The 144,179-nt window shown below is 45.1% G+C and overlaps 1 protein-coding gene and 2 long non-coding RNA genes across 11 annotated transcripts; 1 reads left to right on the forward strand and 2 right to left on the reverse strand.

Moving 5' to 3' along the window:
- Positions 1 to 3,396: 3,396 nt before the first annotated feature.
- Bcas1 (brain enriched myelin associated protein 1) lies at positions 3,397 to 103,387 on the forward strand. 9 transcript variants are annotated; one of them, XM_087197672.1, is made up of 13 exons: positions 12,386 to 12,512; positions 13,276 to 13,352; positions 15,770 to 15,848; positions 29,008 to 29,585; positions 54,385 to 54,543; positions 55,468 to 55,512; positions 58,335 to 58,469; positions 65,094 to 65,303; positions 78,028 to 78,069; positions 86,438 to 86,611; positions 94,500 to 94,565; positions 99,587 to 99,862; positions 102,419 to 103,387. In XM_087197672.1, the coding sequence occupies exons 1-13, from the start codon at positions 12,452 to 12,454 to the stop codon at positions 102,491 to 102,493; spliced, it is 1,977 nt and encodes a 658-aa protein (XP_087053798.1). In that variant the 5' UTR covers positions 12,386 to 12,451; the 3' UTR covers positions 102,494 to 103,387. The 9 variants fall into 9 exon arrangements, with proteins under 9 accessions (XP_087053800.1, XP_087053804.1, XP_087053805.1 ...); XM_087197674.1 differs by lacking the exons at positions 12,386 to 12,512; positions 58,335 to 58,469 and adding an exon at positions 3,397 to 3,551; XM_087197673.1 differs by lacking the exon at positions 58,335 to 58,469 and having other exon boundaries at positions 12,354 to 12,512.
- LOC110344550 (uncharacterized) lies at positions 36,885 to 46,232 on the reverse strand. Its single transcript, XR_002387178.2, has 5 exons — positions 46,083 to 46,232; positions 45,794 to 45,978; positions 45,025 to 45,153; positions 38,476 to 38,732; positions 36,885 to 37,223 (listed from the first exon to the last, which is right to left on the reverse strand). It is a non-coding gene; the product is annotated as an uncharacterized LOC110344550 (long non-coding RNA).
- Positions 99,503 to 105,885, reverse strand: LOC147822176 (uncharacterized). Its single transcript, XR_015446000.1, has 2 exons — positions 104,578 to 105,885; positions 99,503 to 100,229 (listed from the first exon to the last, which is right to left on the reverse strand). It is a non-coding gene; the product is annotated as an uncharacterized LOC147822176 (long non-coding RNA).
- Positions 105,886 to 144,179: the final 38,294 nt, after the last annotated feature.

A 144,179-nucleotide genomic window follows, 5' to 3' on the forward strand; every position in this document is an offset into this window, starting at 1 on the left:
TTGCTTACATATATATTATAGTGTTAGGCATGTATGCTAAAAACTTAGTTGTTGAGAATGCCAGGTCTGAAGTCAGATGCTATGTGTTTAAATCTAAATTCTACTTCTTCAACCCTATGGCATCATTATGCTTGCTATGTGCCTGGCACCATGTGAAGCATTTTCTGTGAATTATTTTATTTAATTTTTTTCCCAAATGCAACTTTATGTCTGGGTACCGCCAGTGCAGCCATCTTATATATGATAATGCCAAAGCACAGAGAAGGGAAACAATCTGCCCACAATCACACAGCTAGCTCATCAGCTGCTGAAGCTAGGATTCTTCCTTGGGCTGAGTAACTCTACCCCCTAACCGAGACTGGGTCCTGGGTTTGGCCATGAGAGATCGGTATCCAGCATTAGCCTGCAGGCCAAGACTTGGACCAAGACATTGGTTTTCTCTAAACACATATTTCCTCCTAACCAAGTACATATTTATGTCACAGGATTGCAGCGGGGAGCACGTCACATAAAGCGCAAGAAATTGATCTAAAAAAATGCCACGTGATGAGAGGACACCGAGCAGTGAGCTCAGGGAGCAGAGGTGAAGGTCCCAGCAGAGGGGCTGGGATGTACGCAGGGCTGGCGGGATGGGTCTGGGAAAGGCACTGGGGACTTCTGGGTTCCGGAGGAGCCTTTCCACTTGGCAGCCAGCTCCAGCCAGATTTCCAGGAAGGCGATGTGATTACAGGACTGACAACTTCACAAGTCTGTCAATATTTGCAAAGGGGTGGAGACCAAAAGACAAGATTAATAAGCAAAGCAGCTCAAGGGCCTGCAGAGAGTCGCTCCGCTCCACTGCCTCCACTGCCGCCAGGAGGCGAATGGATTCTCGCTCCAAGAATTCGGTACCCTGAAGACCAGCTGCTACCTCTGCGGGGGGCTGGGTGGTTTGCCGCTCTGCCGCCACCACCTTGAAATTCTTAATACTGTTACTTTTGAACTTGGGCTGTGTGAGTAAATCTGATGGGATGATGGGGCGTGTGTGTGAGATGCACACAACACGGGTGTCCACATGCGTGCTGTCCACCAGCGGACAGAGGCAGTGGCGCTCCGTGCACAGGTGTCCAGCAAGCCTGCAAGCGAGTGGCAGGTGATGTGTAGCTTCCACACCTGCCTCTGTGGCCCTGAGGGCACTGATGGATCACACTTCCCATTTAAGCCAGAAATGGTCTCAGACACATGAAGATGGCAATGTGTTCTACAACCACAAACAATGAAGGAAATGTATCCCTCCCTTCCTACCCTAGCTGCCCCGTAAGGACCAACCACATCCTGACAGTGATGGCTTAGAGAGAAAGGCAAGGAAGGAAACCCAGCGTCTCTTCCTTCCTACCCCTCCTGCTCCTCAGTACCCTGAAGGTGGGGCACGCTGCTAGAGCGTGGAGATGTCTGAGAGTTCACTTAGTCTTGTGCAGCACTTACGCTGCTTTGGTAAGAGCAATACTTCTGCATCCACCAGGTACAAAATATGTGCTGTATTTCAGTGGTTCTGCCCACAGGTGCCCAGCATTTCAAACCAGCATGGCACGACATACAGATAAACAGTACAGTTCATACTAATAGTTTACATCTTTAGTTTTTCTTTACTTAGAATGACTTTGAATAACAAAGCAGGCAGAAAGAATGTGAAGGAAAGGTACTATTGATGCCTTTAACAAGGCTTTTCCCGACTTTTGGAACAAGGGCTCATCGTTTTTATTTTCCAAACTGTGTCTGTCGCCAGCCCATCTTCCACCAGCGGACCCCACCACTGAGCCCTGGATGCTGAATCAGCCAGACCTCTGCCTGAATGACTTTTTTAATTACCTAAGCCACGCATACCCCTAAGCCTCATACTCTTCTATAAGATGGGTACAAAAGAGATTAACCTCGTTCCGACGTAGACCCAAATGAGATGGGTTGACATCAAAATCTTTGCACAGAGAAAAATGCCACCCACACAGAACTTCTCATCCCGGGGAACCTGAGATCCGACGAGTCCAGTCAGCAGCTCTGCGGAGATGACGTCATGGCAGACGAGTGCCACGCTCGCTTCACAGTGAGCCGGGAATGCAGAAGCAGATGTGAGGCAAACACGAAGGCGGTCAGTCACTGGGTCACCATCACACAGCTGGTCCTGCCCGCACCGAACTCAGCCCCTCTGAATGAGCCCAGGACCCAGCCTGAGCTCCGCACCATCGGCGCCAGACCAGCGGCGCCTGCGCAGCTCTGCGGGCCCAGCATGCAGCCATGGCAGCTGCTTGATAATCAGGTTTATCATGCTCCAGCTTTAAACGGACAGCACCGAGCCAGAGTCACATTCCCAGCCCTAATTATGGTGAGCCTGAGCATGAATCTAGCATTCGCTTAAATAGTACTTTTGTTCTTTAATGTTGCTTCCTGCAAGAGGCCTTCTCTTCTCTTCTCTTTCTCTCTCCCAGCTGCTGTGGCTCTGCTTTCATCCTGAGGATTCTGCTCGGGGCTCTACGTCTGTGTTGTGGGACTCTGTGTTGTGACAATGGTCCAGCGAGGGTGGAGACCTGGCTCCCTCACTCGTCCCTCCAATCCCAGGTCTATGTATAGCCAGGGCTCCACGACCGAATAAAGCCACAATAATTACTAGTTTACGTTCCACTTGAGTGTGTTCTCCAGAGCGCTGAGTCGTGTAGCTTCTGTTTCCCTTTGGCACTGGCTGTGGGGAGCTCAAGCCTCCTGCCCTCAGACTCTATGCAGCTTCCAGGGCAAGTCTGTAAATCCATGCGCACATCTGGTTTTGACCCTACTGCCCTTACATGTCTCCACCCTAGCTTTTCTATCTTCTTTTGTCATCTTTCACCTTATTCTCTCCTACTGTATTGCCCATGTCCTTGTCAAACACTTTAATAAAAATCTTTGCTGGAATTAAGTAAACAAAATGGTCTCGGATTTCTGGCTTCGGAGAACAAGAATGGCCCTTCGAAGGTCACATTCTGTCACTGGAGCAATGAGCTGCCCTGAAGTTCCCCCTCTCCCGGGTCCAGAGCCCTCGGGAGTCATGTTTGCAGGGCTTGGTGATGCGGAGGCTGAGATGTTATCTCCAGTCAGGCGCTCAGGTCCTGGTGGAGGTTGTGTTCTGGAATAAATGAGGGTGAAAGGCAAGCAGAACTGCAAAATCCCATGGAACATGCTTTCCCTGCTCTGACTGTGACCCCTGGCTACTGGGGAAGGGAATTACGACCCAGTTCCACCTGGGAAAGCTCGGCAGGTGAGGGCCAGGGGCAGGATGCCCAGGAGAACCCAGGTGCTGAATTTTTATTGGAGAGGCAAGGACAGCCCAAATGCAGGAAGAGAAACTATTTCTACAAGAGCAGGAGGGCCAAGGACTCCACCCAGGCTTGTGTTTGCCCTGGTCTGTGTATTCAGCCAGCAGGCTCAGGACGAGGAAGCAAAGGGCAGGGAGCTGGGCTCAGCAGATAACCTGGTACCGGCCACAGCAGCTGGAGATACGGGACCCTGAGCAGCTGAAGATACTCCCTCCAGGGGCTCAACAGGTAAGCACTTTCAGACCCTAAGCTTGGCTGCAGGGTGTGCTGTTGGTGGCAGGCATTGGAATGCAGAGGCTGGACTCCTCCGAAGGCTGGACTTGCCCGGGGCAAGTCACCTATTCCCTATGTGCCCCGGTATGTGTGAGCCTGTTTTGCCATCTGTGAAAGGGATTCAAAGATCACTTTTCAAGGGGTTTTAGTTTCACCAGGGCTCACTGAGATCATGGGCAGCGTTGGGAATGGAGCCACAGAAATAGCTCCCATGTGCATTGAACCACGGAGTCTTTTCAGGACATGGGGAGAAGTCAGAAGGTGGAGGGAATGGCAGGCAGCTGGGATGACTGTCCCACCAAGAACCCCATACAGCTGAGCAGACTTTGCATCTGCACCTAGGGGAAAGGACCCACTGAGTCCTCTATGAATCTCCCTCTCCATAAAGTATGCCCAAGACTCCCCTGCAAAGCAGGTGCTGGATTCAAATCCAGATTCATGATGCAAGATATGTACATCACCCTCGGAGCCACTCTCCTGCCCTGCAGAGCCATGGTGATTAAAGGGTGGTGCTGGAACCAGACCTCCAGATGCTGGTCTCAGCCATGCCACCGGCTGGCCAGGAGCCCTGGGCAGCGTCCTGCAGCCCCTGGGGCCTCTGTTTGCTCTTCTGTAAAATGGGCACAATAACTGTACCAAACTCAAAGGATGGCGAGAACACTGTAAAGCCCAAGGACATCTAGGCACCTTCAGCTGTCATTTTGCTTCTTGCTGTTTCCAATGTCTCTATTTTACAATTTGGACAAAGTGGTTGAGCTGGCAAGGGGAGAAGAAGGGATGTCAAGATCTTGAGGAAAGGAGGTTGGAACCGGGATCCCATCAGGGTGGCAGAAGGGCAGCACAAACCTGAAGAGACCCCAGGAGGCTCAGTCGTCAGCAGCAATCTTAAGACAAAAAGAAAAAACTAAAAATTAATGTCAAGTAGCCTGTGGTCAACAAAGTCTCAGTGTGTTCAGTAAAAATAAGATCACAGGGCCAGGGATGTAGCTCAGTGGTTCCGCCACCTGCCTCAAAAGCTCAAGGTCCCAAGTTCCATCCCCGGTACCAAAAAAAAAAAAAGGCGTGTGGCAACTGTGCATCTTGATGACTGAGGCCTTTGCCAGACCAGCACCCCGCCCAGCCGGCCCTGCCATGCCTGGGGTGGCTTCAAGCCTTGGCTTTCTCCCTAAATAAAAGACATCACAAAGTTATTTCAACTTGGCGGGGGGGGACCAATGCCCCAACTCACAGGGATTCTTTTTTCTGGAGTTCTGAGCCCCCGGAGTGTTTGCCTTTTAGGAAAGGGGCCTGTGCTTTAGGAAAGTAACGGATCCACCCAGGCCCATCCCTTGGGGCTGGTATGGTGCTGAGAGATGCAGGGAGAGGGACTGGACTGCTTTGGGGGGCTGGCTCCCCGCATGGTGCTCAGCTGTCCTGTGAGTGCTCGGGGCGTTGGCCTTCACGGTATCAGCCAAGCGCTGTGCTGTGCAGCTCCTAAGGGTTGTTTTCGCACGTTCGCTTGCTCCTTTGGTTTGGTCATTGGCTTGGTTGGTTGTGATACTGGGGGTTGAGCCTAGTGCCTCCAAGCTGAGCTATATTCCCGGCCCTTTTTAAGACTGGGTCTTGCTAAGCCTGTGTTGCCCAGGCTGGGCTCAAACTTGTGAACCTCTGCCTCCACCTCCAAGAGCTGGGTTTGCGCCTGAGCTCCGTGAACCTGGGCCCCAGCCCTAGCTCTGCCTCTCCAGAGCCTTCCGACTGTCACTGCTGTTTGTCTGTGCAGTGATGAGATGGGAAGCGAGGGCTTCTCCCGCCCAGGGAAGGCCGGCCAGTTGCTCCCTCGCCGGGCTCTCAAGCAAGGTGAAGGGATTGGGTAGCTCAGCCTCAGTCTCCGCACCTGTGGAATGGGGCAACCACAGACTTCAGAAGAGAAAAGACGAGGAGGATGAAGTGGAGATCTGGCACCTCCCGGAGGCAGGCTCAGGCAGGCTCTCAGCGCTGGAACCCGAGGGCAATGCCTCCTTGCACTCTGGGCCCTGCTGGGCCACTCCCAGCCCTCTCCGGTGCACAGGAAGCCTGGCTGATGCACATTACGTGCTCTCCTTCTAGTCAAGATGTGCGGTGCAATGCACAGAGTAACGTGAGTTCTGTTTTCAAGGATCATCCACCATTTAGGCCCTCACAGTCAAGTGGTCGGATAGCAACACACCCATCACAAGCGTTCCTGAAGAGCCTGGCCAGATTTTGACAATGAACCCTGCCCTAGACTCCAGGTGTCCCCTCCCAGGGCTCAGGGCTGGGGATGGAATGAAGGTTGGATTCAGTCCCCTGTGGACCCCCACATAGGAAGCAGCCCACGCCACTGCCCCGGGCACCCTGATAAGAGCTGCCATGTTCCCAGCGCTGGGCTGGGCCACTCGGGGAAACAGACACAAGATGCTGGCATCGGGCAGAGTGGGTCTGTTCTCCTCATTTATCCGGGTATCAACCTTGCCTCAGGGGTCAGGGACAGAGGGCTGGCTCTGCTGGATGAGCCAGGCTGGCCATGGTGGCATTGCCTCTCCATGGGTGGGGCAGAGGGCCCATGGCTTGCCCGCATTCCATTGCATTGATCGAAGGTGTTTCCTGTTTACTCGATGACTAGTTCTGCTACCCATCCACCCTTCAAGGACCTCCCCTTCCACTCCACAGGCATTCGGCTGCTGGCGAGGAACTTTCAGAAAAGGGCTTTCCCCGGGGCCTGCAGGAATGGTGTCTGGAGTTCCGCCTGCTCTGGGAGGAGGGCCCATTGTTACTCTGTAACCAGAGCAAGGAGGCAGGGGCACCTGCCTGGGAGTCAGAAAGAGAATTTCCAGGGGAGCATCCAGAGTGGGAAATTCATTCAGAGGCCAGAACACAGAGCTGGTGAGATCACAGCATTACCAAGGGAAGTAAATACTATTAGTAATACCTGACACCACCTCTCCTGACTCCTGCCAGGCCCTGTGTTTAATCCTCATGACGACTATCAGTGACCATGCACTCCTCAATTTATACCGAACCATGTTCCTTGATTAATTATAATTTTAATTTCCTGGAGCTGAGGATCTAGCTCAGTGGCAGAGCACTTGCCCAGTAGGTATGAGGCCCTGGGTTTGATCCCCAGGGGGGAAAAAATCATATTTCAAAAACAGATACACAATAAATATTTATTTTATATTCTACCTTTTTTTACATGTAAGTAATAAAATTATAGCAAATTTTGCACAGTAGAAAGGACAGTAGAAAGTCCAAAACCAGTAAGTTAAAAATCTGGACACTGGGCCAGGGATTTATGTCTCTGATTCCGCCTCCTGCCCCACAAACGAAAGGACCTGAGTTTGATCCCCGGTACAAAAAAAAAAAATCTGGACACTAATTCCATTAGTCGGGGCTCCACCCTTCCAAGCTCATTTCACCTTGATTGATTCCTTACTGGCCCTACCTCCAAATATAGTAACATCAGGGGTCCCTGCAAGAGTTTGAAGGCCTGTGGTATCATCTTACGTAGGACCTTAAGCTCCCTGGACACAGGTGAGAACAATAAGAACACTGCTACTGGGTTCTGACCAGGATATGGCAAATTAACATGGGAAAGAAAGCACAGAGCAAGGCCTGGTGTAGTGTGGCCACTAGAGAGATATCAGGTATTACATAGTCAGGTCACCAATTCCTGGGCCTGAAAGGTGGATACAACTCGCTGTGGATTGACAACACTGTTTAAAAATGTAGCCTTTGGGTTGACAACATTGTTTTAAAATGTAGCCTTTTTCTTTGCCAATACAGTGTAACATCCACTTAGGCACCATATACTTAATCTACAGGTGATTTAAAGTACACAGAAGGATGTGTGTAGAATCTATGCTAATACCGTGCCATTTTATATGAGGGCCCTGAGCATCCTCCGATGCTTGTATTCACAGGAGTCCTGGAACCTCCTTCGTGCGCCCTACCACATGCCAAGGGACAACTGCACTGAAGCACAGCACATCTTAATTGCACTTGTAATAACTGCTGATCTCTGCTCCCCAGCTGCTGCAACCGTGCCAGTGGGCTGAGCCCTCCTCAGTCCTCCCTGGAGCCTGATGATGGGGATGCACTGTGATCACAATTGCCTTCACAGACAAGGAGACAAGCCGGGCTTCTGTGCAGGCCACAGGCCGGAGCCCAGGCAGGTCTCTCGTGTCCCTGCTCTGCACTGCTTTGCTGACCAACTCGTCAGAAACGCAGAGCCCAAGGGGACATTGGGCCTTATCTATAAGGAGAAAAATTAATCCTGTCCCTTGAGCAGTCTCTCAAACTCAACACTGGGGACAAGTCACTCTTTGTCATTTGGACAGCCCAAGGGGGCTGTAGTGGGCCTTGTGGGATGTTCAGCAACATCCCCAGCTTCTACTGTGGATGCCAATAGTGTCCCCCACCCCTAAGGTGTGACAATCAGAAACATCACCAACCAGCTGAGCATTCCAAATGTCACCCAGGGCCTGAATCACCCTGGGTTCAAGAAAATTGCCCCAAAGTTCCAGAAGGAGACTAAGAGCAGCCCATTTGCAAACAGAACAAGTTTAGTGTAACAATGTAACTCATCAGGGACTAGGATAAGATCAAAACGAAATATCTGCTCCTGGAAACTTGATGCCAAAAGAAACCATTCCAGATTGTAAATACATATACTGAATAATTTTATATGGTGTCAAACACACACACAGACACACACACACACACACACACACGTGTCTCTAACACTTACCTGACAAGCAGCTCAGTACCAGGCACGGGCCTGACTCGTTCAATCCCTCCCCACCAGAGCACGACGTTATGAGGACAGCAGTTCAGTAACAAAAGCTGTCTGCTCTGAAATTTCCCATCAGAAATCAAGAAACTAAAATCGCCTCACCTGGATAGTTCTTGGGAGGACCAAGGGAAGAAAATTCCTGCAAATTGGAATTGCAGGGCATAGAAAATATCCAGGCATGCTTATAACTGTCGCCATTATGAACACTGCCATTGCATATATTTCCCACCGGAAAGGTGGGATCAGAGGGGCTGAGCACCCTGCGCAAAGCCCAGGACATGCGGACTTTGCAGAGGCCTGTCTAACTCAGGGTTTGGGGGCTGCCCAGGGAAGCAGGGGGATTGCAGCATCCTGGCCACCTCGTCTCTCCCTCTGGGGCTGCGCCCGTCACTTTTGAGACCCAGGAAGGGGCAGGGCTCTAGAAAACCCAGTGCCCTGTGCACCCCCACTCAGAGAAGGGAAGCCAGAGGCCCAGGACCTTTCTGTTGATTCGTAAGCTGTGAAAAACAGTGGCCAGCAAAGCAACAGTTAGAAGGGGAGCTCCTGAACTCAGCGTGGCAGGAGCCAGCACCTGAGGTCCCAACACCCCTCATGCAGCGGATTCGAATGCACAGCCCAGTATGAGGGGCAGCCCCGGACCACAGGCAGGAGATGGAGACACAGGCGGAGAGCCCCCTCTGCACACCCCGATCGCCTTGGCCACACTCCCAAAGTGCTGGGGCCTCAGATGAGAGTCTGACTTCAACAACATCACCCCCTGCTCAAAGGGTGGCCCAATGTCCAATAACCAAAAAAAAGAACCATCCATACCCTTGGTTTATTAAAACAAAAAAGGCGTTTTAACATCACACTCAAACTTTTTTTTTCAAAATGAAAGCTAGCTCCTTCGGTTGAATAAGTCTATCTTGAAAAACTCCCAATCTTATTTATGTTTCCCATTTCGGGGGCACTGATGAAAACTTCATCACAGACAGAAATCACTGTCTGACCTGCCTCGTGCCTCAGTTTCCCCATCTTTCCATGAGCATAAGAAGAGCCCCTGCCTCAGGGTCCGAAAGTGGCTTCTCCAGCACCAACCACTCTGGTGTGCCTGGAACTCGGCGGTTTTAACATCACGTGAAGGTCCCGGACCCCAGAGCACCCCCTCCTTGGAGCAACCTGGAAGATGGTCCCCATCCCAGGAGGCGGCTGGTCACCAGGACGGCTGGACATTTGGTGCAAATACAAATCCCAGAGAGGCTTGTGGGAATCAGATAAGAATGCCAGATTGCTCAGTGGGTTCTCCCCACCAAACAACTTTGGAGGAAACGGACCGCAAACAGCAGCGGTGCTGCACGGTAATCCTATTGCTGGCCAGCACTTTTGTGGAGCTTACGTGTGCCAGGCCCTATTCGGGCCCTGCGTACATGAACTCCTCTCATAGGTGGACTCACCACTGGCTAGTGGCGACCTCTCCACATCTTCAGGTAAGGGCATCTCACTGTTCGGTTAGGTACAGCACTGCCTGGGCGCTGAAAGGCTCCCTGTCCTCTGGCCAGCTGTTAGCACAAGGTTTCTGTTTGCCAACCATCCGCGGCTCCCCTTAATCTTCCCCGTGTTGTACTTACATTCGCCGATAGGTGGCAGTAGCCTTTCGCTTTTGTACCATATAAACCTGCTCTTTAAAACAACTTGTTGAAATGTATCCACATTGAGGCGATACCCAAGTGAAATAAATAGGACACACATGTGTGAACACCGAATAGTTTCTCTAGTGTGAGAAACTGGAAGTGTAAATAAGGACTAAAAGGTATACTAGATAATGTGAAATAGGAAGAAAAGGAGCAAAGGGGAAGGGGAAGTGGGAGGGGTAGGGGAAAGGAAAGAAGGGAATGGAATTAATACGAGAAAAAGAAAAAATGGAAACAAAATCTTTGTAAATGGGGAGGGATGGAGGGGTTGAAGGGAGGGCAGGGGAAGGGGGAAAAAAATAAGAACCAAGATGGATTCTGTAAAGGTGCAAACTTCCAATGATGAATGTCCTTATATTGTACACCTAAAATGTGCCAACAAAATTAATTTTAAAATAAAACAATTTGATGGACCAGCAGAGACAGTGTCACAAATACTTTATAACTGGCAGTGTTATATGATTCTAGGTCATTGCTACAAAGAATATGGGACTGCATTTTCCTTCTTTCAATCCTTTTGGCCCTGAGTTTGTTGAGAGGCTACTTAAAATGTGCAGTGATCAGGATCCTGTAGCCCCAAACTGGTGGGATAGAAAAGTTTATCTCCTTCATCACGGGGAGCACATCTCCCAGTTCCAAGATATTCATAACCTCGTGCATTTATCGAAAGCATCTCTCAAATAGAATTCAATTAAAATTGAGTAATGACCACTGATAGTTGTTTAACCTGTTAGCTAAATTTAGATGGAAACATCATGCATGTATATGTGTAAATACATTGTTTCATGTGCACACACACGTTTATGTGTGACCTTGGCCAAGACATCTGACCTGTGTGACTCAGTTTCTTGTTTTGAGAATTTGGAATAACACCACTGCCTTGCTGATTTATTACAAGAAGTAAATTAATTGTACCACAAGTGAAGCTCTTATAACATTGTCTCAACACACAGTAAGCACTTAGCAAATGTTACTATTATTATTTTACAACCATACTTCTTAAAATTGTTGTCATTATTTTTATGCATAGAAGGTTCAAATCCTAGTTGGTCTTTTTTTTTTTTTTGATACTGGGGATCGAACTCAGGACCTTGCACTTGCAAGGTAGGTGGTAGAACCACTGAGCTAAATCCCCGGGCCCCTAGTTAGTCTTACTAGCAGCAGCACTTAATCTGTCAAGTGGCTCAATCCCCTTACTTGCAAAATGGGTACATATTACCCAGGGTTATCCTGGGCAGGGTCAGTCAACTTCCTGTAATGACTCAGAGAGAAAATATCGCAAGTTTGCCAGCCACGCATTCTGCAAATACATTGTCACAGAGGCTGGACTCTGCCTTGATAGCAAGAAAGCATCCCACAGATAATACATAAGTAAATGGCCATTGGAGGCAGGTACGGTGGCACATGCCTGTGATCCCAGCTACTCCAGAGGCTGAGGCAGGAAGATTGCAAGTTCAAGGCCAGCCTGGGTAGCTTTACAAGATACTGTCTCAAAATTTAAAAAATAGTAATATGTAAATTTTAAATGTTGGATATATAGCTCAGGGCTCCCTGGGTTCAATCCTACAATCCTATCCTACAATCTATCCACATGATAGATAGATAATAGATTAGATAGATAGATAGATAGATAGATAGATAGATAGATAGATAGAAGGGAGGCATGGCTGTTTTCCAATACAACTTTATGAATGTTGAAATTTGACTTTCATATAACTTTCATGTATCACACTTTAAGATTTTTTCTTCTGATTTCTTTGGACCATTTATAAACGTAAAGCCCATCCTTAGCTCACTAGTGATCCTGGAACCAGGAGCGAGCTGAATTTGGCCATTGCTACTGACCTTGGTCTTGAAGACTCAATAGTATATTCGTAATGCCCCAGGGAAAAGATGGAAAGCAATAACCTACTGTAATTATGCATATCATGGATTTTATCCTGCAAAATAACAAGAATCCCATTGGTTTTAGCAATGCTCAGCTTTATTATAGGGTATGGTTAGAAAATACGTAAAATTCCCAGAAATGGTTATGTACCTAATTCCCCTAGAGAGCAGGTGATGGGATCCACGGCCCTTTCTTGGCCTAATTTCCAGTTATTCAGTGCCTACTACAGGGGAATAAAAATTCGTACCAAGGGCAGGAAGCTCGCAGACACATTGTTCAGCCCTGGTTTTTGTTCTAAAGCCCGCGGAAGCAGAGTGCGGGCGGGTCGAGGGGCGGAGGCCTTTATCGGCATAGACTGGGCATGTGCAGAGGAGCTTTGGGCTCCAAGATGGCGGCCTGTGGAGTGGGCTGGGGGCCCAGCTTCAGGGAACAGACCGAGCAGGCCCAGTCCTCAGTGGGCCACGTTGCCGATGTGCGTCCCTGGGTGACCTCTGAGGGCTCAGCTCTGATGCTGAAGCACCCCAGGGAGAGGCACACAGCGCTGTGTCTCCAAATGGCAACCCGCGGAGGTCAGTGAACCCCGGAGCTCGGCTGTGAAGGGCAGAGAGAGGATTCGCGCCCAGCAGTCTGGCTCTAGATGCTGTCGTTGTAACCACTGCACCTTGAACTCTTGGCAGCAGCCTATTTATGGATTTATTTTCCACTTGTTCATTGTCTCTCCACCTGCTCACTTTCAGCTCTGTGAAGTCAGTGGACCTATTCTGCTTAATTCATAGCAGATAACCTTTGTGCCTGGCGCAGCCTTAGCTGCAGTTATGATAGATGTGTATTTGTTGAAGCAATGATTGAATACAAATGTATCCAAATAAATATATAATTACAAGTAGTGCTCAGTGCTATGAATAAATGCCAGTACTATGAGGAGTTTGAGGAGCAATTAATGCAGTTTGAGGATCAGAGGAAGCTAAAAAGTATAAGTATTATTTCAATTACTTCCATGCTTAGGTCCTTGATGTGATAGCTCTGAATCCAGCTAAAAGGGAAGAAAATGTTATTATCCTTCATATACCTCTCATGAGAATCAACGTTCCCACCCCAGCACTGAAATGCAATTGAAATTCAAGTCTGCATTGGACTTTAATTCTGTTGCATATAAGAATTCAAACTCTCTTCTCCTTCCCCAAAACACCTGTCACCTGGGCCTGTGACAGTAACATCCATGAGAAACTTGCCAGGTCTCTGCACCTGAGCGTCATGTGTGGGTGTAAGACTTCAGCTTAGTTTTGATTTTGATTTCTTTCTGTCTCCCTCACTCTTTTTTCTTGGTTGCAGGAACAATGGGTAACCAGATGAGTGTTCCACAAAGAGTCCAAGATGAAGAGCATGACTGGGAAGCAGGCACTTACAAGGTAGCACAGTGGCCGACCCCGGGACATTGCTACTCGCAGGGGGACCAAAACAAGTGGCCACCCTGTCACTGGGTTGGGCTTGAGGGCTGGGGGCTGTTCTCAGTGTTGTTCCACGGTGGTTGGATCTCTGGTGTCCACCACAGCATGAGTTAAAAATGCAGGTTCTGAGGTGCCACGTAAGAGCCAAGCAGGAATTGCAGAGCTGGGATTCCTAGGGAGCCTGTGTCTCTAAGAACCTCCACGGGCAGTGCCTAGGAAGATGGTCTGCTTGGCTGTGGCTGGAGATATTTTTGATAGTCACAACTCAGGGAGGTGGTTGTGCCATCTAGGACAAAGAGGCCAGGGCTGCTGTGGCACCACTGCAATGCACAGGACTGTGCCCAAGAATGAGCTAGCCCCGAATGTCCATTGCTGAGGATGAGAAGCGCAGGGTTAACTCGGTAGCTCAAGATCTCAGCTGCACATTAGAAACCCCTAGGAAACTTTCAAAGCTTCAAATGCCTGAGTCGCCCTCTAGACCGACCAAACCGAGACTGTGTCGGACAGAGGCAGGCTGAGTTCCCAAAGCGTCTCTGCGAGGGCAGGCAGTCAAGGTCAAGAACAGTACTTAGGGAGCCCCTTAGCAGTCTGCTCAGAGAACTGAGGCCCCAAAACCCAAACATTTCTTTTTGGATCTTCTACATCTAGAAAGCAGAAAGCCTGAATTTCTACCATCAGGGCTTTCTATATCAATTCAGCTTACAACTTGGAGCATTGCTAACTACGGAAATCCCTGTAGGAAAGGTAGCTATGAAGTGGTATTGATCATACAAGCAGAGGGAATTTCTGTGCAGAAGAGAAGGCTGCATCTGAAGGAATGGCTTAGAAATGGAAATGCTGGCAGTATGGGCCTCAAGCTGCATGTTCGCGTTACCTGGGATGCTCTGGAAACCCGGATGCTGGGCCCCAGCTGAGACCAATTGCAGTTGCAATCTCTGGCTGTGGGGTGGGCACGAGTCCTCTCAAGCCCCCTGAATGATTGCAAGCCCAGATAAGTCAGTTATATTGGGCTTCTGGGAGCCAGGCAACAAGAAAATGAGTGGCCCAGGGAGAGGCGACTGTGGACCAAGGCCCTTCCGAAGCTGCTGGCGGCAACCAACATACACCACCAAGATGGCTCGCAACCCCGGATTCCTGCGTTGCTCTAGGAGCTGGAAAACAGCGCTAACCCAATCTCCTGGTTGTTAAACATTGACAGGTGACCCTAAAACCCTTCAGGCAGTCTGTGGACCCCATACCTCAGATTACACAGGCGCTGACCTGAGAATACCAGTCATCATGGTTGGGCCACGATAGGATGTTTACATTTTCCTATTTCTTGGGAGGGTTAATCATAAATCCAAGAACATGAAGTTATTTTAAACAATTACAACCATTACAGAAGTGTAAGCAAAGGGAAATTCTACTGTATCCACCCGGGAGGTTATTACGTTTAGGACATGGAATTCAGTTTTTTAGTTTTTCCTCCCTTCATATTTATTAACATATATTCTTACTGCTAAAAGTGATAGCAAAGTAGAGCATTATATGCAAAATACTTAATGTATAATTAATATTCAACTAATGCTCTTTGGGTTTTTTTGCAATACCAGAGATTGAGCCTGGGTATAGTCTACACTGAGCCACATCTCCAGCCCTTTTACTTATTTGTTACTCTTTACTTTGAGACAGGATCTTGTTACTCTGGGCTTGAACATGTGATCCTCCTGCCTCAGCCTCACAAAGTGGGTGCATTAAAGCATGCACCACCATGCCCAGTGTAATATATTCTTTTGCAAATATTTTTATTTCCATATAAGCACCTATGTATGTGTATATGTGTCTTACATGGTCTTTTTAAATATCTATAATAAATAGCAGAAAAGGGAAAAATCAAGGTGGGGCCCTAAAATTAGAAAGAAATTGCAACAATGCAGATGGAGGGAGGAAGTACGGAACAGAAACACACACACACACACACAGTCTGAACTTCCTGTATTTGACAAGTTTGCTGAATAAGCTCCTGGCTAAGGGCTGTGTCTGTATAAGACAGCTGCGTACACTGCACATGTCCTAAGTCTGCGCTCATACATGGAAAGAGCAAGGTTTGGGAATTGGCCTGTTAGGTTCTTGCTCCACCTCCGTTACACAAATAGCGATTTTGTCCTCGGGGTCCCATCTCTACTGTGGGATGTACTGAAATGAGGCGTGTGTGCTCTTCTGCCACTGGGCTTCGGCCCTGCTGGGGGTTCACTCCTTACTCTGGGGTACCATGCAGCGCTTAGCAGTTGCCAGACACACAGCCTTTAAATGAAGTTTGTTGTGAGGTTCCCCGGCAGCTTCTCCCTTGGGTTCTTCCATTTCCTCTGAAAACCTGACCAACACCTGTTGTATTGCAGATAGCGTCAGACAGCCAGTGTGGCCAGAACGGGACACCAGTGATCATATCAGCACACACCATCCAGCACTACGATGAAGGTCAGTGCAGCGCTGGGTGACAGCACCCTGGGGTGCGAGCCCTTTGATTCCATTTATGCCAAACAAAACGGAGCGAGAAGCCACGGGCTCCCTTTGGGCACTTGCTTGCCTGTGTCTCCTGGGGCCACCGTAACCAGAGCGTCAGGAATTGCAGCACCTTTAGAACCTAAAAGTGTCTCACAGTGCTGAAGGCCGGAGGTGCAGAGCCCAGCAGTGGGCAGGGTTGGACCTGTCCCCTGGCCGCTCTCCTGGCTGTGCGTCTTCGCTCTGTGTGTGCTGTCTCAGGGCCCAGATCCCCCTTCTGACAAGGAGACAGTCATCTTGGGTTAGGGCTGGGCTTCTTGACCTCATCCGAACTTGATTATCTGCAGCGTGTCCAGCTGCATGCAAGGAATACAAACGCCGAGTACTGCAAACACGTGTTCATTAAGTAAATCAATCAAGGGCTGGGGATTTAGCTCAGTGGTGCTGCCCGCCGCCTGCCTGGCAAGCACAAGGTCTCGAGTTCAATCCTGGTACTAAAACAATAAATAAATAAATCATTTTTAAAACATCCTATTTCCCAAGAACTCACACTTGCAGGAATTAGGACTTCAACAGCTTAGCAGGATACAATACAACCCGTCCTTGCAAGGCGTGGTGGTGCACGCCTGGAGTCCCAGCACTCAGGAGGCTGAGGTGAAGGATGACCACGGATTCAAGGACGGGCCTGGGCTACATAGTGAGACCCTGCCCCAAATGATAATATTATTAATAATAATAATAATAATATACAGTCATCCCTGTATTGGTCGCTTCTGAGTATGTATGACAGCTGTGAGAGACCAAGGATTTGCAACAGATATGATAAAAGCAATAGAGTGAAAACACTAATAAGATAGCTTTGGAGTCAGACAGACCTGGGTTAGAGTCCCTGCTTCACAGCTTCTTGGCTGTATGACCCGTGGTGACAGGTGTCACTCATGTTACATGACCCTGTTGCATTTCAGGGACACACCATCCTGGGGTGCAGCTCATTGCCCCTGCAGCTGAGTGCAAGGCACCCCGTGCATTCTGTCTCTGTGCAGACTTTGGCGAATTGCGAAGGAGAAACAGAATCTCTGATGGTCCAGAGATTTGGAGGCACAGAAAATGCAACCTGGCCACCCACCTGCAGGCCAGACCCAGTCAGCTACCCTGGGGAGAGCAGGTGGCACCTTTGACTAAGACATTCGTCAGGCCGGTGCCACTGCTGCTGCAGACATTTGCCAGCCACCTTCCAGCCAAGAGGCAGGACAAGGCCCAGAATGGCTTATCTTCTTCACCTAGGAGCTGCCAGGAGGAGAAAGCCCAAGTCCCCCATTCAGGGGAGCAGACACCCTAAAGGCTTCTCACTGCCTCAGGACAGTTGTTTTCTGGTTTGTTTTTTGCAAAAATCCTGCACCTTCTCCCTCAGGAGATAGACCGCAAAGGATTCGCATAAAGCTACGCTCTGTCAAAGCACAGATAACACTGCTGCTGTTGAATTAGCATTCTGTTCTTCAGCAACACAAGTGTGGTTTAAGAAGGTGCAGGTACAAGGGGAGAGAGCCGGAGCTACTGCCCCACTGGGGCAGCTCTGTATTGTGCTGCAGGGGCCGCGGAGCCTCCCAGGGCCCACAAGGCAGTGCAGTCAGAGCTCGGAGGATCCTGCCTGTGGGTGTCTGCACGTGGCCTGTGTCTGCACTCCACTCGTGAAAAAGATGTTTTTCTTGTCTCTCTCCAGAGCCAATTTTTGCTTCCTTGTCTCAAAAGCATCCCCAAGAGTTCAAGTACTGGAGCATGCATTTATTTATGAACCTGTAGGGCATAAGAGTGTAGCACCCAGAGCAATATCTTTCCTCCCTCCTGTGCCGATGAACTAATCCCCAGGATGCACCCCAGGCAAGAGTAGATGGGATTAAGGGGCCTGAGATGTGGAGACGATCCTGGATTGTCCATGTGGCCACAGCATCTTTAGAAGCACTGCGACAGGAGGGACGGAGTAGGAAAAGAAGATATGAAAGGAGCAGGTGTCACCGAGGGAGAGACTGGAAGATGCTCCGCTCCAGCCTTGAAGGTGGAGGAGGGGGCCGCAAGCCAAGGGTCACAGGCAGCTGCAGGTTGCTGGAAAAGGCAAGGAAGCTGGTTCTCCCGGAGCTTCTAGAAGGTGGCCCGTTTTGACACAGGACCTTCGGAACTGTAAGATAATATATTGGTGTTGTGGGCGGGCACATGGTTACAGCAGTTGTTACACTTGTTACAACGGTGACCGGGTCTGGGGTCTAAGGCACCCCGGCCTGTGTCCTGGCTTTGCTGCCCTCTAGCTGTGTAAACCTGGCGAGGGATTTGTGTTTCCTGGCATTCATGGTGAAAGGAGGATTTCTTTGCCCTCAGGAGGGAGCGCTAGGGAAGCAGCTAGGGAAACTGCTGACAGGAAGGAGACCAACGGACCGGGATGCTGAGGGGGACGTTCTTTGTCGCAGTCCTGGCTGGGCCTGGTGGGGCCTGACCGGACTTTACCGCAGTGCATTTATGCCTAAAACACCACAGATCCCTGGGGAAATGACAACGCCTCATTCTTCTCCTTCTTTGCTTCTTTTCTAGCAAATTTATCATGTGAGTCCCCTCTTTTAAAAAAAACTGCTTGATCCTCACTGCTTAATGGATGGCAGAGACCAACGCCTGATTTATCCCCCAGAAGTCATCATTTTTCAAAAACAGAAGAATGTCTCTGTTGCACCTGATAAGAAGTTTCTAAAATTAACCTCTTCCTTTTTGTTCCTCAAAAGAAACATTGCCTAATTTTACCTTCTTAAATATATATATATATATATGTTTTATTAAATTGAAAAGTGCTCCTTGAGCAACGTGCTTCTGCTGACACTGTAATGAATGAGAGTAGACGCATTTGCTGTTGACCCCTGGGTGAAGTGTCATGGGAGACCAGTGCCAGAAATCACAGCTTCCATCTGAGTGTGGCGTTGCACACCTGTGATCCCAGCTCTGTGGGAGCTGAAGCAGGAGGGTCATGAGTTCAAGTCCAGCCTGGACAACTTGGCGAGATCCTGTCTCAAAAGGAAGTAAAAGTAATAATAAAGGTCTGGGGATGTGGCTCATGTGAAGGCCCTGAGCTGAATCTCCAGTGTGGGAGTGGGCGGTGAGGGGCGGATACGGGGAAGCAGGCCGTGGCCTGGACAGGATTAAAATCCGTGCTCCTTTGGCACCCAGTTATCCCTCCGGTGGTTGCTCTTCTGTTGTTTTTCAGACAGGGTCTCCCTAAGTGGCCCAGGCTGGCCTCAAACTCATGACCCTCCCGCCTCGGTCTCCTGAGTAGCAGGATTACAGTCACAGGCACAGTGTCCCGCCCTGGTGGGGGTTTGATGCTGTTTCCACAGCTCCAGAACAGACCCAAGTCCTGGATCGGAAAGTGGTCACCATCCTGGTTGTGGGACCCAGGGCCAGGCACAGGCGCACAGCGCAATGACGCGCTCAGCCCCGGAGGACCCTGAGCCGCCTGAGCATGAGGACCCTGAGGCCGGCTTGGGGCCCTGGAGCCCGGAGGCTGCAGGGGTGAGGAGCACCCCTGTGTCCGTGCATCTCGCGCCAGGCGGGCTGCGGGCCAAGAGAGCACAGCCTTCCAGTGCGGCCCGACCTCGGGGCTTTCATCTTAAATTTCGCCGTCAAAACAAATCCTCATGTGGTGCTTGCTGCCCAAGCTCAATGCTACTGCGCCAGCCCAGCAACCCCAGTGCACCACTTCTGACCTCGTACCCTTCCCCTACTGCACACCCTCAGCGAGGCTAGCTTTTTATAAACCTCACCAACCTCGCCAGCATCAGGCCGTCCTAGCCGGAAGCAGTTGAGCCCTGCAGTGCCACACTGGGCTGCAGGCTGCTCAGGGCACCCCGTGGGGTTGATTCACCAGTCTTCCTACAAGTGACCTCTGAGGAGTGGGGTCTCTTCAGGTGACTTAGAAAGTTCAGCAGGCAGGGTAGTGCACACCTGTAATCCCAGCACTCAAGAGGCTGAGGCAGGAAGATTGCCACAACTTCCAGGCCAGCTTGGACTACATAGTGAATTCAAGGCCAGCCTGAAATACATAGCGAGAGTCTGACACCATCAATCAACAAGAAAAAATAAATTAAAAGTTCAAATTTCTGAACTTGCCAAGCATAGCGTCAGACTCTGGAATATGGAGCTGGCCCCCAGGACACCTTCAGTCGGAGCTGCGTGTTCCTTTGTCACAACTGCAGATGCTGGGGGCATGGCCTGGCCAAACTGGAAGTGCATCTTAGGTTCCTTCCCTTTGCTGTTTAAAATTTCTTTGTTTTTATTTTTCATTAGTACCCGTTTGCAGTACATAATGGTTACATTCCTTGTGGGGAGTTGGCACGTGTGCATAGCACACCTCAACCCTTTTCTCATCCCCTTCTTTCCCCACCCCCTCCCTCCATCATGTGATCTCCTTCCCTTTTGAGAAATATCTATCTCTCTACTTCCTATTGTCTATCTTTTATGTCAGCCTCTATATTTTGGGTGTCTCATCTAAGACAAACCACGTGATGTTTAAACTTGTGTGTCTGATTTATTTCACTCAACATTATGATCTCAAGATGCATCCATTTTCCGACAAATGATTCATTTATCTTTCTTTATGGCAGAGTAGTGCTCCATTGTTTGTAAAGACCACATTTTTTTGGACATCCCTCTGGTGATGGACACAGAGCCTACTTCCAAGATTTAGCTATTGTGGCTGGTGCTGCTATAAACACGGGTGTGTATAGGTCACAGCAAAATGATGTCTTTAACTTTGCTTTGAATCCCACCTCTCTTGTCTAGAACTTTCCTTTCTTTTACTTTTCCTTTCATTATTTTGTAATTTTAATGGCATGAGTTGGGGATTTGGGGCGTAGCACGCAGACCGAGCAGACATTCTGAATAATACACAATAAGAAAGGGGAGGCCCAGGGATTTAGCTCAGTGGTGCCATGCCTGCCTTGCAAGGGCAAAGTCCTGAGTTCAGTCCCCCATACCGCAAAAAAAAGGGGGTGATTGGGGGAGCAAGGTACGGAATCCCCACTCTGACAGCACCCCAGCCCCCAACCTCAGTCTTCTGAGGTGTCTGTCTTCCTCCTCTGAACATAATGTTCTGAAGTTTCATCCATGTTGTAGGAGGTTTTAGCACTTCATTGCTTTAACCATAATACTACTCCATTGTACGTATGCCACTTTTTGTTTCATCATTCTTCAGTGGGTGGACATCTGAGGAGGTTTCTACTTGTAGGCTATAATGAGTGAGTCTGCTCTGGCCTTTGTATATGAGTTTTTGTGTAAAGATAGATTTTCATGCTCTGGACAAGGGATGGAATTGCGGGGTCATTTGGCGACTTTATATTTAACTTTTTGAGGACCTGCTCCACTGCTTTCCAAAGCAACTGTACCATTTTACATTACCGTCGGCACTATATGAAGGCTCCCATCTCTGCACATCCCCACCAGCACTGACTATGCCTAGCTTTGGTTGTGGCCGTCCTACCAGGTGCGAAGTGCTGTCATGCTGTAGTTCAGAGTCGGTTTCCTTAATGATCCCTGGTGCTAAGCATCTTGACTTTGTATGCCTGTTCTTCAGAGGCTGATGTTATCCTGTATCCTTCTCCCCAAATGCCGTGCCTCAGAGCCCCAAACTAATAATAGTCACTTTTGGCAGCTTTCTGTGTGTCCTCCATCATCTATTTCTTAACAGCGGGGCGGGGCATGGATATAATGAGGTACCCCTTCCCTGACAAGCTGCTTACTGCTGAGGAGGTGTTTAGCATTGTATTTCTGTTCAGTGTTCTTGAGAGTGAGGAGAAAGATTTTCTATCACATTGCTGCTAGAAATGTAAATTTCTAGACCCTTTTTTGGAAAGTAATCTGGATGGCAGTGTCTATTTTTTAAAAATCAAATGAAAATTGATTTGGGCATAGTAATTCTACATCTGTGCCTCTACCCTATAGGAAAAAAACAAAAACAAAAATCACTGGGTTAGGATTTTTGAATGTGGAAATTTATTCTGGCATTGTTTGTCATGGAAATGCAAGAAACAATATAGAAGCCACTAGAACATTCATGGAATGGCTTAAGTATCTTTTGGTGTGTCTGTACCAAGAAATATTATGCAGCCCTTAAAGAGAAGACATCTTGGGCTATATTAGCTTTCAGAGACAACTATCATGTGTAATCAAAAATATTTCCAATATGATTCAATTTTTATAAAAGGAAGGACAAATTCAGCCACCATATATGAATATCTGGAATACTTACATTTGTTTGTATGCACACACACAGTTGATAAGCCAGGTTGCAGATGTTAGTTATCTTGCACTAAAGGTGGAAAGTAGAGACGGGAGGAAAAGCACTAAGAGAGAGTCTTTTGAGCAGCAAGCGCACATTAAACGTGTATTATTATCCACTTCAGAAAAGAAAAACAGAAGATCAGACATTGACGTGCCTTGGAGGGACAGTGTCTGCTCATGCTGGAGCAGATGCTGGTTTTGCGTTTGAGTTAACTCTGTACATTCCACACTTTCCTAGGCAGGTGAATGATAGGAAGAACGGAGTGAAGATGAAAATGCAAATATGTGTTGCTGTCCCTCTTACAACCTCGCTTCACAGTGACTGAGAACCACTGTGGCCTTTAGAGACCCCTAATGGACAGCATGGCTCACCTGCTGCCTTTCATTCACATCCCACTGGGGGCCAGTACTTTTGTCACTAAACACCCAGAGATGTAGTATCATGCTGATAGTCAAGATTTCTCCCCCACCCCATGCCCACAAAACCTATTCGTTTCTTTTTATTTGTGCGAGATTTCTTGGCAAAGACATCCTGGCTTTGTAATGTTGGGATGAAAAGCGTGAAATGTGATCACTCAGTGAAATTTTCAAATCTAACACTTTCCTCCAAGCCATAAGCATCTGGCCCATGAATCCTGACTTCAGGACCTTTGAGGCAGCCAGCGCATTTGCACAACACAGAAAGCCACAGTCGATTGAAGTGTCATTTGATTCTAGCAACACAACCGCAGTAGCGCCATTTTTGAAAAACTTTTGAAGTTCTTCATTGGTTTTCCCAAGGGCCTCTCATAATCCTTTCATATTCAAATAGACTCCTCTTTTGAGGAACTCATCCATCTTCCCTTCGTCTTCCAGTACCGCTTTAACTGTGCCAGATCCTTGTCCCTCGATGACTGTGTCTGATCCAAGCAGCTCTCTGGCGCTAATTCACCTTTTGGGAGATGTGCAATTCCCCTGTGCAATCTGCATTGCTTGTGTGCCCCCTTTATCCTTCCACCCGATAGACCAGGGTATTGATGCCTGAACAGTGGTGCATAAAAAGGGCTCTTTAGGCAGGGAATGCTTTTCTGAAGTGGACACTGCATTGCTGGATAGAATTATGATGAGAAGTTTCTGCTTCCCTCTTCCACCTTCCGAACTAGGAGCATTTGAATAATAACTCCTCGGAACAAAAGAACCCTGTCTCCAGCAGCACCCAGTTACAGGGATGGCTGTCTCCGTCACTGTGTCCAGCACGGTCCTTTGCCCAGCATTTGCAAGGCAATGCCCAGGTGCTCTGCCCCTGCCTGGCCCTCGACACCTGATTCAAGCCTGTCACCAAGTGCAGTGAGGGTGACGGGGCTGTAACCCGAACATGTCAACTCCCTGTCCCCTTAGACCGGGTTTATGTCTAGGGATGAGGGAACATGTAAACCAGGAATTGCAATAGTGTCCCCATGGGGACACAGCCTGAGACCTCCAGGGGCTGCCCAAAACCTCAGAGTACTGACCCAGTAGATGTGGTGATTTCCTATACCCCTATACCCAGGATAAAGTTCAGCTGATAAATTGGGCACAGTGAAAGATTAGCAACAGTCACTAAATAGAATAAAGCCAGGATGACAATATACTGTGCATAAACAGAAGTTGGGTCAAAATGGTCTCTTTCTCCAACTGCCTGAACTCCGTGTTGCATTAGACTGTAACAGTGTTTTTGGACTGCAGGTAACTTAAACCATGAAAGCAAAAAGCCTTAAACAAGGGGAGAGTACTGTGCTGAGATGCCTTCAGAGAGTGGCAAATGCTCTGTGTGCTCCAGTGGGTTAATGAGGGTGAGCTGGCAGGGTTACTCCAGACAGAGTGGTCACTGGAGGCCCATCCTGACCTGAGGCCTGAATGGTACAGAGGGAGCCATGGTAAGATCTTGAGGGAGCGCATTCCCAGGTAGAAAGAACAAGTGACACAGACGGCTTCAGGTGCAGATGTGACTGGTGTGGTGGGAGTGTAAGGAAGAATATGGTGTGAGTTGAGGTTCTAGAGGGTGCAGACGATGGTGAGGAGTCAGGACTTGATTTTCACTTGGGTAAATGACATACTTTAACTTTTGTTTGAAACAAAAAACATCAAGTACCAGTGTTGCCTGCATGTGAGAAAATCTCCTCCATGTGTAATTTTTCTTAAAAATCCACTAATTTCTGTAATCAAACTGTGTCTACATCTTCCTCCTTTCTCTTCTCTTCTTGCTTCTGCTACAAAATGCCATTAGGTGTTTGAACTTTGGAATCAGACAAATTCAGGTTCGAAACCTGGTTCCACCACTGATGAGGTGGACAAATGTTTCAGAAAGTGATTTGATGTCGCAGGGCCTCAGTTTCCCTGCCTGTTAAGTGGGAGTGATGAGAGTACCCAACGGTGGGTGTGCTGTAGCACTTACTTTAAATGCCCTGCTTACATAGCTTATGTACTGTGATGCCAGCACATGGGACGCGTTTGGTGAATATTAGCGGCTAGTTTTGTAGCTGTGCCAAGTGAAAATTTTAGCTTTCACATATGAAAAAAAAAAAAATCCAGGCGCAATGGTCCACATTTGTAATCTCAGCCACTCAGGAGGCTGAGGCAGGAGGATCACAGGTGCAAGGCCAACCAGGCAACTCACCAAGCCCCTGCCTCAAAATACAAAATAAAGAGGGCTGGAGATGTAGCTCAATGGTTAAAACTCCAGTACCAATAAAGAAAAAGAAGAAACATACCTCTTCCTAAAAAATTCTGAGTATTGCATATGCTTGTGCAGGTAAATGCAGGTCAGCTCTCTGATGAAGCCCCTCGTTTTGTCTAAGAAGACACAGCGCTTAGAAAATGACAAACATTTCTGAAATTTCTCTGTCCCAGATTCTTGTACTCGTAAGGATAAGTTAATTCATATCTTAACTATTCTTAAAAGTGTCTCAGGGCCAGGGATTTAGCTCAGTAGTTCTGCCACCTACCTTGCAGGGGCAAGGACCCAAGTTCGATCCCTGGTACCAAAAATAAATAAAAAATAAAAAGTGTGTCAATCACATTCAAATTGGCAAGTTAAACCACCGGAATAATGCGTTTCCTTTTGACTTGCATTTAGAAATGTGAAGTAGCAACTGTAACAGTGCTGTATAACCAGGGCAATCACAGTGTATAAATACAGCCAAAGCGACTACAATTCACTGAACATCTGCTGCAGACTAGGAAGTTTAAGTGCTTTGCAGGAAGTGCTGTATTAACCTTCACAGTCATCCTTTGGGGAAGGATGTCACTTCCATGGCCATTCCGTAAGAAGACTAAGGCATAATGGCAGGAAGTCACTCTCCAGGTCACCTATTTAATAAGTGAGGGACGATGTCAAAGCCAGGCCCACTGATCCACAGCCCGAGCTCTCTACAATCACGTGAGAAAGCTCCGGGAAGTAAGTCCTCCTTCAAGCCTAGACAAAAGGATTTCCCTTTAAACACAAAATATCTTTTCTATAGTAAAGAGATCAAAGTTTTCAACTTTATCGTCTAACTATTTGGGAGCTGCCATTTGCATTCTTGATTTCCTTTTATCTTCCTGAAACTCTTGCACTTTTCATGAATAGTAAAATCTCTCGTGTGTCGTCCGTCCGTCTGTCTGCTCTGGAAGAACACTCTTATTCACCAGGTTTATAGTGAGCTTCTCCTAAGGGTTCTTGAGGAATTGAAAGCTTAGTTCCAGTCTTCAGAAAGAATTTTTCATTCTTTCTTGGTAGTATGAGGAAGGCATGTAAGTGCCCCCCATCTTTCCTGGAGGATAAGACCTGTAGCTCCAACAACTTTTATTCCTCTTCAATTCACACAGATCAGATGTGTGTGGCTGCTTCTTTTAGGAAATATTTTATCATTCTTAATGCTTAGCCCTCAGATCACTGCAATCTCCTCTTCCTAAGTGAATCTTTCCCTTCATTTTTATTGAGCCAACTGAGCATCGGTGATTTTCTTTCCCATCTACCTCTTTCCGGAGAGCTCACTTTTCTGTATTTTGTCCTCTCTACTCTTCCCCCCAACCATACTGACTGCCTGCAAGGGTTACAAGCCTAGAGGTAGCTTCCTGAAGGGAGAGCGGATTCCTACTGAAAAACAGTGCAACAGGTCCTGAGTAGTCCGCTGAGGTTCTCCGCAAGTCACTGAATATATGCTCAATTTAATGTGGAGCGTTACTGGCTTGTGTTGTGCTAAAGTCCAACTTCAGGCACAGGTGGATCCAGGTGTCCAAACCCTATCACTGGGTCTCCTGGCTCTGCTCTTCCTCCGTATTAGTTCTTCACTGAGCGTCCATCCCCAATGTGCTAGCCAAGTCTGCCCCTGCTTCCGGATGGAGCCCATTGGTTCATCGAACACGAAGGGGGCAGTTGTGGTCTCGTAGATTTAGCAAAAGCCCCAGTATTTATTTTAATCGCTCCAGCTTAGTCCATGTGTCCAGGTGAAAAGTGAGAAGCTCCACAAGAGAATCAGAAACCAAGGTGGCTGTCGTGGGTCAGCAGCCGCCGCCGTCAGGAGTCAGAGCTACAGTGGCCGTGCAGGGGTCCGAGTTCCAATGAGCTGGTGAGGACATTTCACCTGCCCACTGATAGCAGGCCGTGGTTTCTCTCCGCTGTCCTCCCTGAATGTGCTGGAATCTTCTCCACTGAAAGCAATACATTGGCACTTTTTAAAAGTCTCCATGGGAAGGTGTGGGGTGTGTGTGTGTGTGTGTGTCTGTGTGTGTTCCAGAGACTTCTGCCCTGACTGTAGCGCTCTGAGTTACCACTGACCCATTCAGTTCCGAGCCAGGGGATGAGGAGGAAACAAAAACGAGAGAGAAATCAGTTGATGCTTTGGGCATTTTGAAAAACCCTTCCTCGTCCTGCCTGGCAGCCTCTCCTTCTTAGCAGCCGTTGCCTCTGCCCTGGGTAGGGATGGCCGGGCTCATAGTATTCACTGTCAGGCTTCTGGGCCATGCTTGCTCACCTGCCTGCTCCGACTCAGTCCATCCGTCACTCTTCCCTCCTGGAGTGTATCCATCCATACTCCCGAGCCCGGGTCAAAAGCCAGGGAGAAGCAGGGCAGGAGGGGGCAGTGCACTGGCAGGTGCCTTCTTTGGGGTCTGCCGGCCCTGCCCTAGCAGCTTGCTGCTCCTCCCTGTCCAGCGAGGAGGACACTGCTGTCCCGGACCAGAACCCAGCAAGTGCTCCCTCCTTGTTTATTTGTCCTTGACTTGGTACGTGGTGAGGTGCTGGAGTTTGGCAAAACCTGTGTGTGCATTTATCACCACTTTTTTTTTTTGGTACCGGGAATCGAACTTGGGTCCTTCTGCTTGCAAGGCAGGTGGCAGAACCACTGAGCTACATACCAGGCCTCTATCACCACATATTAACGTGCAATATAAGCACAACAAAGAAGTTTTGATTCCTCTCTCTCTCTCTCTCTCTCTCTTTCCTGCAGGCTGAGGTTAAGAAGCATCTGCCTACAGTACTTCAAGCATACTGTAATGGTGTCAGAGGCAGGGAGAACATCTTTAAAAACCCTCACAGAGTCTGTCAGTTAAGCACTGACTTAGTAAGTCAACCGAAAAGGCCCTGTGCCAGATTGTTTGCGTGACGTTTCCCCTGCAGCATCAGAACAGCCCCGAGAAGGAGCTATGAATATCTCAGAGATTCAGAGATTTTTAGGGACTTTCCCAAGGTCACATAGCTGATGAATACAGGCTCTCAGTCTTTCCTTGTAATTCCAAAATTGTAGCTATTTTCCCCCTAAATATTGCACTGCTTTCTAAGAAGGACCTAGACGAGAAGATAGGTCAGTGACATCGAGGCAGAAGTTAAAGCAGAAGCAGGTGGGAGTTGGCAAGGCTCCCCTGGGAGGCAGAGGCCTCACAGCCTGCCGGCGCCTCCCCTTCCACTGGGCCTGCAGTCAGCTGGCTTCCTTGGGTCAGAACCTACTCTTCTGGACTTCAGAGCACAAAATTTCTGAGAACTACTTTTTAAATCTTCAGTTCTTTTCATGATCTGTGCAATAAAACGTTATAGTACAAGAGAGCATGAAGTTAGGAATTGGCTCAGCTCCTTACCGGGCAGCCTCAGGAAGGTGGACGAGCCTGTCTGAGTCTGTTTTCTCCCTCATGAATAATGACAGGAGCTACCATTCAGGACATTTATTGAGCCCTTACTATGTACTAGGCACTGTTCTATATACTTTAAAAATATGGACCTATGTAATCTTGGTAACAAAACTATGAGATAGATTGTATCATTGTTTCAGAAAGTTGAAGTAGAGAAAAATTAAATAACTTGGATTCAAATCCATATTCTAACACAATGGTTCTCAACGTGAATGATTTTTGTCCCCAGGGAGGGTCTGCCAAGGCCCGCAGAGGTGTTCAGCTGTCCCAACCTCTTCTGAGGATCTGGTAATTCACAGGCCAGGTCCCCATCGTTAAGCACACGCTGACCCAGGGGTCTGCAGCTCCATGGAGACCCTGTCCTAGCTCCTGAGCCCGAGCTCTGCGCCACTGCCCCGTCTGCAGCAGAAATGGTGACCACACGCTTCCCACGGCTCCCCGTGGAGGTGAAAGAGACACCTGAGCGTGCAGGTCCCATCTACAGCTGGCGGCTTTCCGGGAGTGGCTCCTCCTCCCCGCTGACCTCCCCTTCTCTCCTCCCAGGAGGATGGGGACAGCAAACGTCCACTGCCCTGCTGCGCCGGGATAGCACAGCCCCAGCGTGCCTTGAGGCCTCTGTGTATCAAGTGTTCCGAGTCCATTCTTCCTCTGGGAATTTCCTGGCCTGTTGAATAACCTCTGTTTATGTTTGTGTTGACAGTCGATCTGGGAATACGCGTGCAGACAGACAATGTGGACACTTCTTCCCCCAGGACAGTGGAGGACAGCACTGCTGCGGATGCCAGCGGAAAGGATCTTGGGAAAGGCGCCAAACCCGAGGCCCCAGCTGCTAAATCTCGTTTTTTCTTGACACTCTCTCGGCCTGTACCAGGACGTACCAGAGACCAAGGCATGGATTCATCCACGGGAGCAGCGAAGCCTGATGTCAGCTCCAACACGACTCCAGCGAACAAAGACCCGAGTGACAGCCCGGCCCTTCTCGGAGCAGCTGCACCGGGGCCGGCCATGGATAAAAGCCCAGGGCTGAGCCCAGCCGGGGACCAGGGCCTGCCGGCCACCGGGACACAGGCTCCTCTCCCACCTGAGTTAGTGAGCGAGGCCCCCTCCAAGCGCAAGGACTCCAGCTTTTTCGACAAATTTTTCAAGCTGGACAAGGGATGGGAAAAGGCAGCAGCTGAAGACCAGCAGGAAGCCAAGAAGGCGGAGCATCCAGCCGCGGTGGAGGCCAAGGAGGTCCCGGGGTTGTCCCGGCAGTCCCGCGGTGTGCAGACAGGGGAGGTAAGTGTGCAGAGCGACTCTCCACTTTGTGGCACGTGCATATGTGGGGTCCCGGATGGGGTAAGGCCACCCCGCATGCACAGTCCTGCAGTCATCCAGGGTCCTAGGCGAGGTGTCAAGCTCCTGGCCCCCTAGGATGAATCGCAGCCAACTAGTGTCTCCCCCAGTGTCCCTGTGGGCAGCAACATCTGTTTAAAGAACAATAACAGCCGTGGTGTGTGTTTTATGTTGAAGAAAAGCGGAGGTGAGTTACATACAGATGAACTCATCCTTCCATTTATCAGAGGCCAAGGGAGACAGGTTACATTTATGATCAATGGAGTCTGAGCAGAAAGGCATTAGTGGAATAAAAATGGTTCTAAAAGACCTAAGTACCCAGCCCCGTCTCAACAGACTGTTTAACACACAGCATCTCTGTGGCTTTAGTGGGGACGCATTTCATCCCTTGCTTGTCATAGCCTGGGCGATCTTTTTCTTTTGCACCAATATGCAGGTTTACAGGTCTAGACAGACTACTTTATGTACTAATTATTTTCCAGGGAGCTAGAACAGTACTTTTGTAAAAACTAAATGTTTTTGCAAGGAGGTGTCTTGAATCAGTTGTTTTCTTTCTTGAGCAAAGGAAAAGGCAAGCTTTGTTGATATTTTAAAAAAGCATTTAACCTTGAGAGAGCTTGAATGAATTCTTGAATGTAGAAAGAGATAAAAATTGATGCACCGTGTTTTTAAGGTGCTTGATTTTTTTTGTTGTTAACAGACTTTTAAATAAGAATTTTTTCAAAATTTAAGAATAAAGTTGAGTGCCTCCGGTTCATTGAAAAGGGGGAAACATTATATTGGGCTAAGTGTTTTACAATGTGGTTACTTATCACTGTTGACAATGTTTTTGCCTTTCGAATGTAGCTGTGTGCCCCAAGATGCTAATAATAACACTGGCTATCATTTATCGAGTGCTTATCACAGGCTGGCTTCTGTTCTAAGCACTGAACATACATTATTTTACTTAATGAAAATGAGTGTCACATTAACCTGTGATGCTACCCAGGGTAGCATCAAGAATTATACTGTGGGGCGGGAATTTAGCTCAGTGGTTCCAGCGCCTGCCTCGCAAGCTCAAGGTCCCGAGTTTGAAAAAAAAAAAAAAAGAATTATACTGTGACTGTCAGAACCAGCTGAAAACTGTGGACAGTTGTAATTGAGAAAAGATACTAAGTCTCATGTGTTGAAGTTGTTACTGTCAGCATTCTTGCTCTTTCTGTCAATTTGGACTCAGAGTTTATTTTCAAAATTTCTTTCAGAAGTTTAAAAAGTTTCCCTGCAGATGCCATGTCCCAAACTGTAGCAGTGTGAGGAGCCAATTAAAATAGCTGTTGTGTGATTCAGAAATGGGTCTTCAGATACATCCAAACATCAGCTCTTTCTGAGTGTGACACTGGGCCAGGCACGGGTGACAGATGGCACACAGAGCCTCTGCCCTCGCGGAGTGTGCTGTCTGGTGAGGGTCGATGAACAAATACAGCTGTGATTGCCAGTCAGGGTGGCACAGGCTCCGCCGGAAGGCAGGGTGTGGAGGGGATGTCCGGGGAAGCAGCCCCACCGCCCACATCCCATCAGGTGGAAAAGCCAGGAGCCTGAGAATCTCCTGTCTGGAGAATATAAAGCGGTCATCAGTATTCTCGACTATTTCAGAAAATGTTTACTACCTTTCCCCGAGTAGAGAAACCATCGAGCTCTAATTATTGGTCATGGGCTCCTAAAGCTATTTGGAGGTAGTGATTTTGTAAATACTCAGTGCTTCTTTGGCGTGGCCACTTAGGGCCCATCATTGGCTGAGTTAGGAAAGGATGGTGTTATTTACAGGAAGAGAATGGAGGACTGTACTTTACCTGTCTTCTGGCAGTTGTTCAGCCACTCATCCAAATCCCTGTCCTAATTAAGCAAACCAGGTCAGCATTTGATAGCTACCCCAGACCCTACTGAACCATAACTGCTCAGCATATACCATCCATTTCTGGTCTAAGGAAAGGGGAGGGAAATGTTTAGAGTTTCGGTTTATTAGCTCAGCTACCCTTCCTGGGGGCGTGAAGGTCCCCTGTTTGAATGGAATGGGTCTCAGGATGAGTCGAATCAGAAGGTGGCACCTCTGTGGGAGACAGAACAAGTATCTGATACAGTCAAGCCTGGAGTAGTATTTTCAAGTTACAATAATCTTAGAGTACCAAAAAATTGTCCTCCTTTTTGAATAAGTGGGCTAGATCCCTCAGACTGACTAATGAGATCTGTACCTGATTTTGCTACACTGCAAATTTCCATTTTTGGTTAGTGATATCGTCGGAATTTGAAATATTAAATGTCCTCTCTTTACTGTGTACATATAAGACACTAAAAAGTTAGGAAATAACCACTTCTTCAGTTCACAAGTGAACTTGTGACTATTCATATACCTACATCTGCAGAGGTTTTTTAATATAAAAAAATAGACCTCTGATTTGTTAAGCTTTCTCATCAGAACCCTGGCTGTGCCATTCTGTATTTGGGGGTAAAACCAATTGTGCTATAAGTGTCATGAGACAGTGCAGTCCTCAGAAAGTAACATGAATAAAACTTTTCAATCAATGGCTTTCTTGGTGGGAGAACCACATTATGGATAGATGGGTGTCAATGTATTGATTCAGAATTCTTAGGGTAAATTATGCCTGGGCCGAGCCGGTCAGCTGTTGGTCCCCTCCCACCCACACCAGCCCTTCTCCCACTTTCATTGCCCCCCCCCCTCTGGATTGGAATTCCAACCACAAAACCACAGAGCTGTGAATTAGGAGAGAGATGCCACCATTTCATCCCGGGAGAAACACACAAATCTTCTGTGTTTTCAGAATGACAATCTTATTTTTGTGCCTCATAAAACTACATTCAGAGCATAGCATAATTAAAACAGGGCAAGAATTCATGAACAAATGAAGCATTTACTACATAAGCCAAAGAAAAGATAAATTATATGCCTGAAAGATTTCACTGAGCTGCGATTCACACCATCCAACGTGCTGGCAGGGATGAGAATGTTCCCCCTGCCCCCACCCCAACTGAACCAGAATTCTAAAATGACTATTTAAAAGGTTCATCGTACACACACAAATGATCATATAGTGGAAATTTGAGCTTTATTGGTGAGAGAGAGAAAGAAAGAAAGAAAGAGAGAAAGAAAGAAAGAAAGAGCACACTAAGCTTCTATAATCCACGCATTTCTTCCAGAGGAGTCCGTGTAGGAGAGAGGCATACCTAATGTGTTGCAATGTACAGCTTCACAGAACAATGCTTTTTTTCTCTGCAAAATTTAGTGAAGTTCTTCATTTGTCATTTGAACACCAACCTTGTGCAAGGCATGGGAGGTAAATCATGTTCCCAGCCTTTGAAGAGCAAGTCATCTCGTAAGAGACATCATGTACAAGGGATGCTGTGATAGGTGTAGTGGCCCTCAAATTCACTCAGGCAACATTACAAGTATTAAGTACCATCTTCAATGAATTTGCCTCCTCCCCTCTTTTCTCCCTTGAATACATTCGCTTCAGGCTTTGGTCAAAACCACCCTGATGTTACACCTCTCTCTTCCCCTCATCACAGCTGCCAAATCCCCTAAGTCTCACTGCAGATCCAAGTGGGTTTGATCTCAGTTGACTGATGCGGTGGCCCCTCCTTCCTTCCTGAAGCATTGCCCTCGCTGGGTTTTGGTCCCCCAGACCCTTGACCACTCTTCCTCAGTTTCCCTGATGGATCTTATCACCCCCGTGTTGGAGCTCCCAAGATCTCACTCTTAGATGTCTTCCCGTACTACACTCACCTCCTTGAAGAATTCCCCGCTCCCCTGCCCTAGGTTTAAACCTAGCTCTCTGCCGTAGAGTCCCAAATGTGCTCTTATTTCTCTTGCCTGCATTTACCCCGGCTGCCTCTTCCACGTGCCTACTTGAATGTCCACAGCTCCAATGCATATTCACTGAGCACCTCAGCATCAGTGTGTCCAAAACTGAGCTCTCCGTGGATCACCTGACCACAGCTGGTCCACTGGGTGTCCTCAGCTCAGTGAACAGCAAAACCGTCTCCTGCCACTGCTGATTAGTGGTAGAATCGGACTCAAACAACCACTGTCTCAAGAATGGTTTTCTACATGGAATTAAGTAGTGAATTAAAACCTAAGTCCTGTCGTCAAGTAGGCTAGGTTTGCACTCTGCCTGACATCTACTGGCTGTACAACCTGGGGCAAGCTACTTTACCTCTCTGAGCCTCATTTTCCTCATTGGCAATGCTATGGTTTAGATCTAAAATGTCCACCAGAATTTGCATGTGTTTGAAAGGTGATTGGATCATGTGGGCGCTGTACTCATCAGTGGATCTATCCATTGATGAGTTCCATAGCTGAGTATGCTGTTGGGAGGTGGGGCCTGGTCAGACAAGGTGGGTCCCTGGGGTCGTGGCCTGGAAGGGTGTGTTCCTGTCCATGGGCCCTCCCTCTCTGTCTGCTTCCTGGCTACCATTATGTGAGGAGCTTTCCTCCGCCAGGCCCTTCTGCCAAGAGGTTCCTGCCTTGGAGCCAGCTGGCTATGGACTGAACCCACTGAAACTGTGAACCAAAGGAAACCTCTTCTGCTTTTAATTGCAGGTGTCAAGTATTTTGTCCCAGTGAAGGGAAAGTGACTAACATAGGCAAAGTAAGGATAATGATATCATCAGCACATTCTCACGTTATTCACACTTGTGAAAATTAAATTACATAAGTCACGTAAAATATTCAGCACACAGAAACTGCGTTTTGAAAAAGAGAAAAACTAGCTGTTTTTAGTAACATGGGTTTCCTCCCTGCCTACAACTCCAATTTTAGGCTTGTTACCTTTGATCTCCTTAGTTCTTAACCATAACTGTCAAAGATAGCATCACTGGGCCAGGGATTTAGCTCAGTGGTTTAGCCACCTGCTGCACAAGGTAAGGACCTGAGTTCAATCCCCGGTACCAAAAAAAAGATAGCATCATTAAATCTAACAAGAGGCACAAGTGTAACTTGGGGGGGAAAGGTACAGAAGTTGTAAAGTTATATTCAAATTTACATTTCCATACTCACAAGCCTCCTTCTTTAGTCTGACATTCAAGGGTTTCTACAGCTTTTCCTATGCCTTTTATTAGAGCTGCATTTTCCACTATGCCCTTAAATTTCTCCAGTCACGCCAGCCAATGTGTGGCCTATGCGGATGCCAGGGAATCAAAGTGTTTTCTCTTCTTCTGTCTCTTTTTCTGTTTATCAAAAATTTTAGCCAAGTTTCGTGGTGTAGCCCTGTGAGCCCAGCTACTTGGGTGGCAGAAGCAGGAAGATTGCAAATTCAAGGCCAGTCTGGGCAACTTAGCAAGACTGTCTCGAAAGTAAAATTTGAAAGATGGGAGGTAGCTCAGTGTTAGAGCTCCCTCCTCAGCACTGCAAGAACAAAACAAAACAAGTACTTCACTCTCAAGTGTTGGGTTTTCCATGAAGTGACCAGATATCCCCACGTGGGCCAGCTGTCTCATTCCTGGGTGGTTTCTGACAAAATTAATCCCCAAAATACTTTTCTGTCTGCTATGTGTTAAGTCAAATTCTGTGATAAAATCACTTTGAAGGAATCATCTCATGAAACTGTGAAAACTTTCAAGAAAGAGCCTATGTATTTTCACCATTTTACAGATGAAAAATCAGACATACGAAATTACTTACCCCAAGCCACACAGCTAAAGCATGGCAAAGCAAAAGTTGTCCGTGTCCGAAGTCTGTACTCTTAAATGCTCGACATGACTATTTTTACCAGTTATTTGAAACTTGTGCAGTAAGGTTGCAACTTACACAACTCTGCATAACAAATTTAATTTGAGGAACTGTAATTCAAAAAAGTTTGCATGTGCAAAATCAGATACACCAACTTAATCCCAAATTAAATTTTTTTTAAAAATGAATTGGCTAATTCCAGAATTAGAAGGGCAAGTGAATTATGTGCTTTTAAATTTTGTTTTGTTTTTTACTTTATGGCCACATAGCTATGCCATTTTGATTGGTAAAGAGAACAGTTTGTCCAAAGACTTGTTCAGTGAAAAAAGAGAATCCACCTTAAATAATGCAAGTTAGGGGAAAGGGAGATTTTTAGCTGCAACAGTACAATTTTGATGAATTTAGCACTAGGAAATATTTGATATGAGATGTTTGCACCCGCGGGGATTTTGTATTTGCAAATGTTAGAAGCTGAGTAACAGAATGTATGTCCAAATTCTATTACTTAGTAGCTGTGTGGTAGAGTCAAAAAATAAAAAATAATAATTCATAATTTCTAGTCTATGTAGTGTTTCGCATATGTTAACTTCTTTGATCTTTGTAACAGTACACCAAAGTGGATATTTTTCTACCTAACTTTGTACCTGGAAATCATTAAGTGAGTGGAGGCATAGAGATCACTTCAGCTTTGCCCAAAGGTAATTCATTTGAGGCAGCTAATTGGACCAGCTTCTGACGTGACTAGGACCCCCTCCCCCCAGCCCAGAATAAGTTTCATTTCTTGACCTCGCACATGCAGAGAGTCCCCAAATAATACTATTCTCACAGCGTGCAACACGCACTAGTATTCTCTATTCTGTTCTGTTCTGTTTATTTTTTTAATGCCGGCGTTGGCTCGCTAAGTTATTTTCCAGTCCACTAATGGCCACCATCTCAGGTGTGAAAACCCCTTTCTATTGTGGCATTTTTCCTACACTGAGGGCGTCATCTTAAGGGATGCGACTATTTCTTATGCAAGTGGGTCCTCCAGTACCTGTGCCCAGTGACCAGGTGTGACATTTGTTAGGCAAAGCAGCTAAGAAGAGATGACACGTAGCGTGTTGTTTCTCTTTGGAGAACGGTAGGCAGTGTTACTGGAGCATTATCTGCTCTGCCGAACACAGCTTTACACAGAAAGAGATCTCAGGGTGCTCGTGCAATATATTTGCTTTCACTTGGCTCAGATGTAGAATGATACATTTGTACCATTATTTAGCACCTTTAACTCAGTCTTTAGTATGGCATGGATCATGGTTGAATTTGCAAAAGAAATTTTGAGGGATCTTTCCTCCCAGAGCTAGTGCGTCTGATTCTCTCCTTCAAAAGTTATCACGATAGCTAATTCATGAGCATTTACTAGGTCACAGAAAGGCGACTTGGGTAAGATCATGTGGCTAGAAAGTGGGAGGGCTGGAATTTGTCACCAATACCCACACACTTAACCACAGTGCTTATAAGCACGAAACAAGAAAGCACTCTGAAGCTTTTTAAACATCACATATCTTTTAAAATTTCTGAAGCTAGTACTTCCAGAACTGATGTGCAGAACATCAGTCTGCTGAGATAGGGCTCCATCCCTACTTGCTTTGCGCTCTCTCCCAAAGGCTCACAATAGACAATAGACACCAGCCTCACAAAGGCTCTGAGAAGTCCTGCAGCAAGCATGTCCGTTTCACTTTGTTCCTCCAAGTATTTCTGAAACTTAATTATCTGCAGAGTTCCAAGCGTTCTCATCTAAGAAGGAGGGTCCACCTTCCTGGAAGAGCTCTTCTAGCAAACACTCAGCTAAGCGTTCAGACCGCAGGTTGACAGCTAACCACCTGTAGAATATATCTGGTCAACAGATATTTTATTTGGCCTACACAGTATTCTAAATATTTTAATTTATTGACTGTGTTTAAGATCGATAGTTAGCGATATTTTACAATGATGATAGTTCAGCACAATCCCTCATTTTAGACATTGCTGAAAAGTAGGAAGTTGTATTCAGTATTCCCCGATGGATGCGAGGGGCGCCTGTCCCTTGACGTGGGATGTCCACTTCCACTCCCCCAGTCCAGCCCTTCCTATCCCACCTACCAGGGCAGCCATGTGCGTTCTTCATTATAACACTTGCATTGTGATTTTTCCTGTAGTAGAGTTGAGTGTCAACAAATACACCCATCACAGGCTACTTTGTCTCCTGATAGCATTTACCACAACTTAAAGCTACTTAGATGACTGTGTGGTCACCAGACTGTAATTCTGGGGCCTGAGGATCAGCCAATTAGCAGATGTTAAGCAATAAATAAGAGAGGCGAGAACTTTCTTTATTCATTCAACAAACATGTGAACGGTTTCTTTGAGCCAAAACTATAACTTTTAGGTTCTGATATGGACAGAACAGTGCAGCTCATGGAAGCTGTCATTTTCAGTGGAAAATTTAACTATAAGAAAGAAAAGTAAATGAGCAAATGGTTCCAGGGCCTAAAAAATGATTATCAATCAAATAAACAGACTTTTGCGGTAAAAAATAGAAGAGTGATCATTAAAATGGAATATGGGTAGCATCAGGAAAGAGATTTGTCCAAAAATGCAAGGAAAAATGTGTGACTTTTTTTGTAGAAGCCTAAACAATTCTTAGAAATCTGCACCCTGATGCCGGCAGCATTTAAAGCCATCTTCTCACTATTGGGACGTGTTTATTAAACACATGACAAACATGATCTAGGCTGTGGGTTGTTAGCTTTTGTATTTGAGACAGTTTCGCTTTGTTGTTTTTTAATGCTGGGCACTTTTCCTCCAGTAACTATGAAATGCCATTGTCGGCGTAGGGGCTGCATGTGTTGGAACTAATGGAACCCAGGCATCTAACACAAATCCTTCTGCCTGTGCGATCTACCTCAAAATCTCTCTCCACCTACTCTTTCCCAGTGGCAACTGTATTTTTCCATTTCAAATCCTACCTGAGAGGACTTCATTTAAGAGCATGCTAACTTGTGTGTCCTTAGGAATGTCTCCAAAATAATAACCTCTGCCCCCGCTCCCAAAAAAAAGAGGCAAGAGAGGAACATTTCATTCCTAAATACCCACCTTTCATGAGCCATTGAAAATCAAGTTGACAAATTCACTACTCCTGTAGTAGAAGTGCTGAGAGAGAAAATGGAAAACCTCTGTTTATAGGAAGCACATAGAAATTGCTTTCCTTGATTGATTTCTTTCTACTCTCTCCGCTTGTGGTCACAGGAACAAATGGTTTATTTAATCTCACAAATACGCCGTCTTCACATTACAGTATGCAGCAGCTGGGGATTAGTGAGGATTCGCCATGCAGAAGTTCTGTCAGGCTTCTGCTGGGAGATGAAAGATGAGTTTTTAATACACTGAATTTATGTCTACAGAGCAGTAAAACAGGTATAGAGATTATGATATACAAGGAAGACTTCAAACTGAATGTTTCAGTCTCTCTTGGTTCTATTAGTAAAATAAGAAGCTAAAAGTAACAATGTGTCCTCTCTCTTTCCAAAAAGAGGAAGGAAAATGTGTAAGTGGAAAATTTTAGGTCTTGCATCACACAGCTTAAATTCCCCTCTTAGAAAGCATGCCACAGGATGATTAAAATCTAGGTTTTACATTCTAATATTTTATTTCATTTCTCTCTGAGGCCTCTGATAATTTCTCAGCTAAGCACTTGGATCACTATGAAGCTTGCTTCAACTATAGATTTTGGCAGCACACAATTTTAAAGTTTTAACCAACACATCTTTTTTGCATGAGCCAGTCTATATTCAAGAATTTATTGAGAAGTTGAGCAAATTTTAACCACAAAACTTGTTTTTAAGTAATTCCAGCATTGTTTATAAGAGAAAACTTGAGAAAATTTGAAAAGTCCACCGGAAGGGGTTCTCTGTTGATTGCAGTACGTCCTAACATGTGTACTGCAACAAGGATGACATGGAGATAAAATGTGATATATGAAGACAGTCACACATAGCATAGAATACAGAATAATTTAGTTTGGGTAAAAGTGGTCTCCATGTCCACATATCTTTTCTTTCACCCAAAGAGGAGTAAGGAATAAAAAACAATGTAATTGTTAATAGAAAAAGTCTTTTCATAATGGTGTAATGGTTGTATTTATCTATATATATTCTCTTTTTTATAAAAGGAGCAGTGTAGGGAACCACCCAAGTAGAAGAAAATGCCACCATCTAGAAAATGTCTTGATTTCTCCACTAGGCCATGACGTGAGGCTGAAATATAGTGAATCTCACTAGAAATTGTCACAAGTCCCTAGCTACACAGAAGCTCCAGCAAGAAGTTATGTTTCTCTCACAGTAATTCCCAAACTAGGCGATCCAAAGCTTGTGTGGCAATTCCTTGTTCAGAAATGACACTTTCTAAGTGCATTTATAGTTGCTATGAAGCCATCTCAGAAGACAATCCAAAAGAGAAATTTTGTTGTGAATGAGCCGAAGTCCTGACATATGAGGCCTTTCCAGTGCTTGTACTGCTTGGGTTCTGTTCTTGCTTTTGTCATGGGCTTAAAAGATACAAGTGCGTTTTTATCAGTTGGTGTTAATTGGGTAGAAGTAGTGGGAAAATAAAAAAGACAGATTTTCTGTGTTGATATATATATTTATTGACCTCCTTTGGTGACTTTGAGCTTTATTTAACAGAGTAAAAACAAAAAAAAAAGTCAGTGTGTTTTAGGAAACTTTGAGTGTCCACAAAATGCTTTTAGCATTTGGTCTTAGCATTCCTCCCTGCTTGCTGATTTACTTTCCTTTCTAGGCCAATTGGAGGAATTTAAGAATTAACCAAACCCAATTTTTCTTCCTGAATCTGTAATGGCTCCACACAGGTGACCATACTCTGTGAAGAAGAAAAGTGAAGCCTTAATGACCATCCAGAGGCCCCTGTTGCCTGGAAAATTAAACCCTTTGTGTCGTTGTGACACTCAAGAGGAGAAGAGGCGAAGTTTCCCTTTCATCCCAGGCAGCACGTGGCTCAAATTTCAAACAGATGGAAAAGAGGAGAGTGGAGGGTTTCGGTGCCCTCAATGCATTTCAGACAAATGTTCCTGTGTTGCTCTGCATTCCGAGGCGCCGACTGCAGGGATGAAGATTCAGAAGCAGTGGGCACCGCAGCCACATCCAGGTGAGACAGACCCATCACGGAGCTCCGGAGAGGGACTTTCGGCCTCTGCCCTCCTGGATCCCTTATATTCTCTCTTTGACAGTGTAAGACCTTGCTCAAAGGAGGCTGAAATCCAGCTGACAATTTATAGCTGCAGGAAAGTGCCAAGAGTTCCACGTGGGCTTCATTATAGACAGTCAAATTAGGATGGGCAGTGTTATTTTTCAACCTGACAAATCGTGATTGCTTACCTAGGGTTCCTGTCTGTTTGCTCTTTGAAGCCAACAGAAAGGAAAAAAGTACATAAGCCTGTTACACAGTGATGAAATACAAACGGACACATGAACACCTGTTTTCTTAAAAGGAGTTCCCAGGTATTTCCTGGAGAACATTTCTGCTTCTCTCTAAAATGTCTGTTTGCTGAGGATGATCTGGAAGCCTGGTAAGAAGAGCAAGGCCACATTTGTAGTCAAGCACAAAGATTATTCTACAAATGTACTTCTACACTGCAAGCTGCAAATGGTGGCCTGAGGCTGGTTCCTCCTTCCAACCGCATTGAGTTTGAGCCTTGGGATTTTTTTTTTTAACTTTTAATCAGTAACGCACATTTAGTTTTAATAATAATTTTAATAGGTAATGCACTCACTTGGCTCAAAACAAAAAATTACGAAGTGGTATACCTGCCCATCAGTGCCACTCCAATAGATAATCACTGCCTGTATTTTTAATATATATACCTTTCTAGGATTTCCTTAGACATATGTTCTTATTTTTTCTGTTTTACACAAATGATAATATAATATGCACTCTGTTCTGCTTCATGATTTTTTTCCAGTTAACAATACTTTCTATACCTGTACATAAAGAGCTTTCTCATTTTTAATGCCTATGGAATATTCCACTGAGCAGATGTGTCATGATTTATTTAACCAGCACCCCTTTGACGGGTTTCCAAACTTTTGCTATTAACTTCTCTACTGAATAACTTTGTACATTTGTTATTTCACACATATATGAATTTAGGTTTAGAATCAGCTCTTAGAAATAGAGTTGCTGGGTAATATATCCTTTTAAAAGTTTTTCTAGTCAATGCCAAATCACCCACTGTCAGAACTGAATTAGTTTATACTCCTATCAGCAATGTATGAGTGCCTTCATTATCCCAGCCAGCTGAATGAATATTTTTGTAAACACTTGGATTTTTTACAATCACTCTTTTCATGACTTCTCAATTTCGAGTCATAGATACAACAACCTTCTCAATCCAAAACTATAAAACTTTTCCTGTATTTTCTTCTAGTATTTTTATTCACTTTGATTTCATTCTGGTGTAGAGCTGAGCTGTGACACCAGGTTAGCATTTTTCCCCAGATAGTTGCTCTGTGGTCCCTACATCTTTTATTTAAAAGTACTTCACTTCCATAGATTTGAGGTATTACCATACACTAATAAATTCCCATGTTTTGGGGTAAAATAAGTTGCATAGTTAATGATAACAAGGTGGGAAAATATGTATTATATTACTCCCAAAATAAGCCCTAACCAGAAAATAAGCCCTAGCATGATTTTTCAGGATGCTCATAATATAAGCCCTACTCTAAAACGCTCATAAAATAAGCCCAGATAAGATCAATAGCCAGATAGATGCATTTAGTATGTCCTTTGCAACACATGACAGATGTATTGAATTATAAAATAATATTGGTAGATGATTAAATATAAATAAATATTGACATTAATACTTAAATAAATTATAATGTAAATTAAAATTAAGTATTTGTAAATAAGCAGGTGCCTTTGGACGAGAGGTATATAGATGAACTGGAGACTTATTTTTTGAGACAGAATCTTACTATGTAACCCAGGCTAGCCTCGAACTTTCAATAACCCCCCTGCCTCAGCCTCCCAAGTGCTGGGATTACAAGCGTGCACCACCACATCCGGCTTGGAGACTTATTGCTGAATGAGCAGTCAGAGTACAGACACAGCACATGAACAACATGTGCACTTGATGACAAACGGACATGGTTGCGCCTGATAGGAATCTTCATAATTCAATGCATCATGTGTTGTAACAGACGTACTGTACTTAATACACTGTGTGAAATAAAGAAACGTTTTCTGAATTTTGGTGCCTGCAGTTTTTCATCACTTTTGAGTGGAGCATCATTGTCAACTCTCATTATTTTTGTTGCCCCTCCTGCCTCATAAGTCTTCAATTAACCTTGATTTAATGGAAACTTAGTGAACCCCAGCCTGCAAGAGGCTGTGACTTGGTGAAGAATTCATGGGATGAAATCACTGACAGCTGTGTTGCCAATGCACTACGAGCAGACTACATGGACAAGAAGTGCCGAATGAAGGAGAGCTCTGTTGCTGGACGTGAGAGAGGGTCCAATGGTTCTACAGGAAATGGAGTTGCAAGAAATTCGGACCAGAGCTTGGAGAGTTATGATGATGTTCCAGAAGATGACATGACTGTATTTGAATAAATGTAGATTTTGTACATAAATAAATGTAGGTTGGAGTACATGAAAGAATAAGACCTTCTCTGAAAATAAGCCCTATTGTGCCTTTTGGAGCAAAAATTAATGTAAGACGTGGTGTTATTTTCAGGGAAATATGGTAGTAAGGAAGAGGGATGGAGGGAAGGGAACTTGGAAGCCCTTGGTGAAAGGTGTTTAACTAACTCCTGAAAGGATGTGACCAAGTTAAGGCACGGTGGCACTTACAAGACTTTTTGTCTCTGAAATCATTTGGACCTGGGGTCCAATCCCAGCTCTGCTGTATGGCTTGAGGCAAGTGTTTATTCTTTTCATGCACAAACTTATTCATCAGTAAAACTGGAATTATAAACAGTATATAGTTAATGGGATCCTTAAGAACCAAACTGGATCTTTTTAACTAGCTTAGTATTGAGCCCAACACATAAAATTTAATTTTTATTATTATCATGGACATTTTCCTTCTCATTGTATTCCTGAACTAATGCATGGCTACAAAACATTCCATCACATAATTGTAGGTTAATTCTACATACTAACACCACATGCTAACTTAACTGTTCCAGAATTGTTAGACTTCTGGAATGGTTCTTTATTATTACTCTATATAGCCACCAGTATAGCCTATAAAAAATATTTTAACTTTTTAATCTTGAAATTATATAGATTCATATACAGTTGTACAAAGTCACACAGACAAATCTCTTAATCCAGTGTCGCCCAGTTGTAACATCTTGTAAAACTACAGTGTAATATCACAAGCAAGGCATTGACACTGATACAGTCAAATTGATGCCTTCCCACTTCCTCCTTTCTAAACTCCTAGCGACCACTAATAGTATGTGCCCCATTCCTGTAGCTTTGCTATTTAAAGACTGTTATGGAAACAGAACCATATAAGCCTATCTTTGATAGGCTTTTTTCCTCAGCAAGATTGGCTGGAGCTTCATCCAGACCGCGGAGCACCCTCCCTTCCTGTTTTGTTGATGGATGATGGTGTTCCTGTACCAGTTTGCTTAACTATTCCTCCAATGAAAAACATTTGCTGTCCCTGATTTGGAGCTACTGTAAATACATTTCACATTTCCACAAGCATTGTGAGAGTGATCTAGTTTTTCTACATCCTTGTCAGCCTCTGATCTTGTCACTACTTTTTATTTTAGCCATTCTGATTGGTGTGCGCTGATTATCTCATTGTGGTTTTACTGTAATGAATTATGAAAGTGAAATCCTCTTGCCACCTGCATGTATCCTCTGCAGTGAAGTGTCTCATTATAATGTTCTCTCATTGGATTTTTGTCTTTTGGTCTTTTTTTTTGTGGAAGTAGTGTGAAGGGATCTTTTGCTGCTGAATTTTTAGAGTTCTTTGCGTATCCAACATACTAGTCCCTTGTCAGATAACATGGCTTGCAAATATTTTCTCCCACTGCCTGCACTGTCTTTCCATCCTTTTATTAGGATATTTCACAGAGAAAAATCGTTTAATTGGTAAGTCCAACCTGTCATTCTTCCCTCATGAATTTTGCTTTTAGCATCAAATTTGGGAATTATTTGTCTAAATATAAACCCTAGAAGTTTTCTCTTTTTCCTTAACAGTTTTGTATTTATATTGTATATTCAGATCTAAGATGTGTTTTAACTTATTTCTTGTGTAAGGTGTGGGACAGATTGAGGTTTCTTTTTCCTCTGTGGATGTCACATCACTTTAAACCATAAGACTCTTCCCTCATTGCTTTTATATACCTTCGTCAGAAATCAGTTGGACGTACTCGTGTGGGTCTATTTCTGGATCCTCTATCCGGTTCAGTTGCTGTATGTGTCTAAAAGTTCTATCTCGCTAGACTGACCTTTGGTTAGAGAGACCAAGCTTTGGAGAAAGACTTGGTTTTTTACAATTCCCTTTGGTGTTTTGACTCTCAGTGTAGGATATTTAAGGCCAAGGGAATTCACCACTGTGTTGTTTCCCAGGTTCCTAGCTGGTCTCCCTTCTCCTCCATACCTTGCAGAGTCCTTTTATGTTCGTTTCCTCTGTAATTTCTGAGGTTTTTCATTGGCCTTAAAGAGAAAATACTCGTGTACTCCATCAGATGTCATTAGCAGAACTCTTATGTTCTTTTCTTGTGACAATCTAAGAAGAAAAAAATATTTCAAAGTAAAGGCTCAAATTCAAGCTGAGGGCTTCCATTCGAAAAGCCATAAAACTCTCATTCAAGAAGAGCTCAGGGCAAAGCAGTTATCCATCCCGGGCTGATGTCCAAGGCTTGAGGAACAGCTGCAGTTGGGAAGGCAGGGAAGAGGGACCGGGAGCAGATGGCTCGGCGCAGGGCAAAAAGCCGGTGGCCCCCTGTGCCCCCTGTGAACTGTGTCTCCTCCTGTCCAGGTCTCTGGCCCAGTTACCTCCCCCGCTTACACAGTGTGCACCACAGCCGGGTTCTCCCGCTGGCTCCTGAAGTCCATGGAGACACCGGACATCTAACAATGTGTTTCCCCTCCTGAGTTCCACTGTTCCCTGTGTGTCCAGCTCTGGGATCCCAGAAGAATCACAGCCTCCTGTGACCTGTAGGGAAACTGCCCTGCGCAGACGCTGGGCGGGACCTAAAGAACCGTTCCGCTCTCAGCGAGGAGCGCTAGGGAGCCCCTGATCGGGGGCCAGGGTCGGTCTGAGCGTGGCTTCAGCTTCCCGGAGGGCTTCAGCGACTGTCCAAAGTATCCAGTGCCCCGCTTCCCTCCACGCCCACTCCCGTCCGTTTCTCCTTAGCAGTCCTCACCGCCTGAGGCGTGTGCCGGCTTCATTGGTTGATCTGTATTTTGGTTTGGTTCGGGTTTTCTCTCTCCACAGAAGTTCCGTTCCCTGAGCACAGTGACTGGGTCGGAACCCCCAGGGCCTGGATCAAGGTGGTCGATACCTGCTAAGTAGCTCTTTCCCGATCCTTCCTGACAGATCAGCACATCCCTAAACGTGCAAGGATTCAAAGCCCAGCAAGGGCCAATTTTAAAATGTCAATTTCACGACTTTCAAACCATGCCTCCCGGTTCCTTCTGGAACCAAGTCCTGACCTGACTCGTGTCCCGCGGACCTTGTAGATCTGTTCTTTTGTTGTTCTCTGCCCTCGGGTATGTGGGTTCGGGAGGATGGGGGAGAACGCTGTCCTCTCCTCGCCTGGCAGGGGCCCTGGTCCCCCTGACGACTGCGCACCTCCTCTCTGCTGTGGGCCACCGTGCCACATCGCTTCTGCGCCTGCGCGGCGGAGCCTCCCCCACTCCCGCTCCTGTCAGTCCTCCCTCCCTTGCTGCCCTCCCGCTGCAGCCACCAAAGCTCTTGGGGCCCGGACACCTTCTCAAGCTGACGCCCAGCACATCCTCAGTCTGACTCCATGTTATTCTTCCAAGAACCTGGCCTTGCTTGACCCCTTTTCCTCAGCTGCACTGAACAGCCTGCTCCTCCAAACCTCTCCAGCCGCGCTGCACCTCGCCTTCCCTACTTCTCCTCCATCCGCCCTTCTCCATCCGCACCACCCCAGCACAACCACCTGTAACGTGGGCTCCCCTGCCCAGGACAAATGCTGCTTCACCCTCAGCCCTCCCCTCAGCCCTCCCATGGTGCACAGCTCCACGGAGAGCTCTGAAAGCAGTGACCCTGGGGCCTCATCTCTAGGAATTCTGGCCCCCTTGGAGGTCTGGGCACTGGGACTGGTTTCAGAGTCTGTGAGGCTGATTCCAGCGTCTAGCCAAGCTGGGGCCCAGGAGGTTCACAGAATTCACTCTGTTGTACCCTAGTTTTCCTCCCTTGCCACTGGCCTTGATCTGATGTAAGACTTCAAGCCCCTAGAAGAGATGGATGTGATTCGTCCCTAGACCACACAGGGCTCACCGTAACTAAAACCCTGACAATTAGCTAAATCTGTCGGATGCTTACTGTGTGTTACCACCACCCTAAACCTTTGGTGTGTGTTATCCCTTGACGCCTCAGCGCTAGGAGGAGCCAGGTGTTGCTCATCACCCCATTTTGACAGAGAAGCAAGCAGGGACCCGGGTGCTAGAAAAAGGGCCAGACTGCACAGACAACGAGTGTGGAGCGGGGAGAGGGGTCTGGGCCGCGGGCTCCAGGGCCTGCGCTAAGCCTGGCGGGGGGGCTCTGTACTAAGCCTGGGGGACCTGCGCTAAGCCTGGGGGGCGTCCGCACAGCACAGCTCGGGCGGAGTGAAGCTGCCCTCCGCAGCTGCTGAATGAAGGTGTGCAGATGAATGGACAGAAATCAGGTGGTGTCCCGGGTGACACCTTAGCTAGGCCTCGTGGGGAATTCCTCAATTTAGATTTATTTCCTGCCCCACTTTCATAATGGCTCATCTTCAAAACCCGTTCAATTATTCGTGTAATATTATTATTTAATAACCTTCTTGAGATCAGAGGTTTGATGCAAAAAATAATCTTCTGATGCACACTGTCTTAGTCAGTCCAGGCTGCCACAAAAGTACTTTAGCTCATAAACAACAGAAACTGATGTCCTACCCTCCTGGAGGCTTGAAGATTGAGATCAGGGTGCCGGCATGGTGGGGTTCTGGGCAGGATCTACTTTGGGGTTACCGAATCACTGAGTGGCAGAAAGAGGACTAGAAACCTCTCTGACACCTCCTGTATAATCCTATACATGCGAACTCCACTCTTTGACCTAAATCACCTTCCAAAAACCCTGCCTTCTAATACCATCAAGTTAAGGGTTAGGATTGCCACATATGAAATTTCAGAGGATGCATACTTTCATTCCATGACAACGCATTAAAATAATAACTTCAAGTCGGTGTGTGAATACCACCCCAACTAAAATTACCTTGCTGTAGCTGTAACACACTCCTCTGCTATGTGCAGAATTCTTAGCCATCCTCCTACCAAGCTAATGTCTTGGATCCTAATTATGCCTTAGAACTATAAAAGGTTAACTAATATTAGACCCTGTTTAGTAAAAGTGCCTCTCTTCCAAAGCAAAACACCTCTTGGGCTGGGGATTTAGCTCAGGAGTTCTGGCGCCTGCCTCACAACCATAAGGTCTTGAGTTCAATGATCCCCGGTACCAAAAACAAAACAAAACAAAAAAAAAAACAAGTCCAAAGCAAAATACCTCTTGCTTGGAATTAACAAGAAAACCTCACAAGACCCTTCAGGCCATGGCTCCTCTTTGCTTACAATTTGATGAAGCTCCAGCTCTTCAGGAGGCCTTTCACAAGAAAGACAACTTCATTTTGAAAACATCTTGGGGCTGAATGAAAACCTTGTGGAATACACACATTTTTATTACTTTAAAAATATTCACCAAAGTGTGTTTTATGTGTTTTTTTTAGCTATCCCAAAAGAGCCTTCTTTTTAATGCAGACTCTTCCGAGCTGTGCTCTCGAATCAAACAGTCTGAGGACATAGCTCAGGGCCAAGTGAACACCAAAGACACCTGTGGTTCAGACACTCAGAGGAGACAGATGGGGATGGGTGGCAGGACCCAGAAAGATGTCGAGAGGAGCCAGAGGACAGCCACGCCTGAAGCATGAACGAGCTTGAAATGACCTAGCCCAGGAAGAGAAAAGATAGAAGCAAGATCAGCAAGTATGGGATACGAAGGTACAGGCTCCTTCCACCTGCTTTCCCCCTTACTACTCACCCATGCATTCAGCAAATATTTCCCCCAAATCTGCTTAGTGTCAGAAACTTTGTGAATTGCGTGGTTTTCATTTCAGCTAACGGGTGCACTTCTGTATGGGGCTTTACAATACGAAGGAATTTTACATGTGCTATTTCTCATTCAATAGCAGGACAGATTAAATGGGGTGACACTTATCATCAATCCCATGTAAGATAAGGTAACTTTGTCTCAGAGAGGCTGAGACCCTGGCTAGGTTCCCTCGACTTCCGGGAAGTGGCGCTGAGGGATGAACACAGTCTGCCTGAGCACTAGAATTTCATCAGTGACTCGGTCGTGGTCTCACTGTGAAGGAGTCAGGCACAGCCCCTGTCCTCCAGGAGCACCAAGCCGAGCACATAGTGCTGACAGTTAAACCGACCACTGTGGCTCAATATGGTGGGTACCGATGCGAGGGAACCTTGGGAATGAAGAGCAGTGGGAACTGGTAGGGTAAACTCTGTTCCGAAAAGACTTGACTGAGCACCACACCATGTTAAAACAAAAAATAGGACATTGATCACAGTCATTTAGAAATAATGTTCACGATCATTACCACTAGTTAATATTGCAAGGTTTGGGCCAGGGATTTAGCTCAGTGGGTCTAGCACCTGCCTCGCATGTGCAAGGTCCCAAGTAAGATCCCCGGTACCAAAAAATATACATATATATTGCAAGGTTTGCTGCACCTCTAAGACGAATCTCATTGTTAATTTTAGAGGTCAGTGTTTCAGATACACACACTAATTTCAGATTTCAGGAGCTAAGTCTGTTATGTCCTGATTTAGTCCACAGTGCCGATCAAAGATGGCACAGCTCAAAGATCTCCTCACCCTTTGCCAGGTACAGATGGACCAAAGCTGGTCTGTTATCCACAAAGCAGGGTAGAGGGTTTTGGTCATGCTAGGGTGACAGGGACTGGCCTCACCGTCCTGGATGAAATCGAGCCGCCTGAAACGAAGGACACCTAGCAAACAGACCCAGCAGCAGGATCCAAGACCCTGGGTGTCAGGCAGCAAAGGCAGATGAGCTCTGGATGTAGGAAGGCAGCAGGAAGCCAGGGCTGGTCCACCTCCCTGCCTGGGGGGCCTCCAGGCCACCTGTGGAGCAGGGACCGAGGCTGAGTCCAGCAGTCCATGACACAAAGGTTGCAGGACTCACAGGGCAAAGCATTAGAGATGTGGGAGATGCAGAGGCCTCAAAGGGTCCAGATCAAGTGTTGGGCAGAGTGGAGACCTGCGCAGTTGTGCACAGCCCCTAGCACAGTGTGGGGAGTAGAAGTACCGCATTTGCGCAGTGTGAAGCAACGTGTCTTGCCCACCAGCTGGACCAGAAAGTCTCAGTGCTCACACGGCATAAGAGAACTCAGGAGGGTCTTTCCTCGCAAGCGGGGAAAAATCCACTCTAGACTCAATGCATCTTTGGTCCTTTTAAGATGAACACATCCTAAAAGTGAAAACTGAAAAGATCGACTATTTCCAAGTATCTTAAACTACATCCAAAACAAAGCTCAAGAATATTGATTGAGGCTGGCATGGTGACACATGACTATAATCCTAGCATTGGAGAGGCTGAGGCAGGAGGATCATTGTGAGTTCTAGACCAGCCTGGGCTACATAGTGCGTTTGAGGCCAGCCCGAACTGCACAACAAGACCCTGTCTCAAAAACAAAACAAAACAAAACAAATGAACAAAAGGAATATTATTGAAATTTTAACCAAACAGGTAAAATTCACAATATCTGGCATTTAACCAATAATTGACAGGGAGCAAAGAAGCAGGAAAATGTAACTTATGATTTGATTTAAAAAAAAATCTACTGAAACCAACCCAAAACTGGCTCCAGTGTTAGAATCAACAGAAAAAGACATTTTTTAATTAGTATAGATTATTCCATGTGTATAAAAGTTGAGTAGGACCATAGATGGTATGTATATTTTAAAAGTCCAAATTAAACTTCTAGAGATTAAAAGCTATAATGTGTGAAGTAAAAGTACATTAATGGGATTAATCATCTTAAATGATGCAGAAAAAAAGAAGAGAGAATTTTAAAACACAGCAACAGAAACTATCCACGGGGGAAGATTTTTAAAAAGAAACAAAGGAAAATCAGTGAGCTGTACAATTGCAGGCAGACTAGTATCACGTCATTGGAGCCCTTGAAGGAAAGGAAAGGAGGGGAAAGATACTTGAAAACGTGATGGTAAAAATTGATAATTGGGCTAGGGATGTAGCTCCTGCCTCAAAAGCACAAGGTCGCGAGATCGACCCCTGGTACCAAAAAAAAAAATTGATAATTTCTGGAATCACTTGGATCAAATCATTTATCATTCATTCATTTACTACTTGCACAAGTCCATGTGCAAAAGAAATGCAAAGAAGAAAAAGAACAAAACTTCCTGTCTGTCTCTCCTTGTATTCTAGGGGAGGAAGAGGCACAAGGCCAAAATGACTAAGTGAGATTTTTACAGGTTTATCAGTCTCAGCACTCTTGAGATTTCCTCAGAGGTGGTCCTGGCCCTGTGCATAATGGGTGTTTAGCAGCATCCTTGGCCTCTACCGCCAGATGCCAGTTGCGCCCTCCAGTGGTGACCAAAGCCACCTCCAGACACTGCCACCCGCCCCTAGGAAGGAGGACTGGTGATACATGAACAGAGAAATATGCCAAGAAAAGAGAAAAATGGCAATTAGCAGCGAAAGGGTGTTCCAGGATTGAGTTAGAGCAATTTAGAGTGGTAAAGAAAGACCTCAAACAAGGTGATGGCCTAAGTGGCTTGAAGGTCATAATGTAGCGTGTTTCTGGCAGGTAGATGCTCAGGTACAAAGGCAGGAACCTGTTTGGCACATTGAGGCCACAATAGAGTGACTGCAGGAAAGTAAATCAAGAGAGGGTCAGGGAAGAAGTGGGGATGGAGTGAATGAAGGACTTCTCCAGTTTGAGAAGCGTCCTGTGATCACAGCAGTGCGGAGTTCGAGGCAGATGAGCCAACAGTCGATTACACTCTAACTGTGTGGCCTCAATACAAAGAAGCGGTGTTCAAGAAATAAGGGTGGCGTGCCTTAGACAAACTGAGTCCAGCGCTTCTTCAGAAGAGATCTACAGAGAATTTATGAATTGAGCATATATTTACACATACTCTTCAGAAAGATATTTGCTTCCCAATGCCTGCATTTAATTCACTGCCTGGTGAGTTGAGCTGAGTTAATACTGGTGGTAAATGGTCCACAACATTTAGGATGTTCAGTGCTGGCAGCTGGGGAGAGAATCCCCACACTGGTCCCTCTCCAGCTGTGTGAACTTAGACAAGTAACCTAACCTCGTATTAGTTGTTTAAAAACTAACAATGATAATATTTGCCTCATGAAATTGTTGTGAAGATTAAATGACCCATGTGTAATGCACTTATTTGGACAGCAGTTTACATGTTGTAGGGTATTTGATGGCGTATGTTATTTCATAATAAGTAATGATATGTTGAGATGTGATGAACTTGTTCAATTTAGTCTGTCTTAGAAAAGAGGACACTTGGGCCGGAGATTTCGCTCAGTGGTTCCGCTGCCTGCCCCGCAAACACAAGGTCCTGAGTTCAATCCCCGGTACCAAAAAAAAACAAAGAAAAGAGGACACCTGCATTGTTCACAAGTAGTCATTACAGTAAATGTTTTCTGGTGGTCGGGATAGTCTACCTGTGTCAGTTTATCCTGGGTTCCAGAAACTACAGTGTGCGGAGATCAAGAGCCTATAGGCAATGCTAGCCTATTCTACTCTCTATTATTGGAGGAAGTGGTGAAAACAGACAGAAATGTCAAATCTTCTCTGGCACTGCTAAGACAATGGCTTCCTTCTGTTCTCCTCCAAATCAGGGTATTGGCAACATGGGAGATGGGGAGATGGCATGGCAGGTCAGGCCCAAAGGCCCTGGGATAAAGGAAGACTACACAGGGATGGAGGAGACAGGGACAGGGAAAGGATGCTCAGACCAGGAGATGAAGGTCTGGTTGGCCTCACTTACTCCCCTCACCTGCAGGCAAGTTCCCTGGTATCAAGCTACACCCCCAGGGCCACCCTGCCTACCCTGGACATACTTGATGTCTCACCTGCCACCTCTACTGAGGCACCAGACCAATGTCAAAGCCCAGAGACAACTGCAGAAAAATCTGCTTAATGAAATCGTCCATTATTTGCAAGAATATTTATCAAGTTTTAAAATACACCTACCACTTGACCCAGAAATATCACTTTTGGTAATTTGTCTAAAGAAAATATAGATGCATACGCAAGACTCAAAATAAACATTGGCATACGGATATGAACATTGCCTACCATAGCCTAGACGCAACAGCATAAATACTATAAATGCCCATCAGTAATGATACTGGACCATCAATAGTGTCACAGATGCACAGTGGATACACAGAATGGCACGTGACAAGAATAAGCTGATCCGGAGAGCCCATCTCATTTACATAAAATTATCATTTATTCCATTCCTCTACTAAGTAGTCGTGTGAGGATACGGCTTTGTAAATCATTCTGTGGCCTTGGTGTCCTTGATACTTGAGAAGCAGCAGTGAGCAGAGGAGACAGAAGCCATGCCACGGTGGAGTCTACACTCGTGGGGGCACGAGAGTGGGCTGGTACTGGTCATGTAAGCACAGGCACTGTGACAATGAATGTAGCAAAAAGGGGACAGTGGCAGAGGTGACAGTGAGAAAATGAGAGGTATGGGTGGATGTATGGAGGTTTCCTCTCAGAAAAGGTGGCCCTCAAGACTGGAAAGATGGATGGAAATTACCTACGGGCACACAGAGGAGCAGAATGCTCCAGACAGAGAGCCAGGAGGTGGAAATAGCTTGTGATATGCTTGAGGAACTCAGAGAAAACTGGTCAGAATAAGTGGAGAGGAGAGAGCAGCAGGGAGAGCTGGGAGATTCGGCTGGCTCTATCCTTTGTGCCACAGAGGGGAGCCTGTGGAGGGTTTGGCCTGACTGCGAGGCCCAGGGCGGCCACTGGGGGCGGTATGAAGTAGAAGATAAGGTCTGTTGAGTGAAGAACGGACTGAGCATTCCAGAACCCAAGTAGACAGGGCGGGGGGCCACAGCTGTGATGAGGGAGAGAGAGGACAGAGCATTGGCCCAGAGCCATGGAGGTGAAGATGGGAAAAAATACGGATCCAGAATGCACCCGGCTTTCTCCCCTGTCACATCCGCGGCCCCCGAAACTCCAGCTTCCAAAGGCAGAGTGGTGGTTTCAAATCACCAGTACTTTTTTTTCGGTTGATATGACTCACTACTGTGAGGATTGTGGGAAATCCAATACAGCCACCTTGGTGATGACATACAACTCATTAAACAAGGAGACCACAAAGATAGAAAATATAGGCATCTTACACACCCGCTTTGCAGAATGGGGAGGAAAGGGGTTTGATTTGGAACGAGACATGCACTGCTGTGTTTATCACCGTCTGGCTCCAAACAGTGCCCCTGCAACCAACTGCAAATGCTGAGTATGTTAGGAAGGTAGGGAGGGGAGAGAGAGGGACTCTCATAAGGTCCTTATTGTTCTTCGGGCCCGTGGGTAGAAGAAGTATGGTTGGAATTAGGGGAAAAGAAAGAAAGGGGTATGAAGCAAAAGTAGGACTTTGAAAGTCCACACTCAACAAGTTGCAACTGTGAAAACTGTTTTGCTCCTAGGATATAGTTGACAGCAAGGAAACAGAAGGACAAGAAATTGAAACTTCAAACTGCTCTGTCCCTGGGGACCCAGAAGGGCTGGAGGTAGCAAGGGAGGACTCCCCAACAACAGATACCACGGAGAACAATACTGCCATCATGAGTTTCTTCAGAACTCTGGTAAGTAGTTCCGTCTCCTGTTCCCCGGTGCTGTTGTTTGAAAGAGGCACCCATGAGAGAACTCTTAGTGTTGGGACCCATGGCAGGGACAGTGGGTGCCCAGACCAGGTAACATGGCGCACATTCTAATGGAATTCCACTGCGGTTGGATGTCTTATGGTCATCAGTCTTTTTTTTTCTTTTTCTTTTTCTTTTGTTTTTGGTACCAAGGATCAAACTCAGGACCTTGTACTTGCAAGGCAGGCTGAGCTAAATCCCCAGCCCTATGGTTATCAGTCTTCACAATTACTAGAAAATACAACCTTGAGTTGTTGACCTAACAAGGCAACTTTGCCATTCAAATGGTGAATAAAACAGTGTAGCAATCACTTTCAGTCTTGTTCAGTCTACCACTTTAATTGGATAGGGTAGAGACTGTGTCTTTGTGTTTCTTGTCCACCTCTGACCTCCAAGGCGGAGCCCATAAACAGATACATGACAAAACTCAAAAGAGAGCTGAATGGATGAATGAATGCATAATTAACCAGCTCCCGATATGTCAGATCTATATGTGAATATCAAGACTAACTCCAAAAGATACAATTAAAAGTCAAAAGAAGGTGCCACAAACACCAAAGGGTTGCCACATGTGTGGAATAATAATAATGTAGAACTGATGGGAAGTCTGTGACCTTCCCGGAGGCAATTTTGAATGTGGTCAAACTTTTGGTGAATATATGAGATCTGATGCATTTCATTATAAAATTTTAATTCTGTTTACTTTTTATTATTCAGAAGTTCCTTGGTTTCTACTAAATTAGAAGTACTCATTTCCTTCTTTGTTGGTGTGATAAACTGGACTACCCTAGAGCATTATGTGTCTATGAAATAAAAATCACCTTAAAAAGCTATGGTTTGTAATATATGTTTTCTCCAACTCTTAAGGTGTCACCCAACAAAGCCAAAACAAAAAGAGAGCCAGAAGACACGGTAGGTGGAGTGAAGTGTGTATGTCTACAGTGCATGTGTGTTGGGTTTGGGCACAGAATTGGATTCAGATCTGTGTCTGCTTGTTTGCTCCCTGAGTGATGTATGTATCATATGTGCACATGTGTGTATCACATGTGCTTACCTGTGTTGTATATATACATACACATCTATCAATGGCAATTTAATACTGCTGTTGGGTTGTCTTTAAAATACTTCATTTAAAAAAAAAATACTTCATTTAGGTAATGGTATTTGAGTGAAAATTTAAGTAGAAGCTTAAAAGCTATGCCAGTCCTGGCTAAACAATGTCACAATGATTAATTTCTTATATAAAATAAGAACAAAATACTAACAATTATATCATCATCTTAGTCTTTTAAGTTGCATATAGAGAAACCCAGAAAGTATAAGTATAATGAAGTATAAAGTATAATAGTAAAGTATAATAAAAATGACTCCCTTTAAAATAAAAGGAAGATGCAACCATTTTAATCCCAGGTACTTAGGAAACAGAAGTAATATCGCAAGTCTGAAGCTAACCTGGGCAACTTGATGAAACTCTGTCTCAAGATTTGAAAAAAATGAAAAGAACTAGGGATGTAACTCCCTGTGAGGCCCTGGGTGCAACCCCCTGTACCACAGGAAAAGGGAAAAAGAGTGTTCTTTGCTTTCATGTAATTTGAGGGGGGAAAGTCCATGCTGCAAAGATAATTTTGAAATAAGATGGTTGCCGTGGATATGTGCCAAATGGAGGACCGTGTGGAGGAGTCAGGCGTCCTGCTGCATTTTTCACTGTCTTCCTGGAAACTCAGCCAGTTCCCCTCACAGTAAATTTGGTCTGGAACAACTACTTTCTTAAAGATGCTTTCCTTTACACTTGACAGGATCAATTACCTTAGTGGGACACATGGTTTAAATTTCCTGGAATTCCTGAGAGCAGTTTAACTTGGTGACAGATAGCGTCTTGCATTCTTTTGATAATGGAAAGTGCTTTGAAATGCACTGGGATCCACTGAGTGGCCTGGCCAGCGCCACACATCTGCTACTTATATTTGAAGGAGCTCAGTTGTGAAAAAAAGAAATCCTAGGTTTTGTCTCCAAAGACCTGTGTTTGCGCTCCAGTTCTGTGACTTGATAATGATATGATGCTCGACTTTATGAACCCGTGGTCTCCACATTCATAAAGCTGAGACAATGAAAAGTCTCTCCCTAGACCCTAGCATTGAGTGAAGGTGTGAAAATGCCCTGTGAGCTACAGGGCTCTGTCCAAATGTGGGTGATGCCTATTCCTGTTTTCATAGGCAAGATAGATTCGATTCTGTGATTCCATTTGTATTATATTGATTGCTTGCCCTAGAATTTTCTCCCATTGAAAAATGTATTTCCAAGACATCTGCATGTATTGTCCTTAAAATTATTCATTTGTTACAAGGGAGCTAGGGTCAAGTTCAGTGAATGGTTGGGTCAGAATGTCTCCCTTTTGGCTCTGTTTTGCATTGTGTGAAGACACAGCACAATAGAGGATAAACAGTGGGGGGTATGGGTGTGATGTGTGACCAGATGCAGTCTTTCTCCCGAGCTGGTCACACACCAGGCCCCTTCTACAACCAAGAATGTGGCGCTAACTGAATATACCTTGCTGACAAAACCTCACTGTCCTGTCCATTGCTGAACCTGAGTCTTGGCTGAGGGTTTCTGCATGTAGGTACCCGTGATACATACAAACAGACCTCTCCCCTATAGAACCTGTTCTCATACCTTGCCTTGCTGATACCTTTTTCTACTGAAGTTCTTGTATTTTTTTTTTCAGTCTGTATCTCTGTCCTGTTTAGCCCTGGGTGGTTTTTATCAGATTCCATGCCCCATCCAAAGTGTCACACCATTTCTGCCTTGAGCCAGCCGTTCTCAGTGGCTGTAGCTGGGCTAATTCATTCCCAGCCTCTTCCCACTTTGACGGGAGAGACTGGTTCGCCCTGGAAACATCCTTTGCCTGGAAGCTCCGCCCATCTGGAAGTCAGTCAGAATCTGTGTGCTTGGTACTGCTTCCCTCAGGCTTCAAACACTGAATCAGAGGACATCAGTTTGAGCGTGGAAGTCTTTTGTAGGTAGTATTTGCCTTGTCTCAGGGACACAACACTAAATTATTTGTCAGCAAATAATTTTTTCTTTCCCATATGACAGTACCATTTGGATATCTAAAGCCATTAAGTGGGAATTGTGTTATCTTTTCTATTTTTCTTCGTATATTTTAAGTCATGTATTATTAAATGTCTGGTTGCTGTTTTTAGCAAATAATGGGCAGGGTAGGGTTGGGTTGGGTTGGGTTGAGGATATTCTTTTTTGAAATCTGTTTAAGTTATGGGAGTAGGTCACCCTGTTGAAAATCAGTATGTACCTGAAATTGACTTGAATATGCTGTTTATTGCTGGGTGGGTGGGGCACACCTGAAATCCCAACACTCTGAGAGGCTGAATCAAGAAGATCATAAATTTAAGCCCAACCTGGGTAATTTAGCAACTTACTGAGACTCTGTCTCAAAATTTAAAAAAAAAAAAATCTTTTAAAAAAGGATCAGGGGTTTAGCTCACTGCAAAAGCCCTGGGTTCAATTTCGGTCCCCACCTACCCAAAAAATGCTGTTTAGTAAATAGTCTTTGAGAATTTAACAAACCCAAACATTCACATGGTGTCTTATGGTTGGGGGATGAAAGTCATATACCAGCAGTTAATCGTCTCAGTGTATTAATGCACTTTAAGACAACAGAAAAAATTGGATTTTGTTGAACAACAAAGTTCTAAGCTGTGACTGCTGTTGCCCAAAAGGCATCCAAAGCAGAAAGTGTCTGTGATGGACAAGCTGGTCAGAACACGTCAGAGACCCGGGGAAAAGGCGGCAAGAAAAAGCACCTGGAGAGCCCCAGGCTAGGACTCGCCTTTAGAAAATTCTTTAGACATCAGGTTTGTATCTATCTCGTTCAACTAGGAGAGCCAAGAACCCTGGTCTTCACCACGCCATGCTCACGCATTCTGTGCCCACCCCACTCTGCTTCAGTGAAGACAGAGCCTGCGGTTGTGATCAGTGAAGGGAAATTAAAGATGATGTGACTCAGACTTCAGTGAATTAGTTTAAGTCCCCATAGCTATAAACATCTCAGACCAGTTTCTCCCAAATGTGGACCAGGGTTCTGAAATTATTCTTATTGAGTGTTTCCCAAATGTTGGTCATTTGCATACCACCTTCACCATTTGTGTTAGATATCCTATTAATCACTTGATGTTTTTCTATTGAAATTGGCCATTTTCTGCTTAAATGTGTCTTGAAAAAAAACTTTATATTTCATTATATAGAGAAAACCAGACTCATTCCTTGTAAGAGGAAGATAACAATTTAATATAGCAAACAAAAAGTGTAACACTCTCACCACCTCATTTGTTTGAGCCCTTAATCCAGTGCTCTAACTTTATTTTTAAAAAAACCAAAAAACAATTGGCCAATGGTGTGGAAATATTAAAGTCATCCAGCATCAAACTGAGCCTTTCCCTGGAATGTTGTTAGACAGATGATAGAAGAGTTGGAAAAGGAAAAGTATTTTCACTATTCAAATGCTATTTAATTTTGAATTGCTGTGCTACCTAAAACCATCTCTGGTCCAGCAGTGGGATGCTGCCTACACTTTGGGAAATACTCTTCTAACCCCAAGATAACAATTTTACCTTTCTGTGGTCTGCTCCTTCCATTCCCAGTATTAACTAAGCTTCTACTGAGCCCACATAACACCTAGGTAAGAGGGAAAAAAAACAATGAGTGAAGGCAGAGCAAGTTCTCCACGTCATGAGGAAGTTAAGACAAAATGAAGCCATTTTTGGAGATACCACTCTTCTAATATCCAAGAAGACACCAGTGTATATCTGAAACCATCCATTTAAATAATTTCTGAGTTGGGTCTGCATGCTTGGAAATTTGTTTGAAAGGTCAACCATTCTCCACCAAGTTGAATGAACTTTATTAACAAAATTTCCCAGCTCGATAGTCAGTCTTACAATTAATGTATGCAAATGTAAGTTCCATAGGAAGTCCTCATAGGTGAATTTATGTTTGCACAAACAATGTTATGAAGCCACCCTTCAGTTTCTGTGCAGAGAGAGAAAGAAGGGAATGATAGGTAATGCAAATAGGAGAGGAAACATTAAAAAGTAGTCCCATTTTGGTATGTGGGAAACCAGTTAGTAACTGCTACTGAAATATGTTGTAGACTCCTACAGAGGAATCCAGTTCAACCCCCATTGGGAGTTGTGGTGAGTAAGGGGCCTGAAAAGTTTAAGATTATGACATACCCACTGCCCTATTCTGGCCCCAGACCAGCGTTGCAGTGGGACATTGGTTTCATGCACTACAGAATCTCACATCTGCAGTGACTCTTTTTATTCATAAATGGACCACCCAAGATCAGTGTTATTTGCTTAGAATTTCCAAAATCTTTGGCCTCACTTTCTGCCACCAAGGTTTATTTGGGGAAAGGTAGGACTCTGGACTCCTAGGAAGAGGTAGAAAGGCACCCTTGCTTGGAAGAGGCATGGCCTACAGTCTTGCCTTGAGTTATATATTGCATATGTGTTTTTTCTAAATGTTGATGTAAATTAAAATACTTCTGAACTCTGTCTTATTCAACACTTTGGCAGAGCTCATTGGTTTTTATCTTTGTACTTAGGACAGTTTATTTCTTTTTGCCTTCTGATTATTCTTTTGTCCTCAAAGAGGAAAATGGGTCATTAAAAGGATGAAGCAGATTCCGTCAGTGATGCCCATCACACAACTGTAGGAGGTTGACACCTTCCAGTTCACCATGGGTTGTAATCTAAAACAAACAAGAGGAAAACAGAGCGAATTCAAAGATTAAAAAAAAACAAACTATGAATTTTCCACTTTTGTTGTTAAAAAAATACAATGGTTACCAGTTCTGATTGGTTTCTGGGTTTATTTCTCCATCTCAGTTTTCCTTTCTATAAAAGAGGTTTTCTTCATTAAAAAAAAAACCAAACAAACAGTAAAGGTTGTAATTAAAAATGAAATAAACTTAAGTCATAAATGATTAGAGACCCAGCTTTCCTTTGCTGAATCTGAATAGGTTGTTTGTTTGGTTTTTTTGCCTCAATCCCACACAATGCCTCAAAATCAAACTCTCAAGCATCCTCCCAGTCAAGGATGACAAGCACCCAAGGCCAGGCATTGCTCTTAGATGCACTTGAGGCACTGTTTGAGATGCATTTGCCATACCCAGAATGCTCCTTTCTCTGCTCAGGTTTCCCAGCATCCTCTCTGTAAGGCAGCCAGAATGTTAATTAGCAGCTGGCCCAGCTGATCCATAAGCTCTGCCGTGCATTCACTGTTTTTGGTTCTTGTTGTAATGCTTGCATCTTCCTAACACCACATGTCTCCCACACTCCAGAGTGAAAGCAAAATGAAAATACATTAAGAAGGTAAGGTCGTTTGATAGGAAGTCTCCAAATCTAGTATCTTAGAATTTCATGTGTAGGGGGCCGGGGGTTTAGCTCAGTGGTTCTGCCCCCTGCTTCGCAAGCATAAGGACCTGAGTTCAATCCCTGGTACCAAAAAAAAAAAAAAAGAATTTCATGTGTAGGGTCACCAGATAAAACACAGAGTACCCAGTGACATTCAAATTTTAGATAAATAAGGAAAAATTTTAATATGAATATGTGGTCCATGCAATCTTTGGTACATACTTATGCTAGAAATTTTTTCTTTGCCAATCTGAAATTCAAACATAATGAGGCATTTTATATGCTCATTCTATTTCAAATCGTGAGATTGCCTCTGAAAACATGGGTAGAGTTTTTGCAGTCTCTGCTATAATGTAAACAAAGAATATTAAGCTGGCTAATGCTTGCCAAACACTACTGGACAGATGCCTTGGGGAAGTAAGGGGGGGTGTAGAGTGAGTGGAGAATGGAAAGACAAATGGCGCTCGAACTGGGACTCTGTAGCCAGGAAGGAAGGGAGGGAGGGAGGGATGGGAAGGAGTAGGTGGATGGAAACAGAACAGGGCTGGATTGTGTATGGGTAACCCTGTTTGGTCACTTTCTTGTATTTTTAGTTAGTTAGCTAGTTAGCTAGTTAGTTAATATCTATTTTGTTCCAAGCACTATGCCTGATGGGAGCTGGAGAAGTAATAATGACCAAGACCCTCTTTCCCTCAGTGGACTCAAAGGGTAACATGGGAAACATAGTCAACAAACAACTGCACAGATACTTTAAAGTTACATTATGTGACTATAAATATAATACAGTCCCATGCTTGTCATGCTTTTGAGGGTCTCTGGGTATCTTCCTGTGTGAAGAGAAGAGAAATGGCCATTTCTCAGCAAAACTAAGCAATGTAGATGTGTTTCTTTATCTTTCTCACATCATTGGTTCCCCACTATGAAGCCTTTTGGGGCATTTTTCCACTAATCGCCTTTCTCCTGGTGAAATTTTAATGCAAGACATACATTTTGTTGTGTGTTTATGACATATGACCCTTTGGATGGGCATGGACCATGTTACTAATTTCTACAACACCCCACCCAGAACAAAAGCTATGACCCAATTCTCCCTACTTTGGGGATGATAGTGGCTTTATTTAGAATGGTGTGCACATTCCACCCCTTGATGAATAGAATAGCCTTGGGGGGGCAGGGCCTAATTGGTAACAGTGTAGTACAGAGTTGCTATTGATGCTTGGGTTTGGGGACCAGGCTCCCTAGATTCAACTGCCAGATCTCAGCCCTTACTAGTGCAACCATGGGCAGGTTACTTCCCCACCAAACTCCTACATTCCCTGTCTATAAAATGGGTGTAATGATTCGTTCCTTCCTCATAGGATTGTTGAAGCAGTCAAGTGCTTAGAATAGTTCTTGGCACCATTACCTTTTGTTAGTAACCCCAAGATTAAAGTTGGAAATTTTGTCTTGAAGAGGTGAGAATGGCCCAAGGGGAATCTTCAAGAGTGGGGGCTGAATGATGAAACCCCAGACATGTCACGCATCAGGTAATGGGCTGTCCCAGAGAAATTCTAGAGCTCTGGAGAACTTTTTTTTTGGTAGCCTCCATATGAGTCTGGCTGAGCAGCCTTGAACTGAATGAATCTACAGCCTGGAAAGTAGAAAAAGCAAAGCAGCAGGAGTTAAATCAAACAACATGGGGTCATGATGTGATTGAATCTCTGCATGGCCCGTGGCCTTGGCTGGGCTGATGATTGGCTGAAGCCGGCCACAGCCCTTTCTTACAGATGAGATAGGGTCGGCCCCAGCCTGCCTGGTGCATGGTCTCAAATGGACCCCAAGCAAATGGGAATTCTCCCAGCAAAGCAGAAGTGGTGGATGCTGGGTAGTTAGCCAGACTTGACTGCTCCTGGCTCATCTGCTTCCACACGGGTCCCGGAACACTTGTCACATGTCTCCTTGACAAAGAGCCTCAGAGCAGCTCTTAGGGCGCAGTTGCCTTCCTTTCCCTGCTCGATTTCTAGTCACCTTCACATCAAAGCAGCCATCAGTTTCTCAGTAAAGTCTTCCCTGATTGCCAAGCATGGGTCTAATTCTCTGCTTTAGGTTTGGGAGGGTTGTTTTTTGTGTTTTGCCAACCACAAACCAGCTCATCCCTCCATAGCACTTATCACAATTGAAATTTTTATGCTTATTTGAGAAATAATTTGTTCAATATCACTCTGTCCATGAGGATATATTATATACCCAGTGTACTTCATGGCTCATAGCAGGCACTTAATGTATTTTTATGAATAAATAATACGTTGTTACATTTTTGAAAAAGAAAACAAGCTACTTCATAGGTGGGAAGGTAGTTCCCTTTAATCAGTCCCCTTTAACCTAATTACAGAGTGGGGCTAAAATAGTACCAGCTGCCTATGACCATCTGAAGCATTCTTAATGCAGAGCCTTGTGGATTCAGCACTTTTGGTTTTTTGTTTATTTGTTTTTTGTTTTTTTGGTGCCGGGGATCAAACTCAGGACCTTTTGCTTTCCAGGCAGGTGGTGGCACCACTGAGCTAAATCTCCAGCCAGCACTTTTGACTTTACTGTCTCTAAATGCAGGGGTTAGTTTAAGTTCCAGCATTATTCAATTTTGCACATTTTCACTGGAAATAGGATTATTCCAGTACCAGTTGTTTCTCCACTTTAGGTCTTTATCATGACTTGATCTTAGAAACTGCTAAATAATCAATACAAATCCCAGGCAGAGAAGATGTTGTATCTTATATAAGATAAGGAAATTCTTGTTATCCCAAGCACTCTTCAGAGAGGTGATGTCCGTGAGGCGAGGGTGTAGACAGGGACCAGAGGTCCAGATGTCAGGCCCAGTTGTGCCCCTTATTTAACGTTAGGCAAGTGATGGGCTTTGGTTTCTTCATCTGAAACTTAAATTATTGGCCCAGAGGGCTGGTAAAACTCTTTCCAGCACCAAAAATTACTGTGAAGCTTCCTGAATTTCTCCATTTCCACTGCCAGCTTTTTTTCTTTCAGGTACAAAGTGTAGTCTGAGATATGACACGAAATTTAAAAGGGATTGAGGCACAAGTCCCCAAAGAAAAATCATAAAGATGCTTAGAATGAGGAGTAGGTTAGATGAACCTGGTGTTAAAGATTCAAAAATGAATATTCACTTGTGTTGACCCAGATGTGACTGTAATTCTTTATCTAAAGACTAAGGAAGCTAAAGCATAAGAATCAGCCCCTCAGTGGAAAAGTGGGGTACGTTCGGCACAGACAACTTGTGAAGACAGAGACTGATGGAGACTTTGGGAGGGAGATGGGCAAAGAGGGGGACAGGGAGCAGAGAAGAGAAAGAAAACGGGAAAACGAGGGAGTGAGGAGAGGGAGAAAAAAGAGGAGAGAGAGGAAGGAGAGAGGGAGTGAAGACATTTGAAGGAGTTTGAATTGTGGAGTGTGGGGGCTTCATCTGAAAGTGAAGAAAGGGAACTGTAGACACTTCCGACTCGGGACCTGCACTGAGTTCCAGTCCAGATGGAACTCACACTTACCTCTCACACGTACTTCGTACTTCGTAGCCTAGGTCAGTCATCACCAAAGCGGAGTGAGAGAGAGAGACTTTAGACCTTTGGTAATTGCATTTGTCTTAAACCATCGCTAATTTCCATTTTGCATCAGTAGAACATTGTGTGTTTATAAGAGATGCGTCAACAAATGTAGGTGCATTGGGAGTGCACATTCAAAACCCCTTCCCTGAGGGGAACCAGCCCCTAGGTGAGGTGGGCTCCAACAGCAAAGCTCCTTTTCTCCTCTTGCTGACTCCTAATGAGTAACTCACATGAACGTCACTAATAACGCTCCTCTGCTTTTCTCCAGAAGGAAAATGTCTTGACCTTTCCCCAAGATTTTAACGCAAACCCATATTTAAAGTAGAAACTTGGAAAAATACAGAAAATTATAAAGGATGCAATTAACATTATGCATAATCCCAGCCCATGTTCATAAAAAGAGATCTTTTGCTTTTAAAATTGTGAAATTTTTCTGCAGTTTTTCACTTGGGTTTTCTTTTAAACTCTGTAGGGTGCTGAGAAGTCACCCAGCCCTGTGGCCAACCTCAAGTCAGACAAAGCCAACTTTACCCCCCAGGAGACCCCGGGGGGACCCCAGAGCCCCAAAGGCAGCCCACCAGGCCAGGCAACGTCTCCAACAGCCGCTGGGGCAGCAAAGGACAGTAGCAAGGAGAAGGCGGGACCCACCTCTCTGCCCCTGGGCAAACTGTTTTGGAAAAAGGTGAGTCTGAGTTTCAAGATTTGCAGAGTCCTTGGAGCTGGATTGACTTGAGCAATTGTCTCTATTGAGCCAGGTGTTGTACTCAACAATGTGTAGAGGGTATTTTTTTCCTCTTTCTTTTCAAAAATGATTCAGCTGTCACTGAGCTGAGGATTTCTAACACACCCCTAGGAAGCATGAAGTGCCTATCATATTACAAACCAGTGTTCCATGGGGAAGAAAGGGAGATGAACAAGTACAATCACTTGGGTTTGTGGCAAAAGGTTGTAATATTTTGTGGATCTATCATCCTCTAAAACAGTGGTAGCAATGAGCCAGGGATTTAGCTCAGTGTTTCCGCCGCCTGCCTCACAAGCACAAGGTCCCGAGTTTGATCCCCAGTACCAAAATAAAACACCAAATAGCGGTGGCGAACCTGTGGCACACATGCCGCAGCGGGCATGCAGATCCCTTTCTGTTGGCATTCTAGTCAGGTGTGTAAGTTGTTCTTTTCCTAAACTAAAACCTCACTATTCAGAATTAATTGCAGTGTTGGCACTTTTCCATAAATAAGTGGGTTTGGGGTTGCAGTTTGGGCACTCACTCTCTAAAAGGTTTGCTGATCTAAAATGATGATAACCCCGACCTCCTCCTGTCTCACTGAGCACTCTGGCCCTAGCAAGATGGACCACCTTAGGGCGCTGTGTCTTCGTGGCTTCCCAGCCAGAAGCTATCACCAGGAGCCATCAATTCTCACTTCCCTTTTAGAAAAACCCGGATGACCACCAGGCCACCAGCAGGGCAAGTGCAGACTGCACTGCTCTCTGTGACAGGAAAATTCCAACCTTGGTCTGATTCTGCCCCTCTCAAAGGCATGTGCAGGAGGCATGGGCTCTGCAAGGAGACAAGTGGGTGGGCAGAGAGGTTCTGAGGACCATTCCTTGGTCAGCCATCCAACCCCAGCCACCATGCCTGCTCCAATCTCTTGCCTGGGTAAAATTTGGCCAGATGAGCAAGAAACTGGGGAGAAGGGGTGGAAATTCAGAGCCGGAAAAAATCTTTGTAATTTCATCACAACATCTGTGCTACTTGGCACACCATGAAAAGCAGATGACAAATCCAGTTGTCACAGAGATGTCAGCTTTATCCTCGTGTCCAGGATCCAGCTGGATTTCTGAGGTTCTTTTTGCTTCATTTCCTGTTGGACAGAAACCTTCTTTCTAGGTTCTTGACAGAACACAAACTCCAGTTTTTCATGACAACTTTGAAGGATGTCAGTTGACATTCTGTTCTAATCCTTCCCCCTCTCTGATCTCTAGTCCTTGTTTTTAAAAGTCTTTTACCAGAGCTATAATGTAGGGAAGAGTTTTCAAGTGCAAGCCAACTATGGTGGCTCACACATGAAATCCCAGGGCTCTGGGAGACTGAGGCAGGGGAATTAAAAGTTCAAGCCCAGCCCGGGCAATATAGTCACTTAGTGAGACCCCTGTCTCAACATAAAAAATAAAAATAAAAGGGGCTGGGTATTTAGCTCAGTGCAAACACCCTGCATTCAAACCCTAGTAGCAAACAAAGAAAAAATCCAACTGAGTTATATACATATATCAGTGCCAAGGGAGATAACCTAAGTGACCGATATTTAAACATTTAATTTAAATACTCATCACATATTCATTCATATCTATGAAGATATGAAACTTCTGTAACATATACACAAAAGCATATAGAAGAGTTAGATGTATATTCAAATGTATCTGGAAAAATAGAAGTAGCACATTAAACTTGAGATTTAACATGCATTTTGGTCAAATGAGACTGTATGCATTTACTTTAAAAAGAAATCAAATCGAAAGGCAAGTGTTACATAAATAACGAGACTGAGAGTCCTGGGAAACCCAGGTCCTCCAGGAAGCACACACCAAGAGAGAACTGTCATGCCAGGGTTTCATGGAGGGGAAGGCCTGGGAAGCATAAAGGAGGGCAGTCGGAGGCAGAGAGTGTTGAGGGACTACTGCCTGAGGAGGGAGAGAAGGAAGGAAGGGAGGGAGGGATGGACAGACAGGCGGATGGGCGGACCGACGGACGGACAGACAAAGGAAAGGGGTCTGGCACGGGCTGGTGCAGAGAAAGTCATAGCCAAGATTGCCTGCACTGGGAGCCCCGGGCTGGACAGGAGTGACTGGCCCAGCACCCCGCCATGCTAGGTCACCGACAGGAGCTGAAGGCCAGACAGGTGGCGCTGTCCTTCCCCGCAGGTAAATGAGCAGCACACTTCCGTGGCTGCAGGAGGTGATACAAGCACGAGGGCAGACACCACCTATGCTGTGGACAAAGGACTAGAATTTGAGGCGTACAGAAGGAAGAGTCACGTCTGGCCTCAGATCTGACTTTGAGCTCCAGTTCGCCTCTGTAAGCCTCAGTTTCCTCATTGGTAAAAAGCAAGTAGCAACAGAACCCATGTCATAGAAATGGAGTGAGCGTTAAATGAAGCCCATAACGCTACACCTGGCCCAAAAGTGACCAAAGGAGGGTCGCTGTACCCGTGTCGCTTATTTCCTCCATGTTTGGGAGGGCTGAGAAACTAAGCATGTAGCTGCCTTATCTTTCTGTGCTCCCAGTTTGGGAAAGGTACTAAGCTGCTACCGCCAGCTACTCCTTCAATGCTTGGAGTCGGTGAGGAGCGGTTTCCAGGCTGTCCCTTTCAGAGGTGGTAGTCAGCACGACAACCTGACAGTCATCACCCCCCAGGGTGGAACTTAAGTCATTCAGACTCGCTGTCATTCGCACGATTGTTTACTTGTATATCTTTGATAGATTCTTAAAAATAATGAATTTAAGAGAAATTACAATCAAATCGCTGGTACCATGTGTTCCCCTTGCACCTAATCTGAAGGAAAAATCCTACATGGAGGTAAAATAGGAAAGTTTCACTTAGTCAGCAACATTTCAATCGCCTTCATTATGCTAAGGTTTGTGCTTAAGCGCTCAGCACTGGAAACATTACAGGGAACCAACTTCTGCCTTCTCCAAGACTCTGTTCTGGTGGGAGAGTTTGTATCCTAGGAGGAAGTGAAGTCAGAAACTTTGTTTTCTTCTCTTCAAATTAGAAATGCTGTGGTGATAAAATCAACGTGGTAAACATTTTTAAAAATACAAAGGAAAACACCAGGGAATTCTTACATCTTTATCAATAACTAAACCTAATCTTTCTTCTCTCTCTTTTCATTGAGAAACTTCTTAACAAATTGTCTTTAAAATTTGTAAGTCTGTAGTTATAAACCTCAGAAATGGATTTTATTCCCCGAATAGGCTATGCTATGAAGGTAGTAGCTATTTTAATTTATAGTCTGGATTGCTGAAGTAGTTCTTATCATAAAATAAAAACCAAGCAGCTGTTGAAGAAATTGTTTGCAAATTATATTGTAGCTTTAAAAAAAACTGTTTAAAGCCCAGTTATCTGGACTAACTATACCCTTGATTGTTCTCAGCCAACCAGGTTGTGACCGACTGTGGCCATGTACGCTCTTTACTGTGTTGGGATTCTTGTCTTTTCCTCATCTGTCTTTTGAGTGGGTTGGAACAGACAATGCTGATGGTTCTCACATGCGGCAAGTCTTGCATAACAGAGCAGACAGATTGGGCTTTGCAGTCCTGAACCAGAACCACCCTGAACCCCTGTTTTCATATCTGTAAAATAAGGACTGTGTTCCTCTCACCATGCTCTTAGGAGAAACTGATAATTGTACATACAGGACACCTGAGACATACTAAGTGCTCAACAACAACAACAATCATCTGTCTTCAAATATGAACAAAATGTGGATGTGATTAGGTATCTTTGTGTGGCTTCTGGTGCCAACTCACCCACTGCCCTGGGAGGAACACCATCTGTACACAGCACACAGGCCTGTATGTGTGTACGTGTGCATGCATAATTGCCAAGTGGCAAGTTTGGAATATCTTTGAAATTGCCCTTTTCCTGCCTTCCTTTTGGGAGGATACCTGCTGGTGTGGAGCAACAAGGTGATCTCTGCCTGGATTTAACAGAGCCTCCCCTTCCACTGCAATAAAACCAGTGAATGGCATCTATCGCTTATGAGTACTGGGAGGATGGAATAAGAAAAAAATGTAGTGAGTGGTATTTCTAGTCAAGAACAATGAAATCTGCAATCCGGTGTTAATCACCAGGTAAAGGTTATAAATGCTGTGGATGATTTAAAAAAGGCAGTGATCAGTGTTGGTCAAAATAGACTGGGAGAACTTAAACATTGCTATGGCTCATATCATCTGGGCTATTTGTTTCAAGTGGAGATTTTTACACCTTCCTGTAGGGATCATAGTCATAAAAGCCTGGATTTGTGACTAGACAATTACGAAAACACTTGAGAGATGAGATGAAAATTCTTGGCTTCAAACTGGACCTGGTAGCACACCCTTGTAATTCTAGTCCTCTGGGAGGCTAAGGCAGGAGGATCTCAATGTAGAGCTCAGCCTGGGCAACTTAGTGAGACCCTGTCTCAGAATAAAAAATTTAAAAGGCAGCTGAGGGTGTAGCTCAGTGCAAAGGCCCTGGGTACAGTCCTCAATACTGGAGGAAGGAGGAGATTCCATTCATAGAAAAGGTTTTCGTGTGCCTGTGAAGTCAGTGAGCCCAGACCATTTACCAGCTCAGAATGACGCTGTGGAAGACCGGCCACCAACAGGGCACACTGTAGCTCGAGGGCCACTGTGGAAGCATACTTCAAAGATCCTTCTTTTAAGAATCGATTGCACTCTAAAGCAGAGAAGCCCTTGCTATTCAAGTCCATGGCGACTTTAGATGTTGTTTAGCTCCTTATTTTTAACAACATTCGTGTCTAAATAAACTATTGTAAATTTTTAAACTGGAAAATTTATTGATGTTGTTAAAGGGGCTGGACTGTTTTTAGATTCGCCAGATATCCCATTCCTTGAAGAAGAGTGGAAGTGGTTCCTGACCCTTCTGAAGGACCACGGATCTAATAAACACCCTTCGGTCCCCAGAGTTTGAGCCTCACTTTTCCAACATTCCATGCGCTCACTTCCGTTTGAGCCACTTCCGGGTTTCTCCAGTCTCTACACCTCCCTGCCGGGCTTAGTTCCTGAGCTGCTGGCCCGTCCCCATGTGGAGGTTATACACCACAGCATGCTCCTGGGCAGTGCAAAATGATGGGTTGGAATCTGGTTCTCCTGGTTCTGCTGCCCGTGGGCTTTCTCTAAATACTACATGGGGATAAGGAAAAGGAAGTCGCCCGAGGCCTTCATTTGTCATTGTGCATTGAGCATGGAAACCAGGCAGGTCACAAAAATAGACAAACCCCGAGATCCAGGCTTGGCTGAGAACCAGCCCCATGGGGATGCTGAAGTGCACCCATCTGCTTGCAGGGAGAGCAGAGGCATTCCTGAAACCTCATCTGGAGCATGACTTTCAGGCGGAGAAAGGAATAGACGTTGGAAAAAAAATAAAAAAAGAATAGACATTGAAACAGAGGCCTAGAGATGAAGCGCTGTCTGGGCACTGGGTGGAAGGCTAATGGGAAGCATTTATGCCACAGCCTGACATGGAAACAGCAGGTGATCAGCATTTTTGTCTGGGTTACTGGCAGTACTATTTATTTTTCCACCTCGCTACAGGTACTAATACCATGGAGGGTTGCAAGCCACCAAAAAAGGTTGATTGAGGAAGAAAACAGAGGCCTCTGGAATCTGGCCTTGGTCCTGTCTATTCTGTTTTTATCAGCAATTTAGACAAGGACCTAAAAAGTTTACAAGCTGGGTGGACTCGTTAACTCAGGCCAAAATATAAACAGAAAAGATCTCAAATTACGGTCACAATGGGCTCAGGTTCATGTGACCTAGAATTTTTGTTTTACGGAGGCCAGTGTCCCATTGCCCTGTGGAGAGTGAGTCCCTGAGATTTTAGTTGAAACCCACATCATCCTCTACTGCATTCCAAATTGGTAACAACGAAATATAACCTGAAGCAGTGTTAAAATTATCCATTCATAAGAGTCTGGAGAGCAAACATACGTGTGACCTGAGCAGATTCATAGACATTTCAAAAGCAACATAGAATTAATCTAGAAAAGTCGGGCTGGGAATTTAGCTCAGTGGTGGAGCACCTCTCTAGCATGCACAAGGCTTTGGATGGGTTTCCCAGCAGATGGACCAATGGAGACAGAGGGCAGGGTCTTCAGTAGGTCCAATAAACCTAGCTGATGCTACTTCTTCCCAGGATTCATGACAGTTGCTGCCATTAATTGAACTCTCTCTATGTGCAAGCACTGTGCTAGGTGCTTCACACATATGAAATAAACATCAGCAATTTTCGTGGACCGATGGACATAAATAAATCCATGGTCCCACTCCTCCTGTCCACAGAGGTCCAGGAATCCAAGACAGGTGACCACACACCCATCTGGGCTGCCATAGGTCCACACCGAGTGATTACCCCCAACCACACCACTGCCACCAGAGGCACCAAGAAGGCCCATGCCAACCACCCCACCTGTCACCAATGCTGGGCTTCACAAGCCAATCATACTTCATCTGCCACTTGCAAGGTGGCAGGGAGAAAGCTCCATCCTGCTCTACACTCAGCCCTGCAGGAGACCCCACTGCAGCTGCATGGTCCCCGGAGCACACCATTTAATATCCACCCTCAGCATCCACAGAACCACTGCTTCTCTCAGCACACGGCCAACCCAAGCGCAGCTGAGCAGCACTGAGCAGAGCCCCAGTGTGGCCGATTCACCTGGGGTTCCTCTTCTACGGGTGAATTCTCTTTCTGAGCTTCATTGCTTGACATCTTTCTTTCTGCTTAACTTCATACACTGTGACCTCTAGAAGAGTCTTGTAGTCAGGGTTTTGGCAAGGGAATACACTAAATACAGGACACATGGTTTATAGGATTATTTTATGATAATTACCCAAAAAGTCTAATGCAAAGCAGTGCAAGAGGTTAACCACACACTAGAGGTCCAAAGAATCCAGCCAAGGACCTGGATCCCAGCAATGTCCTACACAAGTCCAGCTAAAGGCTTAGAGTCCAAGGCAGTGTCCTCCACAAGTCCAGCCAGTGGCCTAGAGCCCACAGCAATATCTCATGGTTGTCTGTATTGAGGATCTGCACCTGGAAGGCCCAAAGGCCAGTGGTGGGAGCCAGAAAACCTATGCCAGTGAGATGAAGGATTTGTGCCACCAAGCTGAGGGATCCACATCAGAGCCAGGAAGTGATGCTCATGGTGAAGATCGGAGCTCCCCTGACAAAAACAGCAGCCAGGCTGGAGATTTAGCTCAATGGTTCTGCCGCCTGCCTCCCAAGTCCAAGGTCCCAAGTTTGATCCTCGGTACCAAAAAAAAAAAAAAAAAAGATCCTAATCAAAATGATTTTTGGGCCGGGGATTTAGCTCAGTGGTTCTGCTGCCTGCCTCACAAGCGCAAAGACCTGAGTTCGATCCCCGGTACCAAAAAAAAAACAGCAGCCATTCCCAGTGACAGCAAAGACCCAAGCTCCTCCTCTGATGAGAACAGCCTCCTTCACATCAGGAAAACCATGGCAGCAAGCTTCTCCTATAAAATCAATAGGCCAAGATCTTTCCCTCCAGTGCTCTTTTCATGACTGTTGGTAACAATCCTCAGGTGGCCTCTCCACGCCCAGACCACACTGATTCAGTTCAGCTGGAGGTTACATGTTGACCAGTAGTTAATCCACTACAAGTCTATAAACAACTGAACCCTAATTATGGACATCATTCAAGTTTTTCCCTTCACCAATACACGCTCCTTCCAGGTTCTCTGGCTCCCGTGTAAGTAAAGGTCTTCCTAGGGGTACAAAGACGACCTGCATGGCTGGAACCCTCCACCAGACATCGGTGAACCCCTGCTCTTCCCGAGCTGTGATTTTTCCTACACGTGCTCTGCTAAAATCTGTCCCTTACCAGTTTACCATCTCTGATTGGTAAACTGCCCAATAGCCAGCCCTTGGGTACGTGAATTCAGTCTCAGGGTGAGGGGCAACTAGTGGAACCAGGTCACATATGGAAACCCTGAACTTATTTTTCTTAGAGTAGGAAAAATTTATTGAGCGAAAGATAGCTTCTGTCTAAGAGAGACAGAAGGGGGACCGGAAAATGGGTTACCCGTCCACCCCACTTTTCAAAGATGTTCAATACAGCAAAGCCATGTGGTGAGGCGGGTACAAAGTGGGACAAAACTATAAGACCCAGTGGAAATTTACAAGGTTGGCATGAGGTGGGACAAAACCCTGACCAACCAATAAGATTACAAGTACAGTCACCCAGGTAATATTAATTAAATGGGGGTCAAATGCAGGAGCAAGTCGAGGAGCAAGCGTACAAGGATTTTCAGTAAGGGTGGGTGAGGGATATTTTCCGAAAAGGCTGGGTTAAGACCTTGGACCACCCCCTCAGGGGATTGATACCTATTAAAATATCAATCACTGCTATTCATCCTACATGGATGTGGTAGTTTCTCTCCTTTTACAGTGCTGGCCTTCAGTGACTGTGTCTTCACTCTCCTCCATGTTGGCTCCTCGTGGGCTGGCCCTGTCTAACTACCTATAAGATATCTAATTTACTTTCCTATCTGCAATGTTCCCCCCTCTGAAGAAGGACCCCTAACTGCTGTGAGAGGGCAAAGGGCAAAGGACAAAGACCATTCTGGCTACTTCCAGCTGAGGAGGGTCGTAGTTGTGATCAGCAGTCAGTTACTCTGCAGAGGGTCTATCCAAAGGCCTTCTATAGGCGCCAGGCATTGTCATCTTGGGAGCTGCATAGCTTTGAGTCTGGAGGAGACAGAGCCAAAGAAACAGTTGAGAATACATGGGCCAAATTACAAGGTCAGCAGGATTGCTATGAATATAGCCAACAAGTGGAAACCCTGAACTTTAACCTGGCTCTGTCATCACAGCGTTCCAGACTCCCGTTCTGAATAGATTTCCTCTCTTGGGTGCCAAAGGCTAATGGGGACCGGAAGCTGGCTGCCCATTCTCCATTTGGGATCTTTACATTAGCTGTGTATTTCATCAACTGCTCCCATGCAGGCTGCAGCTGTAGACCAGTTTGTAAATGTACACAAAGTTCAAAATGACTGGAGGTGGTTCTTGGACACAGTTCTAAAAGGCCCATTTAATTGACTGCACGGTACAAAGCCATGTTTTCCCATTCTGCTCTGATTCTCCCACTGACGTTAAGAATAAAGTTTCTTCTTGATGCTAATAGGTTTTTGTCACTGTGCTAACACCTGCTGGTCTCTCCTATTTAAAAAAGACAAATATTATTAGAACTTAGTGAATGTTTTCATTTGTTGCATACATACTGCTATTTGCTTTATTTCTTGTTACATACTACTATTTATCCAGCGAGATCTTGGTTTACATTTACTGTAATAATAAGAGGTTTTGTTTTAAAATATGTTTAAGTAAGAATATGGTCAATTTAAAGAAAAATGTCAAGTAAATTCAGGTGGTATGTGGATACACCACGAATTGGAGATGCTCTGAAAAGTACTGATGTTTAAGAGATGCTCAACAAGACTAATTCCCAAAATAAGGCATTTTTGCTTGGAATGGTGGTGCGCACCTGTAATCTCAGCACGTGGACAGCTGAGGCCAGAAGATTGCTGCAAGTTCAAGGCCAGCCTGAAGTACATAGCGAGACCTTGTCTCAAGAAAAAAAGTAAGGCATTTTTTTTCTGGGTAGTATGATTTTTAAAATATAAAGTAGCAACTCCTTTTGGAACAGGCAATTTTTTAATGCCATTTTTCAAAACAGCAGAAGAATCTGGAAGTCTGAAAGGGTAATAAAGGTCAAGGAAACATCAGGGTTGAGAATCAGCTCCTTCTAGTCCATTGTGTTCCCTGCACCAGGGTTTCAGCATCCTCAAGAATACAGTGAGCAGCTGGGGATTTAGCTCATTGGTTTCACCACCTGCTGCGCAAGCGCAAGGACCCGAGTTCAATCCCTGGTACCAAAAAAAAGAATACAGTGAGCATTCACAGGCCAAGAACTTTCTAGAAAGGAAATCAGAGGCACAAACTCATCTCACCTCCACTACCTAGGACAGGAAGGAGCATTTGAAAACCCGGATGATGCCGGGGATTTAGCTCAGTGGTTTCACCGCCTGCTGTGAAAACCCAGATGATCTCTTTTTAAACAGTGGGAGTGTTTTCTCAGCCTAGTGGAGACAGTATTTTGACTCCTGAAACTGTTGTAAGTCACTCTTGAGGTCTGGTTTTTAAATATAGTTTGAAGCCAGGTGATGCCTGTCTGTAATCCTAGCACACTGAAGCTGAGTCAGGAGAATTGCAGTTTCAAGCCCAACCTGGGCAACTAGGCAACTCTGTCTAAAAAAAATTTTTTTAAAAGAGACTAATTGAGAATGTCCTGGGTTCAGTAACCAGCCCTGAAAAATAAAATAAAATATTGTTTAATTATTTTCCTGTGTCTAGTGTTAATAGCATCTGATTGTCTCCAAGAGAAGAGACATAGTTCCAACAAAGCAGGACTACTTGAAAATTCCTGGATGCACTGCCACTTGGGGGCGATCAGAAGCTTCCGGAAATGCTACAGTCTTTTCCAGGGACATTTTTGTACCTAGGAAAATCTCAGCATGAAGAAGGTAAACAGAAATAAACAGTCCAAGTGAAGATCTTATGGTGAGAGTCAGTGTGTCTGGTAGGGGAGAAGACACTCACACAATCACCAAAATACATATTTTGATCTCTGAAGTCATAGAGACTTGGCTCTTACTACCATTTTTGCACTTTCTAGCTGTTTATCCTGCATCTGTGACTTTACTCCTGTGTATCTCTGTCTCCTACAGTGTACACGAAGGTCACAGTACTTGCTCTTTTGGGGTACGTTAAGGGAGATAATGAATGCAAAGTGCCTAGTGCAAAATCTATATTTATAAATATCACTTTTCTTTTTCCCCTCCCACTGGATGTCTTACAGAAAAAAATAAGGCAGGGCGTGGTAACAAAATGCATGTAGGGAAGAGTTCTTCACCTGGAACCCAGGAGAAGAGTGTGGAACATCTGTGAACATGCTAAGTCATTTGCAAAGTATTCTGTTAAAAGGAGAAGAATTCAGATCTTTTAAATGAGTCTCAAAGTGTCTGTAACTACCAACACCCTCCCCAGAAGACTTAAGAACCACTGAAGGGAAGACAAAGATCACCTCCACAGTTGGAGCTGACAGACTCAGTGATTATGGCCCTGACATTTCTGGAAAGGGGTCGTTTGTCTCTTATTTGTATGCTCCACAATGATTCTGGGAAGTAAAAAAATAGTGGTTGAAATCAGCTGCGTTGAACCCTAGCCCTGTGGCCCTTCCTAGAGAGTTTTAGCCAATTTGAACTTGGGCATGAAGAAAATGGCCCAGACTCAGGCTATATAAGAAGCAGACAGGATAATCTAGCCTTATTTCATATTTGGTTGACTTGGAGCTAATACATGTACCTTGAGGATGTACATCTATAAGTAGAAAGTATGCAATCGGAGGCCTAGTTTTAGGCCAGAGCCTTACTAAAAATTATTTTCATCTCTGTTAAATGTTGAGTTAACGTTACCTCCTTTTAAGTAAGATTCTGTGAAAGATTTTTAAACTATTAAAATTATTTCTTAAGGGGTAGCTACTAGCTCATTTTTCTCCTACTTTTTTCAATCTCCATGAAAAGCTGCTTTCTTAGCTACTACAAATAAAGTTTTCTGTTTTGCTTATAGATATAGTGTAATGGAGTTGTTTTCAATGCATTAACTCAAGTGTTCAAAATGATACCTAGATAACTTTAAGAAGGTGATTGTGATGGGTATGATTGTGTGCTTCTTGTCTTTAGAGTCAAACTCCACAGCTCTGAGAAGTGTTAAGACTGATGTAAAGTTAAAGGTGTGAGTTTATCATATTTTAATAATTAAATCTCTAAAAAGTTTACTGTGAAATGCCAAACTCTGCACCTATAATGACTGTGTGCCATCTTGGAAAAATGTGCTTAATGCTAATGGCTGCTTAGAATACTGTGAATAAAGATTAGTAAGATACTTAAAAATCAGCGTCTTTTTACAATTTCTTAGTCGGTTGTAATGTATTTTAGGTAAGAAGAACTGACTAGGCCTAGGGGAGAAAGAAATAAAAGAATTAAAGATAAAAAAAAAAAAGAAGAAGAAGCAGACTCTGGTTTGTTGGGGGTGACACTGAGGACCCTACTTAGTGGGGACAGGGCCTCTGTGTTCCACAAGGACTGAGGAGGGATTTCTCTGGATCTACGGCCAGAACTTTCCTGAGCTGCTCATTCATCTCATCTGACAGTAGCTGTGCAGTGAGCGATTAAGAATATCTCCCTCTTTTCACCAGCGACTGGAAAATGTCAAAGCAGAGGTGTTGCTTAACCACAGCCAAAACTTCACGGTTTGTGCTTCCTGTTAGCAGCCCCACTCCGCGCTCCATTTGCCTCCTGGCTACAACTGTGTTTATTTTCCCTTTGTTGCTTTGAAAATACCAGGCTGACATTATCGTGCTATGCTGTGCACAGTTGTGCACGCCCCCTTGGAGTCCTCTTTGGAACAAGGTCTACATGCCCAATTCGGTGTTCCAGAACCGCACCGCCAGGCTGCTGGCCAGATAACCCTTGGCTCTTGAGTCAGTTTGTTATTTACTTGGTTTTTGGTCACATCTTGACTCTCACTTTTGTTTTTGTCTCCTTTTAGTCAGTTAAAGAGGAGTCAGTCCCCACAGGTGCAGAGGAGAATGTAAGTGACACATTCGGTGACAGAATCATCCCATTCTCATCTTTGGCGTGTTGGATCGTTGGGCATTTTCAACTCTGAGATCTTGTGTTCTTGCATGTTCCGGCTGTCATTAATCTGCTGTAGACTCTTTTACCCTTTCCTATGAATAGAGATCAACTGAGAATGACACTGGATGAAACTTTGTAACTCCTATTGAATTAATGAAAATTAAATGCAAAGTCAGAGCACACATTTTAATAATTTGTTATCATTTAGGGGCTGAAAGAGTCTACTACACAGAAGACTGGCTTTGTGCTTCCTTAAGTGAAATCAATGCTGTTTCACTGGGCCATGATTGCTCCTTCACCTTTTTTTCCATGGCAACCTGATCCCTACTAACTTTGGGTGGTATGCAGGTTGGGTAGCTGCATCAGAACAGCCTGTAGCAATAGAGGCTGAGAGTATTGGGCTCCTTGGAGAGGCAACTCCCTGGGTCTAGACCTGACAAAGACAGGTACAGCTTCATCTATCTGGCCTTGATTAAAGATCAGACATTTAGGGTCTTTCACCTTCTAGAAAGATGGTCAAAATTTCCAAGACTATCCATTCATGATGCTATAGTAATGTGTCTTTTTAGAAACATTTTCCACGGAGATTATTAATAAATGGGCCTTATGAGTTTCAGGCCCAAGACAGTAGTTCTTGGCCGAGAGAGAAAGGAGAGCAGTCTTTGGAAAATTTTGTAAAAGGGGGAAAGTGAATTCACAGCTTCTCAAGACAGAAACGGAACATGGTCATTTTGCCAATGCAAAATATGTTTGGATCTTGCTGGTGTCTCTTGTTTACTTGCCACGGACAGGGTGTGTGTTTTCATTTTTATTTAGTTACTGGAACTACACAGATGTTGAAAATCCAAACACGTTCCATAAATGTTACCCATGATATGGAATGAAAATAAGAATGGCTTTGTTATGATTCTCCTTAGGAGAAAAATATTTAAAATCTGTTTGTTACTTTGGTTGTTTATCATTCCTTCCCTCCCTTCTTTCCTTCCTTTCTTTCTTGAACCAAAGTTAGTAGCTCAGCAAAGTGCAGGTCCCTCATGAATATGCCTCTTGAACAGTGGTGGTGAATGTATGGCATGCGAGTTGTTTTTCTTTTAAGACAAAAGATGTTAATATATGAGTTGTTTTTGCTAAACTAAAACCTCAGTATTCTGGTTTAATTGCAGTGTTGGATCTTTGCAATAAACCAGTGGGTTTTGGGTTTCAGTTTGGCCAGTTGTTTTCTAAAAGGTTCACCATCACTGCTCTAGAGAATGAAAGTCTCGAGACCTTCTGGGACCTGCATGGAGCAATCTCACGAGTCTTCCTGCCATCAGGTTTACAGGTGCAAGTGAAATCCTGAGCATCAGCTGGCTTTGAGGTTCTCAGTTTTCTGAAAAGAAACTTCTCTTGGGTGTCTAGTGCAGCTGCTTTTCTAAGGAATCCTGTATCTGCTGCAGCTCAGATGCTAAAATGCAGAGTTAATCTTAAATAGGCAAACAGAAGGTGTTTCATTTTCTTGTGTGAAGCTTGAGACAGAAATATAAACATTAATTAAGAGATAAATTATTAATAGCAAAAGATAACACCAAAACTGATAGGAGTATGAAAGAAGACAAAATATGTTTTAAGGAAATAAAGAAGCATTATAAACATTCTTTTAAATTGATTAACCCCACAAATTACATATCTATTTTTGTCTCAATATTTCACCTTTTAATTCCCCACACATGGACAGAATGAGGCAAAACAGTTATGATGTTGGCCTCATCATCTCCAGGTTGTGTCACCTCTTGTGCCTCAGTTTACTCACCTATTAAGTGGGGATAATAATGGCACCTCCACTTGGTTCTTGGGAGAATTGAATGAGGTAATGCATGTAGTTCATTTATGGTACTTCAGTGTCTGAATCATAGGAAGAACTCAGAAAGTGAGAAGTCAACAAACTTTAGCTCATAGACCAAATCCAGCCCACTTCCTATGTTTGCCTTCCATTTTTTTTTGGTACCGGGGATCGAACTCGGGGCCTTGTGCTTGCAAGGCAGGCGGCAGAACCACTGAGCTAAATCCCGCCCCCACCACTTCCTATGTTGGTATGGCTTATGGAGTTAAGAATGGTTTTTATATTTTTGAATGGTTGGAAAAAATGGAAAGAATAGCCATTTATGATGTGAAAATTCTATAAAGTTCACATTTCCATGTCTCCAAACAAAGTTTTATTAGAACACAGCCACACCCATTCCATTACCTGTCAGCTCTCACTGCTTTGTCATTAGGACAGCAGAGGTCAGTAATTGTCACTGAGACTATATGACTGGCAGGACCTCTTGCAGGAAAAGTTGGCTGCCCCTTACAGTAGATGCTAGCAAGTAGGAGGCAGCATCCTGCGGGGGTGCTTCCTGGTCATCAAAATCATATTTTGTAGTCAAATTTTATGTTTCCCAGTCAACTCAGTGTCCATGTAAAGGGAAGGAATCTGTAAAGCAGAGTTGGTTAATCTCCTTCCCTAAATACGGGAAGAGTAGGCCTTGGTCAAAACAACATATACAGTGAATCCTCGAGTTACAACTGGCCTGACATATGAACAACTTGGGTTACAACTGGAATTTTAATTTTAACCTACAAACAAAGTCTTGAGTTATGACCCAAATGCGGGCCGCTTCTGCTTCCAGATGGTGTCAGACACAGATTTAACCCCTTAGAGAGTTCCGGAAGGAGCATGACAGCATCCTTTTCTGTGTGGGGTTAACTGAGAAATCCTGGGCTGATGTCTCTCTAAGGACGCTGAGAGCTGCCTGTGTACAGGAGAGAGGATTTGAAGGCTGTGTAGAGGAGCCTGAGCATTCACTGACCAACTTGGGTTACAACCAGCCCTCGCTAATGAATTGAGTTCGTAAGTCAAAGGTCCACTGTACTTAGTACTCTACACCTTCACAACTAGACAGTTGTCTGTGATTAACCAGATTACTCTACTGATTAACCAAACTCCTGATTTCTGGCTAAAATATGGTGGTTGTTGTTTTTTTTTAATTTCTCTTCCTACAAGAGTCCAAAATCAATCTGCCAATCAGTCTGAGCCCCACTTGTCATTTACAAAACAGAAGTCAGGATGATTTCAGCATTTCCCAGTTTTCATTGGAAGGGAAAAAAAAGAAGGGTTTTTCAGCCCATTGAAGTTTATTGTTTTCCAAGAATGTGTTCCTGATCCTACGAGTTATAAAATCTATCTAACTTGACTATAGCAATTATTGAGTCTTTCATTTGTAATCTGAAAATGTTTTGGCCATTAGCTAATTGAGTTAATGTTCTAACTAATGGAAAAATTTTCCTTCCCCATAACTTGTAAAATCAGGGAAGCAAGGATTTCTGTAGCTTACCTCTCTGAGTAAGTGACCTTTCAGTTGCAAGGGAAAGAAAACCCAGCTCAAACTGGATGAAAAGGCAAAAGGGATTTATTGGCCCTCATTGCTAGAAAATAGAACTGGTTTCAAATAAAGCTTGAGTCATGCCTTTCCCCTGGCTCAGCCTTCCTGGCCTGGCCATGTTTTCAGTTTTCCAACATCTCATCACCCAGTCCAGAGTAAAGGAGCAATTTGTCCACTGCAACTCTACCTGTCCAGGAATTTGTTCTCCTTTGTTGGCTCAAATTCGTTCATTAGTCAGCTTGGGCTGAGTTATGCTACAGTAACAACCAAGCCTCAAATTTCAGTGCCTTGACACAGCAAAGATTTCTCAGGTTTGTTTTTTGTTTTTTGTTTTTCTCATATATGCTATAAATCAAAGAGATCTGGGTTTGAATGTCAGCACTGCCCACCAGCCTGAGCCAACAATTCTTTGCATTCACTCTAACAATATATATTAATTGTGTATTGTGTAGATGCACAGGAAAAATGGTGGATGAAACAGACTGACGTAAACAAATGAGGCCTCTCCTCTCCTTTCTCTCCTTTAATTGGAGTATTAGTCAGCTTTCCCTTGGTGGGACACAATACTCAACACCTGCAACTTAGAAGAGGAGAGGCCTAGGGCCGGGGATGTAGCTCAGTGGTACTGCGCCTGCCTGGCAAGTCCAAGGTCCTGAATTCAATCCCCGGTACAACAACCAAAAAAAAAGAGAGAGAGAGGAGAGGTTTAATTTGGCTCATGGCTTTAGGGGATTCAGTTCATGGTGGGCTGGCTCCAATGCAGAAATATGATGGTAAGTTGGCTATAACTGCATCATGTAGCCACTTTTAGCTAAAATCTGGAGTCAAGGAGACCCTTAAAAAGAATTTGCAGTTCTAGTGCCAGAGAGAAAACAGGGCCCTGGCTGAGCACTCAACAGTTCCTAAAGCTTTGACTCCCATTCTAGTCACTCCACCCATGAGTACAGATGTGAAGGGTAGAGTGGATAATTGGGAAGACAGCACATTCTGCAATGTGGTCCCATCCCCAGACCAACGTGCTCAAGGAGTTAAATCATACTGGCTGGCTCAGACTTTTTCAATCAGCTTCGCCCAAATCACATAGTCTTAAAATGAGGGACCATTGCGCCCCCAAAGCAAAATGTGCATTCTGTAAGCTGACGGGTGAGAATTGTTACTGGATGACAAAGAAAATCTCTAAGCCTGTGTAATCAAATAATCACATTATAAATCTAATTTTCAAATCTACAAAGATCCTAAAATAAAAACTTTAAATATCAATACTATTATGCCGTGGGTAAAGTTTAAATGGAGGATCTTTATTTTGCTCTAAATTAGTTTTGAAAATTCACAGCTCAAGTAAAGAATGTACAAAACAAATTCAAGAGTAAGAATGGGATAAAATTTGAGGCTATGAATAAAAGGCTTTTCCTGAGATGTATATTGTCTGTGTTAAACATCCATCCATCTTTATGCAGTGTGTACCATATCCTCTCCTGAGCTTAAGCAAGGGAGATTTCATTCTAAACTACAGCACAAAATAACAATGTAGCACAAATCTGATTTTAATTATATCCATCAAACCCAAAACTAAATTGCGCAGATGCAGTCATATATTCTAAATAGGGAATGACTTTTTCCAAAGCTGTACCCTGGAAGGGAATCCAAGTAAAAATTGAATTCTTATGTCTGTACATGCAAATTAGATCCTTATTTAGTCCAGATTGTTCTGGGTTTCCACACCGGATGTCAGTGGATTTTCCTTGGCTACTGAAAGCCAAGTTCTTGGCCTGACTTCAAAGCTGATGGAAGTCACTAGAAAACCCATTTAGTTTGCTTATTGCAATAGTTGTGTTTTGGAGAATGGACTTGTGGCCTAAAATTTATGAGTTTACACCTCTCAGCATTTGGAAAGATCCAGTAAGGGAATCATTGGCATTCCAATAAGGTTGATTTACAAAGTTATTGTCATACAATCTAGTCATTTTATGATAGGTTTAATTTTCCCTCCAGGGCCCTTGTACATAAAAAAAAAAAATAACTGCTTTAGAGCCAGATAGTTCTGAACCCAGGGTCAGTAAATCAAAATCTGTTCATTACCTACTTACGAGCCATCTCCCATTCTTCCACCTTTCTTCTTTGATTATGGGCAAGGTCGATTACTGTCATCTCCAAAGTATGTGATCATGATTGGTCTAAACCAGTAATCACATTTTCTTCACCAATAATTAATCTAGGAATCAAGATGTACCTGGCTATGACCAATGAAATTTCTATACCCTGAAGTAGGGATTCAAACTTCAGAAGTTCATTTGGACTGAATCTTTTGCTGTGATCTTTCGTCTGTGTCAGGACATTGAATTGAGGATATGATGCCCGGAACTGTAACAGCTATTTTATGACCATGAGGTAATAAGTAAAAAGATGATGCTGAGGATGGCAGAGCCAAAATAGAAAGATCCAAATGTCTTAGAGACATTTTAAAGCCACTGAAAAAAAAAATCCCAAAACATCTTGCTTTCAACATCTTGTTCCGTGTCCTTCCTGGATGATCCACTGTTAGATATGCAGTTGTTGGCAGAGATTCCCATCCTCCTTGAAATGACTACTTACTTCCCTGTGTTGTGACTTTGGCCAAATCATTCAACCATTCACATTCTTTGTTTGTAAAATGGAGCTAATGTTATCTTTCCTGAGCTGTTTTTGTAACTATTTCCTGAGGTTATATACAAATTACCCTGTACAGTGCCAGACACAGTAAGAAGCAGTGAGTGATATAACCATCTAACCAATGGATATATGTGGGATGGGTGATTCCAGATCATTCGTGCCCATGGAGGTAAATAGTCTGATATTAACACAAATAACAGCCACTGGCATTAATTGTATATTATGTGTCTGGCACTGTACTAAGAACCTGATGTGCATTACCTGATTTAATCTCAGAACAGCTTTCTGACATATATATACAAAAGCCTGGAGACATTGCACACTAACTTGAATTTAAGCCCCTAGGGGATAAAGATGATATTTAGGTCCAGGTTCCAGAGCATGTGTGCAGTGGCAGCCTGCATCTCAGGCTTGGCCCAAGAGCTCTTGTGGCTGATACTCATTCCCCAGAAATGCAATTGAATTAAACCAGGCCTAGATGTGGAAATCCACAGTGACCACCAATCTTAGTCTCTTACTTGGCTCCAATCTGATCCTGGCTTCCCAAAGCCAGTCTTGGGTCAACACACAGCCCAGCTGGTGAAGTTTACTTGAAAACATGGTTGTTTAGCTAATTCAGTGTTTTTGTTCATTTAAGGTCTTTGGATGGGACAACTTTACTGTAATTCATGATTGATTGTTCTTACCACTTGTTTTTCTCTTCTATCTGGTCAATCCATGCTGCTGTCCCCTGCTTTGCCTCCTAAGGACTTTTGAGTTTATCACCACCTAGTTTAGATCTTTGGTTACAAAGGGAAAATACTAGAAATCATGTCAGTCCCATAAGAAATGTACGGCAAGGCTACTGCTGTGATTTGCTGGCCAAATTTGGGATATTCTGCATGTTGATTTGTTGATGGGTACCTGTCTGTGTCAGCTAATGATATGGAGATTAAGGGTCCCTCTCTGTTTTGGAAATTTGGATCATTTGGAAATCACTGGTATACTCTGCATGAAGGAAAGCAAAATGGTATGTTTATAAGTATTCTGTATTTTTGGAAACAACTAAATCCCCTTCCCCTACCCCTGATGCTGAGAACAAGGCTCTGAGAAAGCTGGAGTCTGGAACCAGCAGGGACAAACACAAAGATACCTTTGGCACTGTAGTTCCCTTATTGGAGGCAGGAAATGGAAAACCTGTGGTGTAAAAGGCCAGAGAGTAAGTGCTTTAGGCTTTGTAGGCCACTTTTGTCTCCATTCCATACTTCTCTTTAAAAATGATTTTCTTTAAAAATAAAATTTATAGCCCTTCAGAAATCTAAAAATCATTTTTAGCTCAGGGACCATACAAAACAGTTTGCCAACCCTGCTTGGAGAAACCAAGGAAACAGTAAAACTCTCTCCTACCTGCAACTACTGGGAGGACCAATACAAATGAAGACACCATCGTAGTGGTGACTGGGACCACACAAATGGCAGGGGCAATGCCAGGGAACGATCGCTGGAGTCAGAGGGGGCCTCCGCCAAGCCCCAGGTGCCTTGCAGGGACCATAACCATTGTACCATAGAGCCTTGTAGTCAGGTTCACTCTTCTTCTGACAGTGAGAATGTCAGCTAAGTAACAATGGCAAGTGACTGTGCGTTGAGAAAGGAGTCAATGAGGAAATCAAGTGTAGTAAATCAAGTGGGAATTGCACACTCCTTTCGGCAGAGAGGGCAGTTTCTCCATGGTTACAAGGGGACTCGCATGAGGAAGGGAAAGGGCCGTGGCCACCATCTCTAAGGCTGAACTCAAGAAAATGGTTATTCCTGATTTCTACGCATGCCAGCTGTGATTTGTGCGAGTTGGGCCCTACTAGAGTGGAAGGGCAGCTCCCAAAGTGGACCTTCTCTCTGTACTGTCTGCCTTCATGGAGAAGGAATCTGCCGTGTCCATGTCAGTCTGTCTGTCCATTTTCTGTCCATGCCAATTTCAGAAATTGGCCACTAGGAGCACATTAGCCAATATGAGGGTTGCTTCTTGAAGATCTGCCTGTGTGGAAATATCATAAGAGCCGATCCTGCAGGTCCCCTGTGGACAGGGGACAGCCAGGACTCCGTTGTAAAACATGTTCTGGGGGAATGGATTTGGGGTTAGGTTTTTGTTTTATTCATTTTCAATTTTTTGTTTTGTTTTTTTGTACCGGGGATCAAACTCAGGACCTTGTGCTTGCGAGGCAGGCGGCAGCACCACTGAGCTAAATCCCCAGCCTTTGTTTTTTCATTTTCTTAATACCTGGCAAAACAATCCAGGTGGTGTGTGAATCACCAGTAGAGACTGTAAAGTTTGAGGAAGTAGAGTCAACCTTGCAAACAGTGGATCTCAGTGAAGAGAGAGATGCTCTACCCGAACCCACAGAAGTAAAACGCAGAAGAGAAGACGCCAAGCCACGGAGGAGCTCCCTGATGGCGTTTTTCAGACAAGTGGTAAGCCACTTTCTTCTAGTACGGGAACAGGAAACACCAAGCTCAGTTTCTGAGAACAAAACACCCTGCCACCAGGGGTATGAGATACAATTTTAGGTGCTATACATAGAATATGTGAATTGTGGGCTAAGAAAATACCTTCCTGCCTTGTGATTCAGTCACAGAGAAGGTTTCAGCTAATTACTAATATTCTCAAACTCTTCTTTAACCTTGGATAATTCCCTTTTTAATAAAAAAAGAGAGTTGTCCTTGGGTCAAGGTCGTAGTTAATATTATTGTCTGCTTTTACTTATTGTTAAAGTTTCCTTCTGTTGGTGACAAAGGATGCTGCTTTTCCCACTATGAGCATGATAAGATGTTTCCTTTGAAAATGCTTGTATTTACGTAAAGAACATAAGCCATTTTATGGTCCAAGTTATAGACTGAGGTGACAAAAATTCTGAAGGTGAAATGAGAGTAATGCATGATGAGACAAAGCTGACGTAGATCGTTCAAACAAGGACATGACAACATAATATTCTCATAGGGAATATATACAACATAGTGAATTTTCCATGCTTTTGATTTGTGTAGAATGGAAAGAATGTGGACAAATGTCTTTTTGATGCCTACAAAGAGTGATATACATTAAAGATCTACATAACCAAGAACTTAGCATAGTTCAACAAAAGCTAAATTAATTAGAGGACAAAATATAAAAACCCATGTAAAAGGTCATTGATTTAATTCTCTTTTAATGAAAAACAAGAATTTGATTATAGTGTGCCTTTATTATCAGGAGTATTGGGGAGTTTAATCCTTGGAGAAAGCAATTGTGGAATTTCACAAGTCAGCCTGTTAAAGAGTTCTTTCTAATCCACAAAACAAAACAAAACCCTTGCCAGTAGGAGTTGAGACATATTAAAAATAATTCAGTTAGAAATTGTTGGCAGGAATTATTTTCTTTTCCTGTTGGATTCTCATGGGGTAAAAGGTGTTTTAAAAAAAAGTAGCAGGAGGTCTGAACTGCCGAGACCTCATCTGCATCGCTGCTGTGGCTGAGCAATCTGGCACCTTTTAGACCAGTTTTTCCATGATGCCAGGAAAGAAAAGAACATTGAGCCATTCCTGGCAACTGGTCTCAGTGATAAATGGAACCCCCAGTTCGCTCATCATAACACTGAGAGTGATCAGCTTTCCTCTTTTCACGTAGAGTTGAGAAATGGGGGGGAGGGTAGCAAGTGGAATGATTCTTCCAAATGACCCATGTGTAGCTCGCTTTACTTAAACAAGGGAAAAATATACAAGAAACTCCAAATAAAATATGCAAAAACCTCTAAACCACTCACTGCACCCATCCCCCCCAAATTCTGAAATTTGTGTCAGGTTCTGTATCATTTAAATGTATCCCCCAGAGCTGTCTACTAGACACTACTTTCTAGCAACAGAAACTGAGTAAGTCTGAGTGCTGGAGGTTTAAAAAATGGACAAAAAAGAATCCTCTGGCCGGGCGTGGTGACTCACAACCATAATCCCAGCACTCAAGAGACTGAGGCAGGTGGATCCTTGTGAGTTCAAGGCCAGCCTCGGCTATATAGCACGTTCAATGCCAGCCTGAACTACAGTGAGACCCTGTCTCAGAAAACAAACGAACAAAAAAAGAGTCTTCTCAAATTGACTCACCATAGGGTAAGGATAAAGGAAGGTGAGCTCATTCTTCCCAAGTAATCCTCACTGGATTCAGAGCAGAAAGGTTTACTGTGTCCATGGCTCTTATCACCTACTGACCCTGAGAACATGAACACTATTCTTTCTCTTTGATGTTTACCCCCAAACCACCTGTGGTAGTTGGGATTTCCTCTAAAGTTCCAAACACCCTAAATATTGTCTATTTTCTGTGTTCCTTAAAACATTATACTACCTTTATGATTAATTCACGTACACAGAAGATGTGGGTCTTCCAGTTTCCCAACATCCCCACTAGTCCCTACAGCCACGCCAGTCCAGCCCACTCGTTGATGTATCTGGCCATCCCTGTGGGTGTTTGATTTTGCAACCTCTGATGCAGAACCATGTCCTTCTTTATCCTCACTTCCTTCACATATACTATGGATTTTTCGCACTCCAGTTGACCATTACTCTATTAGTGGACATTGCACTTGTTTTTAGTTTTTTGCATTTCATTCATTCACTTGCATAACAAAGAATTATTGAGTGGCCATGATATTCCAGGCCCTAGGGATACGACAGTGGCATAAACAGGCACAGCCTCTGTCCTCAGGGGCGATAAAATCTACTGAAGAAACCTGGCACTTATTTTTTAGCTCTATTCAGTGAACACACCTCAAGCATCTTACACACCTTATCTTAATCACCTCTCTAACCTGTATGCAGAGCCGTGGAGACCCACTTTTATGCACAGGGATTAATACCCCCATTGGGTAGATTCTTAGAAGTCCGTGGTGCCAGCAGTTACTTTGAGGAAACGCTTTTGATAACATGTTCATTGCTTGCAAATTGATGTAGAATCTTTGGATTTATGCAGGGGGAAAGCCTGCTCTAGGGTCTTAAAAATAGAGACAGCATCTGGCCTACCACGAAGGGTTTGAGGAGAGAGGGCACTTGAGCCAAATAAGTGGGTGTTTGGAACTAATTTAGACATTGTTAGCAAAATATGCATTTTTAATAACTACTGATTTAATAGAAAAGAAAACTCAAGTTCAAAACCTCTGTTTCATATTCAGTTTTGCATTCATTAGATCATTGATTTTCCAGCCTTTCTTCAGGTTTTTTTTTTCAGATAATACATTTTAGCATCTCATGGCAAAGAGACTCTGAGTTGAGTTGTTTTCTTTTTCAAAATAAATGCTTTGCCTGATTCATTTCTCAAGAGATCATTTTCTTTCCAGACATTAACTTACAAAAATAAAAATAAAAATAATGGCTTTTTCTAACAATCATGTTTCACGTCAAAGAAAATAGAATCATATTAAGGCTTAGCACTGCATTTAATACATGTGGATGTATCACTTCACAAAAATTCTACAAGTTTCTACAGGTTTCCAAAATAATTGCAAGGAATGTCTAAGACATCTGTCATGCCTTAAATAGAACACAGTTCTTACACATATTAATTCAGCTGTATGTCAAGAAATTGAGTATTCCAAGTGCTAGTATATTTTTGTAGAGTGAGTGGGCCGAGCACTGTATTCATGTACCTGCAGACCAGGTAGACAGATTTGAAATCATGAAGGTAGCAGGTAGAAATACATACATTTAAGATTTATAATTTGTCAGTATAATAATACCTTGCACTGGAAAAGTGCATTCCTCCTCCAAGCTATTTTTCACATCTCTATTTTGTTTAATCTTCTGCTTGGCTCTTTCTTTGGACTATTAGTTTTACAAGAAAAGCTTGGTGGGGTTTAGTGAAAGACTGTGAGCTTAATTGGGGACCAATAAAAGGCTCAAATGAGGAGACAGTCAAGAAATGAGAGAGGTTTTGTTGACTACATTGAATCAAAAAGTTTAATAAAAACCTGTGAAATTTACTATCTGGAGGTAGAAAGAAGTTTATTTGGAATGGTAATTATTAAATAAAAAACAGGAGTCTTCTAGCCAAAGTTCTTGATCTCAAATTTTTCCCTGGGTATGAAAATATTAATACTGATTTGTTCTCGAAGGTTCCTAAAAGAGCCATTTATTTGGGCAATTCCTGCCTCTACCAACAACTTGCATTCTCTCCTACCCTCCCAGGGGCACTGTCGTCTTTTAGCACTGTTAGCAATCACCATCCTGGCCATCATGGATGCTCTAGGTACTTAGGACATGATGGGCATCATGCTAAGCATGTTGTGTGCATTGTCTCATGCGTTCATGTAGAAACCCCACAAAACCCACACTCTCACTGCCCACCTCCCTGTGAGGACTAGGCCTTGAAGACTCGAGAGTTTAAGCAGTTTGCCCGCTACCTCAGAGCTGACAAATGCAGAGCCAGAATTCAGTCAGGTGTTTGTCCTGTTGTCACTTTTTGTTTCTACAGCTCACCTTTACTCACATGTTATTGCTGCTTCGTAAATCTCTGCAGCTTGCATTCTTTGAGAGTATTTGGAAGCAGGAAAACTACACGCTCCATTCCTGTAATTCTCTAAGTAGTATTTTCTGTGGAAACATTGTTATGGGCTATTCCTCTTAATCTAAAATTATAAGGCAGAAACCGGAAGATTAATACATGGTTTACATAAAACTTGGGCACAGGTTTCCTAAATATATTTGTCATTAAATGAAATCTACCTTGGCTGGGTAATTTGCCTTTTTACTCCAGTCCCATTTCATGTGAGCATTTTGGCAAAGTTCAAAAACTTAGACTGTCAACCTTTATGGACCCTCGAAATTTCCAGTAGGTCCAAATCCCTGGATTTGTGGATCTGGTAAACAATATTGCTGATAGTCTCATGCTGTATTAAAATTTCATACCACTTTTCTTCCATTTGGGTTGAATTGGATTATCATGTAAATACATTTAAATTCCTTTCAAAGAAATGTAAACTGACCACCATATATTTCTGCTAGCATTTTTAATATCTAAGTAATAAATATTGGAAATGGTTCAAATGTTGCTCAGTGTTATCAATGCATGACGCAGTGAAATAAATAAATGACTCCATTAATATGCAAAGCTTGGAAGCTACCAGTGGAATCCATCTCAAAACTGCAAGCTAAATGCCCTGAGATGCTTCATTTTGATTCTCAGGTGTAAAACAACCCAGGAAGATAGTTGCTGGGTGTCCCACTGGAAAATCTCAGAAATTACTTGATAATCTTCAAACTGTTCTTCAAAGTACTGATGAGTCTCTGAAGGAATTTTAGTCTCCTTAAACAGTAGCTTTGCTGTTTTGGACAGCTAGTAAAAGTAAGCCTTTGTGGTTATGATGCTTTGAGGGCCGGGGATTTAGCTCAGTGGTTCCGCCACCTGCCTCACAAGCACAAAGTCCCGAGTTTGATCCCCAGTACCAAATATAATAATAATAATAATAATAATAATAATAATAATAATATGCTTTGAATAATAAAGCCAAGCGGAGTCTCTTGAGTTTCTTAGAAAGAGGGCTCTGCACAGAGTAAAGAGAGAGAGACAACAGAAGGAGGAAAGGAAGGGAAGAGGGTAGGCAGAATCGTTATTAATGACAACAGCCTGGATCTAGGTGGTCTCAGGGAAGCCTCGGAAGACCCTTTGTTGAAACTCAGCCGTCCGCCTTGCTTAGGCACGGCTTCCTACGCCTCCCAGTGAACAACAGAGAAACATCACCAAAACACTTCGGTCCTCTCTTCTACTTTATTCAAACAGGTTGAACTTTGCAGTGCTCTTCCTGACAACCGGAAGGTCTGTTTTCATGCTCCCAATATAGCGTAATTTTTTTTTTTTGGTACCGGGGATCGAACTTGGACCTTGCGCTTTCGAGACAGGCAGCGGAACCACTGAGCTAAATCCCCGGCCATAGCGTAATTTAAATTCAACCCAAATTCTCTTCCAAGAGCTACCAAAGCAAAGGAGGGAAAGAAAGCAAATTAGAACCTTAAACTGGCCAAGTACCTAACAAATACCAAGCGGAAACAATGAAAAAGCAGTTCAAAATCCCTGTGTCCAAGAGGGCGCTGAAGAAAGTCCTGTATTTTCTGGAAGTGGGAAAGGGCCATGCATGACTCGGTGTTCATTCAGCTTTTGCCTGAAAAGCTATTTTGTTCATTTGTTTTTTGGGGTTTTGCCACTCAAGCTTCCCTGTAGGCCAACTCGTGCAGCCTAAGCTACGTTGTCCAGAACCCTCGGGATGTGCTTGCTCGGGAAGGGCTCCTAGGCCGCAGCTGAACGAAATTCCGGAGTCAGAAGCTCTGCGTGTGCGGGGAAGCCCGGCAGACCTCGAACCTAGGGAGTCAGTTTCTCTTTCTTACCCTTCTCAAGCCCACTGGGCCTAGAGGAAAGAAAAACCACTTTCCATGCTAATGGTCTAAATTTTCTCTAGAGGACAAACTGGTGCTTGTCTGCCTTTGCAGTAAGAACCTAGGTGACTCCCACAACAAGGACATAGGACCAGCAGATACCACTTCTTGCCGTCCTAACCAATCGGGAAACACCGAGGATCAAGGCTCCACCCCACGTCACGCTCTGTAGATGCTGCTTTGGGACAAGGAAAGACAGGAACCCCAGCTCTGACCGTTGATGGTCCCAGTAAAGACTTCCCCTGTGTAGAGCAGCACCAAGCATGAAAAGAGAACTGTTGACCTTGAGAATGAGTAGGACCCACAAGCAATCTTAGCCGAGGTTTAGCAACCTCCCCTTACCCAAGCTTTTCCCATCGTGCTGAATCTGACGCGTCATAACTTCCTAGTAGATGCTTGGTAATGGTTTGCTGATTGAGCCACACCTGCTCTCTACCTCCTCAGGGGCAGTGAGATGGGAAGTAGATTAGGTGCAGAGCAGAGCCCGGCATCGAACCCTGGCTCTGTAAGCTGTGGTGCCACGACCCAAGCAGGAGTCTCAGGGCTTCCGTCTCCTCACCTGTAAAATCAGGAAAACAATTCATCTGCTATCATAAGGTTTTGAAGTGATGACTGATCGTGCAGATTAGTATCTCATTGTGCAGTGCCTGACACTTAGTCCTCCGCTAACAATTTGCCCCCGTAAATAATAACTTTAGTCCTCTCTAATAAGATGAGTGCCATATCTCAGAAAACCAAGCACATAATATTAATCCAACCAAATGTATCTGAGCACCTTCGATGCTGTGGATTCATGTGCTCAGCTAAGAGAATGGCCAAGGTGACAGCAGTACCTCTGGGAGGAGATGTTAAGCAGTGGCCAAATACTCAGGGATTAGACCTGAATCAGTATCCCTGATGAGAACTGAGTGATTCACTGTCAGATTCATCATGCATCAAGAGCAGGGCATTACTAAATGCAGAGTTAAAACCACAGTCCCTGGGACTGGTCTGAATTTGTCTCTGTCAATTAGCTTAGAGCAGTGATGTTCAAAGCCCAGCATTTCTCTGAACCACACAAGAGGCTCGTTAAAACAGAGATTGCTAGTGGGTACAGTGGTGCTGCAAGCCTGTAATTCCAGCATCCTGGGAGGCTGAGACAGGAATATTGCCAATTTGAGCCCAGCCTGGACAGTTTAGTGACTTAATGAGAACCTGTTAAAAATAAAAAATAAAAGAGCTGAGGATGTGGCCTGGCTTTAATCTTCAGTACTGGAAAAAAAAAAAAACCAGATTGCAGCATCCCAACCCCAGAGTTTCCGACCTGGTGAACCTGGGGGGACTGTCAAAATTTGCTTTTCTAACAAGTCCCCAGGTGAGGCTGGTGCTGATACTTTCAAACTCATTAGCTCAGTGTGGGATCCAGAGAACCAAAGGTGAGAATTCCACTCCATCCAGCCCTGTCCTGGATGCCCCTGGATAGAGGGCACAGTAAAGGATGGAAAACAGAAAGCTCACTGTAACTCACATTCCTACTAGGGAAAAATACAACGAAGCACCTGCCACCTCGATGGTGCTCCTGAAAGCTGCCTAACACTTCCATTCAGGTGTTTATTCAGAGTGATCCACCACCTCCTGATTCCAGCATTCATATCTGCATCATTTATTTACTCCAGAGACGTCTGACCCCATATTTAGGATGTTTGTTGTTCTTTTGGGAGCCCAACATTGAATTTCATCGGGCTTGTTTGCACATTTGGGAATCCATATATGTCATGAGTACAGTCATACACTTCCGGTTGTTCCATCACTTGTCTTGAGCCGGAATCTCAAGAATGAATGACTGGGGTCGTCCATGGCAGAATTCCCTTGCATTCACTGAATTCTCTGTGCTTGTGGTAGCTGAAAAGCTATTATCTGTTTATTGTTTTAGTCAGTGAAAGGGGATGGAGGGATCACGCACTCGGAAGAAATAAATGGGAAAGACTCCAACAACCAAGTAAGTGACCTTGAGCCCTATCTGGTGGTGGGTTTGGCTTGCGTGATCTCACTCCTTCTGGTCTCATTTTTAACGCAACCCTCAGCCATTGCTGATTCATGAAACATCTCCAGATTAAGCACCTGCTGTATCCCAGGCCTATATCGGGCTCTGCAGACATCCACATGAACACATTAGAGTTTATCCCCTTCTGTGCTTGCTTCAGCAGCACATATACTAGAGTTTATCCCCTTCACACAAGCTCCTCCCTCTTCTCCATGGGCAAAATTCCTTCTCTGTCCTTAAAGAGACCTTCCCTACCCACCAGTCATCGCTACATCTTGTGTTTATTTTTGCTTCCTGGCACTTATCATAAATAGTAATAATTCATTGTCTGCTAGCTGCCTATCTTGCCTGCCCCTTCCGACCCTGGTTGGAAGGTCTATGGAGAAGACAATCTCATCTGGTTTCCTGTACACAGTGCCCACTACATCATAGGGGCTGTTTCTAGAATAGATGAGTGAAGCGCATAGAGTCACAGAGTCCATTTTCATAACTTCTCTATTCTAAAGATACAAGGCTATGACAGTTTTATAACTATGTGTTCCTTTTCCATGGGATCGTGCACAACACCTTACTTTATAATGTGCACTCTTTTCAAACTTAAATATATACGTTTAACAAAAAAGTGATTAAGGGCCAGGGATTTAGCTCAGTGGTTCCGGTGCCTGCCTCACAAGCGCAAGGTCCCAAGTTCGATCCCCGGTACAAAAAAAAAAAGTAATTAAATGTTCTTCTATTAATTTCAGCAATGTAGAGAAGCTCTTAGGACTCAGACAGCCAGGGTTCCAGTCCTGAATCAGCCATTTTTTTAGGTTTGTGACTAACTCTCCCGGGGCCTCAGTTTCCTCATCTATATGATGGGAGCAAGGAAAAGTTCACTCACAGGATGTCATACTTAGGTGAATCAGTGTGTCATGCATGAGCACATTCCCGGTACCGAGGGCTCAGTAAATAAGTTAGTGGCTGTATTAGTCAGCCTGGGCTGCTATAACAAGATGCCGTGATCGGGTGGCTTAAGCAACTGAAATTTATTGTTCTGGAAGCTGGACGGGCTTTGATCACAGTGCCAACAGGGTTCTGTCCCTGGTGAGGGCTCTTCCTGGCTTGCAGGTGGCTGCCTATTGCTCTGCCTTCATATGGCAGAGGGCGGGAGGGAGGGAGAGAAAAAGAGAAAAAAAGAGATAGGGAAGAGAGGGATAGAGGGTGAGCATTCAGATGACTCTTTTTTTTTTTCTACCGGGAATTGAACTCAGGACCTTGAGCTTGCAAGGCAGGCACAGTGCTACTGAGCTAAATCCCCGGCCCATGATGCCTCTTACAATGACTCTGATTAATCCTTTTGGATCAGAGTCCCACGCTCATGACCTCACTTAATTTTAATTCCTTCTTTATTCCAAATACAATCACTTTGGTGGTTAGGGCTTCAACATAGCAATTTGAGAATTCAATTCGGGCCGTCACAGTGTCTGTCTGTTACTGTCTGCTGCTGTGAGGGCTCTGCCATCCTACGAAGTTGCTCATCTCACACACACACACCACACATGCATGGCAATGACAACTCCAATACTTTATAGTATTTCTATTTCCATACCAATCCATTTATTCTACGTATGATTTTTCCTGCTTTCAGTTTTTTTCTTTTTTAACTTGTACCTGTGCCTGGCCCCCAAGCCTATTCTCTAGACCACTGTGAAAGCAAATTTTCCAGGGCTGGAGTGTAGCTCAGGGGTTGAGCACTTTCTTAGCATGGACGAGGCCCTGGGTTCCATCCCCAGCACCAGAACCCCTTCCCAAGGTGATGACCTTGGAAACAGGAGAAACTCGCTGTCTGCTTTGTCTGGAATCCTAGATGAAACAGCCAATAATTGAGGTATTTCTAACCCTGGCATAAAGCCTGAAAGCCTGAAGGAGCTGGGAACCTCATTCTCCTCCTCTCACCTGGAGGTGTATGAGAGCCCCTGGGAGAGCTCTGCCTCCCGCCCTGAGATCTGATGCCCTCTCTGAGACAGAACAGATGCTTAGTTTGATTTGGGTGCAGGGACTGGACACCCATGCTTCTTCGCGATTCGTCCTCTTAGAGCTATAAAAGGCTTAGTTGGTGGAGCTCCAGGCACGCCTAGCCTCAGGTGGCTTCTAGAGTCTCCATCAAAGGGGAAGTGCTCATGGCCTCCCTGAGACTTCCGGCCAGCACTGCAGGGTTCCAGAGGGCTCCCGAAGAAGGATGGTCCTAGAAGGTTCTGATGACTCAGGGGTGTGAGGTTTGATAGAAGCCTGAGACAGAGTCAGGCCCCGAGCCAGTGTTTCAGATCATCTGCATTCAGTGACAAAGCAATCCCACAAGGAGGCAGCCAACTCTGGTCTTCAGGAGTGGTTTTCTAAGCCATGATCAAGCAAGGGAAGCCTGTAACCCCAGAACGCTGGGAGGCTGAGGCAGGAGAATTACCACTCCCAGCCCAGCCTAGGTGATTTAGTGACTTAGCAAGACTCTGTCTCAAATTTTTTTTAAATGTGAAAAGGGTTGGGGATGTGGTTCAGTACAGAATCCCCGGATTCAACTCCCAATGCCAAAAAGACAAAGCAAAAATAAAAACAACCAAAGCCTGTGATGCCAAGAGCCTGCTTCTTCCCAGAAGGAAGGAAAGGCACCTGCGCAGGCAGTAGAGGGCCAGGAGGGGCAGGAGGGGCAGGGACCGAGCAGCGCAGGGCTCAGCACCAGACTCGCTCAACAGCAACTGCTGGTGTCTCTCACGCGCGGGCAGCACTGGGACACACACGGTGCTTGGGGGACCCGCTGGTGAGGTCAAGGTGCTCATTAGGCCAGAGTGGGCAGCTCGTCCTGCTGGACACAGAACTGTCACTTCCATGCCCTGGAGTCTCCTCCCTCCAGAACAAACCAAAACAAGTGGCTCCCCAGAGGCCGGCATCTCCCCGGCACCTCTGGCTTGCAGCTCTGTTCAGCCCTCTGTGCACTGGAGGAAGCGGGGTGGGGGACACAGTGTATCCCAGGCCCCACAGCAAGGACGCAGCTGGGTTCCTCGGGCTCCAGGCCCCTCTAGACCTTAACATCTGCCAGGCCTGCGCAGTGTGGGACTTGCAAGGGGACCACTGGGCTCTGAGCTCTGGAGGACCGGTGAAGAGACTTCCTCAGCCCTGCGCTGCTTGCGACACCTGTGCAGCTGCACTCAGCCTTTGCTGCAGCTCCAGCAGCTGCGCTCTGGCCCACTCGGGGAGACTTCTGTCCTGGGGGCTGCGGCCTGTGGCTCTATAGGGCCTGGAGTCTCCTCTGTTTCCACTGCTTTCCTCTCTTTCCTTCTGTTTCCTCTCCACTTCTTTCCAAGGCCCGTGCCAGGCTCACAGATGCCTTCTCCGTCAAAGCTGCTCGGGGGACCATACACAACTTCCCAAGCCAAATGCTGTGAGTCTATGTTCCGTGGGTCAAATTGTGGCCCATAGAGTGCTCAGGCTCCAGTCATCTTCTGGGACCAGGACTTTATTTTTATTTTTTTTTTTTTTGTACTGGGGAATGAACTCAGGTCCTTGCGCTTGCAAGGCAGCTGCAGTACCACTGAGCTAAATCCCTGGCCCTAGGCCTTTAAAAGTTTTGAAGACAATATTTTAAAGCTGACGTATTTTCCATTTTTAAAAAATTTAATTTCAAGGCCTCACTGAAAAGACAGCAGATCTGAGCGCCCCAAGGCCACAGGCTGCACAGTGTGTCCTGGCTGTGACCTGAGCAGCTGCTGGCCCCTCAGAGGACATGCGTGACATTCAGCCTGCCGAGTCCTCCTCCCCTCCGGTTTGTCTCCCAGCACCAGAAACAGCATTGCGTGGACTGCTGTTTTTCTCACAAATTTTGCCTGGACCTACATGCTGGGGAAATAAGATCTCTGTGTGATTATTTTTACCTCAGTCCTCCTTCTTGTTTTTACATGATCTCTCTGATCATGTAAGTTCAAATAAACTATGACAAAAGGCTTTCTACTTCCTAACAGAATTAATCTGATTCAGTTCGATTTGATTCGATTCGATTTTTGGATCTGTAGCTCTACACCATACCCTACCCTTCCTGAATTTTTTGTTTTATATTCTCATCCCTCTCAATAATAGGAACCAAGTAGAAGGACTTGTTTTGACATACACATTCAAAATTAGATCTAAACCATTCACCTTTTTTAGTTTTTTGCCACCATTTCATGAAGCAAAAGGCCAATTTTACACCAAAAATTTCAGTAGATGTAATCAGGGGAAAAAAAGGGGCATTGCGAGGGGAAAGTCACGTGTTGTCATAAGAGGGAGGAACCCTCTCAAAGCTGGCAGAATCATTTGTGAACTTCTGGAATACGAGATACGGGGGTCACACACACCAGTACCTGCTGTCTCTCCTCGCCACTGCTTGGTTCTGCTCTCTTCTGGGCTAGCTGCCTTGCCGGGCGTACTTTCCCTGAAAACGGTGCTGGTTCTGAAGCTCCAGGCTTACATTACTGCAGCTTTAACGTAAGTGGGAAGGGACTAGGCCTGTCTCTTGATTATTTTACTAAAGCTTTGAGGTTGGCACCACTTTTACATGTGTTGGACTCTCCTGAACCAGTCATAGGCCTCAATCCTGTGCAGTCTTGTGACCGACCAGGCCTGAGTCACATTCTCTTTAGGAGAAGTAGAATTAGTTTGCTTAGAACACATGGAATAGACAGGGGAAAAGGGTGTTTTCCTAAGAAAAATCCAATTTCTAAGACCAAAGGAAGGGGGAAAGACAGCCTGCTGCGAAAGATTAACATCAGTTAATCAATTATTAGATAAATAAATGTCCCCTGCCATGCATGACCTTGCATTGTTTCCTTTTTTTTTCCATTTTACCCATGCCTCATAAAAGCATAGAAACCACCCAGCATTTGAACTTGTCTGCTTTAACACATTTATTCCCCTGTTTTGAGAATTGTCTTACAGCCGCTAAAAATGGACTTTGTTTGAACTTGCCATAGACATCAAACTCCACGGAGAAGGCCCTCACAGCGAAGGCCACTACACCGCCGGAGCCGGAGCCCCTGGGAGCAGCTCAGAAGGGGAAAGAGGGCTCCGCCAAGGACAAGAAGTCAGCAGAGGTGAACAAGCAGAAGGACAACAAGCAGGAAGCCAGAGAGCCTGCCCAGTGTGCAGAGCAGGCCGTGGGCGAGATCAGCGCCCTGCAGAATGGGGACAAGTCGCAGAAGAGACCTGAGAAGCGGCGCCAGTCCCTCGGGGGCTTCCTCAAGGGCCTGGTAGGTGGACTTTTCACCTCTTCCTTGTGACTCTCAGGCGGGCATGTGCTTTCCACCCCTACAAGGTGCAGCTGGCCGGACATCCTGGCCCGCAGCTATTTACTGAGCACCCGCTGGGTGGCAGGCACTGTGCTGGGCACTGAGAGCAGAGAAAGAGAGCCCACTGTTTAGGGGCTCATGGTCAGGTCAGGATGGATGGGACCACCAGGTGCTGAGGACGGGGAGGCGTGACAGCACGCAGGACGCAGGCATGGGGGTGCTGAGGCCTAAGCACCTGTGCTCCACCGTCAGCAAGACAGACTGCAGCAGTCGCATTCCGGCTCCTTCCTAGCCATGAGCCCTCAGCTTCCTCAGAGCCTCAGTTTCCCTGAAAAAGTAAGGCAACAGTAACAACCACAGTTCCCATGTCCCTGGGGAGTGGAATGAATGTGTAATCCACTTGGTCCAGTGTGTGGCGCAGGGTAGGCGCTCCCCACTGAGTGTGGCCGTCCCCGTGACAGATTGTGTGGGCACTCGTGTGCAGGCCTGAATCTGACTCTCGGAAACACTGGGACACGGGCCAACCCTGCCCTCCCCGCACACCCACCGGGAGACCCCTTCCCCTTCCTCATGCTCCCTCCACCCACAGCAGTCTCCTTTCTCTCCCTCCCCAGCACCATCTGCCCCAGTTTTCCCAATTCTGAACGTTTTCCCTCACTGTGGACTCCGTGGCCCACGGCTCTGGGGGTTGGAATTACTACGTGATGGCCAGTGTGTCCAGCCCTCCTCCATGAGTAAACTACGAGACTGTGTGTCCCTGTGAACCAGACAGCTTAGCTGTGCCTAACTCAGGCACACGAGATGAACCAGCCACACGAGATGCTCATGTGACCCTGTGGCACAGCCTGAGACCTAGGGAGCAGTCAGCGTGGGGGAGCCACTGTTACCCTGCCCCACATCACCTCCTCATCATCATCTTCAATTTTCTTCAGTCTTTGCACTCTATATTGCTATACACACACTATAAATATACACTCCACGTGTTACACATACACTAATGCAATGTGCTATTTGACTATCCTATACTATCTACGTATATATTATCCTGTATATATATGCTCTACTGTATTATGCTGCACATGATACATCTATACTATATTATATATACTGTATGATAATGTATTATGTGATCCTGCATTATATTATATTGCATTATATATTATTCACTGCTATATATTATGCTAAACTATATTGTTTACTGCACTACTTTATGTAGTCACTATGTATACTATGTAATGTACTATACTACATATGTGCAGTATATACTGTTATATTTGTATACTAAACAGCACTATATATATATTCTATATATACCATATAATACACAATATCCTGTTATCTGTGGTGTAATGCACTTCATTATACTGTACTACAGCACCTGAATATATGTATACTTTGCTGTGTAAGAGCCTGCACTACATACTTTACTACTGTACCATCACACACTGCATTCTGCTGCCCTACACTGCTCTCTCTGTAGAATGGGGCCAGCAATAAAGTGCATCTCCTGCACACAACAATACAGCTGAACTTCCACTCAGCTTGCTACAGGAAAGAAGGCTCAAGGCTCTGTCCTCCAATTCCACAGCAGAACATCCTGGGAAAGGCGAAACGCTAGGGTGGGACAGAGCAGCACCACCAGGTTTTGGGAGAGCGTCTGTGAGCCAGAAGGGCTGGGGCTGGGGGGGCCAGAGTGACCGCGTGTCTTGATCTTGGTGGTACTCGTAAGACCGTCTTTGTGACCCACACTCATGGAACTATACACAATGGGTTAGTTTAACTCTGCTACATTGCACTGGATGGGGCTGGGGATTTAGCTCAGTGGTTCTGTCGCCTGCCTCACAAGCACGAGGACCCAAGTTCGATCCCCTGTACCAAAAAAAAAAATTTAAAAAATTAAGTTGCACTGGATGGGAAAAGTAAAGCAGCAGCACTAAGGACATCATGGCACCTGCTGCGGAGCACAGGCAGCTCTGGCCCACATCAGGAGCCTGCATCGGCTCCAGCCAGGCCCCGAGGACTCGGCTGCAGGCCCTCTGAGCTTCTGTTCTATGCGGGGGGGGGGGGGGGGGGGGCAGATAATAGGATCGCTTCAGGGAGAACACAGCAGGGTCGTTCGGGGAGAAAATGAGAGCAGGGTGAGCCCGGCAGAGACTGGGTAAGGGCGCAGAAGAGAGCTAGAAGAGGGGAAGGGTCTCACCCTGGGGACCTGCTCAGTGCATCACAAAGCTGAGCTCTGTTTATCTTGCCAACAACTCTCTGAGGTAGGTCTTATCATTCCCGCTTTAAAGATGAAGAAATCAAAGTACAAAGATGTGTCCAAGATTTCACAAAGATAGAAAGTGATATAACAGGGCACTGAACAAGTAGACCATTTCTCCTATCCAGCACTCCTAAATAAAAGGCATTTACTTAGCACAACACCTAGCACTGAATAAGTGCTAAATCAATGACAATCTTTGCTGTCAGCATTGCACGTCTTCAATAGGCTACAACTGCTTTCTGTTTTTTCTCCAGGGACCAAAGCGGATGTCGGATGCTCAAGTGCAAACAGACCCCGTATCCATCGGGCCCCCGGGAAAATCCAAGTAAACAAATCACCAGGTTCTACCACCGAGCTGTCTGCCTGCTCCATCTCCTCCCAAACACACGCTATGTATATATTTTTACTTCTCATTCCCGTCCAATGAAATTCTGCCTACAAATTCAGCCTGAGCTGTTGTATTTTGAGGTGTATTATTTATGTCTCTGGTCCAGTCTTCTGGCAAATCACTGTAAAGATGGGTCAGCAGGTTAACTAGAGAGGCTGGAGGAGCTGACCAGTGCCCAGCAGGGCAGGGCGGAGGCAGAGGGACACGTTTGTGTTAAGTTGTAAAACACGGCAGAGACAAGTAAGTTGCAGAAGAACAGTATCTGCGGGAAAAAATTAAGTTTTGCAGCAGATACACGCTCGGCCTCTCAATCCGAAGAGAGGAGAGGACGCTGTTTAAGTTTACACTTCAAGGCCGGAGCGCCCAGGCTCTGCGTTGGGCGGTTGCCACTTTCCTGGAATGGAATGTGTGAGGCAGGAAAAGGAATGAATAAGCGTTGGTTTTCTAATAGACCCCATAAAGTCATTGATGAGAGAGAAACGATCGACTGCAGAGGGCTTGAAATGATTTGGGAAAGCAATTGCTTTTAAGGCACAGGGACAAGGGCGAGGATTGATTACAATTAAATAAAATAAATTAAATGAAGTTGCAAGTTTATTTTGCAACACAAGGGGGCGCCAAGATCTCCGTTTTTATCCCCTATTCTGCAACCCTAACAAAGATTTGGTCTCCGCGATCTTACATTATTAATGTTTCTCAGATGGCTGAGGGGCTGGCTTCATCTGTTCCGTCTGACACTTACCTCAAGTCTGTCTGTAATTTCTTAATGCTCTCAGGATGTGCTCTGATAAAACCCTCCCCATAACCCCAGTTAATAAAAATTTACAGAATATTATTCAGATACCTGAGTGGTTTTTAATTCTTGTACAGAGGCCTAATTAAGAGTGAGTCTATTAAAATGTAATTCGGAGAAGCACACGTCTGGCTGACAGTCCTGTGTACTCTACCTTTCTCCTTCTGATTTAATAAAAGACATACATTTACTTCGGAAGTATCTTTTGCTTTTCAGCTTTAAAGCAGGTCTCGCCTACTCTGCCCGAGACGGCTCCACCTTCCATAGTATAGAACCAGTGATCCTTCCCTTTGGAAGAGTCTCTTGGACTCTGTGGAAGACTGTTCTCTCCAAAATCCTTCCGGATTTCCTTCCCATGCGTGTGTGCGCGCACACGCACACACACACACGTGTATGTCCGTGTGCACAGGTAACATGTAGAAAAGTGCTATCTTAGGCCAGTTGCTGAGAGCAGAGACCTGGGGACTGGAAGCTGTGTGATGTCAGTTAGAGAAAAGGAAGAAGAGAAAAATAAGGGCCAGGAAGGCTGGGCGAGGGTTGTTCACAGCTGCTACGCAAATCACCCCACAGTCTTGGCTCACCTGGGAGCTGGCCCTGGGCCCTAGCCCTGAGTCATGCTCTACCCCAACAGTGGGCAGCCAGCAAGCTGCTCCCATAAAGCTGAAAGGCTGGGATCACTGAGCAGCTGGAGGAGAGAGTGTGGTCAGTGTCTACTACAGACACAGAGGTGTATTCGTGCACACACTTAGAAACACACCTTCGCATGCATACATGTGAACACGTAAAGGAATGATCAATGTATGCACACACTCATAGTCACTCACAGACACATGCAGTGAACACAGAGCACATACCTGCACGCACACACAGGGCTCACAGGAATCCGTCCTACAAGCAGTCCCTCTCACGTGATCAGAAATAAGCGTTGAAAAGGCTCTCCCGACACAGACTGGTGTACAGGAGCACCCCCTCTGGTAAACAGGCATTTAGAAAATGTGTTTAGAAAAGCCAGGCACCTCTAAGCACCCCGACTCAGAGTGGGAGCCCTTTGCTGCCCGGCCTGCTGGCTGCCTGAGTGGACTGGGTGAGTGCTAAGTTTCAGATGCAGCCTGGAGCTTGTTTCCTTGCAGCCAGGTTTGCTTCTCTGGTTCTCCTAGCCAGGCCTCCAGGTGACTCCTTCTGCACCTCCCCAGACAAGGACCCTCTCCCGCCACTGGGATCTGTACACTTACTTGGGCCCGGATGCAGGAAAACCCTCAGGGAAGCCCTTGGAGGAGGGCGGCTGTCCGTCCACTGCTGCTGTCTTGGGGCAGGGAGCTGATGGAGAAAGTCAGGCAGCTGGCTGTCCCTTTGCCCGCAGACCTCTGAGGGTTGCCTGCAGTGACTGCTGAGGAGCTCCTGGCCCTTGTTCCACTGAGGACGGTGACAGTATAATTTGCAAGTTTCACCTCACTGGGCACAAGGGCTTTTGCCCAGATAGGAAATGTCCAGGTGCAGAAGGGGAGAAGCAGATTGAGCATCTTAGTGGCTCGGGCCAGGTCACTAGGCAGAGGGGACCCCGGCCCCACTCCGGGAAACAAAACACAAAAAGCCTCCTTGCTGAGACTCCGAAAAGCATGCCAGTGGCTTTTATAAATGCTGTCCCCTCCACCTGGACCAAAGAAAAATCTTTTAAATGAAACCACTTGGTTTTGTTCCCCCGCTAAGGCAAGAATATTTAAGGAACCAAGAACTAGAAAATTACTTATTAGGGGAACTCTAAGTCCAGTGGTTGTTTACTCTCGTGCTTTCTCTGTGTGTGTTTTGTTGTTTGTTTTTACTTGACATCGCATTCCCGGTGCCTTTGCAGTAAGTACTAATTTCTACCCCTTGTGCTGAATTAGTGTGGAAAAGAGCAGATACTCCCCTCATGGGCTCAGGAGACCCCTAAGGACACAGGGGCACCCACGGAGGACTAAAATTCCTCCAAACCCCAGTCGATAACCAGGGGAAGAGTCCAAGCCAAACCCCATGCAGCAAAAGACTGCAAGCTACCCTCAAAGAGAAAGAGAAACGAAGGGCTAAGGGAAGGGGCAAAGGTGCCTTCTTGATTCTGATGAGTCACTGACTTATTTACTGCTTTATTTTTAGGTGCTCAGGGAAGTATATCTTCTCCCACGCCAAGAAGAAGTGGCCTTTCCAAGAATGGAGCTAGTGAGCTGGAATGACTGCTACACACACACACACACACACACACACACACACACCCCTAGATCATCCCTGTCTGAGATCAGAGGGGCCCCATTAAATTAGACTCCAAGAGGCCAGAACACACCCCACTGACTATTTCTCAAAGACCCAGGAAAAGAGCAGATTTCTACAGCGGGTTCCTGGCATTGTCGTTTCCTCTGTCACACAATCCCAGGTTGATCCTTGGCCTTCAGAAATAAAGTCAGGGCTGGGGTGCAGCTCGGTGGTGGAATGCTCACCTAGTACTCGTGAGGCCTGGGATCCTTCCCCAGCCTCGCAAAAAACGTAATTAATTAATTAAAATACATTTTAAAAATAAACTCATCTCCACTACCTTCCTCAAATGGAAGGAAAGGGAAGGGAGGCCGATTGCTAAAGCGTCCGCACAGCAAGCTTGGCAGGCTGGAATGAGGCGTGTGGCTGGCAGGAGCTGGTCTGCACCAAAATCATGTAAGGAGGCAATTCTGTGTGGCGAGCAGAGTCAGGCTTCTCCATAGTCACGGTTTTGTTCACTCGATCAGTGAGAATGGAGTGGCACTGTCCCCTTGGAAACTAGGGCTCTGTCAGAAAGAAGGGAAATTACCCACTGAGAAGCAGGCTCTTCAGACCTTAGCTCAGCCCAAGCGGCCAGCCCTCTGCATGAATCTAAGTCCTTAGCTTCTGCCACCTTCCCCAGAAAGCCACTCTGTCCATCCTCCCTGTCCCCTGCCCTCTGACTCACCGTTGCTGGAACAGCCACCATGAGACCTCACAGGACAAAGTGACCACACCCTTCGGTCTATGAAATGCTCTCTGAATGCATTATCTGATTGCAAGCCAGTGCCCCTACCTGAGTTTAACTGCTGCCTTTGTTACACTGCAGTCTGGGGGCTCGGGCAGGCACCTGTGTAGATTTTCCTGTTGCTTCTCAGTTTGGCACTTCTTGGCAAAATGGCCCCAGCTGCACATCCAGTAGTGATTGCCATTGAAGGCACAGGTTCCTTATCCCTCACTAAGCACTTTTCATCTAAATCCCACCACACGGAGGCACTCCAGGAACTGAAGTTCTCCAATCTCTAACCAGGCCCTTTTCCTTGATTGCCCAACTAGGAGATTGCACTAAAGCAGAGTGAAGAGTTTATTTGTTGATTCATTCTAGAAAATAGTCAAGTTTAATGAGGTGACCCAGAACAAAAAAGCCAATCTGGGAAAACCAGTTGTTTCCTGTGACTCCCAGCCCTCCCAACCAAAGATGGTTGCTTGGATTTCCCATTTTTATCTGTTCCACTGAGAAGCTCAAGGAAGGATTTGTGTATTGGCCAAAGACACTTCACCTCTCACCATCCCCACACCCTACTAGAGAAACAGCAACTTAGAGAACCAAGGACTTACCTCTCAGTTCCCTCCCTGAACAGTGCTTTGAGCATGGAGGGTGGTGACTCATAGCAAACACAGTGCAGTGGCTGGTACCTAAAAACAACTTACCAAATGCGAGCTATGCTATCATAGGGAACTCCTAGGTCCAAATACCAGAAAAGCCAACTCAAATTAACTAAGGGTGGTAATACCAGTGAGGATGTCTCTCATTTCATACAGAGCCGTTATGGAACAGTTCCAGGCTCTGTTCCAGCTAATAAAAAATATAGAAATGTAGCATTCCATACACCGGGTGTTATGTCACAGCCCTGCCCTGCCCCGCTGCATCTCCACTCTGCCTTGCTCTATGGGTTGACAGCATCCTAAAACTAGCGCCAAATAAATGATGGCTATGGTTCCAGGCCAGGGGATTGTAGGATTACGATAATTCACTTCAATGGATAGTCTTGGTGAAATCGGTATTGAGAAAGCCACTACAATGGTGCAATAAACAGGAAAGCAGTCATTAACATGAGTATTTTTAAGGTGATCCACTCCCTCCAGACAAACACTGAGTTCAAATTGATAGGCTCTGTGTAACTGTGAAGCCCACTCCCCAAAGCATGGCCATGAGGTTGAGAATTAACCAAGATCGGGGCCTTTTTGTCTGTGTCACTGATTGCTCTGTGGTCTAGCACAATGCCTGGACATGCTAAATACTCAGTAAGAGCTGGTAGGATGGACAAACTGATAGATTCACAGTCCATGGTCTACTTTTATTGGAAGGAGGTTGCCCTACACTGTAGGAGGCGATCATTTTAGCTCCAAGCGTTTGATAGTCTCACCAGATATGCATCGCCCCAGGTGACCAACCCAGTGGTTCTTCACATATGGCCCCAAGGCCAGCAGCGTCAGCCTCACCTGAAAACAAGATAGGAACACAGATTTTTAAGCTCTGCTCCAGACCCACTGGATCAGAAAGTCTTGATGTGGGACCCACCCGTGTCATAACAAACTCTCCAGGTAGTTCTAATGTGGAAAACAATTGAAACCTACCAGTCCAGGTAGAGTCGCCATTTCACTGAGTATTAATCAAGTGTTAGTCCCGAAGTTGCACAGATGATCAAAGCCAACCTTGAGCCTTAACATACGCTAGCAATCATGTACATGACGCGAATTTCCCTGCTTATGCCCATTTTATGTATGAAGAAACTAAGGCACAGACAGACAAAAGAACTTTGCCCAAGGTTACAACCCAGGCTAAGCTCTTAAACACCTGCTTGCAAGCCTGTGGGAGAGACAGGCAGGGAGGAGATAGTAATGGTACCATGCAGTAGAAGTAAACACAGGATGCTGCAGGACTGAGGGGGAGGCACCGCCCCAATGCCAGGTGCTGGAGGTTGGCCATTTGCAGAGGTGACAGTGGAGCTAACTCCAAGGAGGAGAAGAAGGACTGGCTGGGGTTCCCAGCGGGACAGCCATTGCCAAAGCACGGAGAACAGCATGTAGTGCAGTGGGGCTGGGGTGGAAAGGTAGAGGCTGCAGAGACCAGATCTTCCGGGATGTGCGCCCTGAAGCTTGTTCTGTCTCGGGGCTGGGATGTAGTGCAGGGACAGGGCATGTGTTTAGTGCGCTTATGGCCCTGGGTTCCATCCCAGCGTCAAACCAAAAACAACTGTCTCTGGAGGGAAGGGGAGCCGTGGAAGAGACTGAGCTGGAAGCCAATTTGTATTGGGCTTCGGGTAGGATCTGCTACAAACGCAATTCAGTATTCACTGAGTGACATCAGCACCTGCCAGACAGGAAAGGAAATTGATTTTGAAGTGCACTATTTTCTTTTTAAGCTTCTGCAAAGATTATAAGTTATCCTGCTTAGATAAAACCTAAAAATGGCCTTAGCTCTTAATAGGACACTGAAAACTTTGTTTCCAAGGGTCAGTGTGGACTTGGAATTTTGCCTGACCATCAAAGTGGTGACCCAGAGCCTTAGTGTGTCCCTCTGTAAGATGGGAATAATAATGTCACTTGTCTGAGACTTGCTGAGAAGACAAATGAGACAGTCATTCGTGGCTCACAGGCACAGTGCCCGGGGTAATTCGATGCAGAGAGCACCTGCCCAAGATACACATGCATCTTCTCTTTCCTGGACTCTGAGGCCACCCAGTCTTTGGGACACCTTTGAGCTTTGCTCCAGTCTCTCCTCATTCTAATAACCAGTGGACTGGCTGGATGCTCCAATAACAAGAAACAAAAAAGGAGAGAAGACAAAGATAATTGTCAGTTTTCCCAGGATTCATCCCATCCTAAAGTATAGCAGCATTTCCAGGCAGGGGGATTGGGTCTGCCGCTAGCATCCCTTAGCTGTGTCTACTGAGAGGAGCTGGGTTGCCATGGCAACAGATGCTGTGGCTGCCCCGCCCCATCTCTGCAGCCCAGCTCTGGATTCCACAAGCAGCAGCACTGCGGCCTTGGCTTCTCACAAGCAATTCTTGTGTCCTTCTACAGGGGTTGTGGGATCGTGTGCAGTCCACCTGCGGGGAATTCTGGGAATATCTGAGATTTTATGCCCCCTGCCAACAAGGGGTGGGAGGTGGCAGATGAACATCTCAGCTTCCTCTCTCTCAGTGAGCCCGACTGAAGGCTCCTCTGTATGTTCCCATGGGGTCCTAAGCAGGAGGGAATCACAGCGGTACTCCTGTCTCCTCCTCCTCCTCCTCCTTCTCCTCCTCCTCCTCCTCCTCCTCCTCCTCATTGTCCTCCTTCCTTTTCTTGCAGTACTAGGGGTTAACAACCCAGGGCCTTGGCACTGAGCTATGTCCCCAGCCCTTTTTATTCATTCATTTTTAAATTTTGAGACAGAGATTCACTATGTTGCCCAGGCTGGCCTTCAACTTCTGATCCTCCTGCCTCAGCCTCCTGAGTAGCTGGGATTACGGGCATGCACAGCCACACTGGGTGGCTGTGCGTTTCTTTAGCTTCATGACAGGAGTGGTGGTTAGGAAGCCAGGCTCCAGGTCGGTGGTAGGAATTGAAGTCTCACACTTGCTAACCACGCACATCACTTCACTTCTTCAAGCTTCACTTTCCCATCTGTAAAGTGGAGAAGGCCGAAGCCCCTCACCGAGCTGCTCCGGAGCTGTGGTGGCACCTTGTGCAGCAGGCAGTCAGCGCTCATTGCTGGCCTCATCACTGGCCACGCCTGTGGATACTTCCCAAGACCCCTCTTCTCAGCCCACTCAAATCCCTGCCCTTAATTACCACTCACACCATGCCTCCGTGCTTATGACCCACCTCCAGGATCTACTTCTTTGTCTTAAAATAAAAAATTTTTAAAACATCAGCCTCTCTCCACTTCCTTGGCGGTGCAGCCAGTGTGGGGAGAGGAGCCCTCAGCTCCTCACCCTCTCTCTGTGTGCCCCGTTCCTGTCTTTATGGCCTGTTGGTCCTGAGCCGCTGAGCAGTTTTGAAAATACGAAAACAGGAAATGATGCCCCAACCCTGACTAAAGCTGAAAAACTCACAGACAAAGCCCTTCGGCAGACAGCTTTCTTCAGCTGTCAAAAATGAGGGCCCTGAAACGTCAGACCTCCAGGCCAACACCAGCCCTGAGCGGGCTTCATCTCTCATTCCCTTTGCAAGTGTGGAACTTCCCCGACAGTGAAGCAGAGTGGGTGAGAAGGGGCAGCCGGGGGTTGAAAATATTTGAAGTCAACCGCAAGACAGGACAGGAAATTCAGGCTGGGGGGGGGGGGGGGGGGGGCGTTAATCCCTGGGCAGCTGAGCAGCCTAAGAGAGCAGCTCTGGAAAACTAACTGTATTGTCCAAGAAACAGGCACTCGAGGCCAGCATGCCCTTGCACGGACCCAGAGGGAAATGCAGCAGTTTCTTTACACAATAAAGAGCAATAGGAAACGTCAGGCGGGGTCTCACCATCTCAGAGGTTCTAGGCCATCTCTGCCCTCCAAGTGTCACCCTGTCGCCCACATCCTTCCTCGAGTCCCAGCTTGGGGCTACTCTGGGCTCCGCTCCTGCGAGGTGAGGCCCACCTGCTCCCATGGCCTGCCTTCCTCCCTCTCCGTCGTTCCTCACTCCAGCGACCTACCTCCCTTTGCTGTCACCAGCACCATCAGGGAAAGGCAAAGCCATTTCATCTATGAAACCCTCTGTCCTACTGAGGGGCCTGGAAAGACACACATGAATGCACACACACACACACACACACACACACACACACAGGGTTTTCCACGAAGGCAGTGACCATCAGTGTTCCACCTGAGAGCGACAGTGAGTTCAGCAGTTGACTTTTCAGCAGAACTGATGGCAGCCAGAGAACAAAACCTCGGAGGAAAAAGAGAAAGAAGGGCAGCTCCGTGGTGGGGGGGCTCGTCTAGGACGCACAAAGCCCTGGTTCCACCTGCAGCTCCACAAAAATGTTTTAAAATTTGTTTTAAAAAAAAAGGAAGGGCTGGGATTTAGCTCACTGGTACTGCACCTGTCTCACAAGTGCAAGGTCCTGAGTTTGATCCCTGGTACCAAAAAAAAAAAAGGAAAAAAGGGAAAGAGAAAAAGAGGGAGAGAGGAAGGGAGGGAGGGATGGAAGAATGATGAATTAAGGAGTTGAGAGAAAACAACAGCCAGTGCTGTCCATATAGCTCAGGCAAAGCCCCCGCCTGACACACACGAAGCCCTGGGTTTGACCCCCAGCGGAGCAGAGATACATTGCTAACCTATAATTCTACATCCAGTAAAAAACACCCATCAGGTTTCAGGATGAAATAAATATGTTCTCAGAAAAACAAAAACAGTTAATACATCACCAGCAGGCCCTTACTTTAAAATAAAAATACAGGGCCAGGGATTTAGCTCAGTGGTGCTGCTGCCTGCCTCGCAAGTGGAAGGTCCTGAGTCCAATTCCCAGTGCCAAAAAGCAAAACAAATAAAATAAAATAAAAATACATGGGTAACCAACGTGTGTAACCAACGTGGTGAGTGAAAAAATAAAACAAAATAAAAATACAAAAAGAAGTTCTGTGGGGGAGAAATAGAATGATCTCTGGTGGCAGAATAAAAAGGCAGAAAAGAATGATGAACAACAGAAGAATGAAAGTACTGGTAACCCTAAACGGATACACTGTGTTAAAAGTTAACGAAAGGGCCAGGGATTTAGCTCAGTGGTTTCACTGCCTGCCTTGCAGGCACAAGGTCCAGAGTTCAATCCCCAGTACCACAAAAAACGGTAATAATAACATCTTCTGTAAAGATATGTATAATTCTAAAACATGGCAGCAATAGTACAAAAGGTAGGCAAGAAGCAAAAGGAATTAAGTGTAATTTGAGCTCTTCCCATTGTGTGAGAATAGTAAATGTGCTAGATATATTATTCTTAATAATAATCATAATCCATAGGGTAATAAAAAGAAAATATGGCAATAACAAGCTAAGAGGAGAAATCAAATGGTCTAAAAAAAAGACTATTAATTTAAAAGTTGAAAAGGAAAATTCATACCAGATGAAAGAAATTTAAAACAGCTAATAATATATTAGTGTTGTATTCGTAATATATTGGTAGTTACATTAAATATAAATGAACTAAGTACTCCAATAAAAAGACACATTTCTGACTAAATGAAGAAAACAAAAATCCAACTATATTTTTATGAGAGTCAAGGGTCCAAATAAAAAATAGAAGCACATATTGCATGCAGACACAACAGAAAGCTGTATAGCTATTCTAGTATCAAGTGAAGTAGATTTTAAGGAAAGAAGTAACATAATAAAGAGAGATACTACAGTATTTTATAGTAGTGAAAAACATCAGCAGGGTCATACTCAGCAAAAAAGATAAAACACTGCTAAATCTACAGGTATCTACTAAGATAGCCTCAATATGCATAAAGCAGAAACTTGCAGATCTAGAAGGAGAAATAGATAAGACACATACAGATAGGCTTTACAATACCTCTATCAGTAACTGATAAACAATAAGACAATATACCAGTAAGACTGAAATTTTGACTAGCGCTATATGTACATTTGACCTAAGTGAAATTTATAGAATGAACCAACCAATGCACAGTGTACATTCTTTTGTAAGTATGCACAGAACTGTTACCAAAACTGTCCCAAGCAAGACAGTGAAGTGCATCTCAATAAATGTCAAAGAATAATAGCATACAGAATATACTCTCTGACCACAGCTGAATTAGCTAGAAATCAATCACAAAAGATGAGAAAATGTCTCAATTATTGGAAAATAACAATACTGAAAAAAAGAACGTGATGTAATGAAGAAATCCCAATAGAAACTAAAAGAATTTTTGGCTGAATGAATGATTATTTGATGTATGAAAACATAGGATTCATCTAAAGCCTGACTTAGCAGGAAACTTTTATCTATTAATACACAGAATAGAAAAGAAAGAAGAATGAGAAACAGTAACTTAAGCGGCTATCTTGGAAAATGAGAAAAATAAAAGCAAATTAAATCTGAAAGTGTAGAAATTAGGAGATTGTGAAGATAAAAACAGAAAGTTATGGGAAAGCAAATGAAGGGACAACACGTCCCTGCCAGCGCCACTTTTTCGTTCATTCATTCATTCATTCAGTGAACACTTACTGAGAATCTCTCTGCCTATCGGGAGCTGATATGAACACAGTAGCCCAGGGAAGTAAGCAAAGCCAAGTCCCTGCCTTCAGGGAGTTTATATGATAGCACAGGACAAAGGCCACCAGCAACCAGGGATATGCTGTCACCAAGTGGAATGTGCTATTGTCAGAAGCAAACCGAATGGCAGAGAGGCTTGAGGGGCGTAAGAATTTAGTTTCAGGGATTAGGGAAGGCTCCTTTTAAGGCTGCATTTGACCAGGGAGTTTCATAAAATCCAGAGTAAACCATGCAAACAGAGAGGAGAAAAGCATTCCAGATAAAGGAAGCACTACTGTCCAAACCCCTAAGGTGAATGTGGCCTTGAAAAACATCTGTGCTCCTACACAGCGAGGGAGACTATCAATGGTCAGACCTGGACACAGCCTGACTTTGATGAGAAGGTACAAGAACATTTTTCACCAGAGAGCTGTCAGGTCTGATCGTTCACCCAACATGTGTTTCACCCCTCTTCCAAGCAGATTAATTTATCACTTCCCTTCCGACAGGTTTTATTCTATAATTAAAGTTCCATTAGCATGATTTTCCAAAGAAAGAACAGACTTTCCCCCTAGATGAATTCTCCCACCCGCCATCCAGGGGAGAGCACCAGACAGCTTTTCCAAGAGCAATTCCCTCACCCCTCCACATCTGACAGAGAGAAAGAAGGTCGAAAACATCGCTGAAGTTGATTGATCCACGTGGAGGTGGATTCCTTTAACTCAAGTACCTGAGAGGCGGGATTGCACATTGGACACACTTGGGTATGGACATTCCCTTGTGAGCTCAGGAAACACTTAGCTAAGCAACACCAGGCACACAGACAGGTGACTGACATCCCAGAGGCGAGTTCCAAGTCACAGATGTGGATTTGGTGGCCTCCAACAGAGTGATAATTCCAGCAACAATTTCCAAAGGCAATCACCCCAGCCTGGGTACAACCTGCAAACATGTTTTTGTGGGGAAGAGGCAAAGCATTCTGTTAAACTCCAATCAATTACCAAGATTTAAATACTAGATTTAAATACTAGAATTCATATGCAAATCCAGATTTCTGGTTTCATTTTTATTGGAAGTTTGGAAAATATGAATAAAATGTAGGGAACCAAGTGATGTGATACTCATCCCAGGAACGCTGGATGGACAGCTGAATTTATTACCACCACGATTAGGTTCCGTGTGGCGGAGGTGGAAAGATTTGGTCACTGAGGTCCTCGGTGGGTTGGCTTTGAGTTTAAGAGGGAATCATTCCTGCATACCCACACTTCTTATGGCTCATTTCACAATAGCTAAGCTGTGGAAACCGCCTAGTACCCCCCAACAAATAAATGAATAAAGAAAATACACAGTGGAGCATTATTCAGGCGTAATGAAGAACAAAACCATGTCATTTGCAGGAAAATGGAGAGAACTGTAGATCATCATGCTAACCAAATAAGCCAAACTCAGAAGAATATGACATTTTCTCCCATTTGTGGAATTTAAACACAGAGAGAGATCTAAATGAAAGTAGAAGTGAGACTAACAGAGAAGAGGAAGGAATCAAGGGGGAGGGGGAAGGGATGTAATGAGGGAGTAGAGAAGATCAAAGTATGTTATGTCCGTGTATAAATATGTCAGCAAAAATACCGTTCTGTATAATTAATATTCACCAATTAAAATTTTTTTATCAGGTTTATTTATTTTTTTTTTTTTTGGTACTGTGGATTGAACTCAGGACCTTCCACTTTAGAGGCAGGCAGCGGAACCACTGAGCTAAATCCCAGGCCCTAAAATCAGGTTTAAGAAAGGGAAAGAGGAATTATCCTGGGTGGGCCTGAGCTAATCAGGTGGCATCTTCCAGGAGACTGAGGCCCCAGCAAATGCTGTTGCACTGGCTGGGAAAAAGCACAACGGAAATCATGGTGGTGCTGTTTCTGGCTGCTTCCTCTGGAGTCATTTGCCACTCACAGAACAATGCGCATGTGTTGATTGAGTGGGCCCTGGTGCAGCTGCAGCGTGGGGCGGTGGTCCGATTCGGGGTACGAGACAGGCGGGCGGGCTGCGATGCGGGGAGGATGGGGGACTCAGTGCCGTGGGAAGGCAGGGGTGCTGTGGTTGGGGACATTTACAAGTGTGACTCACCCGGGGGAGAGCCTGCGTCCACATGCACATGGAGCACTTACTCACACTCGGTTTCCGGGATATTCCCAGGGCGAATTAATTTCCTGTTTTTATCACTGCTTTCTCAGCTCGATGAGAACTGCATCATTTCTTTGCGTGTGGAATGGTGGCCACATAGAAAAAAATCTGGGGAAGTCCCAGGGAGCCGACACCCACCTCAGACAAAAGGCGGTGGACAACCCGCCTCCTGGTCTCTTTTATGAGAGAATTGATTGGTTTATTCATCGACTGACTCAGTGGTGACCGGGAATCCAGACACAGGGAGGCGGTAAACAAGAAAGGCAGAGAACACACCAGTGTGGGAGGAAGCCCCACTCCAAAGGCTGAGCCCCAGGAAAGCCCTAAGGGAGACCCCGCGGCTGCCAATCTCACGAGAGAATTGTTAGGAGCACTTAAGGCAAGGCTTCTGGAGCTCTAAGATACTGGGCTTGATATGAGCTGTCCTTCCTCTGTCTGTCTCTTCACTATAAAAGGGGCTGATGGTACTGATAATCCTGTCATCGCAGAAGTAAATCAGAGATGGACCACAAAATGTTCAAAGTAGCATCTGGGATTAACCACAAAATTAGCATTTGCAATTTTTCTCATCATGCTGTTTCAGACATTCCTTTGGTTTCTTTAACATTATGAAACTATGATTTTTTAAATGTTGAGGGGTTAGATAGTAAAATGGTCTACCATAATTCCAACCCCCTGACACAATCCTATTTTTACATAGTCCCTTCAAATATTTTATTACATAAATCATTTCCTCCTTAGAAAAATGCTTGGCACATAGCAGGCACTTAACTTTTATTTACTCAATAAAATGCTCACTGATCAGCTGACTTCTCAATTCAATGCAAACTTTTTATGGTTTGTGTACTTAAAATGATACCATATACATTCCCCTTGTGGATTTTTCATGAGCTACATTTTTATCATTTTATGACTACAGTTTTCTTGTGTCAAAGGGTAAGTCTTGAGTAGGGTATTTCCCATCTTACAGTGTAGTTATAAATAGAATTAGTACAGGCCACTCTTTTAAATAACACCCTAATGAACAGCTTTATAAATACAGCTTTGCCAATTTTTGCAAAATTTTCTAAGACAAACACAGAATATGGAATTACTATTTCAAGCTGATAAGGGTGTCTAAAAAAGCATAACCAAGATGAGATTCCTTCCATAAGAAGTAATGAAATGAGGTCCACAAAATGATGAAATCATGCAGTATCTGATTTTCATTTTGAAACTTTCCTTTTCACTCTTTTACCTTAGTTTAAAAACAACTCCTCCAACACAGAACAATAAAAGATATGAATATTTTGATGTATTCACCGGGAAAAACCAATATATTCACTCTTAGTAGATAAATAAAGATCTCAGCAGACCGAATTCTTTCTAACATTGGCTTTAACAAGCTGCAGGGAAGTATTTCCAGCTATGTATTAAGTTTTCTAAATCAGCACTGCCCAAAGTTTATGACAGTTGGATGGATACATTGTTCCCTCACAGTTACATTGTTCCCTCATGGTTCTGGTAAAGCAGAGAGGAAGGGCTGACCATGACAGTCTACTTCCGGGTCACCCTCACAGCTCTCCCTGAGAAGCACTTGCCTAGCAACGCAGAGCCAGCGCCTGCGCACTGGTGCTCCTCGTAGCAGGGATGGACGAACGAGAACTTGTGGTCCCAGAGCCAAGCAACCCTGGGCGTGACAGTGCCTCTGCCACTTGCTACCTAGTGTCCATAGGCAAATTAATAACCAAGTCTAGGATCAGTCCCAGTTCTCGCTGCTTTCTCAGTCCCCGGGTTCCACATATACTGCCATGCTGTACAGATTGCTGCTTCTACTTTGATTGATTCCAAAGTTCTGTGGAAGTAGGAAGACGGAAAGGCGGGAGGCCATTATCTCTAAGCAAGAGAAGGTGGTTGGGGCTGAGGATGGGCCTCAGGGGTACTTGCCAAGCATTTGCTATCACCTGTGTGTGATCACTGGCGTGGACTTGTGGGGGGAGCCAGGCAGCTTGGATTAGTGCAGCTTCACTTTCCAAAGGAAGTCTGCAGATTTGGCTGTTAACATAGAAAAAATCAACTTAGACCCTGACAATAAAACCACTGATTCAGGCATTATTACCCTTTCCATTGCATATGTTTGATTCCTTTTAATCATCAGAGGAACCCAGTGATGTGGAAACTTCGTCTCCTTTCTACACATGCGAAAACTGAGATACAAAGAAGTTACAGAATTTTCCAGAAGCCACAGAGCTGTAGGTAAACGAAGTAGGATTCCAGGTAGAGACATCTGATTCCAAAGTTTAACCATGCAGCTTCATTGCCTCCTGCCATATTGGGAGCCAGAGAGGGATTCCGTGTGACAGAGAGGAGCAGAGTTCTTCTCTCTGCCTGCCTCACAATTTTTCCAGGCAGGCTGAGACCAGGCTGTGACTCTGGTGCCAGCTGTGGGTCCAGCCCATGAGGGCTGTTCGCTTTTGTAAACTTAGGAACACACGACAGGCCTGGTTTGAGTACAGGGGGGAGTTGGCTTTCTTACCCGGCCTTGGGAAAGGTGATTGTTCTAGACCCTTCTAACTGTGTGGAAACCTGACATTTGATATTTAGGCCAAAATGGGAGGAGGGCTCCCACAGTCCAGGCCCAGGCTGCTGAGGGCCTGCCTGCCTGACTCCTGCCAGCAAAAGCCCTTCCTTGACTGTTTTCCCTCATAAATGATTTCCAAACTACAGTTTTAAAACCAGTTCCTTTGGGGAATTATGCAAACAATAATGTTTTCAATAGAAAATTGTTGTATCAACAGAAAGGCATGAAAAATAAAATCGCCAATTTCCCCATCACTCAGAGAAAGCCAGTGTGAACCTTTTAATGCTTTTCTTTTTCTTATGCATACAGACTACTTTGTTAACACAACTGCACTCAACTACATACTGTAAATATGTTTGTAGTATGCATACATTTTTTGAAATTAAATACTCCATTACCACAATTTCCCCATGTTTTAATTTTTTTTTTAATTGGACAACATGGTTTTTAATAAGTAATGGTCTATGCCGCAAATTGTACCAATTATTTCTGTATTGGAGGACTTTCCTTTGCATCCAATATCAAGCAACATTTCCCCCCATGAATGTTTGGGTTGTATGCAGGGATTATGTATGCAGGGATTATTGGTCAGAGAGTCCGACCAATCAGACAATTTTGACTCCCCCACCAACTTCCTCCTAGATTTTTCTATATCAGAAAAGTTGGAATGCAAATTATTGGGGTTATCACAGCTCAGAAGCAAATTCTGTCCTTCTACTGTACAACCAACGCCCTCTAAGAAGAGGCAAAAATGTCCTTTTATGGAGCACATGGGTCACCCCAATTAAAAGCAAACAGACAAAGATGTTTCCTTTGACCTCCTTCATCCCCACCCCAGCCTTTCTGTTGCCTTACATCCCCCTTTCCCCTAACTTCAATTTCAGCTTCTTTGTCTCCCAGTTACTCCTCAGTATGTTGTAATCTATTCTCCACTCCCACTATTCTGCTGAAATAGCTGTTACAAAATGCAACTACCCACTAGTCTATGCCCTGAATTAATTTTCAATTTCACAAGTCATACAGAAACACATTTTCTTAGTTCAAATACTAACTAACAATTTTTCCTCCCTTTAATAATAGCTGACTCATAAAGAAATCATTTCAGATCTGAATCTAACCACTGCTCAGACGCCAAGGCTGTTTTAGTTAACTCAAATCAAGGTAGACACACTCTATTCAGAAAGTTCTTCTCTTTGGCTCAATAAATCTCTCCTCAAGTCACTAATGAATTTGAACTTGTTCTAGACAGAAGATTTCAGACTTAAGAAACTACTACTGAAGCTCTTTATTTAATCCTCTGGAGTCTCCTACCGCTGCTAGAGAACATAGACACACCTCACTCATTTAAACCCTGGAGAAAAGCGAAGCTCATCTGGTAAGAATGCTGCTCACATTCTAAGCGAACACACACACACACACACACACACACACACACATTCCCCCGGGATTGTTATACTTGATAATCATATTTAATTATTATGTGTAGTCATTGTTTAGTTCATGGTAATCAGTTATAAATAAAAGTTGCTCAAATAAACCACTAGGTTAGGATTGTTATTGAAACACTAGCTTAAAAAGTTTAATTTTTTTATCTGTTTTGTACAAAGGGTGAATGAATGTTTGAATTTTTTTTAAAGTTTACAGTAAAAGACGCTGTGTTACTTTTCTCATTGCTAAGACAAAATACTCTACACCTACAAGTTAAAGAAAGAGAGGTTTATTTCAGTTCACAGTTTGTAGAAATTTCAGTCCATTATCAGCTGGCTCCAAGGCAGGGCAGCATGGAAGAGGGGCATCACAGAGAAGAAATAGTTCAAGGCATGGCAGGCAGAAGGCAGTGAGCAACAAGCAGACAGCAAACAACCTGCCTTTTCTTTTACCCCAGCCAGGCTACCACCCAGAATTATGTTAATTCCAATCAGTGGACTAATTTAGTACCACACACCCTTAATCCCAGTATTACATGCCTTAGGTCTAGCCACTCCAAAAGGCCCCACCGATCAGCACATGAGGCTTTGGGAGGAAATCTGGATACAGCCATAAAAGACACATTTCCAAGAATGATAGGATAAGTGTGTTGGAATCCAGAGGTAGTATTTTGAAAGGAATTAATGGCAATGAGTTTTTTACTGTAATAAATGTTTTTAATTTAAATATTCATCATATTTGTTGACTGCTTTTCATTGATCAAACATTGATGGCAATTTCTGTCAAAAATATTAAGGTGTGTCTTCATTCACCTTATTCACTGGCTCAGGGCCCTGCAACTTCTGTCTTTCCCCCAAAGTCAAACTGATCATGGAAGAGAAATGTGTTGAATTGAAGCAGCCATGACAATGCAACTAAAGTCATTTACAAAAGAACTTCTAGGACTGCTTCAGAAAGTGGCAAGAATGGTGAGATGAATGTGCTTGAAGAAAGGCAGAATATTTTGAAGATTAATGCCAATATGTCTTTTACCATAATAACTTTTTAATTTAAACATTCAGTGTATTTTTTGTTGGCACCAGGGATCGAACTCAGGTCCTTGTGCTTGCAAGGCAGGTGGCAGAACCACTGAGCTAAATCCCTGGCCCCATTCAATCTATTTCCAAGTGATCCTCTAATGATGCCTACTTGGTTTTCAGTCTTCCTTCTTACTCAGAAACAGAGTACCCACTTTCACGTGGAAGACCTTTTAAAACTACATTTCCCAGCCTCCTTTGCAGCTGAGAGTGGACATTTAAATAGACCTCCGTCCAATGACATGTCAGAAGTCACTGAGTTCCTTGAAGATGAAAAGTGGAGGTTAGGTAATGTTTAGGATGACAGGACAGAGGTGATTGCTTTTTCCCTTCTCCCTTCTGAGTACCTAAATGTATTGTGACCCAGATTAAAAGGCCACAAAGTCTGGCCTTACAACCCACGCCACACCAACTCTGGCAGCCACCTACCTCTGGATTTCACACTGGCTAGGAAAAAAAATCTTGGCTTCTTGAACTTGAAATTTCCCAAATTCCCAGGTAAACTATATTCTATTCAAAGTTACTTTGAGCAACAGAAGAAGAAGAAGAAGAAGAAGAAGAAGAAGAAGAAGAAGAAGAAGAAAAGGAAGAAGGAGAGGGAAGAGGAGGAGGAGGAGGAGGGGGAAGGGGAGGAGGAGGAGGGGGAGGAGGAGGGGGAGGAGGAGGAGGGGGAGGAGGGGGAAGGGAGGAGGAGGGAGGGGAGGAGGGAGGGGGAGGAGGGGGAGGGGAGGGGGAGGGGGAGGGGGGAAGGGAGGGGGAGGGAGGGGAGGAGGGAAGGAAGGGGAGGGAGGGGAGGAGGGAGGGGGAGGAGGGGGAGGGGAGGGGAGGAGGGGAAGGGAAGGGAGGGAGGGGGGAGGGGGAGGGGGGGAGGGGGGAAGGGGGGAGGGGAGGGGGGGGGGAGGAGGGGGGAGGGGGGAGGGGGAGGAGGGGGGGGAGGGGGAGGGGGGGGGAGGAGGAGGAGGAGAGGGAGAAGAAAAACAGGAAGAAGAAGGAAAAAACGCTTTTCCCCCATTTGCCACTAAAAATCATGGGAAGGTACTAATTAAGGGACATCTTAAATAATATTATTTTATTCACACTATCTCTGGATTCACAATCTCTCTCTAGATTCTTAATACTCCCCTCGGATCTCTATTTCACCATCTTCTATCTTTTGGCCCAGATACAATCTCACGTGTTAAAATGGTGACACAGAGACCTGAACCATCTGCAAATTTAAATCAAGATTTTATTTCCATTTTGGCTAAAAGCAAGATGTTCCTTTCACGTGTGGGAGGCCCTCAGTTTCCCATTTTGTCTGTATGACTCAACCTGAATGCACTCCCATTGATACTCTGGATTTTTCTGTGATCTCCTTTCCTTAATACATTCACGATAGCTCCACAATCACTAACAGCTTATAATAGCATGGCTGTTTCTAGGCTAAAGCAGGGATGCAGCGCTGGCCAGTAGCTGTGTCTATGGATTATCTGAATAATTGCTTCAATTTCCCACTTGTTTTTGAGTGAGTGTAAGCCTGACCCCTGGGCATCGCTGAACATTACTCATAGTCAAACCGAGAGTTTCAATGCTAAATGTGACAATGTGTGCTATATCTGTTTTCTCTCTAGCAGATTATTCAAATACCATCTAGTTGAAGTCAAGTTGTCCCAAAGCCCACTGAATCTCTGCCCCAAAGTTCCCCTCCAGGGCCCTGAGGAGCCTCCTGGGCCACACCGTAATCTCTTGCTCAGTGAATATGTGATGACTTCGTGTTCTCACCCCAGCTCTTTCCTCTGCCTCATGTTCCCTGGAGACCCCGCGCCTCCTTATAAGAGCCACGTGTGTCTTATCTCTTCCAATGCAGTTGCTAAAACCAGAGAGCAGGCTGGAAAACATTTCCCTGCAGTGTACTGTTTCCCATCATTTCTTCCTGACACCTCCAGATAACTTGGTAGTCTCCTGTCTTCCTCTATCCAGCCCAGCCCCACCGGGTGTTTGGGGATTTCATGACATCACCCAGCAATTTATAATTAGAAACAGAGATGCCAAATCTACAACTCTAGCAGACAATGGGAGCAATGTTAAAAGCTGCTGGTGAGTCCCCAAATGGAAAAGGCCCCTTTTGACCAGCAGAGACTCTACTGGGTCAGGATGCTACCAAGAAAGCACTGCAAACGAGTCAAAAATAACCTTTCTGGTGGCCAAATCCACATTCGAGGGTGGATGCTGCAGGCCTGAGACAGCCCCAGCCGCACACAGGAAGCAGCCCGAGACTCTCCACTCTCCCCAGCCTGAGCTGTTTCTCAGAGTTCCTAAACATCTCTGATAGGGGTTTGAATTTCTACCAAAGGCTGAGCAGTCACCTTATTTGGGGGGATGCTTTTGTTTTTTCTTTTTTGGCAGTGCTGGGATTGAGCTCAGAGCCTCAAGCTTGGTAGGCAAGTGTTCCACCACGGAGTCACATCCTCAGCTCTCTTTCTAAAACACATTTTTATTTTGAGACAGGCTCTCACTAAGCTGCCCAGGCTGGCTTCATATGTTGGACCCTACTGCTTCAGCCTCCTGAGTAGCTGGGATGACAGGTGTGTAGCACCATGTCCAGCTCACAGTGACTTTAGATTATAGATTTTTTTATTCACGCAACAAATTCTTATGGAGAGGTCTCCCAACAAGCCTGGGGCTCGGGCTGCTGTTTTCGGGTGTTCTGTTGCTACGAACAACAGGGCCAGAGCCCTGCTCCCAGGCACGTTAGCTGCCAGACACACGCAGCTGTTCAAACGTAAATCAAGGATAACAAAAATTAAAGCAAAACTTCATTTCTCCTGCCGCACAGGCCCTTTGTCCAGTTCTCAGTGTCCCAGGCACATGGGGCAGCCTTTTCTAGAAAGTGCTCACTGCTCCTGCTGGGAAGTGAATTTCCCCGGACACTCCTCGATTGCACTGAAGGTTCATCACCACTGCCTCGCCCTTGGCTCTGGAAATGTCCTGGGAATTCAGCTGTCGGCCCTACCTCTGGGCCAGGACTTCTCCGAGACCCTAAGCCATTTTTATTTATGTATTTATTTTATTTATTTATTTAAAGCCTTGTCCAGCAATCTCCTTGCCTTTTTTTTTTTTCCTTGCTTGTCCCTGCCTATTACAATCTTAACAATTTCAGTAACAAGAGAAAAAGAATCGCAGGGCTGGGCACCGCAGCCCGGAAGCGCGTCAGCCCTCCTTGTGCCCAGCAGAGGGCAGCTGCGCCCAAGACCCTGGCCCGGGGCTGCTTAGCAGTCGCTTGGGTTTTTCTTCTTCCTTCCTTTCTCCTAGTGACACTTCTGTGAGCCGTGGTCCAGGACGAGCAGCGCTGCTGGGGACCTGGGGCCTCGCCTCGCCTCTCTCACTGCGGCCCCAACGGGTGCGGCTGGGACCAGTGACACCTCCCCCCCACACCCGCCCCCGATCGGTGTGGGGGCCCCGCACCCCCATCCTCTCTGCGCTGCTAACTCGTTCTTCAGCAGACTTTGTGATTTGTTCTCACGCAACCAGCAGAGGAGGTGCTGAGGCGAGTTAGAGGCTGGGTTGTTTGATTCCTGTGTTTCATACTGAGGAGCTTAAAAGCTCCTTCCTAGATGGATGCTGATTCCCAGAAAGCTCGCCCAAGAGCCTCCCACATGGCAAATGCCGGGGGCTGCCGCCTGGCACCTGCGGGGAGTGGACAGCTTGTGTGACCCTTCTTTCCTCCAATTTCTTTGCTTTCTGTGATGATCGCTCTTGCAGGGCACGTGGCGGGCTTCAGTGACAGCCCCCATAAGCGTCTTCTCACTCCCCCCTTGGGCTCCTCCCTGTGCCCAAATGCGGAGGAGGAAGCCCTTTGGCTTCTCTGTGAGGTCCTGAGACGCAGAGCCTCCCTGTACCAGGCCTGAGACTCTTCTCCTCCCTGGGATGTAAGCTGCTCTCTCCTGTGACCGTGCCCTGTCCTGTTTCGATAAAATATCTGTAAGATGAGGTGACTAGTGAGAGCCACTTCCTTAGAATTACTGTAAAATTTAACTTTAGAATGTGTTTTAGTCAAGAATCTTTGAGTTGCAGTTGAAGAAACTTTAATTCCAACTGACTTAAGCAAAATAGGAATTTATTATTAACTTACGTGATTTACAGACACCGGCGTGATAGTGTCAGCCAGGGCTGGATCCAGGGGCTTAAACCGAGTCCACTAGCTCATCTCGTTTCCTGCTCTCTTCTTTGTTGGCTTCTTGGATAGCTCCCCTCTCTATGGTATCCCCTCAAAACTTCACATTTACATCCTCTCAGTTTTTCAGCCGCAAAAGAGAAAAAACATCCCTTTGCCTGCCATTTCAGTGAAAGTTTTGGATTCAAGTCTCATGTGACCAACTTAGGCTATTCGCAAACCTATCAGTCTGCCAAGCCTGGGAATCAAGTGTCATTCCTAAAGTTAAAACACCCTGTCAACACCCCCCAACTACATGCACAGAACGTAGAGGGTTAGTCAAGGCTGAATCAGGAAGCTTCTACCCCAAAAGGGGAAATGGATGCTTTAAAAATAAAATCTACAGTTGTCCTGCCCCATAGCCTGCTATACAGGAAGTGCTCAATATATATCAGCTTCCAGAGGGAGCTCTTGGCCAGGGAGTAGACTGGGGATCCAACAGTGAGCTGGTGGTTCTGTACCAAGACAGGGCACAACAAGGCCTCACAGGGCCCTGTTAGCTCCTCCTTCCCGAGCTGCACCCTCCAGTCCTGGCTCAGCTGCTGTCAGGAGGGTCTTCACAGGACTCACTGTTCCAGGAGGATTTGTTGTACTGCCAGGAACAAAACCCACAGATCTCCAAACTACACCAGCAAATCTACGAAGATGCAAGGAATTGCTAGGAAGTTCATGTAACCCTTAAGGCAGAATTTGAAAACCTCCCCAAATTATTTCTTGCCATGACTTCTAAGCTAAAGCAGGATTTCAGTGATAACTAAAAAATGTAAAGCAAAACTGAGTTTCTGTGTGTGCATGTGTTTTATATATGTGTGTTGTGTGCATGTTGTGTGTGTACTGTGTGGCATGTGTGTCCTATGTATGTGTTGTACAGTATGGGTGGTGTGTGTGTGTAGTTGTGTGTTGTGTGATATGTGTGTATTGTGTGGTGTGCATTGTATGGTGTGTATATTGTGTGGTTGTGTGTGTCCTGTGTGTGTTATATGTGGTGTGTGGTGTGTGCAGGGGTGTGATGTGTACTGTGTGTGTTTTCTCTGTGTGTGTGTGTGTGTGTATGTACAGTCACACACTGTTTTGGGTGCTTACGTCCCAACCTATGGGTGGTATGTGTGTAGTTGTGTGTTGTGTGATATGTGTGTATTGTGTGGTGTGCACTGTAGGTGTGTGTATTGTGTGGTTGTGTGTGTCCTGTGTGTGTTATATGTGGTGTGTGTGGTGTGTGCAGGGGTGTGATGTGTACTGTGTGTGCTGTCTGTGTGTGTGTGTGTACATTCACACGCTGTTTTGGGTGCTTATGTCCCAAGCACGGATGACTCAGGAACTTAGCTGAGGCCGAGTCATGTGCTCTTTTGTTTCCAACTTTCTTCTTCCCTCCTCCACTTCACCTCACCCACAAACACTGGGTAAAGGGTCGGCATTTAATGTCACCAGTGCCGGACAGGTAGACTTCGTGGGCCCCAGATGTGACGTCTGGAGAAGAATATGGCACCCTGTGTGCCCCACAGCCAGTCAGGAATGCAGAACCTAGAGGTCAGACAAACACAGTATCCCGGGGGTAGGGTGGAGGGCTGGAGGGGCGCTGCCGCTGTTCAGGAATACTACTATGAAAGACAAAAGGTCACAGCAAAGCACAGGCAAACAAACAGATATTAAAACATTAATGGGTAAAGAAAGGCTATACAGATATTCTTTATATTTCTATACTTGTAATATTTTTGGTAAGTTTGAACTTATCTTCAAATAAAAGTCTTAAAAACTAGGAACTTCTTACTATGCAATAAGAAGACAATCTTTAAATTACTTTAAAATACTTGAATACTTGAAACTTTTTTGAAAAGAAATAGTAAAGTATCAAATAAGCATATGCACTTGAACAATAAAACGTTCATTTAGTTGAAATGTGGAAATACAGCACTTCATGACTCGTCAAGATTAAAAATTTCAAACACACACACACGCCCCACATATTTCAAAAGCCACTGTTGGTGGTAATAAAATAAAGAGTTATTTGCATCCAAGACAGGTGCATGCAGTATGAGACGCTCGTACTCCTAAGCATTTCCAGGAGTTAGTCCCCCAGACGTGGGCCAGAAGTTCCCGGCTGCCCCCCCACCCCCTGTCTTCTCAGAACCGGACAAGTTTCTGAAGTACATAAAGGACACGTGACCACTTGGGCCACTAACTTACACTGAAACAGCCAAATAATAAGAGTTGAGGACACACACTCCCTCTTAGAAACAAATTAGTTTTGTCACTGCCCTCCCCTTTACGCAGCTCTTTGGAGTCGGTTGCCCCTTGGAATAAAATCCAAACTGCAGCCGGGCTCACTTTCTTTGGCTAATGCTTACCTGTCACCTCCTTCCTTGACCACTGTCCTTCCCTTTCTATGCATTATCTTTCTTCGCCTTACTTGTCACTATTTGATTTCACACATGTGTACAAACACATACTCACACGAGATGTATTTGGCAATTGTACCATACGTGTCTTTGTGTCTATTTCTGATTATTATTCCAACTCCTTTACCCCTTCTGCATCTCTGAAAAACTCCCTCAGGGCCATGAATTTGTTTTTATCACCACTGTGTCGCAGCACCTCAAGCAAGCCAGGCACAAGGTAGATGTTCTGTATTTCTTGAATCAGTCGCCAGAGGAGCAAAGCTGGACACATAACTGGCATTCCAGAAGCAAATTTTGAAAAGAAGAGCAAAGTCAGAAAATTGCAACCATCTCAACTCAAAGTGTAGCATGAATCTGCAGGGACCAAGCCATTGTGCTATTGGTCTAAGGATGGAAACACAGATTAATGAAATATCCAGAATTATGCCCATACTGACATGGACACTGATTTTACCAAAAGGTGCCAAGTTAATCTAATAATAATGTTTAAAAGGTCACTGGAGTCTTTTCAACAAATGATGCTGGAATGATTAGATATCCATATGTAAAAATAGTAAGGCTCAACCCACAAAGTAAAATATTTACCTGGGATGGATCATAGTGCTAAAGAGACCTAAATGTGAAAGATCAATTTATAAAACCCTTAGAAGAAAGCATAGGAGAAAAATCTTTGTGAACTTGGATTAAATAATTCTCAGAATGCAAGATTCTTTTCAATCACAAAAATGGATATATTAGTCTTCATAAAAAATTTTTTTAAATCTGTTCCTCTTCAAAAGTCACTATAAGAAAATTAAAAAGGTAAAGGCAAGTAAAATACTTGCAATGCATATATATATTAAAAGACTTTATATAGAATACTTGTAAAGAATGTTTTGCTATTTAATGAGAAAACAATCTTGTTTGATCCCCAGTACCAAAAAAAAAAAACTTTTTAAATAAGCAAAATACTTGAACAGACACTTTTTTTGAAAGGAGATATTAAAATATCAAATAAGCATATGTATTCCATATCACTAGTCATTAGGGAAGTGCAAATTAAAACCCATGATGATATTTTACCACGCATGTACTAAAATAAAATGTAAAAGATGAGTAACACCAGCTGTTGGTGAGGATGTTGAACAATTCAAACTTTCATACAGTGCCAGTAGGAATGCAAAATGATACAGCCACTTTGGTGTCTCTTCAAAGGTGAAATACACACTTAGCTTAAGACCCAGCAATTCTACTGGTAGGCATGACCCAGGAAAAATAAAAACATATGTCCACGGAAAAACTTGTGCTCTAACATTTATAGCAGCTTTATTCAGAGCCAGCACTGGAAAGAGTCCAAATGTCTATCAAACAGTGAATGAATCAACAAATTACAGTACATCTCTATAATGGGGATATTGCTCAGCAAGATCAGGGAACTGGGAATACTCAAGAATATGCCAAGTCACAGAAGCATTCTGTTCCGTGAAAGAAGTATATATTCCACGTGTGTGAAATCTAGGAAAGGCAAAATTATAATGACAGAAAGCAAATCAGCAACTGCCACGGCTGTGGTGAGGTTGAATGCCTGTGGGCTCGACGGAATTCAAAAAGACTTAGCGTGGGGGTATCGTGTGGTGTGTAAGTTATACCTCACTGAAACACATGCATGTCGGATGATGGAATCCATTTCCGTCAACTATGATACTTCTTCATTTTCCTCCTCCAGAAAAACCCAGGCACTCAGCAGCTGTTGCCTGTCCCTGCTGGCATTCTTGCTAAGCAGCTGGGTCACCTTAACCTCCCATGGTGTTGCCGGAGGACCTCATAATGATGACTAACTTCGCTGCCCTGATGAAAGCACTTACCTCATGCGTGGAATGGGGTCTTAATAGTCCCCACCTCTCGGGCTTGTTTGGGGCAGGGTGAGGGTGTGATTGTGTACTACTTGGTTAGTGCTCAGAGAATATTAGCACACCCTGTATTGATTACAGGTTGGGCCTTTATTCGTGTACCAGGCTGTGGTAAACTCTTTAGAGGCATTATTCCATTTCACCTTACATGATGAAGCTGCTTCTTATTTTGCTTTTACAGATGACGAGGTTGAGGGTCAGAGAGGAGGCAGGACTTAAGGCTACACCACTGGTAAATGATTAAAATCAAGATTCCAATCCAAACCTGCCTGACAGCTACTGGAATCTCTTCTTTCTCCTCTCTTTATTTCTGACTCACCAGGGAGTCACTTCCTGTCTCCATTAGATCCTTCGGAGGCCCTTCTGCCACCTGAGTCCTCCACGCCTCTATGGCACACCCTCGACTGTTTTGCTGAAGCAACAAGAGAAGCACTAATGGCCACGAGGCTTTTGCTGTCCGTGTTCTGTTTCCTTCCATTGCTCTTCACCACATTTACCCTCTCTCTGACACTGTGGAGTTAATATTTTGCTGATTATCAACACACACAGACTTTTCTCCCTTCCTCTCTCCCACCCCACTTGTGCATAGAATGTAAACTTTCGTAGTTAACAATCCCGATCTCTGTTGGACAAGGCTATTTACCACTATCTCCCTCCTACCCAGACCATTCACATGCAACTGGAGTAATGATAACATTTTAGCAGGAACTTGCATGGCCTTCATCCAACACTCGCGGTTTTTTCTAGATGGGGAAATCCAGGCAGAGCAGATGAGTCCCCCCACCCCATCACAGAGCAAGTTGGGACAAAGCCACAAAAGCAAGCCCTGAATTCTCTTGGACCCCCATCAAGTGAGTGATGCTTCTCTCCGTCACATCACCCTTCCCTTTCAGTCCTAAGGAGGCACAAGACTGAACCCAATCCCTTTTCTACACCTTAACTTTTATTAGCTTAATGTTACATAGCGAGGCTGGCAGGAAGCGTCCAGAGGCATTCGGCCTCAGCCTCCTATTGGCCTTCTGATGTCATTGCCAAAAGATCACACACGATCCCAGGATGCAGTAAGATGATGACTGTATAATTCTGTGCTGTCCACAGGCCACGCCTCCTCTAGCTCATTCTGTGATATGTTTTATAAATCCTATCGTTCTGCATTCAGCACAATGTCATGGCAGTGACCAGGTAGAGTGTGTGTGTGTGTGTGTGTGTGTGTGTGTGTGAATTCCAGCTCTAATTCTGTTCAATTTAAACACTGAGAACACACCCTCATTCTTGGTAACCCTTGTTTTGGGATCTTTTCATTTTTATCTCTTGAGATACCTGGAGCCTGGAGGAGTGGGTATGGCCCGGGTCTTGTCCTGTGTGGTTCTGGGCCCTGCACCTGTTTTGTGTCCCTATTCCTGGAGATCAGTCCCCACTGTCTCCACTCTCTGGGGCAAACAGGTCTCTGGAGTGCTGGAGAGAGAAGACAGGCTTCTGCAGCACAAGCTCAGGCAGGACATGACCATTGTGCAACCGCTTTACAAAACTTTCCTTTTGCCTCTCTACACAGCTCGGCCCTGTCCCTGTTTGCATGCTGTCCTGTGGATGACTTGGCATGACACATTATCTCTACCAGACAAGCAAATCAAAGGCTTGTGCCTCTGATGGTGAAATCACCACTCAGGCCATGGGCAGCCGTGGTAAGTGGGCACCTGGTCATACCTGAGCCCCTGGACTGTGTGAAAACAAGCCACGTGCCAGAGCAGTATGTCGAGGCTCCCAAAGGGCGGATATTTGGGAGTGTGTGTTTGTCATAAACTCAAACTGTGGTTGAACAACCATCCCAAGTGGAGGAAAGAACTATTAGCTAACTGGTGACTCAGGATGAGATTGCACCTCTCTTATAAATAATGATTGTTAGAGAATTTTTTTGCACCCATCACACATATCAACATGTAAAGAAGCATTGGCCGATCCCAAATTATGCCATAAATGGCTACTGGATTGCAGTTGGAATCCCTGGAACAGATTGTCTGGGACAAAACCACACCAATTCCTTAAAATACAATTCCACATTTGCCTTGCACGGAAGAACCTAAGCACAGATTCTTGGATTCACATATTTTCTCTCTTGAAAAGTCTGACTACTAACCAAAAGAAGTATTTACCTATACATTTAGAGTCCAGATCAAAAGGAAGGAAATGTATTAGCTAAGATCACTTAGTTGCGAGTGACAGCAACATATCGAAATCTGGTCTAAGAATAAATCTAAGAATTTATCACTTTATCCAGCTGCAAAACCAAATGGACCACTCAGTCCAGGGCACGTGGCCTCCAGGGCAATCAGGAACACATCTTCTTCCGCTTCTGGCCTCTTCTGTCTTCTAACTTGGCATGGCTCTCAGGTGTGCTTTCACAGTGTGCTTGCCAAAGCAATCACCTGTAGCTTCAGGTCTAGATGACCTTCATGGATGGTGAGTCCCACACACGCATGCACACACACACACGCACACTTTTTCCCAATAATGCTGACAATAGTCGCACGAAAGAATCTCAGTGGACAAGGAGCCCCTTGTTCCTTTGCTGGGCATTCTGTGTACATCCAGTTATTCCCCATTACCAACCAGGCTGCCACGGAAATTCCCCTCGGGCTTCCTTAGCTGTCCTTGTACCAGTCAGTGAAGCACACAAAGGTACAGTTTCCTTGACCACTAGAGGCAATAGCTGCCTTGCATTTAGGCTCACTGTATAAGAGAAAAAAGGATGAATTTCTAGCTGGCGTGTATACACCAAGGGGGAAGAGCAAGCATTCCCTTCCAGCTCAGGCTCCCCTGGGGGCGGGCAGGGTGAGCCCCTCCAGCCCTGGCCCCCACTGGCAGCACTGCTAACCTTGTTAGTTCCCCGCCCCAGCTACCGTCACAGAGCTGGAGAAATGTGGACGCAGTGAGGATGAGCCTGCGCTGCAACTCCTCCGGGTGAGAAGGATGTGAGAACGGGAAACCAAGTAAAGGCTCGGCGCGTTCTACGTCTCGCTTGTCCCTCCACTCACTGGTGGATGGAGCGAATCCCTGCCCCTTCCTGGCCCCTGTAAGATGCGGGGCCTAGTAGGAGTCTTCAGGCCACCTGGCTGTGCTCCGGGAGGGGACTATGGGCCCCTCTCCCCCTTCTGCTTCCCGGCCCCGAGGTGAGCAGTTTTGCTCCGCTGTACACTTGCACCCTGACTGCCGCCTCCCCATGCCCCAGAGCGATGGGGCGGATTGACCCGGAGCAGAACCTCTAAAGCTGTGGGCCAAAATGGCCCTTTCCTTTTGGTTGTCAGGTATTTTGCTACTGTGCTGGCAAGCTCAGGGACACACATGGGCTAATACGACAGAAAGAACGAAGTTTCTAGGTGCTTAAAATACATATATATATATATATATATATAAAACTTCCTACTCTTACTCCTGCCCCTGTCCTTTTCCTCTTAGGGTTAAATTTTGTTTAGATAATAAAGAAAATTATTTAAAGGACAGAACGAAGCATGTCGCAAGATCTCACTCTGTCTATTTTTTTATAAAGTCTACAGTGGTCAGAATATCATTTCAGAGAGGATTTTCATCCAAACCAGGTCCCCGGGTCTTTTTGTTCTAAGGCAGCCGAAGGCCACTCACCGACCCACGCTCTAGTTCTGCCGCTTCTAACACAGCTGAGGGCATGGGATTGAAAACTGTCGTGGAATTTGAAGCTATGGAGCCCCGCTGAAGCAGTTTCCCTGAACTCTACTCAGCTAAAAGGACTGGGCACTTCCTCCTCTTGTTTCCTCTAGGCCTGCTTGGGAGTGTCCGGGGGAAGGCTGTCATGAACAGCCCTGCAATAAAAATAATCAGATCCATGGAGAGCATGTCAATTTCTGGAATTAGATTCTGGAGATAGTGAAGAAATGAAAGGGGATCAGGGGCAGGGAGACTTCAGGCAAGCCCAATATTACTACGTCTGCATACTTAGATTTCACTCCTCTGGGACTCATTGTTACTAACAATGGCCCTTTTAGCTGTGCACACAGACTCACTAACCTTTTTCTAGCCTGTCAGTGAGAACTACCACGATATACTGGTAAGTATTTCCGTACAAAATGCACTTGGAAAGGATATTGTTTCAAGCCTGGACAAAGCTTATACTGTACTGTCGGGCTCCAGCTCCAGTTATTTTAGGCAAGGAAGGGGAATTTCCACTGCTCCCTACAATCAGCTTTGAGTACTCAGCTCTGAGTAACCACATCCTTGTAATCTGTCAGAGCCCAAGGAATTTAACAGAGAGGGGGAAAAAAACCCTTTGAAATGATGCGTAAAATCCGAAGCCAAGCAAGCCAGTTTATATCAGTTAGTTTATTCAGGAGCAAAGCAGTGACTTCATTCAGCAGAGAGGCTGCAAGAGACTTGATTCTGAAATGGGCAGATTCCTGGGTAGAATATGACCCTGGCAGTCATTCCGTGTCAGTGTCGATGATAATATCTCACTGTCACAAAGAAACCACATGTCAAACACTAGCCTACCCCCAAAACATTATTGAAAGCTTATTTGCAAGGTTATTGAACTGTATTTAAATTTTATAAAGAGGCAGTTAATGTATATTAAGTAAGTAATATGCATGGCAACAGAGGCAGCCAAAATCCAAAGCCATGCATAAATGACAACCGGTGAGAAACACTGCCTAGACTATATCATTTCTCAAACAAAACAACCACCACAACAAAAGAAAAGCAAATAAAATAAAATTATCATGTATTGAAATTGAACTGTAATCCAGTGCCAGGTAGTGGGTTAAATATTGCATAAGCACTAGCTCAAATCCTCCAAAAACTCTATGGATTAGGAAACCCTGTCAGCCCATTTTACAGATGAGAAAATCGAGGCAGTGATTCTAAGTCCTTGGCTCAAGGTCACCAGGACTCAATTCAGCCTCTGCCAAAGGTCAGGACCCAGGCCGATGTGACAGTACTGCCGTCTGTGCCAACCACAGGGTGGGACCCCAGTGATGCCAGTCCGGATGATGCCACACACCTCTGGGCTCAGGGTACGCCCTCAGACACTGGAAAAGCGGCCGCTTCCTGTCTCCGCGGAGTGAGTACATTACTATCCTTGACTCAGCCCTCACGATCCCTGTTTCAGCCTTTGGAGCCAGACACTTCATCTCCAGAGTGACAGGTGCTGGCTTAGTCACCCTGCCTCTGTCTCCCTCCATTTTCCTACAAACCAGCTGTGCTTCATGGTTGGCTGAGAGCAGGACCCGGGCACTGGGGCGGTAGCTGCCCTGTCCTGGCTCCCCCTGCAGGTGGAGCACCTGCCCTAGCTGCTGTAGAGCTGCTCTCAGGACAGGAGCCACATCCCCCGAGAAGAGAGCCACTCACCAGCACGGGGACAGCCCATGGCCAGCAGGTCCCAGTCCAAGGGTATGAGAGCCCTGTTCACAAGCAAGGCTCACGCCATGGGCAGTTCGTGCCCCCAGCCCCCAGGCCGACACTTGATTCCAGCTGAGAAAATTCACTGCTACCTTGACCTGCTTCCCTCCACTCCTGGGAGCCTTCCCATGTTGATCCACCAAATCCCTGTCCCAGCCCTGCTTTCAGATCCCAAAAGACACCCCCGCTGTGTGTCAGGGCCACGGGCATGGGACATGAGTTAGGTAAGCGGTTTGTGAAACAAACCTCAAAAACGGGGATCGCTCTGCAGTGCTGAGGAGCAAACCATGGACCACGTGTGTGAGGCAAGCGCTCTGCTGCCGAGCTGCATCTCCAGCCCGGGACATGGTTCTTGAACTCCAAACTAGGGGGAATATTTGGAGGAGAAAGAATTAAATCCAAACAGAAGGGCAGGAGGTCAAAGCAACAATGAAATGTGCACACCCTCTTTACCTGTCTTTTATGACACATGATACACACCCTTCAGGCGTTGTTCTATATGATTTCAAGAACAAACTCCTGAGGTGGGAGCTTCAATTAACCCCTTTTTATGGTCAAGAAAACTGGTGCTCAGTGAGCTGAATTAGCTCGCCTAGGGTAACATAGCCAGTAAGTGGAGAGATGGCATTTGAACCACTTCTCTTAGAATTCTCACTCTTCCATTACCTCTTTCCTCCTTTTTGAGATGAAGGGCAACCAGGCCATGCCCCTAGTGACTGCCTGTTTCTGTAAATAAAGTTTGATTGAAACACAGCCACATTCATTTTTAACCAATAGTCTAAAACCTCACTCTAAAGAATCCACAAGGTGAGTAGTTGATTTCCATCCTAGAGGACTGCAAAGCCAAGCAAAAAAAACAAAGTTACTACTCAGCCTTGCGTGGCTATATTAGTAAGCAGCCACTACTCCATATGAACTTTTGTTGTTTTCCTTTGCCTCCAAAAAAAGAGAAAGTGTGAATTTTCCTCTTCTAAACAGTTTCTCCACTGAGCTGTGGTCTGCAGTAAAGGCTGATTACTTGCTCACCCTCTGAAGATGGGAGTCTTACTTTTTTTTTTCAGTACTGGGGATCAAACTAGGGCTTCCTTCATGCCAGGCAAGCTCTCTACCCCTGAGCTACACCCTCAGCCCTTTTTAGTTCTTCTTTTGAGACAGGGTCTCACTAAGTTACCCAAGCTGGCCTCAAATTTGTGATCGTCCTGCTTCAGCCTCCTGAGTATCTAGGATTACAGGTGTCCAGCACCGCGCCCAGCTACCCCTACATTTATCATATTCCCTTACACACTTGCTAGGACACGGCTTCACATCGTCTGGTTGGCTTGTGAGCCCTTCGCTGGGTCACCTACTTACACAGGGACCCTGTCATTTCCTCCTTGGATTATTCCCATTCAGGAACATAGCAAGGAAGTTTCCTCTTCGGGCTTAGATCTGGAACCCCATTGTTCAAGTGCACCTCAGCAGCTCCTCCTCAGCTCTTCTTACGTGCCCCAGTGCTTAGAAATGGTGGTCCCCTCTTCCGGGGTGTTCTCTGGGACCCATAAGCTAATCATTCTTGATGACGTGTTGTTGTGCAGCCTTTGAACTGCTTCAGGTGGGTCTGGACACAGGGATGAATACAGTACAATGAGTATGAGACCACTTGAGAGGAAATACACCCAGTCGGTACAGGATTAAATGGCCAGGCAGCTCCAACCCAATATGCTTTTTTTTTCCATTACCGGAGTTCGAACTCAGGACCTTGTGCTTGCAAGGCAGGCAGTGCCACTGAGCAAAATCCCGGCCCAACCCTTCTAGCTTTTGAAGCCCAGAATTTTTAGATGCAATCTTCAAGCTTGATCTAGCTGTGACTGTGATTGGACACAGGAAGACTCTGATTTTTAAATGTAAACTCCTGCTCTGAAGAAACTTGGGACAACATGTCTGCATTGTGTATGTCAAGGATTTCCCAGAGTTTGTACACTTTGGCTCGGTAACTCCTTTTCTCATGCTGGGAGGTACAGCTCGGTGGTATAACACCTGCCCAGCGTGTGAAGCTCCAAGTTCCAACTCCAGTGCTACCGAAAAAATTAAGAAGAATTTTTAAAACTCTACTTTTAGAATAAGGCCCAAGCCTTGGAATCCAATGCAATTAATCAGATGCTATTAACAATGGGAATGTCAGCTACTCAGGAGGCTGAGGGAAGAGGATCACAAGTTAGCTCAGTATTCGAGCCCTCACCTAACACATTTGAGGTCCTGGGTTTGATCCCTAGTATCACAAAAACAAACAATGAAAAATATTGAGAATATAAGAGTGTCCATCTTGGTGTTATTTTAAATAATGGGAGGTAAATTTTCATAAAAAGGAATGGCTAAAGAGTAATCTTTCTAAAGGAATGTTCTATAGGCATAAAAAATGATGTGTTTGGGTTGGGGATTCAGCTCAGTGGTTCCAGTGCCTGCCTTGCAAGCACAAGGTCCCAAGTTCGATCCCCGGTACCAAAAAAAAAAAAAAAATGATGTGTTTGAAGAATTTTTGGTAATGTAAAATTTTCATGAAGCCGTATTAAATAAAAACAATATACTGAATACCCGAATGTATAAACACTTATCTTTGCCTTTGTCTATATAAAATGCATAGGAAGCAGTTAATTTTTATTGTTTTGCTCATTGCTATAGGCACAGAGCCTGGGGCACAGTGTCTTAATCATGGCATTACTGATATTTCGGGCAGATATTTCCTTGGCCTCTGGTCTGTGTTGTGTGTTTAGTTTACTCACTAGATGCCAGTAGCCCCGCCTCTGGCTCTGAGAATCCAAACATCTCCCAGCACTGCCAAATGTTCCTTAAGTAACAAAATTAACCCCTGTTGAAAACCACTGTCCTGGATGTAAAATAGTCATTCAATGATATTGTTGAATACATTGGTGAACTACATAAGATGTATGGGAATTCCAGTAACTCTCTAATGTAATTCTTTCCTTTTTAATGCTTCACAGTACGTTTCCTAATGTTCCACCAGAAGCAGATGCAATTTCCATTCATGATCCCTTACTCTGAGTTCTAAAACCTACAGATCATTTGACAAAAAAATCTAGACTCTAAATTTACATGTGGTCCTTCATGGGGTCAACGGTTGGTGGTATGAATATCCATATATTTCTTGAAGAAGTATTAGTGTGTTATTTGATGATTACTATAAACAAAATGCAAGTAAAATCTGAAGACAAAATAGCTTACAAAATGCATCTGGCCCCAAGGTTTTGGGAAGTACAATTATGAGCCCATATTCCTTTCAAATTTGGACAAAAAAAAAATGTGAAGGGCTGGGGATTTAGCTCAGTGGTTTTGCCGCCTGCTGCACAAGCACAAGGACCCGAGTTCGATCTCTGGTACCAAAAAAAAGTGAAAATCCTAAGGATACTCCCCTATCCAACAGAAGACAATGAGTTGAAGAGGTGTAAATTGAGTAAACATTCACCCAGAAAATTCTCCTATGGAGGGAGAAAAGTTATGAACAAGCATAGCAGTCTCATTTTGCAGTGCTGAGCGGGTTTGGTTTGGTTTTTCATGGTGGCACTGAGGATTGAACCCAGGGCTTTTGCACTGAGCTGCATCCCTAGTCCTTTTCATTTTGAGGCAGGGTCTTGCTAAGTCGCCCAGGGTAGGCTTGAACTTTCCACCCTCCTGCCTCAGGCTCCCAGCACACTGGGATCACAGGCGAGCACCACCACGCCTGGCAGGTCTCCTGCGACTCACGCTGCGGCTCCTCGGGTGGAGAAAACACCACGGTGCAGGCGAGGTGAATGAGTAGACAGCAGCTTCCCGGTATGGGGTTAATTTCTTAGAAGGCCAAGGTCTCACGAATTCTACCTTAAACAGGAAACAGAGCAAGGTGCGACCAAGCAGGGTCAGATAAGAGCTGGGGCAGACTGATAAACGTTCAGCTGCAGAGTTGAAGCTGTCGCCAGCGGGTGGACAGTGGTGCCATCTGTAGGGCGCCTTTATGAGGGGCAGGGACCCGAGCTCTGGGGCCTGACCCCTGGGTCCCAATAGGGTGGCCAGGTAGTAGTTGTGGGTTCATTTAAAAGGTTCTGCACCTCGCCGGTCTAGGTGATGAGTTCACACGGAAACTGTGTCCTCGGAACCTCCGGTCCAGGATGCGCAGCTCTCCGACCCGAGAACATTTCCGGAGAATTAGAAGCACGCGTGCGCCGAGGCAGGCAGGCCTCCAGTCGTGACCACGTGGCGGAGCAAGGCCGAGAGCAGTGCCCCTGTGTGGCTCCTGTCGGGCCGGGTGGACCAATGGGTGCCGAGCGCGACGCTCACTCCTTGCTCAGGACCTGTGGCCGTTTTTATGAGCACCACATCTTCGTGATGAGAACAGAGAAATGGGAAGGTGAAGCATCAAGAGGCTAATGGTGCAGAGTCCTCTGTGGTAAACCACATCTGGTATTGAACGCAGCCCGATAAAATGGTCAGGGGCTGTCAGAGTGAGGTACAGGAATCGAACTTGGGGACTTGCGCTTTCGAGGCAGGCACTGGAACCACTGAGCTGAATCTCTGGCCCGCTCTGCTTCTTTGTAAGTGACTTCTTCCTTCCTCTGCGTATTCCTGGGTTTACCTACTCCTTCGTGGGTTTCTTAATCACAAACTGGAACCATGTTACAAACCGTCTTGGCATTGAGTTTTCAATCTCTAATTATTTCCCAGTTTATGTCATTAACGTGTGTGTGTGTGTGTGTGCGCGCGCGCGTGTGTGTATCTGTCTTATTTACAGAGAGAGCCTGTGAGCCAAGGCTATTCATGCCTCCACCTGCTTCAATAATGGACTCACAAGAGAGATTTATCAGTGATCACTTACCGTATGTGCTGTGTGTGTGATTGCCTCTAGCTCACCCAACACCTTGGCAAGGTAGATATAGTTATGGGCTAACTCACAAATGAGGAGGAACTCGAGGCCTACAGAAGTAATGTGCCTCACACAAAAACAGCTAATGTGGTGATAGCAGAAGCTGAATCCAGGTAGCCTGAACTTAGAGTGTAGATGTTAACTATTATGCCATTCTGCACCCACTTTAAAAGATGCCGAGGAAGAACAGGAGGGAGGGAGGGAGGGAGAAGAGGTAGTAGGACTGTAGAAGAATGGCGTGGAGAAACCCAGTGGTGTGGGCTTTGAGAATGAGGACAGAGCTCTGAACCAAGGAATGCAGGTGTCCCCTGCATCTGGAAAAGATAGGACACATCCTCTCCTCTGGTGCCTTCAGCATGAAAACAAGTCAGCTAACGCCTTGATTCAGCCCAGTGATGCACAGGTTGTACTTCTGACCTCCCAAATTGTAAGCTGGTATACTTGTGTTGTTCTCAGCCATATAAAACATGAGGCCATTTGTCTCAGCAGCCATAGGCAGGAAAGATGGAGGTCTAGAAGGAAGTCGAGGTCTGGTTTTGTCTCCTAGAGAAGCTCTGTACCAATCACCTCCAAAAAATACAACTAGAGACTTCACTGCCTCTCTTCCCTGCCATATCGGAACCTGCATGCTCCATGCTCGCTCGGATGTCTCACAAGCCTGCTGGGGGGGGGCAGGTCTGAGTGGCTGCACACGATTGCACCCCAGCCATAGCAGCTTCCAGGAGGAGCAGGCAGGGGGCATTCCAGGCTGAACCCAGCACGCCGGCACTGCGCGGTGCCAGGAAATGACCTTCTAGACTTGCAGTCCCAGAGCTCATGGAGTGATTGCTGTTTTTTCCTCCCTAGCAGAGCTCTGGTTGGAACAGGAAATGCAAGTTGCTGGTCATCAGCAGCTCACAGACATCAGGGCTCCAGCAACTGTGGTTTCCTCCTTTTCCTCTGCAAGTGTGACCATGCTCACCACGGGCAGAACGGGGGCTGAGGCTCAGAGAGGGCAGCTGCTCCTCCCTCCTTTACATGGAAATATAGTTCACACACAATAAAACGCACAGAACTTGGGTGTTCAGTTGTGAATTTGACAATTCTATACACCCTTACCGTCAATGCCCACAAACACAAGTGAAGGAATACGTTCATTAGCCCAGAAACCCGCCTGAACCCACCCCAAGAGGCAGCCGCTGATCTGTGTTGCCATCGGTTAGATTTGTCTTTTCTACAATTTTGTATAAATGGAACCCTAGACCTTGCGTTTCTTTGTGTCTGTCTTCTCTCACTGCACAATTCTGAAATCTGCCCATACGTCAGTGGTTCATGCCATCTTACGACTGCGGAGGCGTCCACTGGATGGATGGATCTCATTTTTAAAAATCTGTTTTGCTGCTAATGCCCTTTGGGCTGTTTCCCTTTGGTGACTGCTATGAATAAAGCTGCTGTGCACATTTATGTGTAACTCTTTGTATGAACACAGACTTTATTTCTCGTGGGTAATACCTACGAGCAGAATTTGTAAGAACTGCCAAACAGTTTGCCCTCCCACCAGCAACAAGCAAACCCTCTGGCTATTCTTCATCCTCACCAGCATTTGTCCTCTTAAAAAAAGGAAGAAGAAAACTTTTCTTTCTTATTTTTTTTTTCTTTTCTTTTTTTGGGGGGAGCTATTCTAATGAGCATGAAATTGTAATTTTAAACTGCACTTTGGAGTCTTTTTGCCCATTTGAACAATTTGTTTGTCTTTTTATTATTTGTAGTTCTTTATATATTTCAGGGACAAGTAATCGGTCACATACAGACATTGAAAAAATTTTCTTCCAATCTGTGGCCTACTTATTTTCTTAATAGTACCTTTGGAGGAGCAGAAATTTAAAATTTTAATGTTGACAGTTTTGCCTTTTGAAACAAGATCCCACTACATAGTTCAAGCTGACCTTGAACTCACTATGTAGCTCAGGATGGACTCAAACTCACTGTGATCTTCCTGCCTCAGCCTCCCCTGTGCTGATATTTCAAGTACACACCACCATGCCCAGGTTTTTTTGCTTTTTTTGGTGCTGGGGATCGAACTCTGGTCCTTGTGCTTGCGAGGCAGGAGACAGAACCACTGAGCTAAATCCCCAGCCTACCATGCCCACTTTATGATTAGGTGCTTTTTGTGCCCTAAGATATCTTTGCCCAAACCAAATTTGCCAAAATAGTCTTCCACATTTTCTTCTAGAAAATTCTAGTTCCAGCTTTTACATGTAGTTACTGACCCTTCTCAAATTCTTTTGTGTGTCAGAAGATAGAATGGGAGAATAGACCATCAGCTAAGGTGGCTATTTATTATTACTATTATTACTAGAGTACCTAGCAATGGCCAGGTACTGTAGAGAGAGCAAGATTATTTTCCCTGAGTTCAGAGTCTAGTGCGGGACTCAGCAAACCTTCCCTATAAATAGCTTCCTTGTGAATATTCTCAGATTTACAGGCCATATGCTCTCTGATCGGGCCCTTCCCCTCGGCCTTTCTAGTCCAAAGGCAGCTGCAGGAGGCCCATAAATGCTCAGGCATGGCTGCATTCCACTAAGACTATTGATGGACAATGAAATTCAAATTTTTTATGATTTTTGCATTTCATGAAATATTATTCTTCTTTTGGTTTTCAACCAGTTAAAAAATCTAACAATCCTTTTTAGCTTATGGCCTATGGAAAAAGAAGCTGCAGCTGGATTTGACCGGCAGCCTCAGGCTGTAGTCAGCCAACTCCTGGGCTACTCAGCACGGCAAACATTCAACAAACATAAGGACCGGCTGTGAAACAGCATGGAAGTAAAGAGCTGTGTGTTCCATGGGTGAGAGAATAATAGGCAGTGGATAATAGACTTTGGGTGAGATCAAAAGGAATTCTAAGTAAGCCACAATGAGATACCACTTCATACCCATTAGGATGGCTACTATTTTTTTTTTAAAGAAGAAAGGAAAGAAAGAAAAATAGAAAATAAGTGTTGGTGTGAATATGAAGAAATTGGGATCTTTGTACATTGCTGGTGTGGATGTAATTGTGCAAAGTGGGGAAAGGTTAAACTTAGAGTATGATTCAATCTGGAAATTCCAATTCCGAGCATATACCCAAAGTATTGATAATGAGACTCAAAGGGACACATGCACACCAGTGCTGAGAGCAGCATTACTGGCAATAACCAGAAGGGAGAAACAGCCCTCAAGTCCATCAATAGACGAATGCATAAAAATATATACATAAATGGAATATTATCGAGCTATAAAAAGAATAAAATTCTGGTGCATGCCACCACATAGATGAAACTTGAAAACGTTAGGTTAAATGAAGTCAGACATGGAAGAATTAATGTCCTGTGATCCCATTTATAGGAGGTGCACCCTTAATAATGGCTAAAATGGAAAACTTTGTTATATATACTTACCCACAATAAAAATTGAAATAAAAATACATGTATAACTGAAGGCCTTACTATGTGTCTGTGAGGCAATATTGTAAATCCATCATGTGTATTAATTTAGTGAATCTTTACAACAGTATGAAGTCGGCTATCATTATTATTATTATTATTATTATTATTATTATTATTACCCACTTTACCGATGAGGTACCTGAGCCCTGAAGAGAGGCAGCTCCTCACTCACCATGTGGCAATGTGAGGTCTCTCAGGGGTTAGCGGCTCAGCTCTCAAGGGTCCTTCCTTCCTCCCAGGGACGCTCACTCCAGGCATCCCAGACAGAACCACTGAGAGAGGAAGCGACCTGTCCACTTCCGGTTGGTTTTCATTTTGTTTTCTGCCCACATCTGCTTATGCCCCAGCCCCTCGGTTATCCTTGCCTCTTAGTGTAGTGAGTCAGAACCAAATGGTGAGAAGGGAGACTGAGGAATCACCACTCCCAGGAGTTGAGAGGTGGCCTGAGGCTGGGTGGATTTAATGGAGAAACTCAGGGTATTACCAGCTGGAACCCAGTGAGGTTACAAGGCCCCTAGTCCAAGGCGATGGGAGGTAATGCATGCTCAGGTCTGCACTGGAGGTCAGGCTGGCCTGGAGAGAAGAGGTCCCCCTGCAGGGCACAGTACACTGGCTGAGTTGTTTGACTTTGTCCTCTGGGTGTTGGAGTCCCGAGAGCCTGTTCTTCTGCACATTAGCAAATAGAAACCAGAGGATAAAGCGAGTGGATGAGTCCATCTTGCATAGGGATGCAAAGACCCTAACAGCCACCAGCAATGACAAAAATCATGCTAACGCTGTTCACAGTCATGCGGTAAGGGTCCCTCGGTGCCAGGCTGTGTGTTTGAAACGAATTGTCTCAAGAAATCTGTACAAGAAAAGCTGATGCAATGCATGCTCTCACCACCCTTGCTTCCCAGCTGGGGAAAGGACCTAGCCTCAGTTTACACACCTAACAAGGGATGGAGCAGAATTCAGTCTCAGCAGTTCTAGAGTCCAAAGCTGGCCACTGTGCTCCCGGCCTGTCTGTCAGCCCAGTCCCAGGCATCAGCTGACCTGGCCTTTGACTGTCACCGCGTGGATGGTAATAATTATTATTACACCTTGCTTTTCTGGGGCTTCTAACTTTGCTATTTGAAGAGAA

The sequence above is a fragment of the Heterocephalus glaber genome, unplaced genomic scaffold, assembly GCF_053883595.1.
Source record: "Heterocephalus glaber isolate CG9 unplaced genomic scaffold, H.glaber_assembly_v1.0 deba00001673, whole genome shotgun sequence".
NCBI classification, from domain to species: Eukaryota; Metazoa; Chordata; class Mammalia; order Rodentia; family Bathyergidae; genus Heterocephalus; species Heterocephalus glaber.

Excerpts from the sequence above, each read along its gene's own strand:
- Bcas1 (XM_087197672.1), top strand. The coding sequence starts at position 12,452 with ATGCTGAAGCACCCCAGGGAGAGGCACACAGCGCTGTGTCTCCAAATG. Across the intron at positions 65,304-78,027 it reads GCAAACTGTTTTGGAAAAAG|TCAGTTAAAGAGGAGTCAGT; the intron begins GTGAGTCTGAGT and ends GTCTCCTTTTAG. Across the intron at positions 94,566-99,586 it reads GGAAAGACTCCAACAACCAA|ACATCAAACTCCACGGAGAA; the intron begins GTAAGTGACCTT and ends AACTTGCCATAG.